The 106378-nt window shown below is 44.3% G+C and overlaps 1 protein-coding gene across 1 annotated transcript; it reads right to left on the bottom strand.

The window, feature by feature from the left end:
• Positions 1-1505: 1505 nt before the first annotated feature.
• On the bottom strand, positions 1506-59837 carry LDLRAP1 (low density lipoprotein receptor adaptor protein 1). Its single transcript, XM_040337133.1, has 11 exons — positions 59633-59837; positions 28552-28694; positions 25921-26033; positions 19888-20002; positions 17395-17467; positions 13934-14000; positions 13824-13846; positions 12628-12636; positions 7510-7634; positions 6144-6178; positions 1506-4039 (listed from the first exon to the last, which is right to left on the bottom strand). Exons 1-11 carry the CDS (start codon positions 59715-59717, stop codon positions 3895-3897), a joined length of 933 nt encoding a protein of 310 aa, XP_040193067.1. The 5' UTR covers positions 59718-59837; the 3' UTR covers positions 1506-3894.
• Positions 59838-106378: the final 46541 nt, after the last annotated feature.

Below are 106378 nucleotides of genomic sequence, written 5' to 3' on the forward strand. Positions count from 1 at the left end.
TGTTGATGCCAGCAGGAAAGTTAAAGGCACCTGGTGGTGTAAAATTACAAGTTGGCTTCTGATGCCAAGTCCAATGTGATGAAATTACAGCATGCATCGTCAAAGATAGCATTGCCTCTGGGCTTGCCCTAGGAGCTCTGGGACTGGGGGAGAAGGCACACACACCTTAAAGATCAAGTCAGCAAAAAACAAAAAAAAGCTAGACTTCCAACCCAGATGAGAAAAACACCCAAATGTTGAGGCATGCTGGATATAGGAATTTTATCCTGGGCTGGCTTAAAGATTTTTCTTCATTTTGGCAGTGTTAAAAATTCTACTGTGGGTGTCAGTACAAGACTTCCCTGTTCATTATATGAAGTTTAAAAAAATAAACTTTGCAGTCTCTGCTTTAATATTCTGCATTAAAAAACCTATAGCAGTGGTCATCAACCCTGTCCTCAGGGCCCACTTAACAGGCCATGTTTGCAAGATAACTGAAATACAAAATCACAGGTGATATGGTTTGCTGCTCAGTGATTGCAATATTCTAGTCTGCATCTCCCCCAGGCAATACATAAAATCTGGCCTGTTAGTGGGCCCTGAGTACAGGGTTGATGACCACTAATCTATAGTACATTAACAACCCTTTGCCATCTGCAAATAAAAAAAACAAAAAACTGCGCTAATAAAATCACTAACACACACACACACACACACACACACACACAGGCAGCAGCTGGTGTGCGATACACAAATGACAAACAAAAAGCCGCGGCACAAATATTACAACATTTTTGATAAGAATCTCAGAGGATAGGTATTTTAAAGTCCATACACATGTATCTTGCACCATGAATCACTCTCAAATATATACAAGTCTGTGGGAAAGTATGGCATAACACTTGAGTGATTAGCATAGAACTTCTGCTGAATGGATCACTGCAGAAAATATCCTAAAATGCCGGCCGGCATACAAGGAGCCCTCCTCCTCTGCATGGCGACGTCACTGCGTAGCCTCCCAGATGCGTTTCGTCGTCAAAGGACGTTATCAATTGATAACGTCCTTTTGATGATGAAACGCATCTGGGAGGCTACGCAGTGACGTCGCCATGCAGAGGAGGAGGGCTCCTTGTATGCCAGCCAGCATTTGTTTGGTTTTTACACGCCGTTTTAAACCTTTATGCTTGAGAGTCATCATTTTTAAATAAACCTTTTTGTAAAACAAAGTCACACTATGGTGCACCTCTTTTATGTTCTAACCAAATGAATTGGAGCATGCTGCCATCGAGTGCTTGCCGTTAACCCTTTCCATCCTGGGTTCCTGAGGAGTTAAAGGCCGCGGCTGGGCTATAGCCAAATGCTCGATTTGCTTGCCCTCTGGTAAGTGGCCTCTTATTCCGGTGGAGGGTTGGAGCATGCATACATTTTACACATACGTCACCCATCTCCCCCAATAAGACAGCCTTTTGAAGTTAAGGTAAAGAGAAATATATATAAAAAAAAAAAAAACACCACCACACAGAAACTTAATGTGCATTAAACCAAAGTTTTAATTTTGGTTTGGAAAGCATTTACAGTGCATCTGAAGATAACGCTATTAAAATATTTTTCATGTACACTGCATTAACCAGTAAAGCTTTATGCATCTAAACCCACAAAAGGCACACCATTTCAATAAAGTTGTTTGGCAGAAGCAGGCTATACAATTGTTTTTTCACTCGTTGCAGCAATATCGATTGCTACAATATTTATTAGCAATATCATTTGGGATACAACTTGTAGAACATGTCATTGCTAGATAGGTCTGTACACATCATTTTTTTATATTATATAAAAAAAAAATTGTTTTACACAGGATTGGTTATCTGGCTCCAAAAATTGCTATAGTGAAATGCAGACAGACCACTGACCTTAAGGGTGTGGAGGGGGAATATGCAAATGCTACAATTAGGCCTTTCCTAGTTCCATCAACATATTGTGCAACTAAAATTATCTGAAGAAATAGAATTCATAACTGATCACCACATAATTTTATAAAATCATTTGATTTTGCCAGTTCTAGCTGCCAGTAAGGTTTCTAGCATCTCTATGGAATGGGTTGCATTCAGAGGCCGAAAAAAGCACATATTTGGCATATTATGGAACAAGGACAATGCAGCCTATAAAAAGTGGAGATTTAGATGAAGAGCCCCCCACACAGTTTTTTGCAGGGCCAGATCAAGAGCTTTATGAAATTATAAAATGCAATAACATTACATTTTTCCACTTTTCTCCAGAGCGGACCATTCAAACAAGATGATTGTCTATAGTATAGGTATTAATAAAATATTACAACGCATACAAAAAAAAAAAAAAAAAAAAAGCAATACAAAGCACATTTTCAAAATACTGCATATACTTTTACATTATAAATCGCTCATTTCAACAAAATAAAAAGACAAAAAAAAAAAAAAAACTCCATCAACTGTCATCTGCATTTAAGGATTTGTATTAAATGTTTTAAGCATAATGAGAAGCAATTCGACCTTGTAAACCGTAACATATTGCATACCAGTCAGTCGCCATACTGGAAACCACCAAGGTTACCCGACATTTAAAAAATAATAAATAAGTGTAAAATGTGTGAGCCTTTTTAAGACAGTAGTGGTTAAAAATATGATCAAAACCCTCCACCATTTAAGAAATTTCCCAAGTGTTTTGGTGGGTAGTTCCAGTTACGTAAAAAAAAGTAGTTGAGTTTTTGGGCCAATCACTACTGCCATCACAGTTAAGCACTATAGTTCTGTACACAAGCAGCTTTGTACAGTGACTGCTAGCAACCAATTAGAAATCAGTTGCTGTCCATTTAACACCCCACACAGATAAAGGATATCTAGTTAGGTGCTCCGAGTTACCGATGGGATTTTGTGTACGGTTATTAAATATAACCGTGTAGTATTTACTTGTATAAATGATACAATATAGGAATCGCCCATTCATGGTTGACAGTCTCTCCACGCCTTCCATGCAATCATGAATATTTTAGAGAAAAATTAAATGGAGCCGTCTCACACTAGCCCACAATAGGCAACAGGGACACAAAAAGGGTATTTTAACCTTTCAGTAAAAATGAAAGTGCAGAGCCAAGTTAAGTGCGAAATTGTAAGTGTCAAAACACTGAAATATACCGAGACTGACCATATATACAAGAAATGGAAGCGAGATACCTTGAGGCCTCACATTTCAATGAACTTGATAAATGAATTGAGGCTTTAGCCAATATAAAGGCCAGTACATACAACAGCTCAGTTAGGGACCTGGATGATAACTGGCCAGATATCCAGTAAACAGGAATATTCTTCCATCAAGGAAGGGGGGGGGGGGTGGTTTTTATACTCCACTATCAGGATTCTGACACTTTGCCAGGGAAGGTGTGAGATTGAGAACAAATAAGTTAGCATGCTGTGAAAAACACAGTCTGTAGAAAGCCATATTCAGACTTGCTGCCATAATGGTTACCACACAGGACTGAATACAATAAATACCAAAAACGGTGATGCATATATTTCCCAGTATAGAAAAAACTGGAGTAAGCAGTGTTCTAAATCCACCATGGTGTGCTGCAACAGCTATATTGGAAAAATACTGATAACACAATTTTGTAACAAAAACTGAAGAACATTTCTAAGAGGAAAAACACTTTGGGTATTTTTTGAATGAAATGTTCTGAAGTTGCTCCAGAATAAGCAAGCTGTAGCACGCTGGTAATAAAATATTTGCGGACATTTTCTCTTCTTGTATGACAAAAATATCTAAAGTACATGTTAAAACTTTGGTTTTAGGGGTCCCACTTGACTGCATTTCATTTTCAGTGAAGTGTGATAAGATCTTTTTTGGGACTATTGCACTGAAAACTGTCAGAGTGCTTTACAAACGTCAGAACATAAACAGTTCATCTCCATCTGCTGGACTCAGCTCCGTTCGGTCCCAGTTGCAAGGAGACAAGCAGTCTTCACTTTGAAGATCATTTGCCGTCAGCCCAATATCAAGAACCTGAGGATTAGTACGAGACTCCGCCAGTCTGTAGGGAACAGCAAATAGACAAAAAAGTTAAAAATGTTACAAAACAGAATATGTACACTTCCAAAAAAAATTTTTTTTGGGATACTGTGTAAAATCTATCTATCTATATAAATATTGAAATTAAAAACTTCATATAAACCGATTTGCAATTCTCAAACCCATTTTATTCACTATTCACTATCCACCTTCAAAAATCCATTTTAAAACTAAATGGAAGAAACATCTGAAAAAAAAGTTGACAGGGCCACGCTTACCACAGTGTAGGAAAAAAAAAAAAAAAGCAAGGTGCGCCAGGCTAAGTGCAGTATTGAAAAGGCATTTAATACAATATGACAAGCAGCCAAAAGACTACTCAAAGAGGTAACAATCGGGCATTCAGAAATGGGGTCTGGGGTCACTGGACGGTACGTGGGAAGATGAACTTTGTCCCAAAGGAGATGACAGGCCACTGGAAGATAGGGCAGCAATGGAGCCTGGGCAGCAATGGAGCCTCTGCAGATGGTATTCGGGCTGAAAGCCCTGCAAGCCGTGTAGTATCAACTGCCTGTAATTCCAGCGTCTGGAGAGTTCTCATTGGCCGTTGCGTCACTTCCGGTTCTCGGAGCTTGCGTTCCACACTTCTGGTTTTCGGCTCTGCGGACGCTGGAATTACACGCTGTTGATACTGTACTGGAGATTGTGATATATTTAAAGGCTTTGCAATTTTACATTAAGGAACCTTATTCTGAAATTGTGCGAATTTTTTTAAATGCAGCTTTTCACAGATTGGTGAACCTCTGCCCATTTTTGCAGCTGCCGTTTTATACTTCATAGTCCTCACCTGTAGCCAATTAACCCAATTCGTTTGCAAAATGTTGTTATTTCAGCTTTTCCTGGTTAGTACTTTGCCATCCCAACTTTTGAGAAGTGTTGCTGCCATCAATTCCAAAATTACCTTTTCCTGATAGACTCCATGGCAGCATATGTGCGGCTTAACCCTGCCTCCACTCCAATATAGGATCCCCTCTCCCATAAATCTTTGCGCCATGCCATGCCAGCGGACGCGTTTGTCCTCCAAAGGACCGGTTTGGTTATTAGTCTACCTGAAGTGTCGCTCCATGATCAAGACCGGCAGCGAGCACTGGGAAGAATGGTCACAATACTCCAATAAGTCCAGGCTTTTAGCAGGGTGTGGAGCGCGCTAAACAGAAGATACTCGGATAAGCCTTGGCAGGGTAGGGAGTGGGCAAATAGAGGCACCGAAAGAGCTAAAGCCTGGCCATTAAAAGACAAGCGGCACAATGGTCAGATAGGCCATCTGCCCGAAACCCGGTGTGATCGTGGAAGCAGGATTGAAGTTGCAGTGATGTATACTTTTATATTACATGGCAACAGTTTCAGTTTCTTCTCTGGCTCTGATGTCTTCCAGTCTATAGCAGCTATAGCAGCTAGAGCACATTTGCGTTCCAAGCCGCTGCTTTTCTGGCTGGGTGTCCCTGGGTTACTCCTGCCCAGGGGCTCAGCATAATTTCAGTGGAGAAATTCAATCAGTCGTCATGTACTCATATTAGTATTTCTGTGGGCAGCTTGCACCAGTTTCCCTAAATGCTGTGTGCAATCACATTTATATGCTCTGCATTAACACCCTGGTATGCTGCCCTCTGTTTGCTATGATTTGATCACCTGAGCAGGTCGTCTGCCTGCAGCTGACACTGAATGCATTACAGCCATGTTTTACTTAACTTTAAATACTCCACTTGGACCAAACTGATCTAAATTAACCATTTCCTTTACCAACGCATGCAGCAGCTGTCAGTGCTGCAATTACACAGTTTGTAGCCGAGACTACATGCAGTTTACAGCACTGTTCCAACAGCAGGATCGGGAAATCCCATTCTGCTCCTGGAAAAATTAGTTGGGGTGAGAATTAGAGGAAAACATTTTTTGATTGAAAAGGTGGAGATAAACCCGCCTGCCTCAGCTAGAGGAAGAATTGTAAGCATTCAAAAATACAAAGATTCCTGTGAATGGTTGAGCAGTACATTCACTAAAATATGGAGTTAGGCTTTAACACAGTATGGATCTCAAAATTAATTAGAAGTAATGTCCATAGATTACAGTACCTTGAGAAAGCCTCATCTAGCCCATCATCTAGTTCCTGCACAAAAAAAATAAAAATAAAACCGTAAACAAACTGGGAAGGAAAGAAAGATGTGCTGCATTAAAAATCTATAGCAGAGGGGGGACCGAACACACAAAAATGAAACCTTTGTAAAGATTAATTATATGTCATGTCCGTGGCATTCAATGAACATGTGACACTGTCAAGGCATTTATTAGGTCACCTTTATAATGCCTGCATGAAGACAGGCAAATTGTGCTTTTGCCCAAGGCCCCTTCCATAGCAGTGTACTGATCGGGTCCGCCTGTCCATTTTTTCAGGCAGACCAGATTGGATCTCTATGGTGAGGCGCATGTCAGCGGACAAGTGTCCATTGACACCTGCTGGTATTTGATCTGGCCCACTAAAAACAGACAGATGGGGATGAGTTATCGAATCAGCCGGACAGATGGCAGACAAATCGGATGGAAATGGACATGCAGTCCATTTCCATTCAACCTCCCCATTGAGGAGAGCAGGCTGTGTCCCTGCAGATAATCTCCCATCAGCAGGAATGTTAGAATAATCCAAGTATGCGTTCTCTGAACAATGCAGAATAAGGATACACGCCAATGGTTAAAAACAGGAGTCTGAGTGCGTTTTGGCTGGGGACAGCATTCATGATTTCTAATGCCGCGTACACACAAGAAAAATGCCATTCCTTAAATTGGTCATTAAAAACGATCGTGTGTAGGCTCCAGCGCATTTTTCTTGAGAAAAATAGCATTAAAAATTTAGAACCTATTTCTCGGGAGCAAGTTATGAGAAGAGTAATTTGCATAATCAGCCCAAAGGGTGGTGCCATTCGAATGGAACTTCCCCTTTATAGTGCCGTCATACGTGTTGTACGCCACCGCGCTTTGCTCGAGCATTTTTTCACAAGCATTTTTTCACGATCGTGTGTATGCAAGGCAGGCTTGACAAGAATCACATCGAGAACGCCGTTATTCCCCCCCCCCCCCCACGTTATGACTGTCGTGTGTACGTGGCACAAGACCAGCCATGTGGCTTTCTTTGTCTAGCTGAAGAGCATGTCTTACAAGGACAGGGGGGTGGGAAATCCTACACTACCCCTGCACAGATACACCCCCAGTCATTGCTCATTGGTTGAGATTTGTATAACCCCTCCTGTTTGCCTGTGCTTGATTGGCCGATTGTGAAGCCATCAAGCTCCATTGTCATCGCCATTATAAACAAAACACCAAAATGATAAATGTCATTGCATTATTGCATGACTGAGTAATTGTCAAAGTGTGACAGTGCTGAAATCTGAAAGTTGGCTTGGACAGGAAGGGTGTGAAAGTTTGATATTGAAGTGGTTAACTTACCCATACAATGTTGTTGTTTTCACTAGCAGCATCTTGTTGAAACAGAACTTCAAAGTGATTGTCTCTGGCATTCAATATATCCAAAGCTTTGTTCGCTTCATCTAGTTCCAAAAGATTACTTGCAGCTATAAAAGTTACAGAAACAAGCCAAGTTACACAAGACAGTGTAGTAGTATTCGTATATTAAAAATAAAAATCATGACAAACAAAGCCCAACTACAAGTTTGGCTTGGAGAAACTGAATACAATCTCACTTCCTTTGATAGCAAGGCAAGAAAGGGAGGGAGCATGTCAGTCTTACTGACAGGGTTTTAAGCCTTTCCCATTTTAATGTCAGTCACAAGTTAAGCGAAGCATGTGTGAGGTTTAAGGTTCATGGAAGAAGCAAAAGCACGAGTGTTACTGAGAAAATGCACAAAATGTCACATTTAGAATACGTGTCCAGTTCTTAATATGCAGCGGCATAGCTAGCACATCTGACACCCAGTGCTGGTAATTTTTTGCACCCCCCCACCAAAAAAAAAAAAATGGTATGTGGCCATATTGCAGCACCATGCAAAACTAACTGTGGCCAGAATGCATCCAGGGGGGGGGGGGGAGGGGGTAGGGGGGGGGGGGGGGGGGGGTAGGGGGGGGGGGGGGGTGGTGGGGGGGTCCACTTAAATGGGCACAATGCTTTAATGGGACTGCCACAAAATGCAGTATGTGACTGACCGTACAAATCCTCAGAACACACTAATTTTAAAAACAAAACAGTGCTATTGCATATCCTTTACTACACGCAGCTAACCTTCAATATTAAAAGTTTTTTTTTTTTTTTTAACAAACATGTACTTGCCTGCTCTGTGCGATATGGTCGCACAAGAGCCAGCCCTGATCCTCCTCGGGTCCCTTGCTGGCGACCCCTGGCCCCTCCCTATTTCTGGGAGCCACCCCAACAGCAAGCAGCTTGCTATTGGGGGACAAGCAAGCAGGTGCACTCCCACCCACCTCTGTCTCCTAATTGGCTTACCTGGCTGTTGACAGCAGTGGAGCAAATGGCTCCCGCTGCTACCAAAAGCCAATCAGGAGTGCGAGTCCTTGGAGAGCCAAGGCTCTCATGGACATTGCTGGATTGGGAGGGGGCTTGGGCATGTATTAGGTGCGGCTTGGAATTGCTGCACACATGTTTACCTGCATGCCATTAGAATGCATGAAGTAAAAAAAAAAAAAAAAAAAAAAAAAAAAAAAAAAGTGTGCCTTTGCAACCACTTTGACAAAGCATGTGCTGAACCTTAAAAATGCAGGTACAGTAAAACCTTGGATTGCGAGCATAGTTTGTTTCAGAAACATGCTTGTAATCCAAAAGCACTTTTAGATCGATGCAAATTTTCCCATAAGAAATAATGGAAACTCAGATGACTTGTACCACAACCTTTTATTTACAAGTCCTTCAGTTTATAGTCCTAATAAATTATAGCGATGTAATAGGTTGTGTAACCGTACAATGTCCATCCACAAGGGGATTAGAAGCAAAAACCAGCAAGAACTACAGGGTATAAAAGAGGCGCCTCCAAGTGTAGCAATATGTTGCTAAATGTTGTACCTTCATTAAATGTAACCATATTGGCTACAACTGGAGGCGCCTCATTTTATAACAATTTGTGACATGACGCTGCTTCTTATATCAAGTCAAAAGGAGGGGGTTTGTCTTGCAAAACCGCTCTCAAACCATGGTTTTTACTGTAGTCAATAGTGGAATTTATCAAAACTGGTGCAGTCCGAATCTGGAACAGCTGCGCATGGCAACCAGTCTTGAAAATGAAAGCCATGAGCCGATTGTTCGCTATGAACAGCTGCCCCAGATTCTGTCTGCTCTAGTTTTGATAAATTCTCCTAAGGGCTCATTCAGACAGGCGCCAAGACAGGTCCTATATGCCGAGCCAATTTTTGAGAGTTTCACCTATAGGAGTTGGTGCACAGATCCAAATGCAAATCCAAATGCAGACAGTGCGTTCTGATACATGCAACCCTTCCTGTCTGCATGTCAAATTTTGACACTTTACTATTGCCATGCAGCCGCTTGCAATCCCAGTTGACTTTGGACTAGACTGCCTGCACAGACCACCAAGTAACCCCATGCGGTACACAATCACACTGGGCAGGGGGGCGCATATGTAATGATCCAATTATTGTATGATGTATCGTTCACATTTTTGCTGCATAAAACTAAATATCAAATACCAACAGTGCAAAATGTGCTCTATGAAAAATAAGAATTTCGGTCATACGATTCTGGAAAAACGTTTCCAGTGTGCGTATCTGAAATTTCAAATAGTGTGACCCCGTGTCCCTAGTTTGTGTTTTTGATCTTGTGTGGTGTTCGTCTATCAATTTTTAGCGGACAGCATTACTCTGATTAAACGATTGTCGTACGATGGGCTATCGCCCAAGCAAGTTTTCTGTTTGTTCTTTCGGATTTTGTTGGACGTCGTGATCGGCTGTCGAAAGCTGTGTACTAATGATCAGATTATCGAACGATCCAAAAGTGATTTTTAGCATCCGATAACCAGATAGTGCGTATGAGGCATTACGTAGGCGGATGCTGCATCTGTCCCTCTGCCAGCTCTAAGGTTGAGAACCAAGTAATCAAACTGATCCCTCAGTTCTTCCTAAGCAGAGAGCTGGTGATTGTAAGTCTGACACACACAGCGAGAGTGACTAGGCTGTGGAGGGGACAGGAGCAGCCAGCTTAGCAGGCTGTCCTCTCAGAGCCAGTCCAGAGAAAGATCGCAACCATATGGTCACGAATCGCTCACATGCCTGAACCAGCTCTGACATCACAGGAGTGCAAAACAATCTGGCTGTACTTCTGTGGATCTCACCAGTGCAAACAAGCAATAAATCACAGGACCTGTCTCTGCTCCCGTTTGTCATTACTTGCAACAATTGATAACGTCCCAATTTGTTGTGAACCCCCCCCCCCCCCAAACATTCAGGGGCCTTTGCCACACCAACCACCATTTCCTAGTGAAGAGCCTCTTGATAGGCATATCTGGTGGAAGATGTCTGGATGCAGGGACCAAAAGTTGATGGCCGAGGTAGTCCACCATTCAATTTGTGCCCAGAACTTGGACAGAAAAGTTTGGAGCATGAAGTCCTACCCCCAAAAAAGGGTGCGAACGAGTCGTCCAGCACCGCTGCCGAAATCCTCGTGCTGCTTAGGCGACCGCTGTGGCATTGGACTAGATCCTGAAGAGACATCACTGAAGATGCTCATTCATTGAGCTAGACCCAACCAGTCATTAAAACAACTCCTGCTCGGACCATCAGGCCACCAGTGTAAAGTGTCTCCATTCCACTGCTCAGCAGTCATTGGTTGCTGGCAATGCGGGTGCCCCTGCAACCAAAGTGAGCCCCGCCACCTGCCGCCAACTAGTTTGCAGCTCTTGGCCAGGCCCTGAGGTGTGATGTCAGGTGCACGTCCCCCTGCTGCAGGTTCTCACGGCTCCCACTTCTTTGCCCGCCATGAGGTATATTGTAATGCGATATGCGTGCCCACCCTCTTCAACAAGACTCCTAGAGCAGCTCTCACAACTTGCCATTTCTGCTGGCTTCTCCTCCTGGCCTGCCCTTAAGGTATGTGGGGTGTGACATTTACAGGGGCACACCAAAAGCATGCCCTTTTATGTGAAGTTCACATTGATGGGCACATTGTTGTGCCCATCAGAGTGCCCCTTAAAGTAGAGGTCCGAAAAAAAAAAAAAAAAAAAGCCAGCAGCTACAAATACTGCAGCTGCTGACTTTTAATAAATGGACACTTGCCTGTCCAGGGTGCCCGCAATGTCAGCAGCAATTGCTGGGCTCTCGGCTTCGCCCCACCATCATCCTCCATGAGGGAATCAGGAAGTGAAGTGCTGCGGCTTCATTTCCCAATTCCCTACTGCACATTTGCGTCCTTACTCTCTTCTGTGATCTGTGTGTTTACCAGAAGACAGCCCCCCCCCAAAAGGTGCCAAATGCGACACCGGGGGAGGCTAAGAAAAGCGGGCGGTTCACTTTGTGTGGCCCCTCCACTTTAACAAAACGTACTGATCAGCATGCCCCCCCATTTTACATTAAGGGGCACAAAAAAAAAAAAAAAAAAAAAAAATTGGCCATCAGCATGCCCCTTAACATAAAAGAATGCAGATGTGCACCATAGGCTAGGGGAGACATTTACAGGAGACAGATGTAAGGGAGCCTTCTGATTAAGAAACTTAATGGGAATATCTGATATAAGGGGGCACCCCCCAGCAATGGCAACTGATTTATGGGGCACACCAAGTACAATCATTCAGGGCACAGACTTGCGATTTCAAACCTCGACGGTAGATTTAGTGACCGAAACCTCCTCGAATTTTAATTCACTACCCCTGCTTTAGGATATGAAAAGGGAGTCGGCATAACTCATTCAACAGCCCTGGCCTAGGCTGGTGTCAGTCATGACCACTGTCAATGCAGAGGGAGAAATTACTTCATGGCAAGAGGAGACAGATTAAGCCACAGGATGGAGACTTTCTCCATTTGCATAGATTTCCTTCAGCAGGCCCCTTGTAAGGAACTGCACATAGGGGGACCACCTTGAAGGCGAACATCATGAGATCATGGACCTGCATGCAAAGTGCAGAGAAGACACCTGTGGAACTGCAAAAACGACTGACAGAACTCTGGAGCTTTTCCCAGCGAATGCAGAAAAACACCTTGGCCTGTGCAAAGAGCAGACTTCTTGAAGTCCAGAATCCAGCCGAACTCCTGTAGAGTGCAAACTGATCACCACGTTGTCCAGCAGGGAAACACAGACTCCACCCAAAGGAGAAAGTCATCCAGATAGCCGACCATGGCAATCCCCGTTACAGTAATGCCAGAAGCCAGTACCTTAAACACCTGGAAGGGGCGGTGGCTAGTCTAAAGGAGGAGCACAATTTGTTAAAGCACTTTTCCTACCAAAAAGCAGAGAAGACCTAGTGCCGGCACAGGTAGGACGTGTCCGAGATGTCCATGAAGGCCAGGAAATCCCCTGATGGAGAGGCCGTCACATAACCGACAAATTACATTGAACTTTTGTTCAGAGTCTTGGATGTCCAGGAGCGACCACACCACTTCCTTCTTACAACTGTAAAACAAGTTGGCAAATAAAGCACCAAAATCTCTGGTTCCATCACAACCTGAAGAAACTTGTAGCCCAAAATGATACCAACTTGCAAGTGAAGTTCTCAGAGCAGGGAAGAGACCACGGTTCTTTTTGCCTGCTCAGTGAGGTATAAGGGCTGTAAGCCAAGATAGGGTATAGGTTAAACCCCAGCAGTTGTAAACTGAGCAAGTGACAAATTCTGCCTTCCAGTCCATAAAAAAACAAAAAAAACCTCATCACACAAACACACCCCACCACAGAATTTTGCGACTACAAAAAGTAACTTTGGACGTTCTTAGTAAAAAAAAATAAAAAAAAAAAAAAAAAAAAAAAAAAATGTATTAAAGTAGTTAGGGTAAGGGGAAAAAAAAAAATTAAAAAAATTAAAACGTGACTGCTCACGAATTCCAAATTGACAGCCACCTCCTCAGGTTGCCCCAGAGGGATCCTCAATTTTTAGAGATCCTGCACAGAGGTAATGTGTGCAGCCACCAGTACCTTTTCTCAAGGATCAACTGTAGTCATCCTTGCTATGAAAGTGTTCTAGGCCCATGTCCTCTGGGCCCACAGAGGATGGGTCCTGCTGCAGCAGGGACTGTCTCATTCACTCGAATAGGATGGACTGGATGGGGGATGCAAGTTGCGTAAAAAAAGCATCCCCCATCCAGTCCATCTCTTAGAGTGATTCTGAGACAGTCCCCTGCTGCAGCAGGACCCCATCCTCTGTGGGCCCAGAGGACATGGGCCTAGAACAACGTGCATAGAAAGGATGATACAGTTAATCCTTGAGAAAAGGTACTGGTGGCTGCACACATTACCTCTGTGCAGGGAATCTCTAAAAATTGAGGATTCCTCTGGGGCAACCTGAGGAGGTGGCTGTCAATTTGGAATTCGTGAGCAGTCACGTTTTTAATGTTTTTTTTTCCCCCCCTTAACTGCCTACTTTATACACTTTACCAAGAACGTCCAAAGTTACCTTTTTTGTAGTCGCATAATTATGACACTGCACAGGAAGTACACACTACATGTCTGTGGAAACAAGGATGATTACCTAGAAATATATTTTTTAGGTAGGAGAAAACCCACCCACAATTGGAAAAGATCCATTACCACTCACCTGGATAAACAAAGTAGTCGCGATGATGTTATGTATAGTTTTTACTAATGCATGTCAAAGTTGCAGAACTGTTCAAGTTGAGACTTGTTTTAACCCTCTGTCATGAAGAATTTTGAACTCACCTCCTTTAAATCACTGGTGAGAACTCGATGAACCTTTCTGACTGAGAGCTACTTGCCGCTTCACAACCGTCAGAGCCTGACTTTTCTCGTTTTTCCTTATCTGAAATGGTAATCAAAAGTGGTAGTAACTGTATTGCCAGGGCCATAAACCAATATGTGCATGGCCCAAAATCTACTGAAATTTTAGCTGTCCAGCTGAATACAAAGTGTTCCCAAAGCACAAATATGACAATGGTCTCAATTCACAAGGCCAACACCAGGATAAAGCACTTTTGTCCAGTGGAGTTCAATGAAATGTGAAAATTAGTCACGACAGGGCTGAAATCGCAATAAGCGTTAATTGATTGGTTTGCGCAAAAGTTGTAGCGTTTACAAAATAGGGGATAGTTATGGCATTTTTATTAATATTTTTTTTTACTAGTAATGCTGCGATCAGCGATTTTTTTTTTTCGGTACCTGCGACATTATGGCGGACACTTTTGACACATTTTTGGGACCACTTGGCTTTTTATAGCGATCAGTGCTATAAAATGCATTGGATTACTATAAAAAAGCCACTGGCCGTGAAGGGGTTAAAGCTAGGGGGCGGGGAAGGGGTTAAGTATGCCTGGGTGTGTTCTTACTGTGGGGGGGGGGGGGGGGTGGGACTCACTAGGGGAAACACTGATCCTCTATATGAACAGAAGATCAGCATTTCCCCCGCTGACAGGGACCGAGAGCTGTGTGTTTACACACACAGCTCCCGGTCCCCGCTCTGTAACGAGCGATCGCGTGTGCCCGCCGGCGATCGCCGGGCACCACGCACGGGAGTCGGGGGCGAGCGCGCGCATGCGCCCCTAGTGGCGTGCTCAAAGAGCCGCCGTATAGCTACGGGCTCTCGCCCTGGAGAGCCGACCTGCCGCCGTAGAATGACCGGCGGCTGGTCGGCAAGCAGTTAAGTAAATCTTAACAGAGGCAAAATATGTCCTAGAAAATTAATAGTGACATCAATAGGACAATGTTCAAAGAATGATCAGCAACACTGGGAGAGAATTAACCCAAGTATTTAAATTTGAGAGAAAACCTCATAATGGGAAAGTTGGACCCAATTAGAGGAACCAGAGGAGTTTAAGCCCTGAGAAACTTTCAAATTCAGCAATGAGGGACATAACCTCATGGAGAGGATTGTACAATCAGACAGTAGGAGGAACACATTGCTCACATAAAGAGCAAGCTTCTATTCTGGACTATGAAATCCAACCACTCTGGTAGTCTATTACAGCAAGCATGCTAGTGGTTCAATAGCCACAAGGAAAGGGGACACCCCCCGATTCCCTCACTATAACAAGAGACGGGTAAAGAAAGCCATTTGCACAGAACTCTCCAGGTTTAGCATCCAACCGATGAAAATTTTTAAGTTGAGAACAATTTGCGCTACTGGGAGTAGGTTATGTGAAAATAGGTGAAAGTGTAATGAATGACATGGAAGCAGCATCTATCCAATAGTGTTCATCCACAAAAAGGGAATGAATGAAAAAAAATGTGATGAGCGCTACACACTTAAGCAAGGCTAATCTAGTGAATATTCACAACAACCTTCCAAAACCATCAAACTGGAACCGCGATGGCTTAATTAAATAACATACATATAAAATGCATAGGTTGCCTAGTGAAAAAAGATAAATAAATACTGTTAACACAAGTGAACCAATGAATGGTAATAAAGATGGGCAATGTCCTAAATGAGGAGAAAATGTCCTTGATCAAAAGATTAATGAGCATCAATGGGAAAATCTAAACAAAGATGGCTGATGGTGAATCATAGTGCAAATAGAAAAGCATCCATAACAGTCTCCCAGAACTCTCACCTTAATGCAGTTGGATGTGAGAATGTAGCATGGGTGTATGCGTATCCAGGGATGTGTGTCACAATCTTTCCCAATATTATCCTCTGCAGTGGTCACTTGCCTCTGTGACTGACTCTGATCCCGAACGGATGACAGATCTGTGCAGGTGCTCAATGCTCCAATTGGGCGAGAGGAGAGAAAAGAAACGAATGCCTCCAATAGTGAAGTACGGTTTAAAAAAAGGGGTGGCTTTATTAAGTGCTAAAATGGACTCTTACATAAAAACGGAGGAAATTGTGCAAAAATTAATGCGGGACGTGGCGTTCACAGCGCCGTCTTACGTGTCTGTTGGACTCCGGTGGTGTCACGCGATTCCAAATCCCTACGTCACGTATCAAAAACCGAAGTAAATATTCCGCCATTTTCTCAAAGTCTGTGATGCGGACACGGAGCGGTCATTGACAGAGGAACAGCTACAAACAATCCACAAAAACGCTTGAGAAATAGACACAAATATAAAAACAAATAAATGCTTTGTACGTTTATTGTCACTGAACCAACAAAATCGATACAAAGCATTTATTTGTTTTTATTTTTGTGTGTCTATTTCTCAAGCATTTTGCGGAGTGTTTGGAGCTATTCCTTGGTCAACCGACCGCTCTGTGTCCGCATCACGGACTTCGAGAAAATGGCGGAATATTTACTTCCGGTTTTGAACACACACAAAAACCGGAAGTAAATATTCCGCCATTTTCTCGATTTTGCATTTTATATGTATGTTTATTTAAATTTAAGCCATCGCGGTTCTAGTTGATGGTTTGGAAGGTTGTTGTGATATTCACTAGATTAGGCCTTGCTTAAGTGTGTAGCGCTCACATTTCTTCCTTTCATCCAACAGATGAACCCAAGATCAAAAGTTGACAAACCCAAATCAAGAACTGTCCAAATATGCTCACATTTTATGCTGTCCAAACGCCTTTGAGGCATATTAAAAGCGAGATGGGGCCCTTTTCCCAGAAGAAGCAGATACTGGACTGAAGTAATTCATATAGGCCTCACTTCGGTGTAGATCCCACGATACATTTTTTGGGATATTTTGAGATGGAGTATAAATTTGGTGGCTTCCAGGTCACTCATCACTTAATAGAATGTATCAAAACTATGATAATAAGAATGTTACAGGAACTGAATAGGTACACTGCAAATGAGAAGCAAACATACTTCTCACGCAAGGCCATGTTTAAATTTCATTGTATATGAAAGGATTTTTGTTGGACTTTTATATCTGGATAACCTGTCATTTCTAAGCATTACTTGTGCTTATTTTTATCTGTTTGGGTTAGAGGTTTTTCTTCCTTTGTGTAGGTTCTAAGCCAATTGTGTATAAGGTTTGTTATAGATAGGAGAACTGAGCTATTGGGTCCAGTGTTATCTCACATAATCACTGAGTTTATACATCTTAGCAGTAAAAACAGTTGAATGCAAAACACCCTGTGTATAGATATTTAAAGAAATCTCACTGGTAATTGGGCAAAAGCACAGCTTAAGACAAGTTTAGAAGTTTTCAGTCAGATTATACAACTTAGAGGTTTTTACACATGCCTGAAAGACAACCTAGATCATCAGCAGGTCATTACACAATACAATAAATTAACATGGTATACTCACTATCCCGAGATACTTGCCAAAACTCAAAAGCCACCTTAAAAGCTTGAGCTACCGTTAATGTAACAGCTTGGGCCTAAACAAAAAGAAGTTCTGTTTAGGAAGAATAATGTATGCACAACTTGCACTATACAAGTATAAAGCTATAACAAAATTCCAGTATAAATACCAACTACTACAAATCAATCTCCCCCCCCCCCCCCAAACTTAGAAATACAACTAATTATACAAGACTAATGTGCCAAGTGACCCTTTAAAGCGGAGCTAAACTACTTCAAACATTAAGGCCTTATGCACACTGGACTTTTTTTTGGCTTGAGACTTTCTGCAGCCAATAAACTCCCTAGCATGTTTTCCTACAGTTGAGCTCATAGGTTTACATACCCTGACAGTTTATGATTTCTTGGACATTCAGAAAATATGATTTTTTTTTTACTCATGGTTCGTGTTTGCTGAAGCCATGTATATCAACTGTTGACATTATGATAAAAAAAATAAAACAGAAATTACCCTGATGATTGATTGATAACATGGGGAGGGAGGAGGAAGAGGGAGAAGTCAATGAGTTTCTGGACTCCTGACAGACCCTTGCATCTTTCATCCAGTGCTGCCACAGATGTTCAGAATTTTGAGTCATAGAGAAAGCAAAAAGAATTGTCAATGGACCTACAGGGAAAAAATAAAAAATACAAAAAAGATAGCCAAGGAATGAGATTGCCAATCAGCAGTGCTCAAACTAATCAAGCAGTAGAAAAATGAGGGGTTCTGTTGAAACCAAACCATGGTCAGGTGGACCAACTAAAATGTCATGCACAACTGCCAGGAAAATTGTTCAGAATGCATAGAAAAACCGACAAATAACTTCAGGTGAAATACAGGACTCTCTGAAAACATGTGGTGTGGCCGTTTCAAGATGCACAATAATGACACTTGAAGAAAGATGGGCTGCATGGTCGAGTCGCCAGAAGACATCAACTATGCAAATGCCACAAGGTATCCTGCTTACAATATGCCAAACAGCACAGACAAGCCTCAAATCTTCTGGCACAAAGTCATTTGGAGTGATGAGACCAAAATTTAGCTTTTTAGCCACAACCATAAAAGCTATATTTGGTAGAAGAGGGGGGGGGGGGAATACGAGGCACAGGAAATTTGGTCAAAATTGATGTCAAAGATGAATGCATGTTATCAAAAAATACTGGAGGAACATTGGAAACTCAGCCAGGAAGCTGCACATGGGATGTACTTTGGACATTCCAACATGAAGATCTCAAAATGTGCAGTTCATGCAAGAATTCACAGGAACTGGGAGGCTTTTTGCCAAGAGGAATGGGGCAGCTTTACCATCTGAGAATATAAAGAGCCTCATCCACAAAAGACTTCAAGCTGTCATTGATGTTAAAGGGGGGACAATACACGGCATTAAGAACTGGTGCATGTAAACTTTTGATTAGGGTCATTTGGGTAGTTTGTTGCGATAAGAATTTAAAAAGAGTAAACTGGATTAATAAATGGCTTCAATAAAACACCAACCATGAGTGAAAGTTTGAGTTATTCATATTGTCTGAAAAATGGCCAAGAAATCATAAAGTCTGCTGGGGCATGTAAACATGAGCACAACTATGTATCCATGCACACATAGGCCGTTTTTGGCAGGGGCGTTCTGGCTGGGGAAAAAAAAAAAACCCACCAGAACTAGTGGGTTGAGAGAAGTTTCACTTGTAAAAAAACAACTCAGGGAAAAAAATAAAAAAAATAAAACACCCCTGAAAAGAGCTAGTCAGCATTTGAGCCATAAGCTTTGAGATTACTATTTTACTAAGAAACACACACACACACACACACCTTTATATAGCAAATGTTGAGTTTTTTTTTTTTTATAAAGTCCAGTGTGCATGAGGACTAAGTATTTTCAATCCTTATACTTTCCTAGCCAGTTAATAAGGCTAGGAGTGTATCATATTTACTTGTTTTAATTTGTCGTCGTCGTCCCCCCCCCCTTCAGTTTTTGGCCTAGGTCAAAATTGAATGCATCCTAGAAGTCTACATAAGCATTTCTTCTCTCATCTTAAAGCGGTTTTCTCAGCCAGGTATCCCTGCACCAAGGGCAGATGGATTCCAGGAAGCAAATGCTACATGAATCTGCCCTTACTCAAGATGGCCATGGCTAGAAATGCTAAGAAGCGTTTGAGATTTTGCAGAAAAATAACATTTGCTTTAAAGATTTAAAATTTAAATGCCATTTTTGGTGCTTCGATACAGTGAAGTCCCACTTTAATTATCTCGCAGTGAGACAGGCACAAACAAAGCTAACCCCTTCTCAGTAAAGTTTTACTCTAAAATGCAATCATTTGCACTCTTTACTAAAAACTATAAGAACCAAAAAGGCAAATGAAGCACTACATAAAAGATGCATCAGGGAAGGTCACAAACTAGGCTCCATAAATTCACGATCATATCAAGTTGTTTAATTCACATTCAAGATAGCAAGGTTACCATTTTTCGTTTTGCGCAGAGAAATGCATGGCATTCCAAGGTTTCATTCTGCTGGCTCTGAGCAATGTAGGCAAAAACTTTATCATGTAGCTTATCAGCTGTGCAATATGATATCCTGAAACAAAACAAAAAACAAACAAAAAAAAGAAATTACCGTACATTGTCTTATCTGTAAAAAATAAAACTGAGTACACTGCATGACACAGGATGTTATTCAGAGATGTAGGGCTATGCTGCCTTCCTCAGGCGATTCAAGCACTGGCAACCAAAGCTTTAAAGGATAAGTCCCACCCAGCCACGTCATTCATTGCATCCTGGGAATGTGAAAACTACAAGTACCGACAATCTTAGGGGCTCACCCAACTGAACTGCCAGGGTGTTGAGTGCTCTAGTATTTCATTGAATCTCCGTACACACGCAGCCAGCTTACACAGACTTGTCTGCAAGAACCCTGTATTGCACCTGCGATATGTAATGCAGAGGCTCAATCTACATCCAGACTAGAGCTGACTCCACCCAGTAGAGCTGCACGATTGTGGCCAAATGAGAATCATGATTTTTTTTTAGCTTGGAATAAAGATTACGATTCCCGCAAAGAAACCTCACAAAAATTTGGGCCAACTTTACCGTTTAATTTTTATTAAAGTGTGGAGGGGGGGGGGGTTATGGGTAAAATGTGCACTTTAAAAAATGTATATAATATGTACTTTATAGAAATGTATGCAATTCAAATAGATTTTTTTATATGGATAAAATATATAGAGATAAAAACAAAAAAAAGAAAAAATTGAGTTAGTAAGCATTGAAATCACTGAGATCAAACTAGTGTTCAGGATTTTAGCAGTTTGAGGTTTGTATTAAGACAACATTCTGGCTGTGAGTAAGGTTTTAAGTTGCAAAGGTCTGGATTGAAATGGGGCACAAAAGTGTGCAAAAATAAATAAATAAAAGGCCCAGAAACATCATAAAGAAATGAAAGGCTGGTTGGCTCCTGGACTGAAGTGTCCAAACCTGGGAGCAGAGAGTTTGGAGCCGGTTCTGTGGAAGGAAAATCTGGGATGTGGAGTTGGCCAACTACTGCAAGCAATTACTGGATACCACTGCAGACATCTGGGTTCAAGATTTACCTGAAAAACTTTTACAGTGACAGGAGACGATTGTCCAGCCATTTAAATATGGGGATGTTTCAAGTACAAAGCTGGGCGAAGACCGGGGCTAGCACTTGGTGGAAACTCAATATGCAGTGGACAGGCCAAAGGGAAGGGTTGTGTGCTTACCACAAAATGCAGAAAGTCCTAACATTTACCTTAACAGATTCCCTGCATTAGCTAGAACACACACACACACACACACACACTAACACTAACCCGAGTCCTCACTCGATCCAGCGCCATGCCTGTCTGTAGTGGCTCTTCCTTTTTACCTGCTTTCACAGCATACAGGCAGCATTGGCGAGAGCAGCCAGATCACATTGTCTATGTACATCTGCCCCCATAAGAAGCGACTTGCTATGGGGCAGCCACAGAAGAGAAGCAGAGAGCACCAGTAGGGGAGGGGTGGAATTGCTCTGCAATACCACTTGATTTTTGGAGTTCAAGGATTGCAGCAGAATTGGGTCTTGCTTGGATTTGGAGGCCAGTAGGGAGTAAAAGTAACACAAGTATTTAAGTAAAACTGTATCCCCCCCTTTAGGCAGCCTAGGCACTGTATAAAGCTGCCTATAGACCTTTTAAAATTGAGAGTTAGGGACTACAGGTAACAAGGTGCCTTGGAGCCTGTAGCTTACACATGCATTTGCAAATGTGTGAAGAGTATACCAGTTTTTCAACGCATACTGTTGGACAGGTCAATTTGGTCGGTTGGCAAGTTGATCTTGGACATGCACTACCCTTCCAGTGCTCCTTGTGGCAAAGGCCAGTTATGGGTGAGGGCAGTGGTCATTTGTATTGTTAGACTGCATCAGTAACAGCTGAAATAAGTTGTAGTTATGTTAGCAGAGGGACTCCTCTATGGTAAATGAATTGGTACCAGTTAAAAAAAAAAAAAAGTACCATCTTCATTATCTTTAGCCAACAGTACCGCTGCAATTATAGGGAAATAAGAGATAAGACTCTGGAGGAGAGGGTGTGGAAACAGGCCTCTTGTTCTGAGTCAGCATTCATGGCTGTAATTTTCCCCCATATACATAGTAGCAAAATCCCTCTGGATAATATAAAAGTGAGCTATCCTCAAAAGGGACAAAGTTGACCCAGGAGTGCTGTGACTCAGGTAAGGGACAACAATCCACGTAATCTGTGTCATGTCCCAAGAGACTACACTGCAATCCCCCCTAAACTGTCGATAGATCTGAAGCTGGCATCACATGCAGCATGCCTGCCCTTATGATCCACCATACTGGGCAAGTAGAGCAGAAATCCAACATAAGGTATACTCACAGCACCTGTGGACCTAGGAAGGGTTAAATGCTGCATGTGACTTACTCAAGGTAGCAAAGAGCCCAAGAACATCCAGAGGATTGTATTATATGTGCAGCCTGTGAAGCTGGCAGAAGTGTGGCATCAACTGATCGCACTAGAAAATGCTTATCAATGGTGGTTCTGCGCATGTGCACTGCAGCACAGACGCTAAAAAGTGCCTAGCCCAGATTTTTAAAGAAGCCACCCCCTGTCTGCAACCAAAATGCATTGGAGCTCCACATTAACCCCTTGGGGGGGGGGGGGGGGAATGGGTACATACCCAGGGCTCCCAAATACACGCAAAGACTTGCCACTGTTGGTGCAATCCCTACCACACAGACGGCAACAAAGGCTGGGTTCCAGGACACTCAAGGTCTTGGCTCTCCTAGCAGGCAAATTCTCAGAAGAGGGTTATGCCAAAGTGTAAACCACAGCTCTGGATCTGTAAAGCACTATGTGACTCCCACCCAGTTTTACACAAAAATAAACCTCTATACATAATGTACCAAGGAATGTTGTCCAAGCACATCATAGGCAGGTCCAGCTTCTTCCTTGCTAGAAGACTATTTTTTGTAAAATAAATGGTTTGATTCGGAGTATAGAAAAGACATTAAAAAGCAAGACAAGTTGGAGGGGGTTATACCATCACAGCTTTCATTGTCGTTTCCAAAGCTCATGAATGTTTAGAAAGGGTTAAACTTTTAAGGTCACATACAGAAATGCAATTGTATGCCACACCATAATACAAATCTTTCCCTTTTTCAATGTTGTCATGTTTCAGTCTGATACTACAATTTAAAATTCACCCCCCCCCCCCCCTAAAGTGGTTCTAAAGCCTAAACATCTTAATTTTTTGGCACCCCCTAATACTTACCCGAGCCCTCATTCGAGCCAGCGAAGAGCACATCTGCAGCTCCCCTCACTTCTGTGTCATTGGCTTTGCTGGGGCACCAGGAACCATTGACTCCCAGTGATGTAGAGTCCTGCTGTCTGTCAATGGACTCGGGAGCAGGACACAGGAGAGCCAACACACATGCCTCCATAGGGGCACGAGAAGGAGGTTCAGAGCTTCTCTGCTCTTCCATTGCTCAGAGCAGGTAAATATAGAGAGACACACACACACACACTTTAATATAAAAAGCACAGTACCCCACAATGACCAAGTGAAAGAACTTGAGAATGTTTGCAAACATGAAATTCCACATTGGCATAAGTAGTCAGACCCTTTGAAACAATTTAGCTCAGGAGCCTCCCATTTCTCTTGATCATTGCTGAGACATTGGGGGGGGGTCCACCTTTTGTAATTTAAATTGATTGGAGGCGACACACACACACACACACACACACACACACTCTGGGGAAGGCTACAAAATGTCTGCTGCACTAAAGGTTTCCAAGAGCACAGTGGCCTGCATAATTCTCAAATGGAGGTTTGGCCAGGTAACCAGCTCTTGGAAGAGTCCTAGCTGTGCCAAACTGAGCAATAACCAGGAATCCAAGGGACATGGACAAGTAAAGTTAGCCTATTTTTTGTGCACAATGTTCATGTTACACCACAAGAATCGTGATCTTTATTCCAAGCAAAAATAATGTCTGATTTTAGCCAGAATCTGAGCTGCTTTTACCAAGGATGTGCCCTTTTATTTCCTTTTCAGGGAAACAAACCAGCACAACCCCGCTGACAGAACAGAGCTCTGTATCGTTTGCATTGACAGCGCTCTGTCATCCTTCTCGCCGATCAGCAGTCAATCACAGTGCAGCAGGCACATGCGCCGCCTACCCAAAGGTGCTGAATAAATTAAATACGTGATGCAGCAAAGGAGAGAGACACTGTCACCTGTACTCCATGAGGAGGTTGGCAAGTGGTTAAAGGAGCCTTGTGAACAGCAAGCTTTGACAAAGCATTTGCAGACCATTCACTAAGCTTTAAAAAAAGTACCAGTCAACTCCATTTGTAAATGTTGCACACTTCACAAATGCCACTAAACAAGCTGCTAGCAGGCTTCAGCACTTCTTGAAGCTTGCTGAAAGCCTGCCATCAGCTTCTTTAAAGTGGCATACGTGTTAGAATGCGTGGTCAACAATTACAAACTGGAGCTGAATGGTACCAAGTGCCGGTTCACACCGATGTGGTGCAGGGAACCACATGTGATGATTTGGACAGGAATCGCACTGCATTCTGGTTCAAGTCACATGCGATTCTCTGCAGTGCGATCTGAGCCCAGTCATTTTGTATAGCCCAAATTGCACGAAAAAAGGGTGCATGCACTTTTTGCCACACTGCAATTGGCTAGCATGGGTGTTTATACCCATTCGATCCAATTCGGCCAAGTGCACAGTTTTGCAAACTTTTTTTGGCTTTGTTTGCTTAACATTGACACCAGCAGCGGTTTGCATGAATGGCATGCAATTGTGATATAGAAAATGCACAGGAATCAGCACTACAGTGTAAACTAAAAAAACAAACAAACACACACACACACACACACACACACACAGAAAACTCTGCAAATGCTGTCTAAGCTTACTGTTCACATTGCTCTTCTACAAGCTGAAACCCACGTGAAACAGGCCTTACATTAGAGGTCATGCATTAACCTGTGCAGTGCCATGTTTTGGGACACACACACACACACACACACACCTCTAAGGCCTCGTACAGACGGGCAAACATGTACGATCAACTGTCCACCGGACCGTTTTCAGCGTACATGCCCGCCCGGAGATTTCTGTATGATGGCTGTACACACCATCATACAGAAATCCGCGCATACACGATACGTGGCGACGAGGTCGCGGCGACGTGCGCGGCCCTGGCAGTTCAATGCTTCCACGCATGCGTCAGTCATTCCACGCATGCGAGGGATGGCGGCCGCTCGGACATGTACGGTAAGTCTGTACAGACGACCGAACATGTCCGGACAGGATTCCAGCGGGCATGTTTCTAAGCAAGTTTAGAAACATTTGCCCGCTCGAAAACAGTCTGGCGGGCAAATGTACGCTGGAATCCTGTCCGCTCGGCTGTACAGACGACCGAACATGTCTGCTGAAACTGGTCCGGACCAGTTTCAGCAAACATGTTCGGTCATCTGTACGGGGCCTAAATGTTGCCTGGTATAATTTCCCCAGTATTAGAAAAACCATGTGAATTCTTAAACCCCTTTCACACTGAGACAGGGTTTTCACACTGGGGCGGTGCACTCGAAAAAGTCCTGCAAGCAGCATCTTTGGGGTGGTTTGAGAGCGGTGTACACAGCACCCCAAAACGCCCCTGCCCATTGCAGAGAAATGGGCAGAGCCGCAAAACAGGCATTTTAAAAAAAAAAAAGTTTATTTGCCAAATGTACATACATGTCAACAAGTACAACAATCAAGGCAACATCTTAGGAATAATCAATAGCATGTAGGTGCAGAAGTATAAAAATTCAACCCAACCCCACCCAACAGCTGAAAAGCGCCGCTTTATGCCAATGCACGGGCAGCCCCAGTGTAAAGGGGCTTTTAGAAAAGGGAACTGGGGGGGGGGGGGGGGGGATGTGCGACATGTGCGGGGTTAGTTTTACACAAATCTACTAACCTGTAAATTGACACATTCTCAATTAGTTGGTTTGTGATACTGTCATAAAGAATTATTCCTCTAGGAGTAACTTTTAGAAGAACCTTTTGTAGCTTCTTACCGCCTGCTTTGGCCTAAAATAGAAAAAAAAAAGTAGAAATACATTAATATTTTAGGAGCAGGAACTAAAAATTACTGCATCCCTAGACACCAGGGATCCAACACTAACCTCTATTCCTGGGGAGAAGATCCGATTATAATCAGAGCTTTTTTTTTCCTCAGAAAATAGGTACAGGAACTCAACCACGACCCGTTCAGATTTCAAACAGTAGAAGGGTCTTAAAGGGGCATTAAATACCAGAATTGCATTACATACAGAGCACAGAGTTCAGGGGGTTACAAAGCTGTCACTTGTAAACACAGAAACCAGACTCCTGTGTTTACAAGTGATTGTGGTGAGAAGGCACCAAAGGGTCCGAGCCAGGAGGTGGTGGAACTGAGTTCCCCCAAGTTCCCCCTGAAAAAAAAGCCCTGATTATAATATATATCTTTTTGGAGGCCGATCTGACCCGCTGACCAGATCCCACGCTGAGCTGTCAGCCATGGCTTCTCTGTGGAGGCGGGTGCAAGAGACTGAGGACAACAGGAGCTCCATAGTAACTGAGTGACGTTACTTCCCATTCATCTCACAGCCGTTGTCTGTCACCTCTGCAGAGCTTCCGGCGTGGGTCAATTGTTTTGTTGCGATTAGCCCAGTCTGTACCATGTGATCAATCACAGCTAGCAACACAATGAATGGCTTGAAAGGAAGTCACCCATTGTTTACAATGGTCATGTGACCTGCTGCGATTGGTTACAGCAGTCACATGATACTGGCAGTGGGCCAGTACAGTGATCAGTCATCCGGTGGATGCAGCCGGTGACAGGCTGCATGGTCCCAGGGGGTGTGGAGGAGGGGTGCTCACCTGCGGATTGACGAGAGGCCAGCCCCAACCTCTTCCACCCAAAAGGCCAGCCCCAACCTCTTCCACCCAAAAGGCCAGCCCCGACATCTTCCACCCAAAAGGCCAGGCAGAAACTGGTTAAGCTAGGGGCTGTCCTTACAACTTTGTTCGCCAGTGTACAAATCAACTGAAGGTAGCTGAAGCCATGGCTCGGACCAAGATCTTGTGTCCTGTAATGTACGATCAATAAAAAAGCATTTATAACCGTGTTGCCACTGGAGAGCTACCCTCTCATTTCCTGCCCTAGAGACACAGGAGCGGACTTCACAGCGACTGGTGCGCCAAATCAGAGGCTACCACAGCGATCAGGAGTTCTGGGTACCAATCATTGGTATGGGCCCTTGGTGAGACCCAATTCTCTGTGCTGGCAAAGGGAGATATGCATATGTGTAGTGGGGCTGCATATATGTGTTAAGTCGGCAGCAAGGGGGTTAGAGCGGTAGTAAACTCGGAACGTTCATTTTAACGTACAGGTAAGCTTTAGTTCTAAGGTCAAATGATATATATATTTTTTTTTAAACATGCACCTTTTAGGAGATATTCCACGGAGTAGCAGCCAGTGATGTCACCAGAGCCCATGATCTGAGGGCACAGCATACCCGTGCAGTTTCTTTATAACCCCCCTTGCTGTAAACCGTGACTCCCACTTGCATGTGCAGAAGTGAAGTCATGGCAGCTCGGCCATTCAAGTATCCGAAGCCTTTGAACCTGGAAGGAAGACTGGGTAAAGATGAAGCCTCTGCAGCAGTGACAGTGTGCCGCTGGAGGGCTTCGTTTCAAAGAAAGTCTTTCATAACGTGCCAATATGCAATGCATACTAGCACATTTTTGTCTTTTCCTTGCAGTTTTTTTGTAAAAAAAAACTGCAAACACTTTACAAAAGATTAAAAATTGTGTTCTTAACTATAGGCCAAATTACAGCTGCTCCAAACCCTGTGTGAAAATCTTCTAGGCAAGCCCCATCCTGCCTACAGAACACGGTTTACTTTTTGCCTTTTTAAAAAACGATAGGAAAAAGAAAAAAAAAAAAATTATTCAAGAGATATATTTCGATTTGTTATTTTTACTCTGTATTTTTAAACATACAACAGACGACTAGAAGCCCCTCCTGCTTGTGTTTCTCTACAGACAGGCTGGGAAAGATCTGGGTCATGTGACAGCTGTATATCCATAAGGAAAAGAAATAAAAATGTGTTTAGATGGCATACAGAAATAAAAGAAAAAAACTTAAATAAACTGTTTAGTAGCAATTTAGGAGACCAGGAGGAGTTGTCCATCGGAGAAAAATTGATCAGGCTCAAGGTATAAAAAAAAAAAAAAAAAAAAAAAAAAAAATTGTACGTAGGTTTTTCAATGTACACTTTTTTTCTATTAGTTGAACCATTATACAGCATTTTGTGCAGTGCTTTACAATAGAGAAGGGACAGTGAGGCACTTTCAAACAGACTAAAAAATACTCACCCCAAAGTTGGACACAAAAGACAAAAAAAAAAATAAACACACACGCATCTGTCAGCAAAGCAAGCTATTCAATTTAAGATTACTAAACAGCTGTGGCTGGAATAAGATCTTGCAATGGCTGTTAGAGAATTGTAGTACAAGGGAAGTTTGGAGTTGAAAAACCGACATTAGGAAATACTACACTTACTGTTGCTACAATCCTCTTCACTGCAGATGCAGATAATTCTTCCCCTTTCGGTTGTTCTACCAAGGTCATACCCAAATACTTTATGTGAAACAACATTCCTTCCAACAACGTTTCTCTGGTATCAGTCCAATTTTCTGGAAGCTCTGAAAAAAAAAAAAAAAAAAAAAAAAAGTAATTCATGAACGGTTTTCACTGTGCAGCAGTGTGAATTTGATTTAAAAGCACATTTTTTAAAGAGCAACTGTCATCTGCCCCGCAGCAGCTCTTCCTGACCTGCTGTTGACTCACCGAGTCCCACAACAAGGTGAGGGACGTGGCAGCAGCAGGTGAGCAGATGCCCACTAACAGGCACTGCCATGATGGATCTGAAATGACAGGTGCCCTTTAAATTTAAGAACTCATTCTTGCTGGTAGTTCGAAACTTTACGATTTGCAAACAAAAAGGTCCCCCCCCCATTTAGAATAAGCTGTCAGGTTAGTAAAAGTGATATCTGTGCACTACAAACTGTATCATTGAATTGCTTCTGAGCTGCAAAAAGAGGATAAAAAAGGAATATGAACTTGGTTTTAGCACATACTGTGAAATTGTGTGAATGCATCAATGCAGTGCATGTTCTCAGCTTGGAATTCATAGGAGTTAACCAAAAATGTAAATATTGCAGAATATACAGCCCCGTGCTACATAAAAGCTCCATTTCATGCTGAATAAACAAAATTAATGCATCTTAAAAATAGGATTTTGTACTCCAAAAGCATTTTTTTTTAAATAAAAATCTGATAAAAAAAAAAAAAGTTTTTGAAATTAATCCACCCTGCTGCTGTGCAAGCACAAGAGTTCCCATCCCCAACTCACATTCAAGCTACATAAAAAACACCTTACACGATTGTTTCGCAATCTAAGCGCTAAAAGCGTGAGCCAAGTGTTCCAGTTGTGGTGAGATAGCTTTAAAAAAAAAATAAAAACCCACACCATAGTCTAGCGCTAGGAGATGACAGTACACATTGTGAAGGAAGGCTAAAAGCATAGGGGTGAGGCATACATAGCCATTTAATATGTGCAATTTCTTAAACAAGGTTGGGAGGGCTCTTGGAAAGGTTGGGAACCCTTGTTTCAGCTCCCCATGCACCTCTTATGCCCAAGTCACCCTGTGCCATCCTGGCACAGGGTGACTGAGAAGATATGTGTTGGATAACTTAAAATGGGACAGTAATATTTATCCACAATATCTCCCGGGATATAAAGACTATTCATGGTTTGTTCTATTCTGAACTCAAACATGTTAGTCGAGAGCTGATCACATTGGCCTCTGTACAATGTAGGAGATGGGCCAACTCCGGCCATTGTGTGAAGGTGTCCTGTGTTTACACTTATGATAATGTATCATCTGTGTGAACCGCTGGGCTCTGAGGAAGAAGGTTGTCCTTAGAAATGCGTCAGCGGCCCTCGTCATTCCCTCCGACCATTTGGGTCCGACTCATTGCTGCTACTCGCGGAAGCCATTCACATTGTGAGCCAGTCACCTACGTTTGTGAGTTGTTTTCTTTTATATCCATTCTTAATAAAAAAAAACATCCAAGGGATAATGCACTAGGCTGGTGCACCCTCCCCTCCCTCGACAAGTCTGACCTGTAGTGAAATCCTGATGGGCACGGAGTCACATCGGCTGCTTAAAGGGATTAATTAGCTCATGTTACGTTTGTTTACAAGTGTATTGTAGAGCAGTATGAGCAGGAGGGCAGAACCTCCTTTAACTGTATACAAGACTTGTATTCCGGTTCTAATAAAGAGTCCATGATCAGTAACTAAACAAGCATCGTCTCGTTTTGTGCAGTTGGAAAATCTGAGAATAAAATTTGATTGAGATAGATCTATCAATCTATCAGAATGGAAGGACGTGGTCAGGGGCGGACTGACCGAGGGCCCCATGGTGGGAGGGCCCGTGCCAGCTCAGTCCACCCCTGGAGGTGCCTGCAGCTTATCCTACACAATATATATAAAAAAAAAAAAAAATAATAACACCCCTCTGTACCCCAGAGAAAGCGGTGCCTTGAATCCCACTAGGTTGTTGTATAAGAGGCTCGGGAGGTATGAGCTGGCCAGGATAGATGGCTCAGAGCCGTGGGGGGGGGTGTACAGTGACAGGCGCTCCGGCCACCTCTCCCTCTGTGGAATTCAACTGAGGGGGCGGGGCCATTAGTCACTGCCACTGAGGACTGTCTGAAGGAGCTGCTGGACTCTGAGGCAGAGTGAATTGCACAGACACAAGAACAGCATCCACACTGACCTGCCTTGTGTGCAGAAGCAGGTCAGTGTTCATAATGAAATCACTGACTGCAGTTACTGTGTCTCATCTGTTTTACAAGAGCCATGCTGATTGTTACTTTACCTTCTTGCCCTGTGCTGCGTCTGTGCTTATTTACCAGGTCAGGTGCTATTCACTAGTGCACATGAGCCATCCATCCTGGCCAGCCCATACCTCCCGAGCCTCTTATACAACAGCCACATCAACCTAGCTAGCGGGATTTAATGGTTCAAGGCACCGCTTTCTCGGGGGTACAGACTAGTTTTTTTATTGTGTATGATAAGCTGCCACTGCGGGCACCTCCAGGGGTGGACTGAGCCGGCCCGGGCCCTCGGTCAGTCCGCCCCTGCACTATGTATGTATGTATGTATGTATGTATGTATGTATGTATGTATGTATGTATGTATGTATGTATGTATGTATGTATGTATGTATGTATGTATGCATGTATATATATTAGGGAATAGCACTTAGACCTTGTTCACATTGAAGCATTTTACCTTGCGATTTGACATGTCAAATTGAATGGCACTACCCGATCGGTACGATGCCCAATTTGTGGCTCCGCACCAATTCCCAAAAGTAGTTTCTGTACGACTTGACGACTTCTTGGTGCAATTTCCATAGACATCTGTGCAGCAACCCGCACAGATGTCTCTGAAATCACCCGCCAAATTCACACTGACATGCAGGTATTAAATCGTGCGAGTTTAGCTGAACTGTCTTGCACAATTTCATCCCCGCTGTCAGTGTAAACCTGGACTAAGGCCCGATTCACACCTATGCATTTTGCACAACAGTCCATTTAAGATGGTTTCCTATGAAACACGTTCTGTAGTGCAAATCTGCAAAATGTACAGGTGCGAATCGTGTGTGTGATAGATAGATATTTCTTCACTGACCACCAATGTAGTGTGTGAGATCTATCTATCTATCTATCTATCTATCTATCTATCTATCCACACACCTACACACACACACTAAATATTAAGGCAGGGGGTGTGCATTTTTTTAGATTAAAAAAAATTTGGCCGATGCCGATTTCTTTAAAAAGGCTAAAGATCAGCAGATATATCGGCTGACCTCTAAATACGAATCAATGGTGGTCTTGGCTACTGGATTTTCATTGCTGGTGTATCATTTTAAAGCAAACATCCGCTGGGTTGTCAAATAATGTTGACAAAGATTCATGCCAAGCAAAGAAAGAAAAACCCCCATAAAGTGGAGTTCCACCCATAAATATAACATTACATCAGTAGTTTTAAAAAAAAATGTCATTAGTCCTTTCAGATTTTTTTTTTTTTTTTTTTTTTAGATGCCTTCAAAGTGTTGTTGCTAGGCAGAATAGTTAATCTTCCCACTTCCTGCACCTAGGTGCTTAATGCTTCCTAACCTACACCACACAGACTCCTGGGAATGTAGTGGGTGTAACTTTCCAGGAGTCTGTGCACTCCAGTCTCAAAGAATCATGTGACTTGGACAGCACAAGTGCTGAAACCTGATCTGACACTGCTTGTGCAGAACTGAGCATGTGCGAGATCTGCAAGGCTGAAATCCAGGAAGTCATACAGTCTGGCTTCATGATGCCCACACTTAAGATTTCTATTTTATAAAGTGTCTAAATGCTGTAACAACCTAACAAAACGGACCTTAGTTTACAGACTAACTTTACTAGAATACATTAAGCTTGTGTATTACAGGGGTATTTATATTTAAAAAGTGAAATTGTGGCCGGAACTCTGCTATAAATGGATGGGACTTTAATGGCAACACTCAAGTAAAAAATACTACATAGTAAGATTCAACACATTTCCATAAATGGTAAAAGCACACAACTCGCTACATGCCGAGAAAGTGCATATGCTTGCCAAATGTTGTCTACTTCATCTGACGTGTTTCAGGAAAACCTTTCATCAGGAAGGCAATGGGGGAGATACATGCATGCAATCTACTTGATTATTGTACACATGTAACTGAGCATTTAGGAGGAAAGCTCAGACTAAGTCTAGCTTGGTGATGGAAAGCAAAACGCACAAGTAAGGAGGGTTTAGAAACCACTGTCCCCATGGAGGCCCTTGTACAGAAATGCAGCCATGGTTCAAGTAAAAGATAGGATTTACGAGAAGGAGACTTGGCACGAGTCTGTAGATAAGGTCTGAGATGTTGGTGCAAAGAATATTCCATGTTTATGACAGCTTTGGGCATACTGGGGTCCCCGTGATGTCTCCCCCTCAGAGTGCACAGCAATAAAGAAGCTTGGTCTTAAAAGCAGACACACTTCCACTTTTTGGATTCCTCCCTTCCTCGGGTGTCACATTTGGCACCTTTCGGGGGGGGGGGGTTCAAGGAGGGAGCATATACCTGTGCAATACATGCATTTGCTCCTACTTCCGGGCATAGATCATTGTGGTGATCGACACAATGTCCAGCACCTACGCCGCCCCCACCCCCCCCCGAGGGACTGGGACTTCAGGTGCCGACATCGCGGGCGCCCTGGACAGGCAAGTGTCCATATATTAAAAGTCAGCAGCGGCTTACTTAATATTTCAAACCCTCCAGCCACACATTTGAGGTGGATGGGGTAATCCATCTCACAGACCTATAGTATTCTGACAGCGGGGAGCCTTCCCTGTCAGCAGAATATACTAGCTATAGCATTGCTTGAGTTAAGCATTTTCCAGCCTGTGCATGAGTGTTATACGCTGTTCAATTTGGGCCACCTCGGAGGGAACGGGGCAAGCGCCTTCAGATTACATACAGTGAGAATCTCCCATTTACTCGGCAGCCTCTAATAGGAAGTCCTGTCTCCTGGGCGGGCATTGGACCCCTGTCCTGTCTATTATAGGTGGCGGGACTTTGTATTAAGAGGCTGCCAAGTAAACAGGAGATTCTCCTGTATGCAACCTGTAGGGGCTTGCCCTGCCCCCTCCAAGGTTGAAGCGAGGCTCCATTTATGGCACTTGAGGCTGCAGACGGGCATTGACCAATATTTTGCTTAAATGCATTTCCCTTTAAGTGCTAGTTCACACCAGACAGTCGTGCGTTTTTTTTTTTTTTTTTTTTTTTTTTGCAGAAAAAACGCATGCAGTGTTTTCCAATGGCTCCATTTCACACCATGCAGTCAGTTTCCAATCAGTTTGTGCACCGGAAACTGACTGCATGGTGTGAACTAGAGCCAATGGAATACATGAAAAAAAAACTGCATGCATTAAAAAAAAAAAAAAAAAAAAAAGAGAAAGCGCACGGAACTGCGTATGGTGTAAACTGGCTCTAAAAGTGAAGGTGCGTGTTATACGGCAATTAGTAGCACCACTTTCAGCTGACCCTTGCTTAAATAAACACACGCACGCCAACATCTCTAATTCACTCTGCCTGAAAAATGGGGAGGAGGTTTTCTAAAGCCAAGATTGGAACTACTGTTAAAATATGCATATTTGGAATTCCTAGCTTCACAGCCCATTCCACAATGAACTGCTTGGTTGTAAATATGCAACAGTTGCAAAAAAAAAAAAAAAAAAAAATGACGGCCAAATACAGTAGCAAACAAACTTGTCCTTATTTCTATGCCTGTATGTGGCTTAAAGGCTAAATGAAGCTTTAGCCAACATGAGAATTCTAAAGATGAAAAGCATTAAACTATATAAAAACTGCTTCCATGCTGTTCGCACAAAAAAAAAAAAAAAAAAAAGTAAAGACGCAATGGTGGGAAATCTTTGCCAAGTCTTTTGGGTTTGATTTACTAAAAAGGCAGTTGGTCTAGAACAGGGGTGTCAAACTCAAATTCATCGGGGGCCGCATCAGCAGTTTGGTTGCCCTCAAAGGGCAGGTTGTATCTGCACTCCAGTTTTCGTGCGCTGCGTAGGGAGCGCAGGGTTAAGGAGTGCGCTGCGTCCTCCTTTCTGGTGTCCTCCCTCCGGTGTCACCCTCTCTGGTGTCACTGGGGTCCCCCTCCTCTCCCGAGGGACCCCAGGGAGGAGAGGGACCCCAGTGACACTGGTCCCCCTCTCCAGTGTCACAGGTGTCCCTCTCCTCCGCCCAGTACAGACAGCCATGCTCCCTGGGTGATCGTGTCTCTCCTACCCGCAGGTGCAGATGTCAAATACTTTCTCCTCATGTCTGCGGTTGTGGTCCCAGGTCTGTAATCAGCGAGCTGAGGCGGTGCAGAGTGTCACGCTGTGCACTGGTTACTAGGCAAGCCGACTGTCTCTACTGGGGTGGAGCAAGATGGCGGTGGCAAAACGTCACTTCTAGGCCGAAGCCGTGGAATTTTCTTATGGCCGAGGAGCGCTCCGCGGATCGCGTGGTGTGCCGATCCGAACGGGTGACCCCGTTCAGATCACGGATCGGTGACAATCCATTGCACCACTAATCACGTCCATGAGAGCGATCCCCCTAGTGCTTGGAAGTTAGGACGGTAGAGCAAATCCTCCCAGTATGTCTTTGGGGACTGACAGCTTGAACGTGCCCCGTCAGTGTCCGGTCACCCAGATCCCGATGGTTCGTTCGAGCCCTGTTGGATCACCTGCCTCCGGGTTCTCCTCAGACCGATCCCCCACCGAACAGCACCCAGCTTGGGATCTTCCTCAATTAGGGCTGAAACAACTAATCGATTATGAAATTAATCTATTTTCATTATCGATCAGTAACATAATGGGGTTAAAAAAAAAAAAAAATTAACCCTTTATAGTACAAAAAAGAAAATCGCTACTGTAAATATTACTTTCACTGTCCCACAGGAAAAATAAATAAATAAAAATTAACTCCTTACCGTAGCAATTTGCTCTTTTTGTACTTTTTTTTTAACCCCATTATGTTACTAAACATCTCAGGCTTGAGTCACACCTGTTTTTGGTCCTTTTTGCAGAAACACACTACAGTTCATATACACGTTTTCCTATGGGACACATTCACATCCATGATTTTTTTTCAGCTTCTGCGTATTTGGAAAGGGCAAGGACTTAACGCAAAATGGTGCCATTTTTTTTTTTTTTTTTGGTACAATATACTTCAATGGAGAAGCTGCAGAAAAGCATGTAATGTGTTTTTGCGGCAAATTGTGTTTTGTAATCTGCCCAACAAATTGGCCCAAAAAAAAAAAAAAAAATCATTTTTTTCCCCCCCAAGGCTATTATCCGATTAATCGAAAAACAATCGGCCAACTAATCGATTATGAAAATAATCGTTAGTTGCAGCCCTATTCTCAATAGAAGTGGAGACCCAGTAAGTCACTGCGGCCCCTTTGTAGCATACATTGCTCCGGGCTATGAAAGCCCAGAGTCAGGAACTCCGCGTAGCACGCGGCCCCAGCCAGGTAGGCCATAGTGGTGGGGCCCGTGATGTGCGCACACCCTAAAGGTGGGTGCCGCACCTGGAACCCGCAAAGAACCCCGAACAACGGCCTCAGTCACAGAAATACCCCTCCCCAGCATGTCCCGCGAGGGAAAACTCCAATTGGCTGCTGGGAAGAAGCGGTTTGGCCTGGACCCCTCTGGTGCCCAGAGATGAGACTGCATCTCTGGGGCACAGACTGACCCACAGGACAAATCCAGATTTGATGACAGCCAAATTTGTCAAATCAAAGAAGGAGTGTAACATAACTCTCTCATTCTACCAATAAATTTGAATATAGCATCTGTATGAAAGTACACAGGCGCTACTAAAATATATATAATCTCCAATGCAATTCCAGATTTGGCAAAGTGAACGCAATAAAAACCAGCCGATATTTAGCCCGTGTGTATGTTAGCCTGTCTGATTGGGAGCCAGTTGGCTGCTGGTTTTCCCCAACATGCTCTTCTCACAGAGTCCAGCCAAACAGCCAATGGCTGAGAGTGCTGACCAGAGTGTTCCATGAGGAGGGCTGCCCCCCTATGAGAACACAATAGCTCAGCAGGGGAGAGACCAACATTGGACATTAGTTCAACCTTCTTGGTTGAACTAAAATGTACTTGTGTCTTTCAACCAGACTGAAATTATGAGTGGCACCCAGACCTGCTCACTCTAGGTTTTACTGTACTTTCACCAATAAGTTAGTCAGCAGTGTATGCAGCATTAACTACATACAATATGGTGTTGAGTAGTACAGTGACATCCCATTTGCTCAGGCACCAGGGTGGCTCGTCGCCCCCAAGTACTCACCTACCCCAAGTACTGAAGAAACCCCCCCCCCCCCTAAAATTAGAAAGTAATGCTTAGGCACGGTTGAAGAGAATAGTTATATATGCAATGGCATTACAACCACATATTGTTTAATTTTAAAGTTGCACTTCTGATTTTTAAACATTACATCACAACAGCAAATCTGTAGTGAGTGTTTAAACCTCAAAGTGATTGTAAACCTTTGATTTTTTTTTTTTAACCCCTTCACTCCCAAAGGTAACAAATCGAAAATGCCCAAGCTCAATTTTGCAAGTTTGACATGCTTTTGTAACTGTACAAATCACAACTACTTCATGTATTCCAGGTGGATTATACCTAATTTCGGGATAAATTGGGCTTTTTGGAGGTAAACCGTAATATATACACATAACTTACCACCAAAAACAGATTAGATTTTTACTTTACCATACAAGGAGTTTGGAAATTCTAAAAAATACTGATTGCACTAAACAGATTTTAGCTAACAATTAAAAAAAAATATATATAAAGTTGCCATCAAGTTGGTGACAGGGTCTTGAAGCATTTGCACAATGGTCAACCAACAGGATTGTTATTCAGACTAGCCATGACCTTTAAACTAGATGCAAACAGAGAAAGATGGCCAAAGTGCAAGTACTTGTATAGAATACAAAGACACGATAAGTCAAACAAAACTAGCAATTTTGTGTTCATCAATTCTGTTACCCATCTGCAACATTCTGTAGGCTTTTCTCCTCTGCTTGAACACGTAGGAGAATGTAATAACTAGAAATTGGCATACTTGCACTGGTGGAAGCTGTGATTAATGTGGCAGCCTCCTGCTCAGGGCTCATTGGTTGCCAAGAGCAGCCACCATGTCTCAACCCAACAACATTCCTAAAAAAAAAAAAAAAAAAAGTCTTAATGACGACATTGGCTAAATGTTTGGAATCTATGTCCTCCTGCAGAATACATTTGGGGCCAATTACACCCCTGCCTGATGGATAAAGATCTGCCTGTATTTATCAGCATTGAGGACACCAGTGATTGAGCAACGTTGAGGATCGTAGATGCAATGGCCAGCCAAAGAAATGTAATGCAGCCGATGAAAGACGTCACGCTTACTTTCCTGCCACATCAGATGATGTCCAACAGTGCCATCAGCACAGAACTGGCAGAAGCCAGTGGGACCCAGGTACACCCATATATCTAGAGAAGTCTGGCCAGAAGTGGTCTTTATGGAACAATTTCAGCCCAAAACCCATTGAAACAAGGCCAAGCCACTCATCTAGACACAAAAACACAGGAATGGGCATGCAGAAAACATGGGAACAGGTACTCTGGACTTAGCCAAACTTTTGAATTAGGCAGTTTGTTGGTGAAGGGCTGGAGAAAGGTACAATGAGTGTCTGCAGGCAACAGTGATGCGTGGTGGAGGTTCCTTGCAAGTTTGGGGTTGCATTTCTACCGATAGAGAATTTTCGGGAGTACTTGTACTCCCGCAAATACCCCCGATGCCTAAATAGAATACTTGCCCCCCCCCCCGCCGAATATCGCGCATCCGCCGCTGCCATCACCATGCGGCGAACATTACAGGCACCTTTAGTTTGAATAGCCGTTTTGCCCGCTGCACCGTGTATAGACACTCCCTCTTGGACGGATCTGTCCAATCCCGAGCAAGGGGGAGTGTCCTTTACACGGCGTGGCAGGGAAAACAGCTATTCAAACAAAAGCTGCCTGTAATGTTCGCTGCACGGTGATTAACGCGGCGGTGGCATCACCATTAGGTATGGGGGACATGGCTGCATATATGTGGGGGGGACATGTCTGCATTTGGGGACACATTTAAAAAAAATAAAATAAAAAAGTAATCGGTACTTGTACTCAGTCCTAAAAAAAAAAGTGGTATCGGGACAACCCTAATTTCTACTAATGGAGTTGGGGGGGGGGGGGGGGGGGAGAGATTTGGTCAGGATCAAGGGTGTCCTAAATGCTGAGAAATACAAGCAGCTATTTATCCATCATGTCATACCATCAGGGAGGCGTATGATTGGCCCCACATTTATTCTGCAGCTGAATAATGACCCCTGAAACCCTACAGCCAATGTCATTAAGAACTCTTCAGCATAAAGAACAAGGAGTTCTGGAAGTGATGGTTTGGTTCCCAGAGAGCCTGGACCACATCATGGAGTGTCTGCGATTACATGAAGAGACAGAAGGATTAGATGCAGCCTACATAGTCACAGAAGATCTGTAGTTGGTCCTCCAAGATCTTGGCAAACAACCTACCTGCAGAGTTCAAAAACCATGCGCAAGTGTAACTAGAATTGTAAAGAAGGTTCTTGCCTAAAAATGTTATCCCATCATGGCAACCAAATCCATTAACCACAAGCAATTCAGCTGCAAAGTGATAATAAACACATACAAACCCACCACTATATCTGCTACCCAGATTACTCAGTCGACATTTGCAATGCATCAGCTACATAAAAGCAGCTCTGTTAAAAAAAAGTGTTAAGTGTTCTTAAAAAAGGCCTGAGTGCATTTTGCTGCGTTCAGCTAACTGTTATACATTACTGTATGCAGGTCACACATTTCACTTTCAACAAAGAGTGTCTTCTCCCAACAGTCACACGCATATCTTGCAAAAGTGCATTCATTTCAGTAATGCAACTAAAAAGGTGAAACTCCTCTTTCTCTTGGCAATGCCCCATAGATTCTCTATGGGCAGCAAATTCGCCTGACCCCCAATCAAGCACAGTAATCCCACGGTCACTGAACCAGGTTTTGGTGCTTTTGGCAGTGTGGGCAGGTGCCAAGTCCTGCTGGAAAATGAAGTCAGCATCCCCGTAAAGTTCAGCTGCGGAAGGAAGCATGAAGTGCTCCAAAATCTCCTGGTAGACCGCTGCATTGACTCTGGACCCACACCAGCAGATGACACGGCTCCCCAAATTAACACATACTGTGGAAACTTCACACTGGACTGCAAGCATCTTGCAGTGTGTGCCTCTCCATTCTTCTTCCATACTCTGGGTCAGAGATGTATCTTGGCCTAGGCCAACAAGGCCTAGGGCGGCACTTTGCGGGGGGGCGCCAAAAAAGCCGCCCCCCCTCGGAATGTATCTGCATTCTGCAATCATCAGTGCAGGCCAGGGCCCTGCTAATTGAAGAGGTAATGATGAACTCATTCAGGAAAATATGGGCTGCTGCATCACTAGTGCAGATTTGCATAAGCTGCAAGTCTGTTTTATGCAGTGCCAAAGCAAATGCTTCCCTGCAAACTTCCAAACTTTACAGGGAAGCATTTGCTTTGGCACTGCATAAAACAGACTTGCAGCTTATGCAAATCTGCACTAGTGACGCAGCAGCCCATGTTTTCCTGAATGAGTTCATCATCACCTCTTTAATTAGCAGGACCCTGGCCTGCACTGAAGATTGCAGAATGCAGATACAATCATTATCATTGCACATGCTAAAACACCTAGGTAGGTACCCAGATCTGCAGCAGCACCTTCTTTCCTCCTCGGCTGTGTGCTTTTTCACCTGTGCTGCAACGGCCACTGCACTGACCCGCAGACCCAGACCAGTCCCTCCCTGAGTCCTTCACTAATTTTTGAAAATGTCTGCCCCAGCCTTGGTTCGTGCCTATTCCCGAGTATGGGCTCAGAGGTTGGGAGCGTCCGACACCCCCATAAAATGGCAGGTGACCGGGCGCACGTAGTTGAACTGGTGAAGGCGGAGCCTAATGCTCCACCTACCCTCCTCTGCGTAGCACCCTTACAGTACATATTTGCCCGGTCATGGTCTCTCTGCGATGATAGGAGGAGGAGAGAGGAGGACGACCGTAACCACCAGGCAGCGGCCAGGACAGCAGGTACAACAATTACCATTACTTTTGTGCATGTGCCAAGCAGAATACAAAGTGCTCAACGTGGATAATATATAAAAATCATATTGCAATTAAGTGCTCCGTGCATGCTACAAACTCATTAAAAATTAGTTTTCATTATAGCATGGAGCACTTTGCACATGCTGAAATAAATGCAAACTTAAAGCGGTAGTTCGGCGGGATGTGGGTTTTTTTTTTGTAAGTAATGTGCAGCACTTACCTTTCCTCATTCCCTAACAGGGTGTCCCACACGTCCAGCCGTCCGATGCGCTCTTTTTCGGAAAAAGAGAAGTTTGATTTTGATGCGATGGACGTTTCCATCTTGCCTGTGGGCATACTGAAGCCGACAGGGTCTTCTTCCGGGATCGGGCGAATGCTGGCCTCCTCCCAGCATTCACCGCTCGATCCCGCGCATGTGCAGTGTTGACGGCGAGCGTCGCCGTCAACACTGCATGGTTGCTATAGCAACGGCTGGCGTCAGAAGTTCACGAGGAGATGTCGCACGATTACAGAAGAGCGCGTCGACGGAGGAGTTACAGAAATTTGAGTGGCAGGACGGGGGAGAACGGACCGACACGCCCATTTCCCGCGGGAGGAAATGATTGACAGGTGGGACGATCGACCAGGAAACAGGTAAGGAGCGACTAAAAAAAAAAAAAAAAAAAATTTGTCTGCTCTTTGTTCGTTAGAAACAGTGCTAGTGATGACTAGTTGTAAAACAGGGTGAACTACCGCTTTAACTCATACACACTAATAAGCTGTTATATTATGAAACTGATGAGGCAGCACTCTTAGGCTGCACTAGTGGGTCCCAATTAGGCTGGACTCATAAGTTACACTGATAGGGCAGGTCTTAATCAGGAAGGGGTGTGGCCTTGACAGGAAGGAGTGGGTCGTATTTAAATTAGGGGGTGCATTTGTTTAGTCAGGCCTAGGGCAGCACAAAACAAAAACACCCCATGCTCTGGGTCCTTGGTTTCCAAATGAGATGCTAAATTTGCTTTTAAAAAATAAGTCGATCTGCAGATTTGCATCACAAGCTGTATATGCACCCAATGTAACTTCTGACAGGTACACAAATCTGTTCATGTCTGCACTGGGAAAGCGTGTCCACTGTACACTTAGTCGGTGCACCCACTGAAGCCTGATGGGGAATGGAGACTACCGGTAGTTCATCAGGTCCGATTTACTTTTGATTGACAGCGCACAGTAGTGGGCTGACAGGTGCTATTCAGTCCAATAGCACCTTTCAAATTTTCTCACCCCTGGGTATGGGCAAGTAAAGCAGACCCGATTTTCTCACCCCAGGGTATGGTCAAGTAAAGCAGAGCCGATAGTGGGTGGGGAGAGACTAGTTCCCTGTTAAGGAAAATGCCCCATTGATCTTGTCACGACCCCTCATACCTTTGTAATGCAGTCGAGGAGACATTTGTAGTCTGAAGCAGGAGAGCAGCCTATGGTGACAACACTGCTCTTTCATAAATACAGCACAGTGGGCACTGACACTAAGGGCTCAGGCTCCATGAATATACCTTTTTTGCCATTGGCCATGCTTCTGGCTAATTGATAGGGGCATTGTACTAAATATCTCAACCGAGTCGGAAAAATGATCACCCCCTTGCGTCGGTATTTTGCTGAACTTTTGCTTGAATTACAGCTTTTAGTCTGTAAAAACATGTCTAACTTTGCAATATTTTCCCACCCTTTGCAGAACTGCTCAAGTGCAGTTAAATTTGAAGTTAACCATTTGTGGACTGCAGTCATTCTGCATGATTTTCAATGGGGTTTAAAGTGGTGTTCCATCCAAAAAAGGAACCAAAAATGGAACCTCCACTTTTTGGAATCCTCCCAACCCCTCTCCGGTGTCACATTTGGCACCTTTTGGCGTTATTAGAATGAGGAACTGTACTGAATTTCCAGACATATTGTTTGGTGTGGAGATGAAATTACATTTTAGTCCCATCTGAACAGAACATTTTTCAATGTGGCATCGGAATCTTCAAGGTGCGTTTTTGCAAAGCTCAGTCATACCTGCATGTGGCCTTTACGACACTTTTCTTGAAGCCTTCCCAAACAAGCCACATGCACACAATGACCACTCTTGGTCATACATTCCTGTAACTACTTCAGAGTCGCTGTAGCCCTCTTGGTAGCCTTGCTGACCAGTTTCCTCCAGTCTCCTTCATCCAGCTGGGAGCGATGTTCTGATCCAGCGATGGTCTGTTTAAGCCTTGGAACATTTTTCTGCATCCATCTGACTTGTGCCTGTCCACAACTTTATCCTGGAGATCCAGCACTTCTGCAGGCTAGAGAGACCGGCACAAAGCTGGAAACTTCTTTTGTTCCAGTCTCATCTCTGTAAACATGGAAGCAACGTCACTTCCGGTTTAAAATCAGTTTTGGCCATCTGAATACTTTGAAGTGCGAAGGAGGGATTGGGGGGGTCTTTGGAAAAAGTGCCCCCGCGAGCTTGGGCAGCAAAGGAAAAAAAAAAACCCACACACACCTTGCGCCCGCATGTGTAGCACTACCCCCGAAGGAGCTGCTGGTTCGTTGTGTGGCACGTTACCTCTATTCCTTCGCCGTCTAGGGTATACGATGAGAAGAACTGCAATGTCCACACTTTAGGTGTCTCTGTGCTTTATTACCCAACGAGGTAAAAAACAAAAGTAGTAGCTGGAAAGGTAGAAGGGTAATAGGTTCAGATGTAAAAATTGGTTCAGGTGTAAAATTTGATTCGGAAACAATCCCGCTTCCAGCAATGTACCATATTTATCTTCATATAGCGCGCACCGCCAACCTAGAAGGGAAGTTTTTGTTATATATAAAAGGGGGAAGTATACTTACAGTGTGAATGCCCCTTGTCGTTGTCTTGCACGGCAACCTTGTCCGGTCCAGCGTCCTTCTGCGGCCTCAGTGGTGTCCTCCCCGCTTCTCCTGCGCCGTTTTTTGAGCCGATTCCCCGCACTGCGTCTGAACGCCGACATATACCGAGCGCAGTACACGCGGGCACGCTTGGCTCCTCTCGCATAAAGGCTAGGAGATGACACAGGGCGTGACCGGAGCCGAGCCTGGCCGAGTGTACTGCGCTCAGTATATGTCGGCGGCGTTCAAACAGCGTGGGAAGCAGCGTATATCGCGCACCCACGATTTTCCCCTTATTTTAAAGGGGAAAAAAGTGTGCGGCATACCCCGATAAATACGGTAACTCTTTTACCACTCTAGCAGCCAAATGTCACACGAAAACTTCAGCAAAGTCTCCGCCACAGACCTTCCCAAAGATAGAGACGTATTCGGTCCAGAACTCAAACTGACAGGTGACCATCATTCAGCCTCTCAGTAATGGTGCATCCTTCGATGAAGTTCAAGGCCTCCGAGACACAAGCCTCGTGCTCCAAGACTGGCGCTTCATTGGGTGGCTTCCTCCCTCAGGACGAACGGCACAGGACCACTCTGCAATCGTAGAGCCAGTCGGACTACCAGGCCTACATAGTAGATCACAAGCCCAGAGCAACGTGGTCCCTGGAGCCAGGAACACTTGAACACGCACCCCTGGCCAAGAGGGCCACACATGGCAGGTGGTGGGACGACAGACCAGCAATCGACGACCGCAAACTAATGACGTCTGTCCTTTAAGTACTCTCCCCCAGCATGCTCAGTGAGGTGATCAACCCTCACCGATTGGCTGCTGTGGAAACACACACACACACACACACACACACACGACTTGACTGCTGCCACCCTTGGCCTGGTTGGACCAACAATAGTGGTCACTCACAGTATAGCCATGGCTGGTACAGAGGCCCAAATTTGGTAAAATACAGTCAGTCAGAGGTAGTTCAATTTTAGAGGGTGGTCAAAGATTTAAGGCAGCACAAGCTATGGTAAATAGCAGGGTGCTACATATGTAAACGGTGTTCAAATCACACATGTGGGGTATCGCCACAATCATAGCGAGAGCAATAATGCTAGCATTAGACCTCCTCTAACCTGGTAGCCGTTTTTTTTTAAAGTGCCACCTATGGAGATTTTTTTTTTGGTACCTTAGTTTGTTTCCATTCCGCGAGTGTGTGCAATTTCAAAAGCATGACATGTTGACCATCTATTTAATTGGCCCAACATCTTTCACATTATACAAAAAAAAAAAAAAAAGTTGACGCACCAGAAAGCGTCAAAGACGATGGTAGAAACACATCACCCCTCTAAATTTCTAGGCAGGTGGTGTCAGCCTTGCTCATTTCGTTTATGATGAGCTACAAAAAAAAAAAAAAAAAAAAAAAAAAAAAAAAACACACACACACACCTCTCATCTCAAATAACCCTGTCTGGCACAGAGTACATCAGGTCACAAGATCTAGGTATTAAAAAAGTTGCTTTTTTTTTTTTTAATACCTAGATCTTGTGACCTGATGTACTCTGTGCCAGACATTTGTAGTTGAGGTTTTTATTTTTTTTGTAGCTCATCATAAACGAAATGAGCAAGGCTGACACCACCTGCCTAGAAATTAAGAGCGGCGATGTGTTTCTACCTTCGTTTGACACACGCTTTCTGGTGCATCAACTTTTTTTCTTTTTTTTTTCTCCCCTGCCAGAATTTCCAGCAGAAAGATTTTTTAACACTTTTGCACTTCCTCTTATTTGCTCTTTTTGCTTGCTCAATAGTGTTAGGTTTGAGCAGAATGTAGTTTTAAAAAAGTTGCTTTTTTTTTTAACTACATTCTGCTCAAACCTAACACTATTGAGCAAAAAGAGCAAATAAGAGGAAGTGCAAAAGTGTTAAAAAATCTTTCTGCTGGAAATTCTGGCAGGGAAAAAAAAAAAAAAAAAAAAGGCAAAGCCTCTACCCATTTCTCCCCCCCCCCCCCCTTCAGTATTGGGTTGACCCATAGGCCTTCTCAGGCTTCATGTACAGGGGACGTTTTTTTACTAACTTGACAAATAGTAACCTGCATTTAATTTTACAGTACAGTGGGGGATCGAAAGTTTGGGCACCCCAGGTAAAAATTTGTATTAATGTGCATAACGAAGCCAAGGAAAGATGGAAAAATCTACAAAAGGCATCAAATTACAGATTAGACATTCTTATGTCAAAAAATAGGATTTTTGTATTTTGAGTTCATGGACAGACACATCAGCCTTTGACTGTAGGGTTATATCCGCTCTCTTCCAGGAGAGTTAAAGAGAAATACAGCACTTAAAGTGTCAACAGCTTTTCTTCAGTACAGCTCCTCCCAGGGGGCGTGGTTCCCCAGGTATAACCCACACCCTGTTCTAGCAGCCTCAGTTCGTAACAAGCAGTACAAACAAAGGATGGGTGTGTGCTGTGCCCGTCCATGAACTCAGAGAAATGGATTTTACAAAAATCCTATTTTCTCTTCCGTTCATGGACGGACACAGCAGCCTTTGACTGTAGGGACGTCCCCAAGCAGTGTAAAAAAAAGAAAAAAAAAAAAAAAAAAAACCCACACACACAGCAAACCAAGCTTCACCCCAAAGAAAACCGGAGTTACTCAATGGAGGAACTCCAACCTTAAAACTGCCGCCTGTAACACCCTGCGGCCGAACGAGGCATCAGAAGATACATCCACCTTGAAAAACTTTGAAAAAGTGTGGACCGACGACCAGGTTGCTGCCTTACACACCTGCAACACAGAGGCTTGATGTTGGAAAGCCCAAGAGGCACCAATCGCCCTGGTCGAATGCGCCGTGACCGGAAAAGGAGGCGCCCGCCCCTTCAGGGCATAGGCCTGAAGCACAACCTGTTGGTTGAGACTGCCAGGCCCTTTCTAGGACCATTCACAGACACGAACAGTGAGTCTGATTTCCGGAACAGAGCCGTCGCCGATAAGTACACTCGGAGGGCCCGAACCACATCCAGGCAATGTCCTCATTAACGTGAAAAGCCAAAACAACCTTCGGGAGAAAAGGCTGCGGACGCAGCACCACCTTATCCTTATGGATGACCAAGTAGGGGGCCTTGCAGAACAAGGCTGCCAGTTCAGATACACGTCTGATCGAGGTAATCGCTACCAGAAAAAACACCTTCTGCGACAGTCAACAAGGGGATCTTCCGAATGTCCTCAAAGGGAGCTTGAAGCACCGAGAGGACCAAATTCAGGTCCCATGGGGGCAGTGGAGGGCGCACCGGAGGGGCCACATGCCAGACCCCCTGCACAAATGTGCGTATCAAGGAGTGCGCTGCCAAGGGTCGCTGAAAGTAAACAGCCAGAGCAGAAATCTGACTCTTGACCGTACTCAAGGCGAGCGCCTGTTCCACTCGCCGCTGTAGAAACAGCAGAATACGGGACAACACATATGTACGGGGGGGTGCCACTTCATCTCCTCACACAGAGATGTAGGCCTTCCACGTACAATGATAAATCCTACGTGAGGTAGACTTCCGTGCACACAGCATGGTAGAAACCACCGAGCTCGATAGACCCAGGTGCTGAAGGACTGAGGCCTCAGCCATGCAGTGAAAGCCAGCGACTGTAAAGCAGGGTAGAAGATCGGACGCTGCGACAGAAGATCTTCTCAGGGGTAGACGCCAGGGGACGTCTGCCACCAGACGCACCAGGTCCACATACCAGGAGTGGCGCGGCCAGCCTGGGGCAATCAGGATTGTTGGAATCCCCTCGGCTTCCACTCTGTGCAGCAGACGAGGAAGAAGCTTCAGAGGAGGGAAGGCGTAAATCAGGCGATAATGACCCCAAGGTGCCACCAACGCGTCCGCCCACGGGTCCCTCGACCTGGCCATGAACCGTGGCACCTTCCGATTGAGACGGGACGCTAGGAGGTCCACGTCCGGAGTGCCCCACTTTTGGCACAGACACAGAAACACCTCCGGGTGGAGAGACCACTCTCCTTGGTCTAGTGTTGTGCGACTTAGGAAGCCGGCTTGCCAATTCTGTACTCCCGGAATGTACACGACCGATAGAGCCGGAACGGACCTTTCGGCCCACCGAAGGATGTGCGCGACCTCCGTCGCTGCAGCTGAGCTCCTTGTGCCTCCCTGATTGACGTACGCCACGGCCGTGGCGTTGTCGTACTGGATCCTGACCGTTCGGCCCTGCCGATCAAGGAACCACCTAGCAAGGCACTAGAGCTGCACGATTAATCGCGGAGAGAATCGCGATCTCGATTCTCTCCGTCCACGATCTCCCCGCGATTTTCGTATGTCGCCGCCGGTTCCACGTAACCAGCGTGGAACGCAAATGGCACTGACGTCAGTTATCAGAGACGCAGAGTGATGCGTGGGCGGTACCAACGCGCATCTCGGCCGGCGGGAAAAATCCGTCGCTACTGTCCGAGGTGCTGGACGGTGAGTGAACCGCGTTCTGCCTTTGTGTGCCTGCATCCCCTGCAATGTCACCCGGGATGTCTTGTGACCCCCAGCCAGGTGACCCTGTATATGGAGAAGATGCCAAGCTGTGTTCTGTATATGGAAAGATGGCACAAAGATGGTTTTAAACTGTGCTCTGTATATGGGGGTGGCATAGAGATGGTGCTGGGCTGTGCTCTATATATGAAGGGATGGCGCTGGGCTGTGTATATGGATGGATGGCATAGAGATGGTGCTGGGCTATGCTCTTTATATGGATGAATGGCATAGAGATGGTGCTGGGCTGTGCTCTGTATGTATATATCGGGGCATTGCACAGAGATGGTGCTGGGCTGTGCTCTGTATATGGGGGGGGGGTGGCATAGATGGTGCTGAACTGTGATCTGTATATCAGGGGGAATGGTGCTGGGCTGTGCCCTGTATATCAGGGATGGCACAGATGTTGCTGGGCACTGTATATAGGGGATGGCATAGAGATGGTGCTGGGCTGTGCTCTGAATAGGAAGGAAAGGCATAGTGGGTACTGGGTTGTGTTCTGTATGTTGAGGGGAGGCACAGAGATGGTGCCTTCAATTGGCATTTCCATGTGCCCCAATTGCTAGATATTAATAATAATATTTAATTTATACAGCACCAACAATTTGCATACTGTACATTTCTCATCAGTTCCTGATCTCATGGAGCTTACACTCTAAGTCCCAAACTCACATACACATATTAGGTCCAATGTAGACAGGAGCTAACCTGCCAGCATGCTCTTGGAGTTGGAGGAAACTGGAGTATCAGGCTAAAGGGGGGGCCTTATAATATATATTATGAATATTACCACAGTCAAATAAAAAAAAAAAAAAATTGAGAACTAAAAGCTGGCCTCCAGCTTCACACAGGCTTTAAGCTGTAACATATGGTGGGTGGATTTGAATACACACCAGCAGGCCAAATTCAACTACCCCCAAGGTCCATCAGTCTATATCACGGATATAGAATTAGCAGACCGCCAGCTGTTGCAGAACTACAAGTCCCATGAGGCATAGCAAGACTGCCACTGGGTGTCATGTTATTGGCTGTCAGAAGCATGATGGGGGACTTTGTTTTGCAACAGCTGGAGGTCTGCTAATTGCATATCCCTGATCTATACTATTCACAATGCCATGCATCATTTGAACAAGCCAATTCCCTGCATGTGACCAATCTCTGTACACTTTTATAGGGGGGGGGGGGGGGGGGAATACAAATAAAAATAAACAGTATGTAGCTGTTGGGACAGGTGAACTAATAACTACAAAAATACAAGTTTCCCATTTTAAAATGGTTAACTTTTTATTTACAGCATTCTTCAATCCTGTTTTATAGTATCGACTTGTCTTTGCGATGCACTGTCCCAACTTCAAAGACATCAAAAATGCCTCCTTTATTATTCACCATCATCCGTACAAAGTAACACTACACTTTTTTTATCCGATTGATTAAATCTACTGCCAGCCTGCCAAGCTTTGGGCTGCTTGCATAATTAATAACAGAGTGCATCACTCAACATGTAAAACATAAGGCGCGATTAAATGAAGGAGGCATTTCAACTCTTGTCGACATAACCCTGTACACACTAAAATATTACACACAAAAGAATTGCTGGGGAGTTAAACAAAACCGATTTTTTTTTTATCCCCTGCCCCTCCTCAAAATGAATGCAGCATGTTATGAAAAAACACTGGAGGAACATTTGCATTCATCAGCATTTTTGCAAATCTGTACTACATCAACGTACCTGTACGTGCTCTGCTTGACACGTGGGTCGGGGGTCCAATCGGGAGCGATCCGGGATGAGGGGGCGGCGGTTCGTTTTTGTCCGCCCCCTCCGGATCGCTCCCCAGCCAATCCGCTTCCTCCCCCGCCTGCATTGTAAACACAGGCAGAGGAGGAAGTGATGTCACTGCTCCTCCCGCCGCCGGTATATTCGTCCGGCGGAGGAGCGGAGACATCACACAGTGAGTACACAAGCACTACACTGACACCTGTACACAGGCATACAATCTCCCCCCCCCCCCCCCCCTGTCACTAAATAGCAGTGATCATTTACTGATCACTGCATTTAGTGTCAGTGTGACAGGCAGTTAGTGACAGGCCCAGGATAGCCCCCTACCCCCCCCCCCCCCCCCCCAATAAAGGTTTTAACCCCTTGATCACCCCCTTTTGCCAGCGTCACTAAGCAATCGTTTTTCTGATCGCTGTATTAGTGTCGCTCGTGCCACTAGGTAGCTAGTTTTTTTTTTGAGGTTCGCTGCCATGTTTTTATAGCATTAGAAAATTTATGGGGAGGAAGATTGGAGGGATTGGAATGTACTCTAGTAAATGTCTATGCCCCGAATGTCTTACCTATAAAATTTCTTTTGGGAATACTAGGGAAACTAATAGATTTTAGGAGAGGAAGAGTAATCATGGGAGGAGACTTTAATCTATGTATCAACCCAAAAATAGATAAGTCATCCCAGACATCGAATGTTCGGTGCGCACAGCTAAGAAAGCTTAGGGATGCCTTGTTTAGGAGTCAGTTGATCGACGCGTGGAGAGTCTTTAACCCTGACCAACGGGATTACACATTTTACTCCTCGGTCCATGGGACCTATTCAAGGATCGACCACATATTAGTAGATCACAGGACCTTAGATATAGTGGTGGAGACAAAAATAGAAACCATGACGATCTCCGATCATGCACCAGTAAGTATGACAATAGACATTTCAGGAAATCAGAGACCTAAACAAAATTGGAGGTTAGATGAACACTTGTTGATAGAGGAGACCAGTTTAACAAGAGTAAAAAAGGAGCTGGAAGAGTATTTCACGTTAAACGATATAGAGGAAGTCTCAGTGGCAACATTATGGGATGCCCATAAGGCAGTGATTAGAGGAACCTTTATCTCGGAAGGAGCAAGGAAAAAGAAAGAAAAAAATAGGAAAAAAGAAGGATTAATAAAAGAGATCTTCCTCTTAGAACAGGAACACAAAAAAATAGGGAAACAACGCGATCTGTATCTGAAACTAGTCAATAAACGAAATGAATTGAAGGATATTATGGAACAAGAAACCCGAAAGGAATTTAACTTAATTGCTAGGGAAAGATATATGTGGGGAAATAAAACTAATAAACATTTAGCAAGAATAGTACAGAAAAAGAAATCAAAAAACTATATAGAAAAAATCAAAAATGAAAAAGGAGAAATGATGCATACAACAAAGGAAATTGCAGAGACCTTCAGGCTATATTATGAGAGACTCTATTCGGTAGAACAAAAGAAGGGGCAGGAGGGAGAAAAAATAAATAAAACTGTAAATTTCTTGAAGAAAGCAGGACTGCCAAAAATAAACAGAAGCGAGGCATCAGGTATGGATAGACCAATATCGGAAAAAGAGATTAATATAGCATTAACCGGTACAGCAACAGGTAAAAGTCCGGGGCCCGACGGCTTCACTATTTTGTATTATAAAAAATGTAGGGAGATCCTTCTACCAAAATTATGCCAATATTTTAACGGACTGGGTAAAGACTTTTGTTTGAGCCGGGAGGCCTCAGAGGCCAGTATAACAGTTATCCACAAGGAAGGCAAGGACAAAGAAGATTGCTCAGGGTATCGACCAATATCTCTGTTAAACACAGATGTGAAACTGTTCGCAAAGGTCTTGGCCGAGAGAGTAAAACAAGAAATGGCAAAGATGGTACATCCAGACCAGACAGGGTTTATCCAGGGAAGAGAGGGGAAGGATAATGGAGTCAGAGCATTGTTGATAATGCAAAGAATGAAAATGATCGGATCCCCCAGTCTACTCCTGTCGATAGATGCAGAAAAGGCATTCGACAGGGTAGACTGGGGATTCATGTTACGCACCCTGGAAGAAATGGGGTTTGGTCAAAGGATGAGAGAGTGGATAACAACTCTGTATCAGGAACCGAGGGCAAAAATAAAAATAAATGGCAGTTTATCCCAAGAGCTGATAATGAAAAACGGTACTAGGCAGGGATGTCCCCTGTCTCCACTCCTGTTTGTGCTCTCTCTGGAGCCACTATTGGCCAGGATACGCAGGTGCCCCGATATAAGAGGAATTAAAATAGGTGAGGACGAACACAAACTTTCGGCATTTGCAGATGACGTCCTCTTCTATTTGTCTGACCCTAAAACCTCAATTCCAAATTTATTAGACCTATGTACGCTATACGGAGAAATATCAAATTTTAAAATCAACGTAGCCAAAACTGAGATCTTAAGCATTAATGTTGACAGACGGGAGGAAAGGGACTTAAAATTGAAATACCGATTTTCCTGGGTAAAAGCACTCAGGTACCTCGGTATTTTTCTAGTAAAATCAACCAAAAAATGTATGTGAAAAACTTCATTCCATTGCTAAATGAAATCAGGGAGGAAATTGGGAGGATAAAAAATAGACCACTATCCTGGATAGGACGAATAAACTTCTGTAAAATGGTAATTTTACCAAAGATTACCTATAAGTTTCAGATGATACCTATAAGTTTGCCCGGAATACTCTTCTCAGCTCTTAAAAAACAGATTATGAATTTTATTTGGAGAAACAAGAAACACAGAATATCCTTCCAGACTCTAAGACAACCTAAAATAAAGGGGGGACTAGCAGTACCAGACATTAAAACATACTACGAGGCGGTGATCCTGTCAAGGGTAGTGGAGTGGGCTAGGGCCAGCAAGGAAAAGAGGTGGGTCAACATTGAAAATGAAATGTCAAAGGCAAGTCTCAATAAGATTATTTGGAACCCACCTCAATATAGGACACTGGATAAGAATACACATGAGATCACTAAAAATGCACTAAAAATTTGGGATACTATGTATAAAAAAATAGAAAAGGAATTTAATTCACCACTACTAGCACTTAAAAATAATGATTATTTTGCACCGGGCAAATCACAGATTGGAGGAAATTGGATAAAAAAAGACACGACTCAATTAAGAGACGTAATAAAAGATGGGCACATTGCAACACTACAAGAATTAAAAGAGAAAAAAACTTTTTTTTTAGAAATTGACGAATGGAGATACCATCAGCTGGCCCACTTTATAAAAAGTTTGCCGCACCCACTGAGGTCAGGGGAGCAGCTATCCGTTTTGGAAAAACTATGCACATCAGAGAAGGTCAAGGGAACCATCTCAAAATTATATAAGATTCTGCTAAAGGTGGACGAGCGGACGGTCCCCCCTTTCGTCAAAAAATGGGAGAGGGAATTAGGATCAAAACGGGATAGGATCACAATAGAAAAAATGCTGACACTAGTTCATTCCTCGGCAGTAGATAGCCGTACAGCCGAGATGAGCTATAAATGCTTGACTGGATGGTACATGACCCCGGATAAGTTATCCAAATTTAATGACGAACAAACGGGAGAGTGTTGGAGGGGATGTAGGACCCCGGGAACCATGGCCCATCTGTGGTGGAAATGTCCTAAAGTAGAGGTATTCTGGAAAAAAATTTTAGGATGCATAGAAGAGATTACAAAAGGAAAAATTAAACTGGACCCTTGGGTAGTACTGTTCCATGGGGGAGAGGAAAAAACTAAAAATTATAAGAAAACCCTAGTCCCACATCTACTAAATGCCGCGAAAAGGATAATACCGAGAAAATGGCAGGAGGAAGAATGTCCCCCAATCTGGGAATGGATAGACTCCGTGGAAGAGACCTATAGAATGGAAGAAATGAGAGAAGGAGTAGAAGGCAATAACATAGCTCAAGATAAGAAGTGGGATAATTGGAGGGAATTTAAGAGATCTTGGAGCTATGTAGAAAAACTAAGGGCTGAGATCTAAAGACAAATTATAATTAGATGAAGGCATCAGAAGTCATTTTGGAATGTATACGGTGAGATAGGGGGAGGGGGGGGAGGGAGGAACGGGGATAAGGGGAAGGAATTGTAAAATTAATTGTCTTTTCGTTTTGTTTATTTTCCGGGCCATATATCTCAAAAAAAAAAAAAAAAAAAAAAAAAAAAAAAAATACATATATATGTGTATAAAAATATACAATATACGTATTTTCGTAAGAGAAAAAGCAACTTAAGAAAAAAGACCACACTAATGATGCGAAACCCGATTAGAGGCGCTAAGGGCTGGTTAACGGAACATGAGCGTATAAACGCACACTCTATAAGGTTGAAGTCTGAAGTGATGAAGAAAAAAAAAAAAAAAAAAAAAAAGAAAATTTATGGGGGTACCCAACACTATAAAAACATGGCGGCGAACCTCAAAAAAAAAAAAAAAAAAAGCTACCTAGTGGCACGAGCGACACTAATACAGCGATCAGAAAAACGATCGCTTAGTGACGCTGGCAAAAGGGGGGTGAAAGGGTTAACTAGGGGGTGATCAAGGGGTTAAAACCTTTATTGGGAGGGGGGGTAGGGGGCTACCCTGGACCTAACACTTTTAACCACTTGATCACCCTAGTTAACCCTTTCACCCACCTTTTGCCAGCGTCACTAAGCGATCATTTTTCTGATCGCTGTATTAGTGTCGCTGGTGCCGCTAGGTAGCTAGTTAGTGCCAGTAACGCTTACACCCACGCGCAAAGCATACTCCCCCCATATGTGGAATTACACCCCAAAATACATTCTGCTGCTTCTCCCGAGTACGGGGATACCACATGTGTGAGACTTTTTGGGAGCCTAGCCGCGTACGGGACCCCAAAAACCAATCACCGCCTTCAGGCTTTCTAAGGGTGTAAATTTTTGATTTCACTCCTCACTACCTATCACAGTTTTGAAGGCCATAAAATGCCAAAATAGCACAAAAAAAACCCAAATGACCCCATTTTGGAAAGTAAACACCCCAAGCTATTTTCTGAGAGGGATGTCGAGTCCATGGAATATATTATATTTTGACACAAGTTGCGGGAATATGATACAACTTTGTGAAAAAATAAATAAATCAGTTTATCATATTCCCGCAACTTGTGTCAAAATATAAAATATTCCATGGACTCGACATCCCTCTCAGAAAATAGCTTGGGGTGTCTACTTTCCAAAATGGGGTCATTTGGGGGGGTTTTTGTGCCATTTTATGGCCTTCGAAACTGTGATAGGTAGTGAGGAGTGAAATCAAAAATTTACAACCTTATAGAGCCTGAAGGCGGTGATTGGTTTTTGGGGTCCCGTACGCGGCTAGGCTCCCAAAAAGTCCCACACATGTGGTATCCCCGTACTCAGGAGAAGCAGCAGAATGTATTTTGGGGTGCAATACCACATATAACCATGGCATGTGTGAGAAATATATCATTTAGTGACAACGTTTTGTAATTTATTTTTTTGGTCAATATTCAATCACTTGGGGCAAAAAAATTAAATATTCCATGGACGCAACATGCCTCTCAGCAAATAGCTTGACGTGTCTTCTTTCCAAAATGGGGTCATTTGGGGGTGGGGGGGGGGGTTGTGTGCCATCTTGGCATTGTATGGCCTTCAAAACTATGATAGGTAGTGAGGAGTGAAATCAAAAATGTATGCCCTTAGAAATCTTGAAGGCGGTGCTTGGTTTTCGGGGCCCCGTACGTGGCTAGGCTCCCAAAAAGTCCCACACATGTGATATCCCTGTACTCAGGAGAAGCAGCAGAATATATTTTGGGGTGCGATTCCACATATAACCATGGCATGTGTGAGAAATATATCATTTAGTGACAACTTTGTGCAAAAAAAAAAAAAATCAGTTTGTCATATTCCCGCAACTTGTGTCAAAATATAAAATATTCCATGGACTCGACATGCCTCTCAGCAAATAGCTTGGGGTGTCTACTTTCCAAAATGGGGTCATTTGAGGGGGTTTCGTGCTATTTTGGCATTTTATGGCCTTCGAAACTGTGATAGGTAGTGAGGAGTGAAATCAAAAATTTGCGCCCTTAGAAATGCTGAAGGCGGTGCTTGGTTTTTCGGGGTCCCGTACGTGGCTAGGCTCCCAAAAAGTCCCACACATGTGGTATCCCCATACTCAGGAGAAGCAGCAGAATGTATTTTGGGGTGTAATTCCACATATACCCATGGCATGTGTGAGCAATATATCATTTAGTGACAACTTTTTGTAAATTTTTTTGTCATTATTCAATCACTTGGGACAAAAAAAAAAAAAATATTCAATGGACTCAACATGCCTCTCAGCAGTTTCCTTGGGGTGTCTACTTTTCAAAATGGGGTCATTTGGGGGGGTTTTGTACTGCCCTGCCATTTTAGCACCTCAAGAAATGAGATAGGCAGTCATAAAATAAAAGCTGTGTAAATTCCAGAAAATGTACCCTAGTTTGTAGACGCTATAATTTTTGCGAAAACCAATAAATATACACTTATTGTGATTTTTTTTTACTAAAGACATGTGGCTGAATACATTTTGGCCTAAATGTTTGACTAAAATTTCGTTTATTCGATATTTTTTACTTCTTGTTATAAGAAAAATCATTTTTTTTTTCAAAATTTTCAATCTTTTTCCGTTTATATCGCAAAAAATAAAAATCGCAGAGGCAATCAAATACCATCAAAAGAAAGATCTATTTGTGGGAAGAAAAGGACGAAGATTTTGTTTCGGTACAACATTGCATGACCGCGCAATTACCAGTTAAAGCAGCGCAGTGACAAATTGTAAAAACACCTTGGGTCTTTAGGCAGCGTATTGGTCCGGGGCTTAAGTGGTTAATACCCCGCAAAAATTGTGTATACACACACACAAAAATATATATATATATATATATATATATATATATATATATATATATATATATATATATATATATATATATATATATATATATATAGCCCTCTAATGTGGCTCGCAACCTCCTGCTTTGGGATAGCAGGTTCACAAGCCCAGATCGCAGATCCAGCATCCCAGAGGATCAGTGTTCTGAATGAAGCCAGCGGTAGAGTAAGCAAGCAGCTGCAGAGCCACATAAGCAGAGGATTCCTGTATAGCGCCGTCTCTCGTCACAAGCGGAGTGATACCAAATGCTATCTTCCTGGGACAACAACAGCCGGGGATACCTGAATGGAAGACTTAAAGTTAAGTTTCTTACTAAAAACTGCATATATTTTGGCATATTTGTTTTGCAGCTGTTACTGGGCCGCTTTCAAGCTGATCCGCAGGTGCAGCTTTGGGTTACCTGCACTGACCCATAAACTTCCTAGGGGTTTGGTGTGCTTTCAAAAAGTATGCCACACCTGCAAGATATAATAGATCGATGGCAAAGGGCAGCTAACCAAAGTAAACTGCGGCACAGCAGTGTGAAAGCAACCTAATGCCACGTACACATGAGCGGACATTCCGACATCAAAACCGTGGATTTTTTTCTCAACTTTACTTTACAACTCCTTTAATGCTGGATTATTGGAAATGAAGTTCTCTTTTCCTGTTCGGATGTAATGTGCAGCAAGATAGAAAGTCCTCCTCCCAGCACCAAGGAGCACTTTCCCCCCCCATATGACGGCGCCCCAGAATGGCTGCTCGGGCACACAGCAGTCGGGCCATGTTGCTAGGACACCGCGCACCCCCAATCTCTGTAAAGAGCAGCTCTTTAACCATGTGATCGGCTGTGTCCAATCACAGCTGTCCCATGTAAACACAGATATGCCGCAATTGTCTCTCCTCACATTGACTGTGTGACGAGGAGAGACAATCAGCGGCATCTCCTCAAAGTGGTACATTTAGGAATGTAATTAGGGCACTGATCAGATCAATGTATGTCCCTTTTTCATCCATAAATGGATGAAAAAACTGACATACGGTCCGCATGTGTGAAAGGGGCCTTAGATTTACCAAAACTATATAATAGGAGGTCAAACCTAAACACTTCAGTTTGTATGCAATCAGGCAGACCCTTCTACTACATAGTTGAAGGTATATCTGAATAAGAAAATTGTTTAATGTATGGCCAGCTTTACATAAATAAAAGCTGATTGTTAGCACCTCCCACCCTCTATGATTGGACGCCACCTATCAGGCGTCCTATCGCAGCACCTGTCGTTTCAGCCAATTAGGTGACAGGTAATACAGACCTGAGCACACGATTGGTTGAGAGGCAGTTCAGTGTTAGGAAAGCGATTAATTCGTTTGCCCAGCATGGCGCTAGCTGTTCACTTTTTTTGGACGCCTTCTAGAGCCTACAGCAAAAAAGGGGCCAGGCAACTGAATAGGAAGTGGCAACCAAAAATTAATGCATTGCATGAATCCATCTATGGTGATAGACAGGTGGCAGGAGAGATAGCGGTGTCCGTGCACCCTTTATGGAATCACCGCCCCTGGCCTTAAAGTGGAGGTTCACCCGAAAACAAAATTTTTAACATTAGATTGAGGCTCATTTTGTCTAGGGGAATCGGGTGTTTTTTTTTAAATCGAAGCAGTACTTACCGTTTTAGAGAGCGATCTTCTCCGCCGCTTCCGGGTATGGGCTGCGGGACTGGGCGTTCCTATTTGATCGACAGGCTTCCGACGGTCGCATACATCGCGTCACGATTTTCCAAAAGTAGCCGAACGTCGGTGCGCAGGCGCCGTATAAAGCCGCACCGACGTTCTGCTTCCTTCGGCTACTCGTGACGCGATGTATGCGACCGTCGGAAGCCTGTCAATCAAATAGGAACGCCCAGTCCCGAAGACCATACCCGGAAGCGGCGGAGAAGATCGCTCTCTAAAACAGTAAGTACGGCTTCGATTTTAAAAAAACTACCCGATTCTGCTTCAAAAAACGAGCCTCAATCTAATGTTAAAAAAAAAAAAAATCCGGTGAACTCCCACTTTAACACACTGACATATCTACTGGACAGCTTGTTCTGCAAAAAAAACAAACACTTTTCCATAGAGATGCATTGATGTCCGTTTGTCAACAAACCAGATGGACAGTGCGCATGTGTGAAAGGGGCCAGAGGCTTTAATATCACTTTAGGAGATAAATGTACCAAGATCTGCTTTAGATTTACTCTCAACTGTGCCGCTACCTACTTGGACAATATTTCCTGCCTACCTACAGCATTATAAAACTGAGCCAGCATTCTAGAACTGGAATTTCAGGTAGGTGTCAATGAGAAACTTCAATGTATGAGTACAAGTGGCCTGGGTAGGTTGCACTGATGAGGTAGGTGTGCTGGAAATACAAGTGGCAGAGTATTAAGGCACTAGGTGATGTGGTGTCAGTGTCCCTTGTGCCTGGGTAGGTTGCACTGATGAGGTAGGTGTGCTGGAAATAAAGTGGCAGAGTATTAGGGCACTAGGTGATGAGATGTGGTGTCAGTGTTCCTTCCTATCCCTGTGCGGTCAGTAGAATGTAATCACACACCCCAGCCATTAGCAGACTGTCAGCGAGAAGTATGCTGAGCTCAGCCATCAGCTGTAGAATGCGGCTGGTCGGGGGCGTCCCATAGGAATGGCTGGCCTCCTCTACTTACTTTTATGCTTGCTGCTTCCCCATGACTGCTTGGCCAGACTGGGGCTCCTAATAATCGCCCGTCCCGCAGACTTGAGTGCGTCCATCTTCCCCGGCCAGCGACCACAGCCCCCGGCTCCAACTTTTCCCAGCTCACCAAAACTTTCCTCTCCCTTTTCTCCCCTCCCACCTTCTTTGGCAGAGGCGTCGATGAATGATCACGTCTGTAAGGGGCGGGGATATTTAATGTAAATGGAGTCAGCTGACACGGCTCGGCCACGCCTCTTCGTTACTTCGCTGACAACAAGTTTGTCGTTCAAGTTCAGTAGGTCACGTGTCACCCTCCGGGCGCGTGCTGCAGCTTGTATTCCCTTAAATATTCCCTTTATAATGCCATTCATTGCTGCTAATAAACAGTTTGGTATGGGTAATGGCTGGCCCAATACTAGTTATTCTTGCCCCTATTGCTTGCTTATCAAATTGATTGATTTTAAAAAGTTTTATTAACCACTATAGCCCCGGAAGGATTTACCCCCTTAATGACCAGGCCATTTTTTTTGCGATACTGCGCGCTCATGCAACATTGTACTAAAACAAAATTGACGCCCCCTTTTCCACACAAATAAAGCTTTCTTTTCCCTCTGCGGTTTTTATTTTTTGCGCTATAAACAAAAAAAAAAGATCAACAATTTTGAAAAACAAAACAATTTTTTTTACTTTCTGCTATAATACATATCCCAAAAATATATATATATATATATATATATATATATATATATATATATATATATAAAAGTATATTCATCCGTTTAGGCCAATATGTATTCTGCTACATATTTTTGGTAAAAAATAATATTGATTGGTTTGCGCAAAAGTTACAGCGTCTACAAAATATGGGAACGATTTTTGGGACTTCTTTTGTTTTTTATTGTTTTTACTGGTAATAAGGGTGATCTGCATCTTTGAGCAGGACTGCGACATTGCGGCGGACAAATATGACCCCAAGTTACACTTTTTGGAGACCAGGGACATTATTACATTGATCAGTGCTATAAAAATGCACTGATCAATGTATACATGGCACTGGTAAGTAAGGGGTTAACACTAGGGGGTTTAAAGGGTTAACGGTGTTCCCTGGGTGTATTCTAATTGTGTGGGGGACGGGCTTTCTGGGACAACTCAGTGGGGGTTATTTACTAAAGAAAAATCCTGGTGCTGGACAAGTAGGGTGCCCACGTGTCCCAGATTGTCCGGGACTGTCCCGCAATTGACACGTCTGTCCTGGGTCCCGGGCACCTTCATTCTGGGACAATAAAATGTCCCGGAATGAAATAGAGGACACAGCCACTCCCTACTAACTAATAACTACATTTCAGGAACGGGTTGCTAGGGCCAGTGCTGCCTGGCATCTTGCAACCAGTGACAATTTACTCTCAGACAGTAAGACCGGGAGCGAGGCCTGCATCTAGTGCAGCACTGCTGTTCCCACCCACCTCGGCACCTCCTCCTTCACCGGCACCCAGAGGCAAGCAGCAGGGACTGGTGTGATCTTCACTCTCCAGATAGTGACGCCATTCCTTTCCTTCTACGCACGCGGCTCATGCAGAGGGAGTGACAGCAGCACTGCATCTGGTGGCAGGCTATGGGTGGCAAGCGGCACTACATCTGATGACAAGTGGCACATTCACCCGACAAATAACCCGCTGCCAAATTCCCCATCAACCCCAAGACTACATTTCCCGCTTGCCCCCCCTTCATCTTTTTTTGGGGAAGGTGAGAGAGGGGGGGGTGTCCCTGAATGGCAGTTTGGAAATGTGGTCACCCTAACAACGTGTTGCTAAGGCTTCGTTCAGTCAGAGGAAGAGCGGTGGAGAAGGTGGCCGGCTGACCGATGCCTTTAAACAATTTCTCAGTCCTCAGCGCCAAGGTCTGATCAGTTCAAGTAACCATTGCCAGCATCTGCATTACATGGTGAAGGAATATCTAGGGGCAAGAGCAGACTTGGAGACCTTTCCAACAGAGCATCCACTGGGTTACTAGGTCCTGAGGATGGACCACTGGCCAGAACTTGCTCAATATGCAATCGAGATACTGGCCTGTCCTGCATCCAGCGTGCTTTCTGAACGCACATTCAGTACTTCGTTATAATACAAAATGGATATACTTTTAAATATCAAAGATAAATGATGATACAGATGATATTCATATTTCTACGCAAGCTTTTATTACAAAATACCACATTTTAATAATTGAATGATAACTGGGTACATTTTAGACTTGGTAGCTTAGTGAATAGCTTTCCGTGGCTTCATGGACTTGTGTAAATAAACAAATGGTGTTTATTTTAGCGCTGTGATTCCTTCTCAAAACAAACAGACCTTCTAATTTACACTTAGTACCTTTGCGCCGGGCGCAGCGTATCTAAGATACACTACGCCGCCATAACTTATTTATTTTATTTCGAATGCTTTAAAGAATTTGCGCCGTAAGTTACGGCAGCGTAGTGTATCTCTGGCGGCGTAAGGGTGCGGAATTCAAATGGATGTAATGGGGCGTGTTTTATGTAAATACGTCGTGACCCGATGTAAACAACGTTTTTTTTTAACTGCGCATGTGCCGTCCGTGGGGGAATCCCAGTGCGCATGCTCGAAATTAAACCGGAACCAGACAATGCTTACGACGGTGACGTCATTCTACGCAAATTCCTATTCGCGAACGACTTACGCAAACAACGTAAAAAATTCAAAATTGGACGCGGGAACGACGGCCATACTTAACATTGAGTACGCCTCAGAATAGCAGCTTTAACTATACGCCGGAAAAAGCCGAACGCAAACGGCGTAAAAACAATGCGCCGGCCGGACGTACGTTCGTGGATCGCCGTAACTAGCTAATTTGCATACTCGACGCGGAATTAGACGGAAACGCCACCTAGCGGCCGCTGAAAAAATGCAGCTTAGATCCGACGGCGTACTAAGACGTACGCCTGTCGGATCTAGCCGAGATGCCGTCGTATCTTGTTTTGAGGATACAAAACAAAGATACGACGTGCAAAATTTTAAATTACGCGGTGTATCAAGAGATACGCCGGCGTAATTTCTTTGTGGATCTGCCCCTATGTCTTTTAATATTTGGAATATAATTATTTCATTCTGCAGTTAAAAATAATAAAACTCCAATTTGCTCTGCCATATTTTTAAATGGTTTTAGTAATGTACATGCAAAAACAATTCAATTACCAAAAAGGTACACATGAAAAGATTAATATAGAAGATTAAAACTTTACCAATGGTCTATGAAACTTTGGTTTTGAGAAGTATCAGGTTATGAGTCCCACAGTACTACTTTCAACCTCCTACATCTTTCCGCCTTTCAAGATCTCCCAGTCTCTCTCCAGATACCTCAGAGATGTTCCTTTAGCCTAGCATCTCCTCACATTCTAGCCTCCGCATTCCAGCACCCTTTCTGCTATGTGTAATTATTTTATCCCACCCAAAAAGTGGCTGTGTGTGTCACTACTACGTGATTGATGATGTAAGATGACGGGCTGTTCCCATGTTACCATGACAACCAAGTCTGTGCGGCCATCTTGAATTCTTACTATTTTCACCACCAGTGGCAGTGTTGTATAAGAAATAATTTTTTATGTTATTTTCGTGACCATCTGACCTCGGCTTAGTAAAACACCATTGTCTTAAGCTTGACAATCATGTGCCAATTCCCTCCAGACATTCTGGAGTCCGCTAGAAATATATGAGTTGAGAAAATCTCACCCCACACAATTAGCTGGGGCTGTAAATGCCATGAAAATGAAGTCATGATTCTAACGATAAGCATAACCGTTATTCATGAACAGTCTCATTAATAGGATACCATGTTTGAAACCTTCATCATAATATATATATTTGCATTAATGGGTTTTATGAATATCCAAACAATACATCATAAAAAATATTATGAAAGAAAAATATCAAAATACATCAATATATGTGACATTATTTGCTTAATTATGTATATAAGCATTCCAGTATAATAATACTACATAACTTTGGTTAATATATTACTTGTACTTGAGTAAAATTATAATATGTTTAATTTGGTTGTATTTGAATAAGCCCCCTTCTCTCCTTTATGCAAAGAAAACAAAATTCCACACACTTCCAGTTGTCACACTTCCCACGCGTTACGTCACCGCATCATGTGACTTTGTGCCATATTGTTCTTTACCTATTTCACCAGGGGGTGGAGAAACACCAAGCTTTGGCTAAAATTTGTTTTCCCCACTATAAAAAGGAAAGTAAGGAGGCAGAACTATGTATTTGTACAGGGTCTAGGCTTCAAATTTAGTGGGGCTTCCTGTAGGATCTTTCAGAATACCTCTGCCCAGATCCTAGACATTTTACTCATCTTTGGCAGAGCCCACTAGAACTTGTAGTTCCCCCAACTAAGGCTCACGCATTCCTGTTTTAAAAGATTTTCTGCTCCATGCTTCAAAGTAGAAAAAGATCAAGTTGCTATTAATAATGCAGTAAAGGATTTCCCATTCTGTTAAATGTGTGACCACAGGGGTACTTCAAGCCATCTATTTTACTTATTATAAAACACACTAATCAATCTGTATAACATCACAGGGAACATTTACAACCACTTTCACAAATTAAATACTACTTGATAAACATATGAAGGATATAAAAACAGAATATAAATATGAAATGTTATGTCTGTATAGGGGGCCCCAAATGTGGCTACTAAAAGCACCAAAGGGCTAATATAATATATGTAATGCTACAGAAGATTATCAGAGACTGTAGACATACTAGAAGAAATAGGGGATGCAATCATAATACATGAGTTGCGGGAGGCTGGAAAATTCAGATTTTATAACGTTATGCGAAACTGCTTAAGATCTTTGCTCTTTCACCCCCAGTAGCAGTTAGCTCCATTGGGCAGTGATGCTAAGCACAGTGCCATTGCAAGAACAAGACAATTTGTTTATTTGTTTTATATGCTTTGGCTTCAGTTCGCACCAAGTAGCTGTGTTGTTTTGAGCTGATAAAAAAGCATTTTTGTGTAGCATGTACCAATGTCCTATAACATATTACAACACATTGCAGCACCTAAAATTACAAAAAAATTACAAAAAAAATACACGAAAAAAAAGCACTGTTTCGGGTTATCACAAACATTGTGCACCCACCACTGTGTGGTGTGATTGTAAAATGTAAAAATAAGCTTTTAAATAAAAGAAGGCCCTTAAATGCATTAGCTGGGTGATGCATAATCCTTCGGGGCAGCCTATTGCATTGTATTTAGCACACTTGTGTTAATGTTCATTGCATTAGGATAGCCATTCATTTGATTGGGCTACGTAATGCATGCATGTTGAATGTCTCTAAAAGCAGACACGCTTGCACATCAAGGTCAGAAAAAATTGCATGACATTCAGGGATGGACTGGCCATTGGGACTACAGGGAGTTTCCCGGTGGGCCGATGGCTCAGTGGGCCGGCTTCAGTGACAGTGGACCGATGCCCCCCTCGGCTCCTCTGTCTCTCCCTTCCCGCAGCGCTCACCTCCTCTCCCTTCCCCGCAGTGCTCACCTGGGGGGAACAAAGAAGCAGGGGGAGGACCAGAGGAGCAGGGACGACGACAGAGGAGCATGGGGGGAGGGGACAGACAGCTGACTCAACAGTTATGGCCTGGGAGTTTCTCACTTCTGCCTAATCTTGTCCCATAAGGGGGAGCACCGAACTGATTTTTTGCCCCGGGTGAAATAATGTCTAGCTTCCCCACTGGCACTGCCTATAAGAGTACCAGTACCAGCCGTTCTACTCTAAGTAGAACGGCTAGTGGCTAGTGAAGGGGGAGAGGGGGCTTGGGTGGCCGGGGGGGGGGGTGCTGTGGGAGTTGTCCGACCACCATGGGACAGTGGGAGAGACCTGTCAAAGTGGGCCAGTCTGGATGAGGTCCAGGGCCAAATTTCTGTCCCAGTCCAGCCCTGACTATTGAATTAGGGTGTACACCCAAGAGCACAAACACACATGTGTTTACACCAGCAGAGCAGTGGACTGTGTCAGTAGGGCAGTGGACGGTGTCAGTAGTTTTTATTTTTATTAATTTTTAACATTTTATTATTATTATTTTTTTTACAATATTATTATTATTTGTTTTTAGGAGACCCGTTGGGGGGATTTGGTGAAATTTCAAGGATCTAAAGAAAGAGAAAGGGACTGAGGACAGAGCTTCTCCAGTCCATTTCTCTGCAGCCTCAGCTGCACTGAACAGTGAACGAATGTGAATTGCTATTTGCTGAGTGGCTTTCTCTTCATTAACAAACTGAAGCATAGTACACATGGTGTACTATGCTACAGTTAAAAATTAACACAGAAGGGATCGTCACAGCGCATTCACTGTGTTCATTCATCCATCCTGAAACATCCCTTGCAGTAGACAGCGGGAGAGGAAAGGAGAGGAGAGGAGGGAATCTGGCAGCACTAAGAGACAGGGGACGCCAAGAAGCAGGGGTAATTGGCACTGCACACAGTGATTAAGGTGTGCCCAGGCACACTCAGCACACCCTGTGCGCACGCCTATGAATTTATTATAATATATGCAGAGTGAAGCTAACTGAAAGTAGGATTTGAAACTTTAAATACACTTTAAATCTTTCTCTGACAAACCCCCCCCCCCCTCTCCCTCGTGTGATAATAATACTTGCTTGTTTTTCTCTGGGGGAACTATTCCAGCTCCACGCTCCCACCGCTATTCTGGCCTAGGCCACAATGACATGTCCTACTCTAGCAGCCCCCTGGGAGACCCCATCACATATCCAAGGTGACTGCTGGAGCCCATTCACAGAGCAGACAAGGGGCAGGGCCTCACGTGTCATTGGAGGCCAAGCTGTCTGAGCAGCTGACTGAGGAGGACCAAGATGGCAGTGCAGGTACCAAGCACAGACAGCTATACAGTGTCACATATGCTGAACCAGGTTGCTTTATATGAGATGAAGCAATTATAGTGACAATTTATAAACATAGCATTTATTCCTGAGCTGCAAACTTTGACTAATCTAGATCTGAAAATAGTAACCCATCCAGAGCTCTCCATTCATCGTTTTTTTTTTTTTTTTGTAGAAGAATTTTGAAAGAAAAATTTCTGTGTTATGCCATGTGATTAATCTATTTCCTAAAGTAATTTCCATAGAAAGAACTGTAAAATTAAAATAAATGGTCCACACTAGCTACTTTCTTTTATGATGCATTTGATACATTAGACCCGATTTCTACATTTTTGAAGCTTCTTTCTCCGCAGAATTTCCCCACACCCAACCACCACTAGTATTTATTCCCTTCTACAGTCATCAAGTCCTGGTTCCTTTATAGTAAGGTTACCATTTGTCCCTGTTTGTGAGATCTGTCACTATTTTGTGGGGTCTGTCACCAGCCAACAAACATTGCCAGCAATGTCCCTGGGCTTGGCACTCATTATTTATTCTGCACATCATGAGCGTGGGAGAAACCTGAAAACTGCACATTACGTTTCCTGATCTCCCCACTACACTCTTCCATGGAGGGGGTTCAGGGCAGAGTTGACATCAGGAGGAGATAGACCCATGCAGTGTTTTGGGAAGTGAGCTACAGAATGGTAATGGGAGCTGTGGTGTAGTGCTGTTTGTACTAATTCAGGAGGAACACTGTTGTGTACTGAATGGAAAAGAAGTAGCCATACAGCATGTTAGCCCAGTAGGAGTTTCCTGTGGACCAAGGGAACAGGCCTTCTAAGATAGGCTTTATAAGGCCCCTTGATTTCTAATAATGACCTTGTACCCAGCAGCAATTGTGTACCTGAGAAAGGGGTTGGTCCTCATGGGGTACAACCGTATAAAGGGTGTACCCTTTTTTGCCTCCACTAAAAGGTGTTCCGATGTGGCTGCCAGCTGCATCGGCAATGGTGTGCCAGATGCCGGAAAGCATTCTACATTCTAGCACATGGCACTAAAAGAAGCTGAAACTGTCAAGCAGAGTGATCTCCACCCAACAGCTGAACGATAGTCTTGGCTTGACCGGAAAAAAACACTCATTGTGGGAGCAGGTTATTCAGTAAGTAAACATTGAACATCAATGCCAGGTGAGCTATTATTATTGTACTAGGCTACTGTTATTTGCTAATTGTCGTTTGCCTTTTTCGACAAGCCTGTGAGTTTACCTTTATGTAAATGTTATCGAAACACAATCATGGGATCGTAGATAACATAGCAGGTATACTATAAGAAATAAACACAAACAGCCATTAGGCAATATATTGGCTGCAGACTTTAGATTTTAATGGGTTTACATTTTTATTTTTTTTAAGTTTAAAACCTAGAACAAATAATGAAATAACCATCAAACCCAGGCTAGTTGCCTTGACTCAGGCTGTAAACAGCATCTATGACATTAATAGGACTGTCCCCTTTACAAGAAAGGTGGCAGATGAAATAAAAAGGCAGTGACCGGGCATGTGGTAGAGAGTCCATCTTTGCCGACTGGTGCCCTCAGCAGGTCTTCCTGGCTTTTATAAAGGGTCCCAAACCTCCTCTAGATCTTTCCAGGAGATCAGCTGAAAGCCATGAGTTCCTCTCAAGTCACATGTAAAACAGTTCACAAGGGAGGGTCAAGGAAACTATCAGCAATCCCATGAGGGCAGAGGGTTTTAAGGCAGGTTCCTTCATTTCATTTAGGGGTTCATAAGCAGCAAAGCGGGCAAACATACCATAAGAAATAAACACAAACAACAATGAGTTGCAATCAATAGGCTGCATTCCTTTTTTATTGTTTTTTTTTTGTTAAAAATATAAAACTTTAAACAAATAAAAAATAACAAGGTGACTAAACTTGTGGCAAAATACCAAACTCAGCTCAGTCACTACGACTGAGGCTGCAAACTGCACTGACTTTAACATAACTGTCCCTTCAAGCCAAGCTTGTTACAAAACTAGCCTTTCCCTACACCTCCCTCCCCTGACCTCTGGCCAATCCAAAATAATTTGTATTTAATAGTCATATATATACAGTATATATATACAGTATATATAGATAGATAGATAGATAGATAGATAGATAGATAGATAGATATAGATATATATAGATAGATGTATAGATAGATAGATAGATGTATAGATAGATAGATAGATAGATAGATAGATAGATAGATAGATAGATAGATAGATATAGATAGATGTATATATATATATATAGATAGATAGATAGATAGATAGATAGATAGATAGATAGATAGATAGATAGAGATATATATAGCTATATTTATAAATATATTTATCTAGATATATATATAGATATATATAAAAAGGATACATTTTAGATACAAGATCTTCCTGTAGCTCTACTTTGGGTTCATAATATGTAAGAATATGCAATTATCCATAAAGAAAGAAAATGAACAGAAACGATTCAAATATGTAAGTTAGGGCAAATGTAAAGCTTATAACTATCTGAACTCCGTACTGCCTAATCATTTAATATTCTCTGTCTCAACACCCAATATAGATGCTTCAAGTAGCTGTTCCTATGTACAAAGAATGATGAGAAATGAATGTGACCTAGTTTTAATGCCTTTAAGCATTTTTGAAAAACACCGTTAAACTGATATTTAGTTAAAGGAAGCCAATGTTCGTGAATAAAAAATACCTTACTGACATTGTGCCTAACCTTTAAAAATGATTTTAATAATAAGACAGGGAAATGTCAGACACACAAAAGACATTTAAACAAAGCCAAGTTCCTTTACCAATTTGGTCACTTTTTTCCTGTCTGTCTTAGACCTTTTTCGCCTCCAATAATAATTCGAAAGAAAAGACCCAATTTATCATCCTTGTTTCCAGTGATAATCCCAGAAATCCATAAGGCTGCATAAAAGGCTACAGACAGCAATGATAAACACACAGATAATTACCATCCCACATAGAAGGTGCAACTGATCTCTTAATACTTTCAGAGATGAGGCCTAAATCTATTCCCAAAGGTAGGCGCTGCTGAGGACACAATATTTCTTTCTTGTCTTCGTTTGGAATTAGCATTTTGAAATGATCCATCTGCAAACAAGAAGAACAAGCTAATTTCTCTTCTAAGGTATATACTAAGCTTTGCAAAATGAAAATAGTGTAACACAATGCCGCTCACACTGTCAAGTGTTTCCACTATACCACCCCAAGTGATGTATATTTTATATTAATACAGTGCAGCGCAATTCCTTCCATCAACATAGTCTTAACATTTTAAGAAATGAATGTGTGTCTCTAATAGTCTCTCAAATGTATATAATATCTTTAACCCCTTGCTGACCAGCCGCCATCATTATACTGCGGCAGGTCGGCACGATGCCGCGAACAGTCGTAGCTGTATGCCGGCTCCTTTAAGTAGGATAGCAGGCGCACGAGCGGAGGTGCCGATTCCATCGCGACCACCGGCCACGCACGATTGCGAGCACGAGAGGCAGAATAGTATAAACATACACATCCCAGTTCTGTGAGGAAAGAGAGATTGGGGGTCCCTACTAGCTGAGAACCACGATCTGTCATCTCTTAGGCCTCGTACAGACGACCGGACTGTTCGCTGAAATCGGTCCGCCGGACCGTTTTCAGCGGACATGTCCGGCCGGAGATTTCTGTCTGATGGTTGTACACACCATCAGACAGAAATCCGCGCGGACAGACAGCGCGGTGACATGTCCGCACCATCGCCGCGACGATGACGCGGCTACGTGCGTGACGCTGAAAGGTCAATGCTTCCACGCATGCGTCGAAGTGATTAGACGCATGCGAGGGATGGTGGCCGCTCGGACATGTACGGTGAGTCAGTACAGACGACCGAACATGTCCGACGGACAGGATTCCAACGGACATGTTTCTTAGCATGCTAAGAAACACGTGTCCGCTCGAAAACGGTCGGGTGGACAAATGTACGCTGGAAACCTGTCCGCTCGGACGTACAGACGACCGAACATGTCTGCTGAAACTGGTCCGCGGACCAGTTTCAGCAGACATGTTCGGTCGTCTGTACGGGGCCTTATAGCCCTTAAGTTAGAACACACACTAGCGAACACAGTTAACCCCTTGATCGCCCCATAGTGTTAACTCCTTCCCTGCCAGTGACATTTACACAGTAATCAGTGCATTTTTATAGCACTGATCGCTGTATAATTGTCAATGATCCCAAAAATGTGTCAAAAGTGTCCGATCTGTCCGCCATAATGCTGCAGTCCCTATAAAAATCGTATATCACTGCCATTACTAGTAAAATAATAATAATAATAAAAATGCCATAAATATATCCCCTATTTTGTAGATGCTATAACTTTTGTGCAAACCAATCAATATACGCTTATTGCGATTTTTATTACTAAAAATATGTAGAAGAATACATATCGGCCTAAACTGAGGAAAAACTTTACTTTAAAAAATAAATAAAAATTTGGGAAATTTATTAGCGGAAAAAGTACAAAGTATTGTGTTGTTTTTTTTCAAAATTGTAGCTCTTTTTTTGTTTTTAGCGCAAAGAATAAAAACCGCAGAAATACCACCAAAAGAAAGCTCTATTTGAGGGAAAAAAAAGGATGTCAATTTTGTTTGGGTAGAGCGTCGTACGACCACGCAATTGTCAGTTAATGTGACGCAGTGCAGTGTCGCAAAAAATGGCCCGTCATTGAGCAGCCAAATCTTCCAGATCTGAAGTGGTTAAAGATCACACCACAGTGTGCAAAACTCACGACAAAGCAAATTCTTGTCAAGTGTGTCCTGTAAACCATCACCTGTGTACAAAATGCCTTCTCACCTCCAGAATCAGACCCCACTACAGAGTCTCATTTGCCTTTTTTACACTGCTCCTATGGGTGTCTCCATACCACTCTTCCTTCTTTTGGATCCAATTCAGGTGTTCAGAGTGTACCTTTATACTTGCTCCTCATCCATTAGTACATAACATGAGATAAAAGAGGGAGAACCATAGTGCTCTCTGTTTTACAAACTTTTATTCTCTTTTATCCTCTGGGACATGTGCCAGGTACCAGAAGCCTGTGGAACCAGTCACAATGCATAGCATGGCTCGCCCACAGTTAAAATGCCGGTTCTGAACACAGAAGATGAGAGGTGAAAACGTGAGCATGCCGCTGGATTTTTTCGTAGCTGCTGACTTTTAAAATTTACACCGGAGACTGGAGCTCCTCTTTGAGTAATTACTCTTGGAAATAGATACTGTACATGTGAATAAGTCTACAATATACAGTGCCTTGCGAAAGTATTCGGCCCCCTTTTGCCACATTTCAGGCTTCAAACATAAAGATATAAAACTGTAATTTTTTTTGAAGAATCAACAACAAGTGGGACACAATCATGAAGTGGAACAAAATTTATTGGAAATTTCAAACTTTTTTAACAAATAAAAAACTGAAAAATTGTGCGTGCAAAATTATTCAGCCCCTTAAGTTAAAGGGTCACTAAAGGAATTTTTTTTTTTGCTGAAATGACGGTTTACAGGGTATACAGACATAATAGTTAACTGATTCCTTTTAAAAACGATTAAAAATAGATAAAAATCAATCATATAATGTACCTGTAGTTTCACTTTCGTTTTTTCAGCTAGCTTAGTTTTTGCATTTAATTTAATGCCTCTGTGCTGGACAGAGCCATAGAGAGTGATGGTTAGGAAAACAAAACTAGAATCTCCCAGTACTGTGGTGATCAGGAAACAGACAACCAGGAAGTGTCCAGAACAGAGCAGAATTACAGCAACATCAAAGCAAAAACGAACAATGAGGACATGAAACCAGGACTGCAGTAAGGTAAAGGAAGCTATTTAGCTAAAAAAAAAATTCCTTTAGTGACCCTTTAATACTTTGTAGCACCACCTTTTGCTGCGATTACAGCTGTAAGTCGCTTGGGGTATGTCTCTATCAGTTTTTGCACATCGAGAGACTGAAATTTTTGCCCATTCCTCCTTGCAAAACAGCTCGAGCTCAGTGAGGTTGGATGGAGAGCGTTTGTGAACAGCAGTTTTCAGTTCTTTCCACAGATTCTCGATTGGATTCAGGTCTGGACTTTGACTTGGCCATTCTAACACCTGGATATGTTTATTTGTGAACCATTCCATTGTAGATTTTGCTTTATGTTTTGGATCATTGTCTTGTTGGAAGACAAATCTCCGTCCCAGTCTCAGGTCTTTTGCAGACTCCATCAGGTTTTCTTCCAGAATGGTCCTGTATTTGGCTCCATCCATCTTCCCATCAATTTTAACCATCTTCCCTGTCCCTGCTGAAGAAAAGCAGGCCCAAACCATGATGCTGCCACCACCATGTTTGACAGTGGGGATGGTGTGTTCAGGGTGATGAGCTGTGTTACTTTTACGCCAAACATAACGTTTTGCATTGTTGTCAAAAAGTTTGATTTTGGTTTCATCTGACCCGAGCACCTTCTTCCACATTTGGTGTGTCTCCCAGGTGGCTTGTGGCAAACTTTAAACAACACTTTTTATGGATATCTTTAAGAAATGGCTTTCTTCTTGCCACTCTCCCATAAAGGCCAGATTTGTGCAGTATACGACTGATTGTTGTCCTATGGACAGTCTCCCACCTCCGCTGTAGATCTCTGCAGTTCATCCAGAGTGATCATGGGCCTCTTGGCTGCATCTCTGATCAGTCTTCTCCTTGTATGAGCTGAAAGTTTAGAGGGACGGCCAGGTCTTCGTAGATTTGCAGTGGTCTGATACTCCCATTTCAATATTATCGCTTGCACAGTGCTCCTTGGGATGTTTAAAGCTTGGGAAATCTTTTTGTATCCAAATCCAGCTTTAAACTTTTCCACAACAGTATCTCGGACCTGCCTGGTGTGTTCCTTGTACTTCATGATGCTCTCTGCGCTTTAAACGGACCTCTGAGACTATCACAGTGCAGGTGCATTTATACGGAGACTTGATTACACACAGGTGGATTCTATTTATCATCATTAGTCATTTAGGTCAACATTCGATCATTCAGAGATCCTCACTGAACTTCTGGAGAGTTTGCTGCACTGAAAGTAAAGGGGCTGAATAATTTTGCACGCCCAATTTTTCAGTTTTTTATTTGTTAAAAAGTTTGAAATATCCAATAAATTTCGTTCCACTTCATGATTGTGTCCCACTTGTTGATTCTTCAAAACAAATTACAGTTTTATATCTTTATGTTTGAAGCCTGAAATGTGGCAAAAGGTCGCAAAGTTCAAGGGGGCCGAATACTTTCGCAAGGCACTGTATATAATATATTCTCTTTTGAAATTACCCCCAGGAGAGAAATCCAAATGTATTTTTTAAAGGGAAGGACTAAAAGGGCCAGAAAATCTCAACGTACGTGAGATAAACATTCAACAGACTTTAGATTTAAATTGACTAAAAAGCAACCTATTTATTAAAAATCAAGCCTTTAAAAAACCTTCTTCAAAACCTTTAATTAACAGCCACGCCATCTGCTTACCTTTGTACTGCAGCGGCCAAGGCAGCCTTTTTTTTTTTTGCAATTTCACTGAAGTTTGCACTTTTGGGAAAAAAATTCTCTACCCTGCTGCTGATTTGTTTGAGATTATTTTTCTCACACACTTTGACACTGGGCAAAAAAAAAAAGATAATTTGTATCTGCATGAGCCAGGTCATTTACACTGATTAATGCTAAAAGAAAATCAGATTCCTTTTTTTATAACCAGATGGCTACACTGCTAGCTTGCATAGCAATAGCTTGATCTTTACAGAATAAGTTCACCTTTACAGGAAAAATAATACATGGGCATAACTTTGCAGAAAAAAATGTGCATTTATTATTTTCCTTCAGGAGTCCTGGAAAGCATTGCATATACGATCAGTAGATCATGGATGCAATGTGGGCTCCTGCAGACATGTCCTCCAGCTTTCAGCTCATACTTCTGTACCGGCTCATAACAGCAGTTACCTATGAGAGTGCTCATTAGCACCCCCACAGGCCATTGAAGCTAAAAGTCTATCTGCTGTGGCAACAGTACTAGTAGCCTATAAAATGTTATACTTATCTGCTCTGTGCAAAGATATTATTATTATTTATTATTATTATACAGGTTTTATATAGCGCCAACAGTTTGCGCAGTGCTTAACAAAATAAAGGCAGACATTACAATTTGGTACAGGAGGAATCAGAGGGCCCTGCTCATTAGAGCTTACAATCTAAAAAGGGAGGGTCAATTGATACAAAAGGTAATAGCTGTAGGGGGATGAGCTGATGGAGGAAGTAAAACAGTGTTAGTTAGAAGCAGGATTGGCTTCTTTAAAGAGAAGAGTTTTCAGGGATCGTCCAAATATGGATAGAGTGTGTGCTGCCTGGGAGCGGGGGGGGGGGGCGTTCGGCGAGCACCGCCATCGGCCCGGGTTGTATTGCCTTTGTCCCAGCGATCGTAGGGGATGAAAGGGGAGAGCCGCCACTGACGCCTGGCTAATTAGAGCGCTGGGGAACATAACAGCTTTCATTACAATAGCTGTGTTTCCCCGTGTGTGGCGTCATATACAGCCTCTCCCCCTTGTCCGGGGAGGTTTGATAGACAGATCACCGTCCAATCCTGGGACGGTGATCTGTCTATCAAAGTTCCCCGGACGAGGGGGAGGGGCTGTATATGGCGCCCCACGGCGGGGAAACACACAGCTATTGTAATGAAAGCTGTTATGTTCCCAGCGCTCTAATTAGCCAGGCGGCAGTGGCGGCTCTCCCCTCTCATCCCCTACGATCGCTGGAACACAGGCTGAAACTGGGGGGGGGGGCACAGGCTGAAACTGGGGGGGGGACACATGCTGAAACTGGGGGGGGGGACACAGGCTGAAACTGGGGAAACATGCTGCACTGAGGACCGGGACACAGGCTGCACTGGCGGACACAGGCTGCACTGGCGGACACAGGCTGCACTGACGGACACAGGCTGCAATGGCGGACACAGGCTGCATTGGTGGACACAGGCTGCACTGGCGGACACAGGCTGCACTGGCGGACACAGGTTGCACTGACAGACACAGGCTGCATTTTTGGGCATGGATAAAGTTGTTGTTAATATTTTTATAACTTAATTCTGCATAGAACATTTAAGTGTAATTTCATGAGATAATTTATGAGGGCGTGTTTAGGGGCAGGGCAGGGTAGGGGTTGGGGGGGGCAACTGGTGGTGAGTAACCCTTGAGGCCTGGCTAGTAGCTCAGGACTTGAAATTTTGAGCCCTGAATTAGGGGACATTTGGACAGATTGGGGTAGGGAGTTCCAAAGGATGGGAGAAGCTCTGGAGAAATCTTGGAGGCGAGCATGGGAGGAGGTGACAAGGGAGCTAGAGAGCAGGAGGTCTTGGGAGGACCGAGCGGAGCGGTTTCGTTGGTATTTTCGGACTAGGTTAGTGATGTAGCTGGGGGCCGAGTTGTGGATGGCTTTGCAACTTATTGTTAGTACTTTGAATTTTATTTGTTGGGTGAGTGGGAGCCAATGGAGGGATTGGCAGAGAGGGGTGGAGGACACTGAATGGTTGGTAAGTTGGATGAGTCTTGCAGCGGCATTCATGATGGACTGAAGGGTGAACAGTCCATGTAAAGGTAATCCAATGAGGAGGGAGTTGCAATAGTCGAGGCAAGAGATGACCAGGGAGTGAATTAGAAGTTTGGGGGTGTCATGATTTGGACAGGGATTGGATGTGGGCCTAAAGAACAGTTCAGAGTCTAAGGTTACCCCTAGCACCCTGGCATGTGGGGACAGACTGATAGATGTGCCATTGATCTTGATAGAGAATAGGGATGAGCTGAACACCCCACACCCCCCCCCCCCCCCGTTCGGTTCGCACCAGAACCTGCGAACAGACCAAAAGTTTGTGTGAACATCTATCATCTATCAATGCAAAAAAAAGTTTTTTAAAACGGCTGTTTTTTTTGGGAGCAGTGATTTTAATAATGCTTTAAGCGAAACAATACAAGTGAAATATTCCTTTAAATGTTGTACCTAGGAGGGGGGGTGTATGGTATGCCTGTGAAGTAGGCCATGTTTCCCAAGCTTAGAACTGTCCCTGCACAAAATGGAATTTCTGAAGGAAATAATGAATTGTTGGCTCCCGGCAATACAGAGAAAAGTCATTCATAAAAAATAAAAAAAAACTTAGGGGTCCCCCCCAAATATCAGGTCTGGTATGGATTTTAAGGGGAACTCCACCCCAAATTTTAAAATAAAATGGCGTGGCGTTCCCCCCCAAAAATCCACACCAGACCCTTGATCCGAGCACGCAACCTGGCAGGCCACAGGAAAAGAGGAGGGGACCCCCAGATGCCAGCCCCCCCTATGTGAATTGGTAATGGGGTACATTGTACCTCTACCATTTCACAAAGAAAGTGTAAATAATTGTAAAAATAAACACACACCGTTGGGAAAGTCCTTTATTAAAAATAAAAAATAAATAAAAATAAAAATTCCAGCGGTGGTGATCCACTCTCGGTCTCCACTCCAACGTTGTCGGTATCCTGCGACGGGTGATCTCCTCTCCGGGGTCCAGCGATGAGAAGATCTCCTCTTCATCCAGGTCCAGGATCCAGCAATGAGATGTCCATCCAGCGCAAGCATCACCTGTCTCCACCAGAGACAGCCCGGAGAATGACGCGGCTTCAGCGGTGACAGCTCTTATGTAGGTGAGGGCAGGACCACCCGTCACGTGACCCCGTCCCCCTCTGATGCAAGGGAAAGACCAGGCTTCCCCAGTGAAGTACGGGTGACTCCGCCCCCTCTGATGTCCCCTGGGGCAGGACCCAGGTCCCCAAAACACTTTTTAGGACAATAACTTGCATATTAGCCTTTAAAATTAGCACTTTAGATTTCTCCCATAGACTTTTACAGGGTGTTCCGCGGCTTTTTCGAATTTGCCGTGAACACCCCAAATTGTTCGCTGTTCACCGAACAGGCAATTTTCGAGTCGAACATGAGTTTGACTCGAACTCAAAGCTCATCCCTAATAGAGAAGTCAGTTGAAGGGGCATGTGGAGGAGGAAATATAATATTAAGAGCTCAGTTTTAGATAGATTCAGTTTGAGGAAGTGGTTTGACACAGCTGCACAGAGCAATCCTTTAAAGGAGTTCTCCAAGCTAAAACTTTTAACCCCCGCTGTGCCCGGGCTGTAAAACTATACAAAATAAACTTTCACTTACCTGCCTACGATCCCCCGTTGTTCCGATATCGCCGTCCCGTTCTCCGGTCCCGGTCTGTTCCACTTCCTGCGGGTCGGTGACTCACAGTGCGCTCAGCCTATCAGCGGCCGCAGCAATGTCCCGTCGCGGCCGCTGATAGGCTGAGCGCACTGTGAGTCACCGACCCGCAGGAAGTGGAACAGACCGGGACCGGAGAACGGGACGGCGATATTGGAACAACGGGGGATCGTAGGCAGGTAAGTGAAAGTTTATTCTGTATAGTTTTACAGCCCGGGCACAGCGGGGGTTAAAAGTTTTAGCTTAGAGAACTCCTTTAACAATGTTTTGGAAGTCCCCCACAAGTGCTCTTCAATCATCTTCTGAGTGCCCCCCAGCAAGCCAGCTGATATATGGGACATCCGTGTGTGCACTCTCCCAAGCCAGGCTTTGTGTGTCCATAGACACACACAGCGTGGATCCGCCACCCCGCCAACACAGGATTTGACTGACATCAGCAGGAGCCTCTGGAGAAGAAGAGAAAGAGTGATACTGTGGATCAGAAAGTGCTGAATCGTTGGAGGAGTCAGGTAAGTGTTTAGGGAGGGTGGGGCACAACATGCGGTGGGACTTTTTTTAGGGTCACTAAAGGATTTTTTTTTTTGTAGCTAAATAGCTTCCTTTACCTTACTGCAGTACTGGTTTCATGTCCTCATTGTTCGTTTTTGCTTTGAAGTAGCTGTAATCCTTCTCTGATCTCCACACTTCCTGCTTGTCTGGCTCCTTATGAAAAAACTCATGCGAGCTTCTCACTGTGGTCCATGATCAAGAAGGTGTGATTACTGTGTGTCTAAAACTCCTCAGAACCAATCATATTCATTTTAAAAACAAACACTGCCCTGTGTTTGTTTGTTTGTTTTTGTTCTGTGTGTCTCTGTACTTCACAGAAACATGAAACTAGTTTAACCACTTAAGGACTGCCTCCTGCACATATACGTCGGCAGAATGGCACGGCTGGGCACATGTACGTCCTGTACTAGTACCCAGCTGTGGGTCGCGGGCGCGCGCCCGCGGCGCGCTCCGAAGCTCCGGGTCCGGGACCGCGGGTCCCGCGGACCCGATCGCCGCTGGAGTGCGGCGATCGGTCCCCGGAGCTAAAGAACGGGGAGAGCTGTGTGTAAACACGGCTTTCCCCGTGCTTCACTGTGGCGGCTGCATTGATCGTGTGATCCCTTTTATAGGGAGACACGATCGATGATGTCACACCTACAGCCACACCCCCCTACAGTTGTAAACACACACTAGGTGAAACAAAACTCCTTCAGCGCCCCCTGTGGTTAACTCCCAAACTGCAACTGTCATTTTCACAACAAACAATGCAATTTAAATGCATTTTTTGCTGTGAAAATGTCAATGGTCCCAAAAATGTGTCAAAATTGTCCGAAGTGTCCGCCATAATGTCGCAGTCACGAAAAAAATCGCTGATCGCCGTCATTAGTAGTAAAAAATAAATAAATAATAAAAATGCAATAAAACTATCACCTATTTTGTAAACGCTATACATTTTGTGCAAACCAACCGATAAACGCTTATTGCAATTTTTTTTTACCAAAAATAGGTAGAAGAATACGTATCGGCCTAAACTGAGAAAAAAAAAAGTTTTTTTGGATATTTTTGGGGGATATTTATTATAGCAAAAAGTAAAAAATATTGCATTTTTTTCAAAATTGTCGCTCTATTTTTGTTTATAGCGCCAAAAAAAAAAAAGGAGGTGATCAAATACCACCAAAAGAAAGTTCTATTTGTGGGAAAAAAAGGACGCCAATTTTGTTTGGGAGCCACGTCGCACGACCGCGCAATTGTCTGTTAAAGCGATGCAGTGCCGAATTGTAAAAACCCCTTTGGTCATTTAGCAGCATATTGGTCCGGTCCTTAAGTGGTTAAAAAACTAAACTAAACTGCAGGCACATTATATGATTGATTTTTATCTATTTTTAATCATTTTTAAAAGGAATCAGTTAACTATTATGTCTCTATACCCTGTAAACAGTCATTTCAGCAAAAAAATGTTTTTCCTTTACTGCCCCTTTAATGTTTTGACTTTAGAACCACTTTAATGCAGTAAAGGTTTATGAGTTACCTTCCTTTTTATTATTAAAGGGGTAAGTACGTTGTATACTGGTCTTGTGAACGTGTAACAGATTTTACATTGTGATGCTGTTTTTTTTTTGCAATGCATACAATAGAAATAGTCTTCCCATTATCAATGATGTCTCTGTACATTCAGCATCCTGCACTGGAATCCTGTCTTTGTCTTTTATTATAATAGCTGTATTGTTCTTGTGGTTTGGATCCTACAGGGGATGATTATAGCATTCATTTTTCAATACATGAATATATTCATTTCAGTTAACAAAAACTACATATGTTTCATTCTATTTATGTTGTGTTTTTGTATCATTTTAAGAACTGAGTTCAGCAGCTATTGCCAAGTACATTTTATTGTTAGCTTTTTTTTAGATCAGCAGAAACTTTTTATTTTAGCTTTCCTAGTTGCTCCATTGACACAAAGTAAACTTTTGAGTCTAGGAATGTCTAGTAATTCTTGTTATTGTAATTTTACCCTACTGAACTGTAAATAGCAAGGTCCAAAAGAATGAGAGGCCTCTTAGCTATCCAGTCACTAAGGCAAACACGGCTTTTGTTACCCGTGTTGGGGTTGTGATATAAAAGGAATGCTTTCAGTATATTGCTGCGTTCATGAATTATTTGAATTGCAGAAAAATATATGTGAATTTGCTTTGCTTGTCGAAAATTACTTTAATGTCTACACACAGTCATATACAGTAAGCAGAAGTGAAATTGATCATAGCAATCTTTTTGATATACACTATATTACAAAAAGTATTGGGACACCTGCCTTTACACGCACATGAACTTTAACCACTTGCCGACCTGCCGCCGTCATTATACTGCAGCAGGTCGTCACAATCCCGCGAACCGTCGTAGCTGTACTTCGGTTCGTTTAAGCGGGATAGCGGGTGTGCGCACGCGGCAATGAGGGGGTGCCGATGCTCGTGACTGGCAGTCGAAATGACCGCCGGCCAAGAGTGATCGCGGGCACGAGAGGCAGAACAGGGACGTGTGTGTGTGGAAACACACACATTCCTGTTCTGTGAGGAGAGACAGATCGTGAGTTCCTATAAGCTGGGAACCACGATCTGTCATATCCTATAGTGAGTCCCCTCCCCCTACAGTTAGAACACACAGTCAGGGAACACAATTAACCCCTCGATCGCCCCCCCCCCCAGTGTTAACCCCTTCCCTGCCAGTGACATTTACACAGTAATCAGTGCATTTTTATGTAATTGCTGTATAAATGTCAATGGTCCCAAAAATGTGTCAAAAGTGTCCAATGTGTCCGCCATTATGTTGCAGTACTGATAAAAATCACAGATCTAGTAAAGAAATAATAATAATAAAAATGCCATAAATCTATTCCCTGTTTTGTAGACACTATATAGCGATCGGTCTCCTCCTCCAGGCAGTCCCATCCCCCCACAGTTAGAACACACACGAGGTAACACATTTAATTCCTTGATCGCCCCCTAGTGTTAACCCCTTCTCTACCAGTGACATTTATACAGTAATCAGTGGCTATTTGTAGCTCTGATCGCTATATAAATGTCACTGGTCCCAAAAAAGTGTCAAAAGTGTCCGATCTGTCCACCGAAATGTCGCGGATCGTCGTAAATCGCTAATTTGCATACCCGACACGGAAAACGCCACCCAGCGGACGCCGAAGTATTGCATCTTAGATCCGAAGGCGTACAAAGACGTACACCTGTCGGATCTAACCCAGAAGCCGTCGTATTTTGTTTTGAGGATTCAAAACAACGATATGACGCGGGAAATTTGAAAGTACACCGGCGTATCAGTAGATACGCCGGCGTACTTCGTCTGTGGATCTGGCCCTATTTGTCACTTCGGGGCAGGGTATATTCCCAAAGGCTCTGTTTTGTTGCTACCTTCATTTTAAAAAAATTAATAAAAATAAATCTCAAAAAAAGTTTGGTAGTGCTACAGTAGAGTTAGGAAACAAAGCACATGGTATTTCCAATAGGCCCCTTTCACACGGGGCAGGATCCGTCCAACGGGATTTGTCTTCTTAGCAAGGGGATTTCTCTCTGCTGATCCCCATTGAGCATGTGGATTCCAGGTTGGCTCCGCTATGCAGAGGGGGCACGGACATGGACACAGCCCACTGCTCTCTATGGGACGGTCCGATGGAAGCAGACTGCATGTCCGTTTCCATCCAATTATCATCCGATCCGCCGGATAAATGGTGACCATATCCCCATCCTTCTGTTTTTAACAGAGCGGATCGGATGCTGGCGGGTGACAGCGAACACATCCGCAGCACCATAGAGAACAATGGGTGGTCCTATTGGGTCCACTGGTGTGAAAGGGGCCATAGTCGTAATTCTGATCTGGAATTTTAACTTTCATGTACAGTAGAACTAAATGCCACTCTTGTGATCAAGTTCCATGAGGAATGCACTTTATTGACGTTAATTCTCCACAGCTGAAGAAAAAACTGATTATTAATTTATGTCTAGGTTAGCTTCAAAGATTTAAAATAGATTAAAATATATTAAACATATCATTATACAATGTCTAATTATATGGTGAAATTACAACTTTAGATAATAGTATCAATTATAGTATAGTGGTATGGTATAGTATCAGTTATAGTATAGTGGTATAGTATAGTATCAATTATAGTATAGTGGTATTGTATAGTATCAATTATAGTATAGTGGTGTAGTATAGTATCAATTATAGTATAGTGGTATAGTATAGTATCAATTATAGTATAGTGGTATAGTATAGTATCAATTATAGTATAGTGGTATAGTATAGTATCAATTATAGTATAGTGGTGTAGTATAGTATCAATTATAGTATAGTGGTATAGTATAGTATCAATTATAGTATAGTGGTATAGTATAGTATTAATTATAGTATAGTGGTGTAGTATAGTATCAATTATAGTATAGTGGTATAGTATAGTATCAATTATAGTATAGTGGTATAGTCTAACGCATCTAGGTGGACTCCAAGCTCGCAGTCCACTTTTTTAAGCCTATTAGCACCTAAGACAACAGTAAAGTTAGCCCAATTTTTTTTTAATATATTGTGGAAGATAATGTTACACCGAGTAAATTGATACTCAACATGTCACGCTTTAAAGTTGCGCTTGCTCGTGGAATGGCGAAAACTTTTACCCTTAACCGGTTAAGACCCAGACCATTATGCAGATTAAGGACATTGCCCCTTTTTGCGATTCGGCAATGCGTCACTTTAACTGACAATTGCGCTGTCGTGCGATGTGGCTCCCAAACAAAATTGGCGTCCTTTTTTTCCCACAAATAGAGCTTCCTTTTGGTGGTATTTAATCACCTCTGCGGTTTTTTTTTGCGCTATAAAAAAAGGCAATAAGCAATAATTAATTGGTTTGCGCAAAGTTTATAGCGTTTACAAAATAGGGAATAGTTTTATGGCATTTTTATTAATAATTTTTTTACTTACTACGAATGGCGGCGATCAGCGATTTTTTTTCATGACTGCGACATTATGGCGGACACATCGGACACTTTTGACACATTTTGGGACCACTGTCATTTCCACAGCGAAAAGTGCACTGATTACTGTGAAAATGACAATGGTAGTGAAGGGGTTAACCACTAGGGGGCTCTGTAGGTGTTAAATGTGACCTAAAGTGTGTTTCTTACTGTAGAGGGGCGGGGCTGGACGTGTGATGTCAGTGATCGTCGTTTCCTATATCAGGGAACAGACGATCACTGCCACTGCCACGGAGAAGAACATGGAAGGTTTGTTTACACTCACCTCTCACCGTTCTTCAGCTCCTGAGACCCGATCGCGGGACACTGGCGGCGATCGGGTCCGCAGGTCCCGCGGGCACGGTCACGGAGCTTCGGACCAGGTCGCGAGCGTGCCGCTGGCAGCGCGCTCATGACCACGGCTGGGCTCTTAAAGAGGACGTATATATACGTCCATGTGCCCAGCCATGCAATTCTGTCAACGTATATAGTCGTGCGGCGGGTCCTTAAGTGGTTAAAAATCTCAATAGGCAAAATTAAAAAAATTCTACAGGTTACCAGTTTTGAGTTACAGAGGAGGTCTAGAGCTAGAAATATTGCTCTCGCTCTAACAATCGCGCCCATACCTCACATGTGTGGTTTGAACATCGTTTTCATATTTGGGCGCTACTCACGTATGTGTTCGCTTCTGCGTGCAAGCTTGTCGGGACAGGGCGCTTACATTTTAATTTTAAATTTTTTATTTATTTTGCTTTTTTTGGTTTTGACACTGTCTTTTTAACCAGTTAATCACCGCCTTATAGACGATATACAGGTGACAGCGAACACATCCGCAGCACCATAGAGAACAATGGGTGGTCCTATTGGGTCCACTGGTGTGAAAGGGGCCATAGTCGTAATTCTGAGCTGGAATTTTAACTTTCATGTACGGTAGAACTAAATGCCACTCTTGTGATCAAGTTCCATGAGGAATGCACTTTATTGACGTTAATTCTCCACAGCTGAAGAAAAAACTGATTATTAATGTATGTCTAGGTTAGCTTCAAAGATTAAAATAGATTAAAATATATTAAACCTATCATTATACAATGTCTAATTATATGGTGAAATTACAACTTTAGATAATAGTATCAATTATAGTATAGTGGTATAGTATAGTATCAATTATAGTATAGTGGTATAGTATAGTATCAATTATAGTACAGTATATTGGTATAGTATAGTATCAATTATAGTATAGTGGTATAGTATAGTATCAATTATAGATCTAGATTTTATTACAGATTTGCAGGAATGTTTTTGATTCTAATGTTCTTTAGAGTTCTCATTCTTAAAATAAACGTTTCTTGTGAGAGTTTATTGAGAGTATATTGTAGAGTTCACCGCCCTTCCTTCCTTGATCCCATAAAAAAAGATGCTTCCTTCCTCTCCCCAGAAAATGAAATTATTATCAAAGATTCATATCTACCTTTTTACAAACACTGTTCTATTTATGGTAAATAATATATTATGTAACTGTTATAAACCGCAGAAACATATCATTTCACATAGCAGCACAGTGATTAAAGCTGAACTGTAGGCACATAAAAAATGAATGCAGGTAGATATCCCTTAATAAAACATGATGTGTGTTTTTTGAAATGCAGCTAATGTAAAATTTCACTTGGTATCAGCCTCTAGCGATCTTCTTTACAGCAGATCTCAGACTGGGGGGGGCTATAATAGGGAGCCAATGAGGTGTTTAATGAAAATGTGATGACAAGAGACATGCTGATAGGAGGAGTGAGCAGAGGGATCAGGTCATCAGTTTGAGGATTTGAGGATGCTCTTTTATTGCCTAGTCAACAAGTAGAGCAGTGGCGGCTGGTGCTCAAAATTTTTTGGGGGGCGCAAACGAACTGAAAAATACTGAAACAAAAACATCAAATGCAGCCTCACTGTGCTATCATATGCAGCCACTTTGCCCATCATATGCAGCCAACTGTGCCCATCATATGCAGCCAACTGTGCCCATCATATGCAGCCAACTGTGCCCAGCAAATGCAGCCAACTGTGCCCATCATATGCAGCCACTATGCCCATCATATACAGCCAACTGTGCCCATCATATAGAGTCACTGTGCCCATCATATAGAGTCACTGTGCCCATCATATACAGCCACTGTGCCCATCATATACAGCCAACTGTGCCCATCATATACAGCCACTGTGCCCATCATATGCAGCCAACTGTTCCCATCATATACATCCACTGTGTCCATCATACACAGCCACTGTGCCAATCATATACAGCCACTGTGCCCATCATATGCAGCCAACTGTGCCCATCGTATACAGCCAACTGTGCCCCATTATATGCAGCCACTGTGATAGCCGCCCGCCCGACCTCTCGCTCTCTGCCCGGCACTTACCCCATCATAGTGGCGGGTCAGGCAGTGTGTGGCGGCGGCGGAGAGCTGTGGGATGGATATCGCAGGTCAGGCAGCAGCTCCTGTGCCCTCAACATGTCACGCTTTAAAGTTGCACTTGCTCGTGGAATGGTGATTTTTTTTTACCCTTAACCGGTTAAGACCCAGACCATTATACAGATTAAGGACCTTGCCCCTTTTTGCGATTCGGCACTGCGTCACTTTAACTGACAATTGCGCGGTCCTGCGACGTGGTTCCCAAACAAAATTGGCGTCCTTTTTTTCCCACAAAGTTTATAGCGTTTACAAAATAGGGAATAGTTTTATGGTATTTTTATTAATAATTTTTTTTCTTACTACTTATGGCGGCGATCAGTGATTTTTTTCGTGACTGCGACATTATGGCGGACACATCGGACACTTTTGACACATTTTTGGGACCATTGTCATTTCCACAGCGAAAAGTGCTATAAAAATGCACTGATTACTGTGAAAATGACAATGGTAGTGAAGGGGTTAACCACTAAGGGGCTCTGTAGGTGTTAAGTGTGACCTAATGTGTGTTTCTTACTGTAGGGGCGGGGCTGGACGTGTGATGTCAGTGATCGTCGTTCCCTATATCAGGGAACAGACGATCACTGCCACTGCCACGGAGAAGAACATGGAAGGTTTGATTACACTCACCTCTCACCGTTCTTCAGCTCCTGTGACCCGATCGCGGGACACCAGTGGGGATCGGTTCCGCGGGTCCCGCGGGCGCGGTCACGGAGCTTCGGACCAGGTCGCGAGTGTGCCGCTGGCAGCACGCTCGTGACCCACGGCTGGGCTCTTAAAGAGGATGTATATATACGTCCATGTGCCCAGCCGTGCCATTCTGTCGACGTATATAGTCGTGCGGCGGTCCTTAAGTGGTTACAAATCTCAATAGGCAAACATTTTTTAATTCTACAGGTTACCAGTTTTGAGTTACAGAGGAGGTCTAGGGCTAGAAATATTGCTCTCGCTCTAACAATCGCGCCCATACCTCACATGTGTGGTTTGAACACCGTTTTCATATTTGGGCGTTACTCACGTATGTGTTCGCTTCTGCGTGCGAGCTTGTTGGGACAGGGCGCTTACATTTTAAAAATGTTTTTCTTATTTATTTTGCTTTTTTTTGTTTTGACACTGTCTTTTTAAAAATAAAATGGTTTCACTTTTATAAGGTAAACTTCCCTTGTAATAGAAAAAAAGCATGACAGGACCTCTTAAATATGAGATCTGGGGTCAAAAAGACCTCAGATCTCATATTTACACTAAAATACAATATATATATATATATATATATATATATATATATATATATATATATATATATATATATATATGTATATAAAAAAAATGTCACTTGAATTCTCCTTTTAAGAGCTATGGGCAGAAGTGACGTTTGATATGGCGTCCGCCCTCCCATGCTATGGAGCCAAGCAGGGACCATCTTCCCCACAGTCGGCAGCCAGGCATCCACGGGAGAGGATACGATACCGGCGGGTCCGGTAAGCGGCGGAGACGACCGGAGCGAGGCGAGAGGGGGTTGGGCACCTCTCCCGCCACCGATAAAAGTGATCTCGTAGCGAACCCGCCATAGAGACCACTTTTATAAAGAACAAAATAATCATCACATTAATATGGACAGGGCTACAGATGTTTAAAACAGCATATATTACCATGAAGCACATTGATATTAATCAGTTATTTAGAAGTAGTCTTTTTTTAAAGTGGTATAGTTGCGGTAGAGCCATAACACTACTGTATGAATTGACATACGCAATGTAATACTGTAATGATTGTAACATATATAAGAAATTGTTTTTGGGACCCTAACGTTCACTAAGGCTAGGTTCACATCTATGCATATGTGGTTGTTGCATTTTTAAGGCCCATTTTCCAGTGTGTTCTGTGGTTTTTCATGCTCGTTTTTTAAAAGTTTTCAGAGGCGGCTCTCTAATTAGGCAGTCGCCTAAGGCCTCATGCTCACAGGGGCCTCGCAGCTGCCTAGTTTAATTAATTAAATTAAAGAGCTGCCTCTACTGGAAGCCGGGTCCCCCCCCCCCCCGCCATCAGCACAGTGCTGAGTCTGCTCACCGATACATGAAGAAAGAAATAGTGGGCTATTTACCGGGTGACTGACAGCTCCGGATCACAGCCAGGCAGAGCCGCTCAGGGCCAGCGCTGACACTTCCGCCCTCCCCTCACAAGCAGGAGAGGAGAGAGAGCTGCTAATGCTGCTGCTCCTCCTCCTGCCCCCTCCTCCTGTCTGCCCTGCTGACCCAGCGGGGGGCCCCATGAGAAACTCTTGAGGATGAAGACAGTACCAGACCAAGTCCCGAAATTCCAGCACTGCGCTCCACTCAATGAGGATTCCTCTCAGCTGTGCCAGTCTGTTGTCATTGATCTCCGGTTCCTCCACCCAGGGCTTCTCTCTCCATCCGCCTTGATGACCCTTTTTTCATCTGCTGCTGTATACACAGTAAGGAAACATCTGTAGAACCTCTCCACCTCCCAGCCCCGCCCCCAACTTCATCTCTCACACCTTGCTTTTAAGTGGTACCTGATTCTTATATAAATGGAGATCTTAAAGAGGACAGGGGCACTGCTATAAAGGGGGGTCCTCTATGATCTCTGGAGGTCTCTAAAGAAGGGGAAGCACTGATATGAGGGGACTGTGAGCTAATGGGGGTCTCTAGAGGGGGTACTCTGATGTAGGGGGTATGCTTCCTTCCTTCCGCTCCTCCTGTACCATGCCCACTTATCCTCACCCTGTGCTGTGCCCTCCTGCTCCCTCCTTTACTGTACCCTCCTGCCCCCTGTACTGTGCCCACTTCCCCTCCCCTGTGCTGTGCCCTCTTGCTCCCCACTGTACTGTATCCACTTACCCTCCTTATACAGTTAATTTTTATCGCTTGAATTCTTTTCCCCATTATGGGTGTGAGTGGGGCCTCGTGCCTAAGTTTTGCCCAAGGCCTCACAAAGCCTAGAGACGCCTCTATGTTTTAATGCATTTTTGGGATGTGTTAATATTGCTAGGTGGAGGTGTCTGTTGTCATGCAGGAAAGCGCACCAAAAATGCATGTACGTGTGTTTTTGAACTCTAAAAATGCACCGTCCTGGGTGTAAAAATGCACCGTCCTGGGTGTAAAAATGCACCGTCCTGGGTGTAAAAATGCACCGTCCTGGGCCAGATTTTCAAAGGCGTTACGACGGCGCAACACCATTAGCGCCGTCGTAACTCCTCATCTGGCCCCGGGTATCTATGCGACTGATTCTTAGAATCAGTTGCGCATAGATAACCATTAGATCTGACATGCGTAAGGCTGTTACGCTGTCAGATCTTAAAAGTAATTTTTTTTCCCGCCGCTAGGTGTCGCATCGTCGTTTTCCCTGTCGTCTATGCAAACGTTGTTTCCGTAGCGTACGCGACGCGTAAGGTTGCCCCTGCTATTAGCAGGGGCAACCAATGTTAACTATGGCCGTCGTTCCCGCGTCGAAGTTTCAAAAAAATACGTCGTTTGCGTAAGACGTCCGTGAATGGCGCTGGACGCCATTTACGTAAATGTCTAAGCAAATGACGTCGGGGCGACGTCATTTAGCGCAATGCACGTCGGGTAATTTACCCGACGGAGCATGCGCAGTACGCTCGGCGCGGGAGCGCGCCTAATTTAAATGGTGCCCGCCCCATTTGAATTGGGTGGGCTTGCGCCGAGCGAATTAACGATACACCGCCGCAAGTTTACAGGTAAGTGTTCTGAGAATCAGGATGTAAACCTGTAAACCTGCGGCGGTGTAGCGTACAGCACATACATTACGCTGCCCAGGAGCAACGTTAATGTATGAGAATCTGGCCCCCTGTGTGTAAAAATGCACTGCCCTGTGTGTAAAAATACACCATCCTGGGTGTATAAATGCACCTTTCCAAAATACACATTGCAGGAAACTGCATTGATGTGAACATGACCCACATGACTTGTAAATGGACTGTAGTGTGTTTCTGCAAACGCAATGCAAAATGCAGTTTCAGGACCTTAAGTGTCCTGAAATAGGAAAAATAATCTATCCCTTATGTTTTTTACACATAGTTTGAAAGTTACCTTTTATAAGAACCTTTCTATTCAAAAAATGTAATTGAGTTGTAATGCTTTTGTAACACTTGCTTGCTGATTTTACAAAAATGTAATAAATAGCCTGCTATGGGAAGAGCGAAGGGCAACAAGGGGACTATCTGAAATCCACAGTTCAAGATTTCTTTAAGGAAACCACAGATAGGCTGTGGAATCCAAAAGTATTACAGCACACCCTAGTGTACAAACATCAATTAGCATCTAATAGTACAGTTACAATTATTCCACACAAAGAAAACAGCACAAAAGAGACAAGACTGCAAGAGATGGTTAATTAGGCATATTGGTGATTGATTGAAATTACCAGATAACATTTAGAAAAAGTAAGCTAATTACTGGTTGGCTGCTGTATGCTATGCCATGTCATCTTTCCTTCACTCCATTTATTGAAAGCAAATCTGCCCAACTCTTAAAGGTGTATCTGCTATGTATTACAAATGATGTTGAAAAACTCTCATGCCGACCGTTTTTCACGTCATGGAAAAAAAAACTTTTTCTCGACGGGATTCTTGTCAAGCCTGCCTTGCATACACATGATCATGATAAAAAACGCTCGAGCAAAGCGCGGTGGCGTACAACATGTATGACGGTACTATAAAGGGGAAGTTCCATTCGAATGGCACCACCCTTTGGGCTGATTATGCAAATTTCCACGTTTTTTCCCCCGTCGTTAAAGCCAACACATGACCGCTTTTCACGACGAGAAAAACGACGATATGAAAAACGACGAGAAAAAATAGAGCAGGTTCTAAATTTTTAATGCCCATTTTTCTCGTCGAGAAAAATGCTCTGGAGCATTCACATGATCGTTTTTAATGACCAATTTAAAAAATTGCATTTTTCTCGTCATGAAAATCGGACGTGTGTACGCGGCATAAGTTTACTTAAAGCTGCACTCCAAGACTTTAAAAGAATACCCTTGCAGTAGGGGCCCGCTGCCACTGCAAGATGTAAATGCAAAATGTTACTTAACCCAGGACCCTGCATTCACTATATTTGGTCTCCCACAGTACACAGAAGAACATGGGAATGCAATTATTTCAGTAAATATAAACTTAATTCCTTTTCTCATCAGCAGTATATAACAGTCTTATGACATCTATCAGTGTCTGGTTAAAGCTTGTAGGAAGAGTTTTCATTCTCCTCTGACTTTCCTATGAGGCTGAAGAACCCCTGACCCTCTGTCTGGACAGTGCTGATTGGCCCTGTGCTGATCACACGCACTCTCCCAGGAAAAAAAAAACTCTCTAGCAACACACACCAAACGGAGCATGTGCACAGTGACTCCAAGGCTCTGTTCTATCAGCAGATGGATTGAGGACTGTGGAAGAAGGGGAGGATCAGAGAAAACAGGATCAAACTGCCTTTTTACACAATGTGCGGGATTAACCCCCCCCCCCCCCTAACAAGCATGTGTTACTGCATAACCAGACTGGTTTTACTGTTGTGGGTTTAGTACTATGGAGCAGAATTGTGCTCAAGGGCTCGAGGGCAGCAGCAGTGGTACACACACATCCCCCAGATCTCCTCCATGTACCAATCCCTCCAGATCCCCCCCTCTGCACAAATCCCCCCAGATCTCCTCCATGTACAAATCCCTCCAGATCCCCCCCTCTGCACAAATCCCCCCAGATCTCCTCCATGTACAAATCCCTCCAGATCCCCCCCTCTGCACAAATCCCCCCAGATCTCCTCCATGTACAAATCCCTCCAGATCCCCCCTCTGCACAAATCCCCCCAGATCCCCCCTCTGCACACATCCCCCCAGATCTCCTCCATGTACAAATCCCTCCAGATCCCCCCTCTGCACAAATCCCCCCAGATCTCCTCCATGTACAAATCCCTCCAGATCCCCTCTCTGCATACATTCCCCAGCTCTCCTTTCTGTACAAATCACCCCAGATCCCCCTCTGCACACATCCCCCCAGATCTCCTCCATGTACAAATCCCTCCAGATCCCCCCTCTGCACACATCCCCCCAGATCCCCCTCTGCACACATCCCCCCAGATCTCCTCCATGTACAAACCCCTCCAGATCCCCCCTCTGCACAAATCCCCCCAGATCTCCTCCATGTACAAATCCCCCCAGATCTCCCCTCTGCACAAATCCCCCCAGATCTCCTCCATGTACAAATCCCTCCAGATCCCCTCTCTGCATACATTCCCCAGCTCTCCTTTCTGTACAAATCACCCCAGATCCCCCTCTGCACACATCCCCCCAGATCTCCTCCATGTACAAATCCCTCCAGATCCCCCCTCTGCACAAATCCCCCCAGATCCCCCCTCTGCACTCATCCCCCCAGATCCCCTCCATGTACAAATCCCCCCAGATCTCCTCCATGTACAAATCCCCCCAGATCCCCCCTCTGCACAAATCCCCCCAGATCCCCCCTCTGCACACATCCCCCCAGATCCCCTCCATGTACAAATCCCCCCAGATCTCCTCCATGTACAAATCCCCCCAGATCCCCCCTCTGCACAAATCCCCCCAGATCCCCTCCATGTACAAATCCCCCCAGATCTCCTCCATGTACAAATCCCCCCAGATCCCCCCTCTGCACACATCCCCCCAGCTCTCCTTTCTGTACAAATCCCCCCAGATCCCCCCTCTGCACACATCCCCCCAGATCTCCTCTATGTACAAATCCCTCCAGATCCCCCATCTGCACACATCCCCCCAGCTCTTCTCTCTGCTAAACCCCCCCCCCTTTTCACTGTTCTCTCTCTCAGCACATATTCCCCCTCCCTTACAGTGCACTCCTCTCTGCACCTCAAGCTTTGGCTATCCCTCACCTCTTCTGACGACCACCACTCTCTATGGTATGCACAGGCTTTTTTTTCTTACTTCAGCTGAGTACAGAGAGGTCTGCCTGCTGCCTGTAGCACAGAGCTGAGGAGGAGTTTCAGAGCTCCTCGGCTTCATGCTGCAATGTATCAGGAGTGGCAGCAAGCAGGGACAAGCTGCCTCTGGAATCACTAGCTTACAGTGCTGGGAGCAGAATTGCGCTCGAGGGCAGCAGCAGTGAGTGCCCAGAGCTAACACAGAAAAGCCAGGAGAGGAGAGAGCTGCCAGAGGTGAAAAAGTCCTGGTGATACACACACTGAACTTACTGAACTTCTGCTGGTTCCTCCTCAGCGGCTCCTCCCGCAGTTTCGGCAGCAGCTCTCTTCTCTCCTCCTATCCCACCTCCGGCTTTGAGTGATGTCACGCTTCTGGGACAGGACTACAAATTCCCTTCATAGGGGGAGAGAAGGAGCAGCGCTGACAGGTATGGCTGGTGGGGACTGTGTAGGCTTGTGCTGGGTGCAGGAGCGCACTCAGCACATAACAGTAGTAAGTTACAGATGACTACTAGTGGCGCCGGCTAGTGTGTACAGTAAAGCACACTGGCGGCACTTCACCTGCGCCCCCCTCCTGCCCGCAAATGGTAGCGCTCAGGGCATCCGACCCTTCCGCCCCTGCCTTGTACCGGCCCTGCACATACTCCAGTGTTGGGTTGGGCCATAACTGTCCCCACACACACATTGCAGTACTGCTGGTCCTACACTATACATGATGGAGTCAGGAAGCTCTCCATATTCAGGCACAGCATAACGGAAGCCTGCTGCAATGAGAAATACATTTTTTCCCCTCTACCCTCAAACTTAAGAAGCATTTACTTTGCAGTGTAGGGGGCCCTACTATTCCTAGTAGGGCTTTAAAGGATGTGTGTATTACTGCACATGAGTTAAAACAATGCCCACAATAGTGTCCTTTATAATAAAGATGACACCTAATCCTGGGCATGACAGATAGGGCAATCCAAATGTTTAATTCAGTAGGTTCTCTTAGGCTTTTTCCATTCACGGACAAATAATTCTATTCCCTCTCCATTAAAATGTTGCCCACTTTTGCTAGAGATGTTTTTTTTATTTAATCAGGTTATCTACAGGGTGCTTTCTAGCACATGGAAAAATATTTATTTTTGCTACAGCTTTGAAATGAAAAGACAGTAATAGTCAGATCTGCAATTTTGAAATGTACTTTTTACTAATATTGTTTTATATAACACGTACATTGCAGAAGTATTGTTGTTCAGTCAAGTTGACTCATCGCAGAGTATTATGACTAGTGCATGAAAATGTTGACATCTGTTTTTTTTCCCTCTTGTGGACAAATAAGATAACGCACAGCAAATCAGCAGTAGTCTGGGTTAACACTATTGCGAACACTATTGCATGTGAATTGCACTGCATTGCTGTGCAGAACACACATGCAATGTCTGTACAATTTGTATGACTGAACTCGCATTGAATTTGCACGAAAATTCTGCAGGAACCTTTTTTTTTTCACGCACTGGAATCGGATCGCATGGGATCTGATTCCTGTCCGAATCCACAGTTCGCACTGCGATCTGCAAATCGGCCTGGGGGTGTCATTAACTTTGTATTGACACCCGCACCGGTTTGCGTAGGGCAGTGTGAACTGCCGGTAAGGGAGATGCAATGCGGGAACAGCCACTGGAATCGCGCTGGTTTCCGCATTGAAAAAATAGAACTGGATGCGTCCAGCTGCGAAATTCCGCAGCTATCGGCACATAACCGCAGGTAATCGCAGTGCACTGTGTCAGCTGCATTTGGTATGAATCTTGAGGGGGAACTCCACGCCAAATTTCAAACAAAAAACCGGCATGGGTTCCCCCTACAAGATCATACCAGGCCCTTGGGTCTGCTATAGATTTTAAGGGGAAGCCACGTATGCCGAAAAAACAATGTGGTGTTCCCCCAAAATCCATACCAGACCCGTATCCAAGCAGCAGCCCGGCCGGTCAGGAAAGGGGTGGGGACGAGCCCCCCCTCCTTAACCATGCCAGGCCGCATGCCCTCAACATGTGGGGGGCCCTGTGGCCCCCCACCCCAAAGCACCTGTCCCCATGTTGATGAGGACAGGGCCTCTTCCCGACAACCCTGGCCGTTGGTTGTCGGGGTCTGCGGGAGTGGAGCTTATCGGAATCCGGGAGCGCCCTTTAATAAGGGTGCCCCCATATGCCGCCCCCCACCCTAGGTGAATGAGTAGGGGGTACATACCCCTACCGGGCTTCTTCGACGTCTTCTGCCGGGGGGGGTCCCGGTCTTTGCTGCCGCCTGGTTCTCTTCCGCCGGGGGCCCACTCTCTTCTTTAGCTCTTTTACAAAGGGGGCTGCCCGGGGCTTCTGTCGCCTTCTGTTGCCTTCTTCGATGTTGCACCTGGAGCATGATGGGACTGTGACGTTATAAGAGGCCTATATAAATCGATGCGAGCCGCGCACACATCATTGCAGCGGGAGGAAGCGACATGTCAACATCGAAGAAGAGAAGAAGGCAGAAGGCGACAGAAGCCCGGGCACCCCTCCCCCTTGTAAAAGAGCTAAAGAAGAGAGCAGGGCCCCCGGCAGAAGAGAACCAGATGGCGGTGAAGCCCGGGACCACCCCCCCCAGGGAAAGAGAACCAGACGGCGGTGAAGACCGGGACCCCTGGCAGAAGACATTGAAGAAGCAGGGCCCCCCTCGTAAAAGAGCTAAAGAATAGAGGGGGGGGGCCTCCGGAGCTGACTAATTACTTTAAAAATCCTGTGTAGTGTGTTTTTTTACATTTTTTTTTCGCCAGGTGAATGAATAGGGGTACCATGTTGAGGGCATGCGGTCTGGCACGGTTAAGGAGAAGGCGCTCGCTCGTCCCCACCCCCTTTCCTGACCAGCTGAGCTCCTACTCGGATACGGGTCTGGTAGGGATTTTGGGGGAACCCCACATCGTTTTTTCAGCATACAGGTTTTCCCCTTAAAATCCATAGCAGACCCAAGGGCCTGGGATGCTCTTGTAGGGGGAACCCATGCCGTTTTTTTATTTGAAATTTGGCGTGGAGTTCCTCCTCAAGATTCATACCAGACACAGTGCTTGGAATTGGTAGGGATCCAAGCCGGATCCCCATTCAATATTGTGCCGCGGCTAAACGCAACCACAGCTAAAAGCACTGTACAAATGCAGCTGATCGCTGTGCTTGGAGTCTTGAATTTCAGCAAAACATAAACATGCTTTTATCTGCGGTAAAACAGCCATCCGTTTGAAAGGGGCCTTAATGTTTTAGTTGGAAGTACCAATATAGGCTTATTGATAATTTGCATTTTTATTCTCGTGCGTGATTGTGTAGACAGGGCCCCAGTGCACTGTATTGCCCGGGGGCCTATAATGCTCTTAAGATGGCACTGTAAGGAGTGGGCAATGGAAGACACTGGAAGAGCTATGCCTGGCCATTGGCAAGCAAGCGGTGTAATGGCCAAACAGCCCAGCTTTTAGCGGGTGGCCCTATCTGCCCCAGACCGGTGTGACTGGGCTATCCCTGGGCCTGGCAAGATCATGGCAGGAGTGATTAGACGTACCTTTAATTCATTCCATACATGGCAGCAGTATGTGTATTGGTATTTGTGGTCTCATGTGTCTGCAGCATTCCTTTTCCTCCCAGGCTCAGGTTTGTCCCCATGTCTTCTGCTCTCAGAAGAAAAGAGGCAGACACTGTTGTGCTACGTGGGTTCTCTAGTGGAACAGGGTGCCACTATACCTGCCCCAGTTGACGAGCGAAGCCAGTGGATCCACTCACCTCTCTTTATGGTACAGAAGAGGAGCGGTTCATGGAGGCCCATCATAGACCTGACCCATCTGAACCACAAAATGGAGACACTGTCCATGATCCAGCAGTCAGTCCTGCCAGGAGGCTGGTGTCTATAGATTCAAAAGATGCTTACTTTCATGTTTCCGTAGCAGTGGGCTTTCAACAATTTCTCCAATTCGCATAGGGCAGCTTTACCTGCAGTTCACCTGTCTTCCCTTTGGGCTTGGACATCTTCCCAAGTGTTTTTAAGAGTCTTATTGGCTGTCATAGTCCTATTGAGAACCAGACATATTCGTCTACACCATTACTTAGACAATCTCCCCCTACTGTCACAAGACAACTTTTGGAACACAGGGGTCAGGTCATCTCTACTCTCCAAGAGTTCAGGTGCCTCCTAAACATAGAGAAAAGTCACTTGGAGCTCACACAGTCTCTTGTGTTTCTTGGGGCCCACTTCGACACAGTGAGGTGGATCATCTCTCTGCCAGAGGAGAAAGTTTTGGTGGTCCGAGACAGAATACGTCTGCCATTCTCTTCATCTCATCTCCATGCCCTGCAGTGTCTGAAGATTATCGGCACCATGGTTTCCACGATACCCATGGTGAAATGGGCACCGTGGAGAATGAGACCTTTCCAGAAAGGTTTCCTCCAACAATAATGGTCAGACAGCAAGGACCAGCGCATCTACTTAACACTGTCCATAAGGGAATGCCTTCCTTGGTGGCTTCAACGGAGGAATCTACTCGATTGTCTTTCCATCACCCCCCATCGCATGGGTCACAATAAAGACAAACGCCAGCAATATGGGTTGGGGTGCCCACTTTCTAATGGAAGTGGCGCAGGGCAATTGGAACTTCCCCTCTCAAGGGATAGTGTCAAACATTCTGGCAGCGTTCCAGGCACTACAGGTTTTCCACCACCTATAGACAGGGTCTTCAGTGATGCTCAGATTAAACACAACAGCAGTGGCCTATGTAAGGAGACAGGGGAACCCGCAGCCTGTCTCTGCTATGAGAGGTAGAACCAATCATGACCTGGGCTCAGAAGAATCTGTCCAACATATCAGCAACCTAGCTACCCGGAGTCCAGAATGTTCAAGCGAAAAAAATGTGATAAGATGGCGCACGATTATTAGGGTGTACACAATAATGGTCAGTGAAATAATGGTATATGGTCCATAAGTAAATAAAAATGAAAATTATCCTAGAGTTAAGTCCAATGTCCAATAAAAATCCAATCAATAGTCCAAATGCATAAAAGGAATTGCGGCAGCAACCCTGAAGCAGAAACAAGCTCTGAAATATATGTAAAGAAGAAGATGTGCCAATCTAAGTGCAGTAAAAATAGAAAATTTAATAGGAATATGTATCACATACAGCCAAATGGCTACTCACAAAACTGGAGAGGTACAAGGCATGGTAATGGTAAAAGCAGGTCCGGTGTCACTAAAGGTGCTCCGCGGTCCCTGGTCTTGAACAGAAATCCTCGGCAGGCAGGAGAGCTGGATTTAAAGGAGATCCAGTGTCACTGAGAGCCACGGGTAAGCAGGAAACGCCGATCAAGATGGCGTGCGTGTCAGCGTGGAGCGCAGCGGTCTGTCGTCGCACCGGAAGTGACGTAGAACATGGAGCCAGCCAATGGGATGACGCGTTTCACAGCCTCCACTGTTTCTTCAGATCCATAATGTCCATAGAGAAAGGACGTATTCTGAATCTCAAAACCAGATGACAAAAGTCTTTCACTATTTCATATATGTTCAGCCAATGGAGTCCTGGACTGAACTTGCTTGTATGAGATGATCTGAAGTCTTTCTTACACCCCCAACTCGCACAAGGTTTTAGATCTTCAGCTTTACCAGAATCTCATGAGAAGGCGTGACGTCACCAGGACCTTGCCAGCTGCACACCTCCCACAGGGCTCCGCTGATTGCAAAGCACAACCTGTCCACCTTCTCCCTAACTGGAGGCAAGTTCAGTCCAGGACTCCATTGGCTGAAGATATATGAAATAGTGAAAGACTTTTGTCATCTGGTTTTGAGATTCAGAATACGTCCTCTCTCTATGGACATTATGGATCTGAAGAAACAGCGGAGGCTGTGAAACGCGTCATCCCATTGGCTGGCTCCATGTTCTACGTCACTTCTGGTGCGACGACGGAGCGCTGCGCTCCATGCTGACACGCACGCCGTCTTGATCGGCGCTTACGGTTTCCTGCTTCCCCGTGACTCTCAGTGACACTGGATCTCCTTTAAATCCAGCTCTCCTGCCTGCCGAAGATTTCTGTTCAGGACCAGGGACCGCGGAGCACCTTTAGTGACACCGGACCTGCTTTTACCATTACCATGCCTTGTACCTCTCCAGTTTTGTGAGTAGCCATTTGGCTGTATGCGATACATATTCCTATTAAATTTTCTATTTCTACTGCACTTAGATTGGCGCATCTTCTTCTTCTTTACAGAATGTTCAAGCAGATTTCCTCTCTCTCTGGCTGGACAACAACAAGTGGGCTCTCAACAAGGAGGTGTTCGAGTGGGTCCTGATGGTGGGAATCACTCCAGAAGTCAACCTTTTTGCATCTCCATGCAACAACAAACTGCCAAAATGTTACTCCTGAGACCCCCAGGCTTATGGGGTGTATGCCCTCACGGATGAATGGCGGTTAAGCAGGGCCTATGTCTTTCCTCCGATCCATTATTCTTCATTTTTTAAGGAGACTCTGGACAGAAGAGACGGACTTAGTAGCGATAATTCCATATTGACCCAACAGGCCATGGTTTCCCTTATTGACGCTGCTCAGTTACCAGGATCTGATTCCCTTGCCTCTCAGACCAGACCTGCTCTCCCAGGGCACTTTCCTGCATCCATGCCCAGCTCACCTGCACTTGAAGGCCTGATTTTTGAGAGGGAAAGGCTGGAGGCTCTAGGCCAGGGGTCTTCAAACTATGGCCCTCCAGTTGTTTAGGAACTACAATTCCCATCATGCCTAGTCATGTCTGTGAATGTCAGTGTGTTACAATGCCTCATGGGATGTGTAGTTCCATAACAGCTGCTGGGCCGTAGTTTGAGGATCCCTGCTCTAGGCTGTCCAGAAGAAGTGATCCCTAAACTCTTAAGCACTAGGAGTAAGAGCACTAGTCTATGAAAGCATATGAACCATATGTCCTCCAGAGCCAGTCCGTGTAGTGCCTAAGCAGTGCAGGACATTCAAAGCTTCTTACAGTCAGGTCTAGAACGGGCCCTGACGGTCAGCTCTCTCCAGGTGCAGGAGTCGGCTATATCAGCATTCACTGGAGTGTCATGGACCAGACATATGCTTGTGTGCCAATTCTTTAAGGAGGCAGTCAGACTCAGGCCCCAAAGAAAGCCTAGATTCCCTAAGTGGGATCTCTCATTGGTCTTTGACATCTTCTCACAGCTCGGGTCAGAACCTGGCAAGCCACTCTCGATCAGAGAACTTGTTTTCAAAACTGACTTTTTGGTGGCCATCACATCAGCAAAAAGGACATCCGAAATCCCAGCTCTGGGCTCGAAAGAGCCTTTTCTTACCTTCTTCCTGGACAGAGTGGTCCTAATTCCTAGGCTGGGGTCAAACCCCAAAGTTACCTCTATCTTCAATGAAAATTAGGAGATTGTCCTCCCCACTTTCAGATCAGCCAAAAATTCCAACATCCATCCACATGCCTAAACATCAGGGTGCAACACATGTAATTGTCAATAAAAGCCTTTGACACTTATGAAATGCTTGTAAATATAATTCGAGATTTTCCTAGCTTGTGACGGAAAATATTAATTATATGAAGACAGGAGGCGAGTATCTTATGCATTATCTTTCTTTAATAATGCCCATAGCAGAAATACAGTAAACATTTATTGTAACTTAAAAAATTCAAAGAACTACCCTTCCCAGCAGTCCCTGGGCCAGTGTAGCCCCTCCCAGACCGTAGCCTATATAAGGGACTGTCTGAGGTAACCTATTCCTCTTTCTTCATGCGAATTAGTGTAAACAGGAACCGAAAGTCCAATTAGACATCTCCGCGGCTGCCGGGAACCTTCCGACCGGAACACAACATCCGAATCTGGAGGAAACGAAAGGACAAGGCCAACACGGACCAACTTCATCCGGACCAGCTTCATCCCAACGGGGACTATAGGAAACCCAAACCATTCGGAGCCGACCGGTCAGTTGTCCTCAGGAACATGGACCAACGGATTCAGTCAACGGCATCCCGACTCCGGATCTGGAACGCAGTAGGAACCTCCATCTGCGGTGAACTAAACCCATGGATCGAAACGGACAGCAATCCCAACGGGGATAGTGAAAACGAACTCCCGGGGCGTACCAGCCTCCGACTTGCAGGGTGCGTGGTTCATCAGTCTAGAACGAGAGAGAGACAACCTCGTGACAGGGTTGGGTTGGGAGGGAAGATACTCGCCTCCTGTCTTCATATAATTAATATTTTCCGTCACAAGCTAGGAAAATCTCGAATTATACATCAGACAGGAGGCTCATATCTTATGCAAGTTCAAAGCTATAACAATGCATATGACCAATAACAATCAAAATAATCCACAACACTGACATAGATATGTGTACCTCCTGTTCAAAGCGGGATTGGCGGAAAAGCGGTCGCTGACAACAGTCCGCCGCTATAGTAAGTCACAGAGGAAACCGTGAAGAGAGGATTAACGTAGGAAACGAGGAGTTGAAAGACTTGCGAAGATCGCAGCGAGGCTGTCAAGGACATATAAGTCTGTAGACAGCGGACCACATACAGTTGTGGATGTGCGGGGAAGAACGGGTAGAAAACCGATCGAAGTACCGTCTGGTCCAACGCACGACGGAAAAAGACTTGAGTCTCTGAGGCGAGGAATGACGCCTGGATATGTCCAAAGCCTTGACGTCTGACCCATGATGATGGAAATCAGACACAAGAAGACAGTAAGCTCGAAAGACAGTAACCTCAAAACAGAGTGTCAACGTCCCCCAGCCCGAGAACATGATCATGACCTTGGAAAAAATCCCAAGTGTGCTGGTACATTGGGCGATTTAAACTTAACGCCTTCAAAATTGACACACCAACGGATCCAAAGAGTCCGCCCGATAATTGGCTATTACAGACCCTGGCGCTTGAACGGGGTCGACCCGTCGTTGATCACACCAAGTAACCCAGAGTCCCCAGGTAGATCGAGATGCCGATCTAGTCCTGGGGCCCAGTCCAAGGCAGGGAATCCCTAGCTGTTCCCGAAAGGTCGTAGTCTGCGACCGGAACCCCGATACTAACCATGTGAGGAGAGGTAGGATGTGCTTCGTGAGTAGAGGGTGCAGATCCCCATTCGGACCAGCGAGGAGGTGGGGGGAATGAGGAAACAACCTGGGGAGTTCCACCGTCATCCTCAGAAGGAGGGGAAACCATGGCTGCGTCGGCCACCACGGAGTGAACCGCACGACTGATGCCCTCCGGCTCGCTAAGTGAAGGAGGACCCTGAGGGTCACCGGGAACAGGGGAACGCGTAATGTGTCCCCTGTGACCACGTTTGGTGGAGGGCGTCCACATGGTGCGCCTCCGGATCCGGCCTCCGGTTGTAAGAGCGCGGAAACTGGTGGTTGATACGGGGAACGAACAGGTCCATAGAGAAGGATCCGCGAAGTGAGCGAGGATCAGGGACCCTGACCGGTGCGGTCGCCAATCGTTGGAATCGGTCAGGTAACGAGAATCCAATCTGCCACCCTATAGGGATAGTCTGTGGCATATCCCGCAATCGGGACGATGTTGCATTCCAGGCAGAAGTGCCCGAAGTCTTACTAGATCCGCTAGGATTCTGGATCAGGGGCCCACCAAGCGATCGACGTACCGGACTGCGGGTACGTTGTCCGAACGCAATAGCACACAGCAGATGGACGTGCGTGGCAACAGACTTCCGATGGCAAAAAAGGCCGTCAGGGGTGTACGTGTTGATGTGCAGCCGAGGGTTCTCTGCGGACCACGTCCTACCGGAGGACGAGGGACTGCACCAAGCACCCCAGCCGAGGCGGCTGGTATCCGACCCTATGACGAAATCCGGTGAGGAGTTGAAAATGTCTCGCCGTTCCGTTTGACGGCATGACGTAACCACTACCGTAGGTCCACCATGGCTTCACTTAGTTTGTATAGCGAAGCCCCTAGCGAAGATGTAGAGTCTCGAGTCTCTGGAGGGTTCGACAGTGAAGAGGGGCTGGAGAGTGGCCTGGATTGACACCGGGAACAGGCCGACTAAGCGAGTCAGTCCGCGTAAGGACACCCGCTGCTGCCCAGCATGATACTGATGTCTTTGCGGATGGCGGCTAATTGGGTATGGGTAGCCGAAGGGTCGCTCGGTTGGTGTCCACCAAGAACCCCAAAAACTCTATCTCCTGAAATGGGGAGATAATAGGTGTTCGTGATCTATGAGGAGTCCCAGATCGCGAAGCGATCCGACCATCCAGGAGGCGTGTTCGCTCGCTAGGCGAGGGGAACCAGCCATTAGAAGTAGGTCGTTCAAGTAGATGTTCAACCTCACCCTTGTTCCACAGGGCAGTAAGTTGGTGAGATTTCTCAAGCTCCCACCGGACGAAAAACCGCCTTTCTTCTTCCTGATCGGGAAGATGTTGTTGAGGAAGTTCAAAGAGAGCGGGTCCATCTCTACTATCGGCTGTTTGGTCCAAGGTCTAGCAACCTGTTGTCCATTAGGACGGTGTTTAGGTTTGAAAAACCGAATGGGATGGTGAACCAGGTATACGCCTGGTAATATAACTCCATTTGTCCTACCGTCTTAAAGATATCATCAATTAGCGTGATCCCATTGTGCTAGGTCAACCGGCTTACAGAGGCGGTAGCCTGCTCACTAAGGCGTAGGGTTAGGTGATAGGTCCAGAGATCTAAGACCCAGTACTGTGAGGTCCCAAAGGCCCTCTCTATTCCCTTCCTGGAATACTGAATGATTATGGGATCCACCTCTGGAGTGAGCACCACCGTATTTGGTAATGGAAGGGTGAGTATTCCACCCTCAACTTGTCCGGTTAGCGTACCGATCGATCTCCGGGTCCAGCATTCGATCTATTGGATCACCTCAGGTAGAGGTGCCCAGTCACCGGAGTGTGGGTTGCCAATCACCTCCTGATCGAAAAATGGTACTCCACAAGCGTCCAATAAGGTTTTACCCTGGGACCTAGGGTTGGCGTCGTCATGGAGCGCCATGTGCCCACTGCTCACATAATCATCATCATTTTCATCCTCAGACTCAAAGGTGTTAGCCGCCTCGTACTCCGCGGACGACTCTGGAAGAGTCCACGAGGAGTCTGGCTCAGTCCGTCTAGCGGATCGCTGCCTCTGCATGTGCATCTCCCCGAGGCTTGGGGGTCGATTGGAGTCTGGGAAGGCAGTGGGTCGGCAGGCCCGGGAGGGTACTGCCTGGGGCATGTTATTTACTTCCCCTGCCGGGGAGTCCGTGGGTCGGCAGTCCTGGGAAGGTACTGCCTGGGGCATGTTATGTACTTCCCCTGCCGGGGAGTCAGAGGGTCGGCAGTCCTGGGAGGGTACTGCCTGGGGTATGTTATTTACTTCCCCTGTCGGGGAGTCAATGGGTCGGCAGTCCTGGGAGGGTACTGCCTGGGGCATGTTAATTACTTCCCCTGCCGGGGAGACGGAGGCCACATTAATGTGACGGCGCATACGGGACGCCATGCCCTACTCATGGGCGTTATATCCTTGCCGGGAGATCCGGACATAGGGGTGCATGTGGGTTGGAACAACCGATGCCCTGGTAGTCTGGACGGACCTACCGACCAGCTCAGGAACCAGTGCAGCACTGAGGTAGGTAGGGCCTTCCAGGGCTGCGTCCACCACTTCAGTGGCACCAGTAGGGAGTAAAGGATCTGTCGCCAGCCACAGGAGAAGAGTCAGCTGTCTGCGGACAGCACGGCCGTGCAGCACAGGAAGATACGGAAGTTATGTACTATAACTTGTATAGTAATTTCTATAATTCATTCAATTATTGTTATAATTTGTTTATATATATATATATGTATTTATTTATTCAATTATATATATAAGTATAGTTTAATAGTTTATATTTTAAAATTTTGTTTATTATATATATTTATATATTTATTCAATCATATAGATTGTATAAATTATTTATTTATAGACATTTATGTTCATTGATTTATTTATATTTATTTAATAAGTCAATCATTTATTCATTCGTATAATTATTTAAATGTATTATTTATTTACATGTATTAATATATTCATTATATGTAGAATAGACTACAGGGGAATAAATTCCCAGAACAAGAACTGATGTTAATGTAACTGAAGGTGAAGGAGTGACAGAAGCAGGGGAGGGGAGGAATTCCCCACCAGCTAGGTGTGAGTGACAGAAGTTAGATGAGGGGAGATATTCCCCACCACAAGGGGAGCTAGACGTGAGGCTCGGGGGCCGTAGTCTCGCGAGACTACGGCCTAACGTGATTCCCATAGATCAGTGAGATCTACACAGAGTTCCAACCATACAGCCGCCCGCACCCTGGCGTGGCAGCGATGGGGAGAGACGGTCTAGCACACGGAGGATGGGGTCCCCAGGACAGGTCCGCAGCAATGGCGCCGTCGATTCGCGACAATAGCGCGATTGGTGCAGGGAGATCCTCACCGCCAAGCCCCCCTCAGAGATGAGACGCTCTGAGGAGAAGGAGAAGAAGGGAGGTAGGAAAAAAGGCGCCGAGATGTTAAAATGGCGCCGTCCTACCTCCAGTCAGAAAACGAGCAGTGTGCAGAGCGCACCGGGGGGAAACAAAAGAAGCAAAGCAGCGGTATATTGTAAAATAAACAAATAAAGAAGCCCCATGACTGTAAGATGTACACATCAGAGGAAACCGCGTTCTCTACAAAACGGGTGGCACAGATAGCAAAGTGGGAAAAGCGTACAGCAAAAACTAAACGTTTATCATTTTTAGAAATATCAGTTGTGCTTCATAAGACAGAAGGTTGATAGAACAACACACAGATGAAGGTCTGAGGGGATCAGAGGGTATATACAGATACAGGTGGAAGTTGAAGGGAATAGCGGAGGAGGGAAAAACCTCCGTAGCTGTAATAAAAGCCGGGGTGGGATCCCCAGCACCCTGTGGAAAGACGATGTGACATTAGGATCTACACAAATTAAAAAGGCTGCTGATAACCAAATAACAAGCAAGCCTACATAAAAATTATAAACATAGAGTAATGTACTTATCTGAGTTCTGGCTATGAGCAGAAAGAAAGAGGAATAGGTTACCTCAGACAGTCCCTTATATAGGCTACGGTCTGGGAGGGGCTACACTGGCCCAGGGACTGCTGGGAAGGGTAGTTCTTTGAATTTTTTAAGTTACAATAAATGTTTACTGTATTTCTGCTATGGGCATTATTAAAGAAAGATAATGCATAAGATATGAGCCTCCTGTCTGATGTATAATTCAGTATACCATAGAACGATCTGACTTATAGATCTAAAAACACTGAAGCAGCAGACTTTTTGAAAATTAATATTTGTATCACTCAAAACTTTTGGCCACAGTTGTACTAGATTTTTTTTTTAGATAGTATTCCTAGCTATTCAATTTACCTGGGAAGAATATGAAATGTCAAGGCCCTCATATATATTATTTGGGCTGAAAGAATGTGTTACCGCAACAATTCATATTCCTGATATGTGTCGGTTGTACCATGTATCCTGCTCACTTTGTATTGCTTCCTTTGTGCGAAATACATTGTGATTCTGCCAA

This window comes from Rana temporaria, chromosome 2, assembly GCF_905171775.1.
Source record: "Rana temporaria chromosome 2, aRanTem1.1, whole genome shotgun sequence".
NCBI classification, from domain to species: Eukaryota; Metazoa; Chordata; class Amphibia; order Anura; family Ranidae; genus Rana; species Rana temporaria.

Bases quoted from the DNA above. Each gene is read 5' to 3' on its own strand.
- LDLRAP1 (XM_040337133.1), bottom strand. From the start codon at position 59,717: ATGGACGCACTCAAGTCTGCGGGACGGGCGATTATTAGGAGCCCCAGT. The intron at 26,034-28,551 runs GTAAGTGTAGTA...TTTCTATTTTAG, and splicing joins TGAAGAGGATTGTAGCAACA to GCCAAAGCAGGCGGTAAGAA. The intron at 4,040-6,143 runs GTACTGTAATCT...TGTTCCCTACAG, and splicing joins CTAGATGAGGCTTTCTCAAG to ACTGGCGGAGTCTCGTACTA.